At 49.9% G+C, this 138,764-nt stretch overlaps 5 protein-coding genes and 1 long non-coding RNA gene across 13 annotated transcripts; 2 read left to right on the top strand and 4 right to left on the bottom strand.

Moving 5' to 3' along the window:
* Nucleotides 1-24,573: 24,573 nt before the first annotated feature.
* On the bottom strand, nt 24,574-54,027 carry ZFHX2 (zinc finger homeobox 2). Its single transcript, XM_055309327.1, is given in 11 exon segments — nt 24,574-26,554; nt 26,814-29,258; nt 29,261-30,280; nt 30,449-30,575; nt 30,974-31,174; nt 32,792-32,850; nt 33,257-33,331; nt 34,647-34,887; nt 35,403-35,920; nt 36,094-38,186; nt 53,789-54,027. Coding segments are annotated over 10 exon segments (7,710 nt in total). The 5' UTR covers nt 38,138-38,186; nt 53,789-54,027; the 3' UTR covers nt 24,574-25,574.
* Nucleotides 54,028-56,529: 2,502 nt separating this feature from the next.
* On the top strand, nt 56,530-59,595 carry THTPA (thiamine triphosphatase). Of its 2 annotated transcripts, none has more exons than XM_055309245.1 (3): nt 56,530-56,975; nt 57,286-57,837; nt 58,819-59,595. In XM_055309245.1, exons 2-3 carry the CDS (start codon nt 57,291-57,293, stop codon nt 58,962-58,964), a joined length of 693 nt encoding a protein of 230 aa, XP_055165220.1. In that variant the 5' UTR covers nt 56,530-56,975; nt 57,286-57,290; the 3' UTR covers nt 58,965-59,595. The 2 variants fall into 2 exon arrangements, with proteins under 2 accessions (XP_055165220.1, XP_055165219.1); XM_055309244.1 differs by having other exon boundaries at nt 56,532-56,883.
* A 57-nt stretch (nt 59,596-59,652) lies between these two features.
* Nucleotides 59,653-67,441, bottom strand: AP1G2 (adaptor related protein complex 1 subunit gamma 2). 3 transcript variants are annotated; one of them, XM_055309239.1, is made up of 21 exons: nt 67,102-67,441; nt 66,551-66,675; nt 66,271-66,412; nt 65,783-65,879; nt 65,520-65,596; nt 65,307-65,402; nt 64,813-64,893; nt 64,439-64,537; nt 64,228-64,283; nt 63,942-64,055; nt 63,649-63,789; nt 63,510-63,564; nt 63,304-63,426; nt 62,473-62,562; nt 62,257-62,384; nt 61,914-62,018; nt 61,455-61,572; nt 61,225-61,372; nt 60,346-60,509; nt 60,052-60,150; nt 59,653-59,950 (listed from the first exon to the last, which is right to left on the bottom strand). In XM_055309239.1, the coding sequence occupies exons 1-21, from the start codon at nt 67,303-67,305 to the stop codon at nt 59,849-59,851; spliced, it is 2,364 nt and encodes a 787-aa protein (XP_055165214.1). In that variant the 5' UTR covers nt 67,306-67,441; the 3' UTR covers nt 59,653-59,848. The 3 variants fall into 3 exon arrangements, with proteins under 3 accessions (XP_055165214.1, XP_055165215.1, XP_055165216.1); XM_055309240.1 differs by having other exon boundaries at nt 61,929-62,018; XM_055309241.1 differs by lacking the exons at nt 64,439-64,537; nt 64,813-64,893; nt 65,307-65,402; ... (3 more) ...; nt 66,551-66,675; nt 67,102-67,441 and adding an exon at nt 64,396-64,414.
* A 434-nt stretch (nt 67,442-67,875) lies between these two features.
* JPH4 (junctophilin 4) lies at nt 67,876-77,698 on the bottom strand. Of its 2 annotated transcripts, XM_055309242.1 has the most exons (6): nt 77,411-77,698; nt 76,318-76,867; nt 74,864-75,635; nt 71,498-71,616; nt 70,651-71,183; nt 67,876-69,747 (listed from the first exon to the last, which is right to left on the bottom strand). In XM_055309242.1, exons 2-6 carry the CDS (start codon nt 76,694-76,696, stop codon nt 69,664-69,666), a joined length of 1,887 nt encoding a protein of 628 aa, XP_055165217.1. In that variant the 5' UTR covers nt 76,697-76,867; nt 77,411-77,698; the 3' UTR covers nt 67,876-69,663. The 2 variants fall into 2 exon arrangements, 1 of the variants encoding a protein (XP_055165217.1); XR_008662387.1 differs by lacking the exon at nt 67,876-69,747 and having other exon boundaries at nt 71,048-71,183; nt 74,820-75,635.
* A 4,101-nt stretch (nt 77,699-81,799) lies between these two features.
* LOC129499564 (uncharacterized) lies at nt 81,800-83,793 on the bottom strand. Its single transcript, XR_008662399.1, has 3 exons — nt 83,652-83,793; nt 83,040-83,246; nt 81,800-82,068 (listed from the first exon to the last, which is right to left on the bottom strand). It is a non-coding gene; the product is annotated as an uncharacterized LOC129499564 (long non-coding RNA).
* An 11,310-nt stretch (nt 83,794-95,103) lies between these two features.
* Nucleotides 95,104-122,621, top strand: LOC129499465 (dehydrogenase/reductase SDR family member 2, mitochondrial-like). 4 transcript variants are annotated; one of them, XM_055309204.1, is made up of 10 exons: nt 95,104-95,165; nt 110,903-111,057; nt 113,447-113,626; nt 113,799-113,976; nt 114,501-114,602; nt 117,696-117,766; nt 119,053-119,104; nt 120,170-120,304; nt 120,565-120,620; nt 121,109-122,621. In XM_055309204.1, exons 3-10 carry the CDS (start codon nt 113,487-113,489, stop codon nt 121,218-121,220), a joined length of 846 nt encoding a protein of 281 aa, XP_055165179.1. In that variant the 5' UTR covers nt 95,104-95,165; nt 110,903-111,057; nt 113,447-113,486; the 3' UTR covers nt 121,221-122,621. The 4 variants fall into 4 exon arrangements, with proteins under 4 accessions (XP_055165179.1, XP_055165181.1, XP_055165182.1 ...); XM_055309206.1 differs by having other exon boundaries at nt 120,565-120,633; nt 121,109-121,188; XM_055309205.1 differs by having other exon boundaries at nt 95,114-95,165; nt 110,911-111,057.
* The last annotated feature ends 16,143 nt before the right edge of the window (nt 122,622-138,764 follow it).

Here is a 138,764-nt window from a genome sequence, read left to right as displayed (position 1 = left end):
ATTCTGTGCAGCCAGATGTGGAACAACCACCAAGTTAGATGAACTCTCGGGATCCTTTCCAGCTCTAAAATTTAATGACTGAAACTCACAGAATCAGTAATTTAAAAAATAATAATGATTAATGTTAAGGCTAAATCATGATCAAGTGTCATAAAGATTCTCTTTGAAATGATCTCAGGGATCCAATTTTTGATCTGAATTTATTATTATTAATACAAATAATGGCTACCATTTATGGAGTGCTTATCTGTGCCAGGCTTTTAGAAAGTACTTGAAACACTTAAATCTCATAGCACCCCACGAGCTAGGTAATTCTTAAACTATGGCTTTGGAAAGATCAAGCAGTGAGCCCACGATCGAGGAACCATTAAGTGGCAGAGTGAAGATTTGAACTCCGGTGTCTTCCTCTGGTGGTCATTCATTCACATCTACCTCCCTCCCCAATTGTGAAATTATACTCTGCGTGGTGTTTGATAAACTTACTTTTTTAACTAAAACATGTCTTGAGGGACATCTGGGTAGCTTAGTGGTTGAGGGTCTGCCTTTGGCTCCGGGAGTCCTGGGATCAAGTCCCACATGGTGTTCTCCACAGGGAACCTGCTTCTCCCTCTGCTGGTGTCTCTGCCACTCTCTCTGTCTCTCATGAATAAATAGGTAAAATCTTAAAAAAAAAAAAAAACAACTAAAAAAACAAAAAACATGTCTTGAATATCTTTTGTTTCATATACAAATGTGATATTTATGTTCATTTTTAGGTTTTTTACTTTTTATTATTTTTGTCATTCATTACACATGAATCCATTTCTAAAACAAAAAATTCAGGGATCCCTGGGTGGCGCAGCGGTTTGGCGCCTGCCTTTGGCCCGGGGCGCGATCCTGGAGACCCGGGATCGAATCCCACATCAGGCTCCCGGTGCATGGAGCCTGCTTCTCCCTCTGCCTGTGTCTCTGCCTCTCTCTCTCTCTCTGTGACTATCATAAATAAATAAATTAAAAAAAACAAAAAACAAAAAACAAAAAATTCAGATAGTACATATGAGTCCCTTGCTCTCACTCCCCCAATTCTTATAACCACTGTTACCAGATTTGTGTGTATCTGGGCCCTTTTCCATGCATTTATGTATGTACAGAGATATGTGGGTTTTTGAGTGTTTTATAGTTGTTATTTTATTTTTACATGAATGGGAGCACACAATACATAGAGTTTTTAACGTGCTTTTTTTATTTAATACATTTTGAAAGTCTATGTCTTTAAAGACCTTTTTCAGTTTTTTAATTGCTGCATAATAGCTCTAGCTTATGTAACCATTTTGCTAACAACAGGAATTACTATAAACACTATTGTGAAGATTGTTGAATTGTTTTTCTCATAGATGCCTAGAAGTAGAATTGCTGGATAGAAGTTTTAAATGTTAATGGACACAAGTTGCCCTCCAGAAAGGCTAAATGAGTTTGTACTTGGACCAGCAGTGTACGAGAGTGGCATTTCCCTTGTCAGTACCAGACACACTGCAGTTCTTCCCCTGAATTTGCTTTATGTTAATTGCTTCTTCTGGATGGTCTCTTGCAGAACAAGCCAAATATTGACAGATCTCTTTTGATTAAACTCTAGGGTAACTTTTCGCCTATTATTTCTGACCTCTGTACTGGTCCTGTTCTCTGAGATACATAGACTTTAAAAAAAAAAAAAGAATCTAATTGTCTAAACCTTTTGTCTCTTCTGAAATGTCCTCATGCCTGTCTGCATCCCCTTTTGCAGTTGTTAATATGCCTGAAGTGGTTTAGGCATAACCCTGCTTACAGCCAGAGTGTCTCAATTACTTATTGGCATGGGGAGAGGAAAGGCAAGTTGAAGAATTACATAACACTTTGTTTTAGCGCATTGTTTATTTGCTGTGTTAACACTTTCTTGTCTAGTAACTATTATTTCTTCCTATTGTAATCTTTTTAGAATGTGTGAGTCCAGCTACCTTGAGTGGAAGCACTACAGGGTGGGATAATCACTAGTTCATCAAGAGGCTTCTTGATGTTAGGGCAGCGTTGACTAGCACCCAGAGTGAAAGGGCCTGCCCTGATGATAAGGGGCACAGGCAGCCTCAAGCCCTACTGACTTTTGGATCACAAACACAGGGATAAACATAAAGAAAAACAAACACTACTAAAATGAGAAGAAATAAACATGGTTTACTGCATCAACAGGTTCAGTTACCTTAACAGTTATTAGAGGAAAAAGAAAGGAGATGGGCAAATTTGGAAAGCCTTCTTTCTATTCCTTAAGGCCTTTCTTGATTCTCCTCTTGTGAGTAATGGAAGAGCAAATATGTGGAGGGCTAAAAGGTCTCTTCCAGCCCTGTGGATCTAGGATCCTTGAATAATTTGGAGTGTTTGCTTCTGTGGCTATAGAAAATGCCGTTTGGGCAATTCAGCTTCCAGATATTGATGTTAACGACTTTATAAATGAAGGAAAAAAACTGACAGTGAGGAATCATTTAAGAAATTTCAGGGCTCTATTGTTGAAAGGGAGTTTGGAGGTTGTTTAACAATGGCATATGGTTTAATGGGTTTGGGGATCTGATAAAAACTGAAATTTTTGAAATTCAGCCACTGCCTAGCTGCGGAGTTTTTGGTAAATCACCTCTTATGAGGCTCAGTTACTTTGTTTGCAAAATAAAGAGAATACCACTTCCTAATATTTTTATGAGGGATAGAAATAAGTATAAAGCCTTTCTTGTAACACCACACATATGGAAGGTACTTAGTACATGTGGTTATCATATGGACCAGCACCCTCATTTACATGAGGAAACTTGGGCTCAGGGAAGTGAAATGGACAGCCCAAGGTCACAGAGCTTGTGAGGAGCAGAGCCAGGCCTCCAATATAGATTTTTTGACTTTTGGCCCAGTTCCCTTTCTAACAGCCTACAATGTAGTCTTTTTTCATTCTTTATTTTAAAAAATGAAAAAAAAACCATGCTGTCTCCCGCCCTTCTTTGTCCTTCCTTGGGTGTAGAGAGGTAATAGGGGCAGGAACCCTACAGAGGTACAGGATAGGAGGAAGTATTCTGTTGGAGAAACTTAATTGACCAGCTTATCAAAACGTCTTGTCAAGCTGGCAGCAAACCAGTGATCCTGGGTCTGGCTCTGGTTGTAAGCAGTGAAAAACGCATTTGAGCTCCTCCACTCCCTCCTCCTTATTTCCTACCATGCCCGCAGGCTCTGGTTGGCCAGGACTTCCAAGTGGATAAGGCTGATTTGAGCCAGTATCCTATTGGCTAGCCCTGTTTCCTCCTAACCAGGAGCTGCCGACAGGAAAATGGCTGGTTGGCCTTTAGGATGTTTCTGCAGTTCGCAGAGGGAAGAAGGGAGGAGGAGGTGAGACTGGAAGGTCCAAGGCTGGGGCTGGTGTCAGCAAAAAGATGCAAGTGTCTGGGCATCCTTGGCTCTCTTATTGCTAATTTCTGTGCAGAGATTGCCTAGGATGGATGGAGTTGGCAACACTTACCTTGTCTCCTTTCTGAGGTTCTGTCAGGGACTGATGTATCCTGTGCTGATCAGGATGGCTGCCCCATCCCTCTTCCCTGTGACACCTTGTGCTCTGGACCTTTACCTGCATTTCTCGATATTTTATATTTTCCTCCTCCCATTCACAAAAGGTCTTATTTCTGTTAGGAGACCGTAAATAAATGAAACCAGCTAATTGCTGCTACCTAGTTTGATTTCTCATGGTGTCCTTCGTGCTTCCCAGGTGACTTACTATAGGTAAGAGAAGCACATCTGTCTGCAGAAGACCCTAAATGACTCCAGGTGTGGGCAGTTTGGGCAGCATGGAATCTGCAACAGGTAGCATTTGCTAGGCATGCCCTAATTCTGAGCTCTGCTTTTTGTATTGGGCACTGTGCTAGGTGCTGGGATAAGACATGAAGTCCCTCTTTTTTTTTTAATTTTTATTTATTTATGATAGTCACACAGAGAGAGAGAGAAAGGCAGAGACACAGGCAGAGGGAGAAGCAGACTCCATGCACCGGGAGCCCGACGTGGGATTCAATCCTGGGTCTCCAGGATCGCGCCCTGGGCCAAAGGCAGGCACCAAACTGCTGCGTCACCCAGGGATCCCTGAAGTCCCTCTTATAGAGGAATTCAGTATGTAAGGGAGTTGGGCATGTTCAAATAGTCATTATGACATTGGGTGTGCTCTGGAGCAGACCATTTGTTTAAGTTCTTATGTAAGATCAGTTAAATGAATCCATTAGACATGTTGGGGAGATTTCAGAGCTTCAGTCCAGGCCTGGGGGGTAGTCGTGGGGGGCCTGCACTTTAGTGGTCTCTAGATTCAGAATCATGTGGAAAGCTGATACTATGGTGGAGGCAGAATTCTTCAGGGCAGTTTATATTGGAACAAGCACAGTCTGTGTCTAAGTGGAATTTTCTTGGTGGAGCAGAAGCCTTGATAGCATTGTTCAATCCTACCCAAGGGGTAGGGGTGATCTCATATGCATTTATCCAGTTCTGGTATGGCATAGTGGCAAAACTCTGACTGGGGAATAATAAGACCTGGTTTGAAGTCCTAGTTTTCTTACTGAAAGCTGGATCAATTAATTTAGAACTTTAAGAAGCACCTACCATGTGCAAGGAGGTTATGGGAATCAGGCACATAGACTCCTCTCCTGATCCTAAAAACCCATAGTCAAGGTTCAAGGCAAAGGTTACATGGCCTAAAGAAGAGGAAGAATAAGTGATGAATAATTACTCTCAACTTAATGGCAGGGACTGAGTTACCTATAATTATATCTTTGTTCTTTTTTTTTTTTTAATAGGTACTCTAGCTCCTTGCTTGGAGCTAGGTACTTGCACTTGATAAATATTAGTTGACTAAGATTTTTTTTTAATTTTTTATTTTTTTTATTCATGAGAGACAGAGAGAGAGAGAGAGACAGAGACAGAGACACAGGCAGAGGGAGAAGCAGGCTCCATGCAGGGAGCCCGATGTGGGACTCGATCCCGAGACTCCAGGATCAGGCCCTGGACTGAAGGCGGCACTAAACCACTGAGCCACCCGGGCTGCCCAGTTGACTAAGATTTGTCAATGAAGGGAGAGCCACTCCTGAGGGCCTTGATAAAGTGATGTTGCATCATTTGAAGAAATAATAAAAAAGTCACTTGGCTCTTTTTTTTCTTTAAGATTTTATTTAGGGATACCTGGGTGGCTTAGCAGTTGAGAGTCTGCCTTGGGCTCAGGGTGTGATTCCTTCCAGGATTGCGTCCCACATCGGTTTCCCTGCAGGGAGCCTGCTTCTCCCTCTACCTATGTCTCTTCTCCCTCCCTGCGAGGAGCCTGTTGTGGGACTGGATCCCAGGACCCTGGGATCACAACCTGAGCCAAAGGCAGACGCTCAACCACTGAGCCACTCAGGTGCCCAGTCCCTCAGTTCTTAAATGTGTCTGTAGTGCTGTAGGGTCCTTGGAGGGAAATGGGGAACTAAATGCAGATGCCATCATTAATCCGGCTCATGCCATTAGGAGACCCTTGTCCTGTCATGAGACATGAACTGCCTATGGCTTCAGCCACTTGGGGGTAGAGGCAAGTATCTTGGATCACGAACCAGAGGCCCTGGCACTGCTTCCACTTCTGCCACTTGCTAGCAAGGTGAATCTGGGGGTCAGCCCTGCCATTGCTGCATAAAGGGGATAATATCTATCCTATAGATAGTGCCATCGCCTCCTTATCTGCAGTTTCATTTCCTGAGGTTTCAGTTACCTGCAGTCACCTGCAGTCCAGAAGCAAGATGATCCTTCTCATGTGCCATCAGGTCAGTAGTAGCCTAATGTGCCTCACTGCTTCATCTCATCACATAGGCATTTTATCATCTCACATGATCACAAGAGGAGGGGTAAGAGAGACCACATCAAATTACTGTTATTATAGTATATTGTTATAACTGTTCTATATTATTATCAGTTAATATTGTTCATCTCTTACTGTGCCTAACTGATGAATTTTATCAGAGGTATGTGTGTATAGGAAAAATATAGTATGTACAGTTCAGTACTGTCTGTGGTTTCAGGCATCCCCTGGGAGTCTTGGAACGTATCCCCTGTGGGGGGATACTATATATCCTATACTATATAAGGGGGCTACTGTATAAGGAACAGAAAATTTCCAAAGCAGAGCTTAAAGGATAATGTCTTCCTATTCACAAAAGCACCCTACTCAGAGGCATTCACCTTCTAAAGTATCCCTTACTCTATATTCGAAGTAACAAGGTCTAGAAAGGCTAAGTGTTTTTGCAGAATAGGTTTTGTGCTGATTGTATCTTTATTTTAGAGAAAAAGATCTTTGCTCAGTTGTCACCTTCTCTGTGTTTAAAATTGCCCTTTGCCCTTCCCTCTGTACGCACCCCATCTCCCTTTCCTGCTTTATTTTTCTCTGTAGCATCAACACAATTTAACATATATATCCTTAGAGATGGCTTATCTCCTGGACGTTGACTTAGGGTACATTTTAGGCTGGCACTTCAGAAGCAGAAGAATGAAAGATAGTGATTAAAGTGAGCCCTGGACATTGGAGCCTTGGGCCCTGTCTTCTGGCTGAGAAGGGATTCTGCAAGTAAAAGGATCTTGGAAGTCGGCTTAGCTGGGCTCAGCTTCTAGGTCAAGGGCAAAGCTAGTTGTAGGTAATGTTTGCAATAAGAGATCTGAGAAATAGGGCTCTTGGATTCCTTTGCTTTTGTGTGTGGTCCTGGTTTCTGTCATACTGGCGGAAGCCAAGAGGATTCTGAGGGCTCAGCTTCCCTAGAGTGAATTCTACTATGGGCTTGCCCAGTTAGGGATAAGGCTACTGTATTAAAGCTTTGGGTTTATGCAAGATGTAATGATTAATGGAAGAAGGATTATTTGCTTAGAAAGGGATTCTGGGCATTTGTGTGCTATAGATGACAAAACCCCGGACTAAGCCTTAGCAGCCCGAGGTCCCAGTCTCGGCTTTGCAGCTAATTTCCTGGGTGACCTTTGGTCAGACACTATACTTCTCTAAAGCTGGTTTCCCTCATTTCTTTCTAGATTGTAAGAATCGTGTGAGATTGCAGCTTTAAAAGTCTATAAGGGAAGCCTATAAGGGAAGGAAGGAAATGACTGTTAGCATTTATGAGGTGACTCCTCTAAGAGCCAGCTACAGTGGAAGATGTTTTCATCAGGAAAATTAGCTCAATTAGTCTTCATAAGCACTTGGACCATTTTACAACCATTTTATAGATTAGGGAACTGAGGCTCAGGAGGATTTGTCTTCAGAGTGTTTCAGCAATGTTTTCGGGGTTCTGGATCTACGTACATGAGCTTCTACCTTAGATACGGATCTTGGCCCTCAAGAGACTTTCAGGTGACCCTGCCCTGGCTGCTCCATGGGGCACCGATGCTTGTCCTGGCATGATTGTATACTGAACTTTAAGGTGAATAAGTAAATTGTTTGTGTTATTCAGTGGCATTAAAAGGGGGCTCATGAAACACAGCAGGCCTAAACAGTGTTTTCTGTGTCAGCAGCCTGTGTGGGATAGATTAGGGTGGTCCGAAGAATTGTCCAGACATCATGGACCTCAGCATTTGACCTGTTAATCTCTTCTTGAAACTCTTCTCCCTTGGCTTATGTGACATACTCTCCCATTTGTCTTTGTACCATTCCGTTCCTTTTTGGTCACTTTTGGTGTAGGCCCCTCCTCTACCCCTTATATGTTATTTTAAGAGTCTCCCACTTTTTTACTTCTCATTCAGCATTTTCTTCCTGGATGATAGCATTCATTCCCAAGGATTCAACTCCACCAATTTCTTAGTAATTCCTACATGTCTGTCTTCAGCTCAGATTTCTTCCTTGAGCTTCCTTCCAACTCCTCTATACAAAATCTGCCTGCTGGGAGCACCTGGCTGGCTCACTCAGTAGAGCACATGACCTTTGGTCTCAGGCTTGTGAGATTGAGCCCCACGTTGAGTGTGGAGATTACTTAAAAATAAATCTTAAGGGAAAAAAAAAACAACCTTGGGATGCCTGGGTGCTCAGTAGTTGGGTATCTGCCTTTGGCTCAGATTTGATCCTGGGGTCCTGGGATTGAGTCCTGCATTGGGCTCCCTGCCAGGAGCCTGCTTCTCCCTCTGCCTGTGTCTGCCTCTCTCTCTCTGCATTGCTCATGAATAAAAAAAAAAAACAAAAAAAAAAACCAAAACTTAAAAAATCTGCTTGGTGGGTGTGTCCACCTGGATGATCCAAACAGATGTTAGGTTGATTTCTCACTTCGGACTTTTGGCTTAATTTCTAAAGCCAACTCCATTATTTTCCCACCAAATCTACTTTTTTTCCTCTTTCCTAGTAGATGAATCCATTCTCTTCCCGATCACCAAGCATGGGACTTGAGTATCTTTCAACATCTTTTTCTTCAATCATCCATATATACCACCAGTTAGGAAAGCCGATCTTAACTTCCCTTTCCTATTACCACTGTTTCTGTTCAGTTTCTAGTCATCTCTGACCTCAGCCAGCCACAGCCTCCTGTTATCCCTGCTTCCAGTTTTGTCTCTTTCCAAATCTAGCCTCTGCTGAGCCACCAAAGTAATCTCTCTGAAGCACAAATTTTACCAGCATTCCCCTGCTCAAATTCTTCCATTTCACTTGATAGCCTTCAGGGCACTGTTTCCATATGCAGAAGGTATATAGGTGGTATATATATGTAAAGGCCCTTTCTGCTCTGTCTTCTGCATATCTTTGCCTTCTGCTTAATACTATGTAACAACAATCTGCTCATAGTTCCTTGTGTTCATTAATTAACTGATAGTGAAATATATAATTGTCAGTCCCACTAGACTCAAAGTATTCCAGGCTCAAAGCTTCTAGAATAGGATACTAGGGAATCAACTTAGCTAGAGAGCCTAAAAGTTGCCCTAACTGAAGGTGTGTATAAACCCCACTGACTTTTCTGCTCTTGGTTTTGTGGTGAAGAACTCACATCCCGGGATCCCTGGGTGGCACAGCGATTTAGCGCCTGCCTTTGGCCCAGGGCGGGATCCTGGAGACCCGGGATCGAATCCCACGTCGGGCTCCTGGTGCATGGAGCCTGCTTCTCCCTCTGCCTATGTCTCTGCCTCTCTTTGTGTGTCTCTCGTGAATAAATTTAAAAAAAAATTAAAAAAAAAAAAGAACTCACATCCCAGCACTACCCTGGGATTCAGGAGACTTTTTTTTTCTTTTTAAAGATTTTATTTATTTATTCATGAAAGATACAGAGAGAGACAGAGACACAGGCAGAGGGAGAAGCAGGCTCCATGCAGGGAGCCTGATGTGGGACTCGATCCCAGGGCTCCAGAATCAGGGCCTGGGCTGAAGGTGGCGCTAAACCGCTGAGCCACCTGTGCTGCCCCAGGATTCAGGAGACTTAGACCTAGTCTTGAATCTTTCACATAGAGCAACTCGCATCTCATCTCTAGGCCGAGAATCAGTGAGTGAGTAAGGCAGTTAGGAGAATGGGCTCTGGAGCCCAGGCTACCTGATTGGAACTCCATCTACTCCTCTCAATAGCTAACCTCTTCTTGCCTCATTTTCTCCATCTGTAAAATGGGTGTAATGATAGTCCCTATCTCAGAACTGTTTAATTAGATGAGTTAATTTAGTGCCTGATATAGAGGAAGTGCTTAAGTAAATGTTAGTTTCTATTATTATTGTTACTGTTGAAGGAAATCTAACTGGCTTTGAGAGACCTCCAGATGACAGACAATTATGAGCGTAACCTAGTGGAAGTACAGAGAACCCAGGGCTCCGTTTTAGTTCCTATTCCTGGGATTCAGTTATGTCTGAGTAACTCAGTCTTCCTGTCTATGGAATGGGCAGTAATAATGCTTGCTTTTAGCAAATTTCCAAAAAAAGTGGAAGAGCCAAAGAAGAAAGAGAAAGAAAAGAGGTAAAAGAAGACCTAAGGAGTATGTTCTCCATCTCTTTTTGCTTCTTCCACCTAGATGCCTTTACACCTCTGCTCCCAGAGCCCTCATCTTGCTCCTAGAACCCTGGGACAACCATGATACCCCTTTTTGCTGCTGGTTTGTTTCCATTGTTCCAAGCTTCTATCCTAGAGGATCCAGGAATCTCTGTGCTGTGATTTGACTGATGGTGCTTGTGTCATCCCTTTGGGAACATCTTAACAGTCGCCCTTCCCAGATGGCAGAATTGCTCCAAGGAGTAGTGCCCTTTGGTGATCAGAATGTCGAGTCCCCTTCAGTTCTGTCGATTAGAGCCTATCTGCACAATAGTCAGGTGTTGGGTCTGGTACTTAGAAGTACTCCAGCTGAGCTGAGGCCTAGGCCACTCCCCTGGCTTATGCTAGATTTCCCCATATGAAATGGACAGAGGAAGATATTTCCATCAGTCTAGAAATGCTCATTTTATCTCTTTACTTTCCAAGGTAAGATATATAAACTTAGCACCTGAGTTGCCTGGGTGGCTCAGTCAGTTAAATGTCTGCCTTCGGCTCAGGTCACAATCCTGGAGTCCTGGGATTGAGTCCTGCATCAGGCTCCCTGCTTAGTGGAGAATCTGCTTCTCCCTCTGCCCCTGCCCCATTCATGCGCACCTTCTCTCTCTCTCTCTTTCTCTCTCTCCCTCCAATAAATAAAGAAAATATTTAAAAATAAATAAATAAACTTAGCACCTAATTGCCAAAAAGGCTGTCAAAAGATGCAGAGTCAGGACACTCTGGGACATGGCCTTACCCGTGAGACATGCTTCACCTTAGCTCCACACTGCCACTCTCTACTTCCTCGGTGTTTTTCCAGATTTCTCCAATGGCTGTTTTAAATTTGTAGCTCTGATGGAAAGAAAACGGCAAGATCACTGCACAGATGCATTTCTTTTGGTCCTATTCCTACGCAGAGCCACTGACATTCTACCTACTGGCATTAGGTAGAATCAGAGAAGAGACAGCAGTAAGGCTCACATAATAAGTCCGCTAGCTCTCTATCCACCCCAATACTCACAATGTGGCCCACATAACACTTTATCATTACAGTCACCTTAGAGATTGGGGAAAGTCTTTAAAAATGCATATTTCTGGGTCCTTCCTCATTTAATTGAATCACTCTGGAAGGCAATCTGGGAGTGTTATAAGCTTATTGAGTGAGTCTCATACTTACTCAGTTGGAGAATCACGGTGTTAGAGGTTGGGCTTTTAAGTCTGGGATGGCCTGGGGTGGGACACTGACATTTGGAGGAGGGTTAAGTGACCTGATTGAGTTCAAGTCTGGCAGGTGCTTGGGGTTCAGCAGTAAACATCCCACTTAAATAGCTGGGTTTTCCTGAGTGGCATGTTCTTCAGGCTGTGATGGGGATGGAGGAGGATGTGGGGCATCCACCAGCCATCCTGCCAGAAGGTGGAGAGTACTGAAATAGTAACGTATCTCTCCCTGCCCCCAGCCCCAAATGCAGAAGTAGTCAGATGGGTCTGACCAAAACACGAAGGATTCTAACCTTAGCTTCATTTGTTCAGCAAATATTTATTGAGCATCTACCTTCTATGTGTCAGGCATTGTTATTGATACATTCGTGAAAAAAGCAAATATCCCTACTCTGGTAGAGTTTACATGCCAAGGTAAGAAATGGAAAATAAACAATAAACACCATATAAATAAGTCAATTATATGTTAGAAGGTAATGGATGCAGTAGAAGAAAAGAGTAGATAGAGCAGAGTAAAGGAGCTGGGTCTGGAAAAGCGTTAGTACTAAATTGGGTGGTCAGGTAGGGCTCCTGGGCAAAGAGTGGGAGGAGGGCAGGGAACTAGCTATGCATCTGTTTGGGGAGATGCACACCAGCACAGAGAACAGATAATGCAAAGGCCCTGGGATGTAGAGTAGATCTGGCGTAGCCTTAAATCTGGGGCTCAAGGCTTAGCCTTAAGTCTGGGGCTCTATTTTCCTAGAAAACTTACTCCCATGACACTAATTCTGTGAGGGCGCTCAGGACCTAAATGAAATACAACATGGGATGCCTGGGTAGCTCAGTGGCTGAGCGCCTGCCTTCAGCCCAAGGCTTGATTCTGAAGTCCTGGAATCAAGTCCTACATTGGGCTCCCTGCAAGGGAGCCTGCTTCTTCCTCTGCCTGCGTCTCTGCCTCTCTCTCTCTCTCTCTCTCTCTCTCTCCCTCTCTCTCTGTCTCTCATGAATAAATAAATAAAATCTTAAAAAATAAATAAATAAAAATAAAAAAATACAACAGTAGCATTAGAAGACATGCTAAGCGGTTGTATTAGAGAAGGTTAGCGCTGGCCTGAAGTTTAGAAACCTTCCCTTCTCTCTCTCTTTTTTTTTTTTTTGTTCCTTCCCTTCTCTTTAATGTGAATATGGGGCAGTGAAGTGCCATTGATAGGACTAGACTATAGGCCCCCTTCCTGTTCACCAGTGTGAGATTTTTCTGGGCAGTTTTATTTAAGATTAACCCTCCAGAGGGACATGTCAGGACAGAGCCAAAAGGGTCAAAGTAGGCTGGTTTAATTGGGGACTGTAGAAGTGGTGGGCTCTGAGGACTTAATCTTCCCCAAGGTTTCTAGGCCCCTTTGCTTTTCTCTCTGCCTCGTTTCCCTGCCTACCCCCCATCCAGAGCCATCACTAACCAGTCTCTCCCTCTTTGCTGCTGGTGGGAGGCTTGGAGAGTGGTTGTCAAGCAGAGTGATGGTTCTGGAAGACAATATACAGTTTATCAATATTGAATTTTTTTTTCAATATTGAATTTTGTAGCTCACCTCTGCCGCCACTGTTATAGGGAGCTGGCCAGGCTTGGCAACGTTATTTGATAGTAGAATAATCATCATTTATATCACAGCTCTGCTACTGACAGTGGCTCAGTGCCTGGGTGTTAGAGAGGTAAAACAGACTCTAGAGGAGAAAGTGAAGCGAGTTGAAATCCCTGACCCTGGAGAGCTGGACTTTGGCCTCTGTCACTGACCACTGAGAGGGGGTAATTTAGCAAAGATGCCACCCAATAATAAAAGCAGCCCTGAATTATTTTCTTTAAAAAAATGTGTCCTGTGGGAACATCTAAGTTTACCTCTGGCTCTCTAGTTGAGTAGCTGAGTCCACTCTGTCCTCCCTCTGTTGGATGGTTCCTCAGCTAGAGGTGGAGATAGCAGATGGACAGTGGGTCATACTCTGAAGTGGCTTTGTCAGCCCAGTGCCAGAGTGCTATCCTGTCAGAAGCATGGCAAGGAAGGAGGAGATGGGGTCGGCTGATACATTCCTAGACTTTTAGATATCCAAAGGAAAGACCGCATCATTCCTAGGTATTTGGATGTAAATCTCTTTGGTAAATCCAACTTGTATTTCAAAACTATTCTCCCTTTAAAATGGGGTGGTGAGTTATGTTGTGAAGAGAGTAGTCATTCTTGTGAAGTTACCAGGGGTTACACAGGGGGAACGTGGGTATAAAGTGGGTCTGGCTCACACAATAGGGCCCAGAAAGCAAAAACAATTCAGTAATGTTCTTCAACTTTGAAATAAGCTAAACATCACCTTTCTCCATTGTTTCTAGTTCCCCAAATGGCCTTGTAAGAAAAGTGGGGTTCACAGTATGGTGGAAAGATAGATGTTCAGAAGCTCAGAGAGATTGTGGGTCGTGGCAGGTCTCTGAAGCTGGCTCCAGAGCCTCCTCACTAGTGAGTCAGGTGTCCCTCCAGCTTGAAGACAGCCTATCCTCTTGAGGACTCTGATGGAGAGGTTAAGGGACCTCAGGGACTCCAGATGCCAGTGAGGACAGGCAAAAGGAAGATTACTAGGAATACAGCAAGAGATGTCCCTGGAGACATTTTTGGTTTCTTGACCAAAATGAGATTAAGATCTTGAGGGGGTAGAAGCTTTGGTTTGAAACCAATTGTATATTGTGTAGGGCAGGAATGGGGGCACCCTAGAAGACAAGTTCTGAATCTAGCGTATCAGAAACACTTGGAGCTTTTGTAAAACATGAATTCCTGCTCCCATGCCCACTTCCACAGGAAGACAGAACAGACTCTCCAGAGACAGGGAAAGGCTGCAGGATTTCAAAAGTGGGGGTCAAGACAGAGGACAGCGGTGGAAAAGAGAGACCCAGGCCTTAGTCCACAGAGGGAAGGGGTCTGTGTAAAGCTCTTTAAGAGCATAGGTAACTGATAAATCCCATGTCAACCTGGTCCCAGACTTTAAGTCCTCGCCTGTTCTAGAGGTCAGGAAATCCCGGTCCTGATGTCGGTGCTATCATGTAGTGGCTCTGTGACCTTGGGCAAATCACTTCACCTTTCTGAGTCTCAGTTGCTTCTACTGTAAAATCAAGGAATGGTTGCTAAGCTCTCTCTCCAGCTCTGAAATTACAGGTCTGTGGTTCTAAAGATTGTTATGGCTGGTTATTCCATTCAGAAGACCAGAGCTTGGGTGCTATTCCTTTGTTTGTGGACTGTTAGGATTCAGCTGACCTGGGGCCAGCTAGCCTTTCTGCCAGCTTCCAGGCCAGAACCACACCTGATCACTTAAGAGAGCTTCCCCAAAGTGGAACACTGCTTCTGTGTGAATAAAATGAATGAAATTAGAAAATATAAAAATGAGGGTTCCATGGCCCAGTAAGTTTGAGTATCTGTGGCTTAAACACATTCAACATTTTCTTTTTTTCACAGAACTTCTCAGAACCTTCACACATCCGTATGCATTTTGAATCTCTCAGAGGGAGAATAAATAGAATTTCACAAAAAAATCTGATCATGGGATCCATTTTTCTAAGGAGCAGCCCATCAGATTAGTGTTTCATAGAACACCCACAAAAAGAAGTTTCCCTATACTGGCTCTCTCTTTCTCTAAAACTAGTAACAATTGCAAGTTAAGTGGCCCTTACTCACTTTTTCCCAAATTCTTGACTTTCAAGGTGGGTAGGAGTGTTTCCATTCTTCTACTCTGGAATCCTGAAGGCAGACGATCTTTTGTCACAGTCTCCCTAGCGTAGCCTTGCAGGCAGTGCCAATGATTTTTGTTAATTGCTATTGAATTTCCATTGAATTGACACCCCTCACAGTTCCCCATATCAGTCCCCCATGCCTCCCTGCAGCAGATGCTTACAGATTGCCCCTTCACCTTGATAGAGAGGTGGAGAAAGACAAGTCAACAAGGGCTTCGGGCTTTTCTGAGTCCAGAGCTTCCTCTCGGGGACCTGGTCTAAGGATCACTGTGGCTGGATTGACAGATAACAGCTGTTGACTCTGGTTTGAGGTTAATTTTCTATAAGATATAGGAAAAAAGCTGCTGGAATCCCCCACCTAAGGAGTATATACTTCGTGGGATGGAAGGTAAGCTTGGGGATGTGGAATTGGCCATCTTATTTGGGCATTAAAGGCTGGGTTGCACTCCCTTGGACTCTGTTTTTACACCCCATTTTCCACACTCATGTCTTATCACTCTGCCCTCTTTATCCTTCGTCCTTCTTTTGGGGTCTTTCCATCTCCTTCCTGTTCTTCTAAGCAGACAGGCTCTCCTTCCTCTTCCCCCATCCCAATCTCCCAGTCCCCTCTTCACACCCCCGCTGCCCTCCCAGCCTGGCAGCCTGCCCTGTAGGAATGTTAATTAGCATTCACGATTTAATTAATTCAGTAGCTAATTAATGATGGGGGGGTGGAGAGCTGGGGTGCAGAGGAGCGGGGAGGGGCTGGAGGTGGCAAGGAGAAAGAGTGGAGGCTGCAGAAGGCATTGCAGATGGCTGTGTGGTGGCTGGCACCGTGCCCACCGCTATGGATGCAGACACGCGCACGCACACGTACACACACACCAAAAAAAAGGAAAGGGTGATTGAGGAATAAAATCAAAAGCAGGGAGAGAAGGGCACAAGGGCCCTGGGAACTGGGGGTGGGGAAGGCTCTAGATCTATTTGAATCTGCTCCGGAAGTGGAAGAGGAGAAAAAAAAAGAAACCACTACAGGCAGCAGAGAGAAGAGAGCTCTCCGGATACCCCACTCCACCCCCACCCCACCCCAGCCACCCCTCCTCCTTGGCATGGGATTCATGGGCACCAGCTGAGGACAGGGTCCCCTCCCACTGCTTGCCATAAATATTGGCACTGAGGACCCAGACTTAGAAGGACAGGACATTCCCAAAGAAAATTGTGGGGTTTTTTTAAGTTGCTTTTTAAAATATATATGTATATATATATATTTAAAACATTGCACCCATTTTGGTATGAGGGCGAAGGCGAGTGAAAGAAGGTGACCGAGCCAGGAGGAGAGAGCACAGATGGCTTGGTGGTGGTATGGTGTGGTGAGTTGTGGGAAGGAGGAGAGGGGGTCTGGCAGAGGTTGGGGGTGGGCAGAATGAGGACCCTGTTTTCTTTTTGGTTTGCTGTGGATGAAGGAGAGAGAGAGAAAGAGAGGGAAAGGGGGTGGGGAGAGAAGCGAGACAGATGGCAGAGTGGAGAGGCGGCAGCCAGTGCCGGCACTGCCCAGCCTGGGCGGACCCAGCTCCCCCCACCCCCCCACCCCCGCCTGCCAGCTTTCCAAATGCCACCCTTCCCCCATCCTCCCCTCTCCCCATCCCCCTAGCTTGGCACTGATCTCCGAGAGAGAGGGAGGGAGGCTGGGCAAAGAGCATCTGTTCCTTCCATTCTCCCAGCTCTATCGGCTGCCAACCTAAGGCCATCGTCTGCCTCCATCATCCCTCCACCCGCCTGCCCGCCCGCCTACCCACCCAATCCCAAACGGGTGCTGGATCAGGTGCCGAATCTGGCTGCCTCCTCGGGTAGACCCGTCACTATGCATTGCTGTGTGTCTGCCACCGCTGCCTGGCACTCATGGGGCCGTGTGTGTGTGTGTGTGTGTGTGTGTGTATGTGTGTGTATGTGTGTGTGCGTGTACATGTACGCATAAGCGCATGCTGTATGTGAGCCTCCTGGGCATGGGTGGGGGTTGGCACTGCGGTTGCCAATCTAGTGTCCAACCAGAAGGACAGAGGGATAGAGTGGAAGAAGGAGGGGAGAGGTTTGGGGCCTGGGAGGGCAGAACAGGGCGCATGAGTTGCTTCATGCTGCCTGCTTACAGGCATTGGCACTGCGGCTGCCACCCTTGTGCCCGCGGAGATGGGAGGAGGCGATTGGGGAGGGGGGGGTGGCAGTAGGAGTCCTAGTGCTCTGACAGGAAGGATTGCTACCCGGGGGCCATTGGCGTTACACCCATCAGGCTGGTGCCCTGAGCTGGGGCAGTGGGAGCAGGGGCCCCAGGAGGCAGAGAGGAGGGACAGGGGTATGTTAATGATGTTGCTTGTCCCTCTGGAGCTTAGCTCTGAGAAACGGTTGGACTATGAGATAGTTAGCCTTCTTCCAGTCTGGGAAAGTAAAGTGGTGGAAAGACTGGCCAGGGAAGTGCCAAGAAATTGTCTAAGAGCCAGGAAAAGGGATTGTGCCACTGCTCCCTGGGGAGAGCTCCTCAGGGCTGTCAGTCTGGCCCTTTGTGAAAAGCAAGGGGTGCCGGCGTGAGGCATGGATGCTGGCACTCCCTAAAGAGCCTGGCACAGGATGTGGCATTGTGTGGAATGGAGGAGGGTGGTAGTGCCTCTTGCCAATCTGGTTGAGAAGATTTCTGTGCCAGGGGTGAGAAGGGCAGTAAGGTATGTGTGTGTGTGTGTGTGTGTGTGTGTGTGTGTGTGTGTGTGTGTGTGAGTTGTTTGAGAGGACAGACTTTTTCTGCCAGGACCTCCTTCCTGTTCCCTCTTAGACTTGGAGAGTGGAACAACAGACGGAGAGAGGCGAGAGAGGCGTGAGGACACAAAGGAGGAAGCGCGCCATTGCCAAGACCCCAAGGAAGAAGGATGGAGAGCGCTGGCAGTCCTGTCTGGCCCCCGGCCAGTTTCCTGCTGAAGATGGCCAAATCCTCTTGCCTGGTCTGTGTATGTCACTGGGCCAGTGTGGTGGGGGTGGGGGTGGGGCTTGCTTGCTAAGCTGGGATCTGGAATGGGAAGGGCACTTTTCTATGGATCCCATTTGGACTTTCCACTCTAACAAGTGAGGTATCTGATTTTCTCCCTGGTGCCTTCCTCTCCTCCCTCCCTCTCCCCTCCACCCCTCTTTCATCTCTCTATCACCATCTGGGTCCTACTGCTTGGCACCCAACCAACTAGATGCCGCCACACTTGGCAGTGCTGCACTGGCACGTGAACAGTGTCTCAGATCCTGGCACTGCGGCAAACCCAAAGCCGCCAAACATGCTCACGACCGCCACTTGGCGGCAGAGAGAGGGGGGGTGGTGCACATGGGCATGCCCGGCATCAGGCAGAGCTCTGTGCTGGGGAGTGGCATCAGAAGGGACCCCCAACAGCCTGCTGCATCGGTACTCTCCAGCCAACCCCAACTAGACACCCACCTCCCTCCTACCTCACTGTCCCCAAGAAAAGGATTTAGCTGCTACCATACTCAGTGCTTGAGCAGCTATCTCAAGGGAAGCTGGAACACAGAGGGACAAGGGCACAGGCAAGAAGCCAAGTCTGGGGCTCCAGGCCAGTGGTCTATAATACCTCCCTGGACAGTGAGGACAGAAAAAATACCAGGAGGGTGAATGAGAACTGTAGAGAGGCCAGCCAGCTATGTTGTTACAAAACTGGTGTCAGAAGAGATTGGAAGAGAAATAGGAAGGAGGGACCCTCAGGCCTTGCTTTTGGGTATGGGGTGGTTTGTGCCTGTATGTATTTCATCTGCCTTGTGATTGGCTGAGCTATGGTTGAGATGAATCAGTTCTTTCTCCCTTGTTAAAAGGCCCATATTCAATAATAGTCCTAGAAAAATGAAGAGGTTGCTCTAGGCCTAGAGAGGTAGGCAGATACAAGAAAGATAAAATCTTGTCCTTCCAGAAATACTATTTGGGGAGATTCAGTGTTTAGAAATTTCTCAGTGGTACCCCCGTTAGGTAGAATTTGGATAAATGTCCATGTCTTTGAAATCCATCCCTGGAAGGGAAACCACAGATCAGCAATGAGCCCTCATAAAGAGGAAGGCTTCTAGCAGGAGCGTCCCCAGCATCTGTGGTGACACAGACAACCCCTGTGACTCCAGAAGCAATGCCTCAAAACTGGGCCTTGGGCCTTCATCTGGAAGAACTTCTAGTAGGTTGGGCTTTCCTTGCTTTCTAGGTAGCTAGAAGCTGTGGATTAGTAACTAGGAAGAGATTCAGGTAGAAGATTTGGCTGGGTGATGTTGAGGGAGGCTGGATGGCTCTGATGGAAGATAGGACCTGCCCAGAGGAAAGCCGAGCCATTGCCATGCTGGACTGAGCTGCTTAGGGTTGGGGCAGTTCTGGTTTCAGCCTTTATGGAAGTGGATGCCAGCTTCAGAAGAAGGGAGATGATTCCCACAGCAGAGGAAAAAGCAGGGAGACACTCAGTGAGATGGGTGAGTGGACAATGTTTCTTTTCTTCTGTTCAAGAATAGCCAACTTAAGCAGAAGACACAGTCAGATTTCCCAGATGTTGGAGGTGGGAGTGACAGCAGGGTAATCTGAGGTGATGCTAGGCCCTGGTGGTACCCCCTGGTGTAACAGGGTTGAGCCCTGGGTGCTGGAGAGTTAGGGGAAGGTCACAGATATAATGGGGCTGAGCAGCCCAAATCGGGTTCTTCAACTCCAGAGAGCATGGAATCACTTCTCATTCAGAGAGTTTCTCATTCAGCTAATTGAAAGTGTGGTTCAGAAGTGTGCATTAAAAAAAAAAAAAGAAGAAGAAATATGCATTTTTAGCCATCACTCAGGTGACTACAATGCAGGTAGACAGAACTTTGAGAAAATATTCTAAGAGTCAGCTATAGGAGAGTTAACCTAGTCTGGATTTCTCAAGGCCTTTTCTGTCTTCTTCCCCAACTACATGCATGTCTTTATGCTGCCATGCCTGTGATATGTGTGTTGTGGGATGTGTGTAAATGTGTTTTGGGTGGGAACAGCAGGAGGAATAGGACAGATTGTGAGGTCAAATCAGGCAGATTTAGCTGGTTAGAACCATGCTTCTCATTGGCAGTAGTTATCACAGGAGAGTCCCTTGGGGAACACTTCCAAACTCTGATGGTTGGCTGCCCTATGTTTCTGAAACCACCCCTGAGACCCAGTAGGTTAGGAGCATGGCCAGGAGATGGCTCTCTCTAGTCCAGTAAGATGTGTGTGAATTCTATGGCTCAGTACAGGATGAGTCCTAATTCTACTTCTTGGAGACAGGTCTGGGTCCTGGATAGTGAAAGGAGAGGTCAGCAGAATACAGGTCATGGCCTACTGCAGATACCCAGCAAGATGCAAATGATGCTGCTGTTTGAGCACTTGGTGGGAATGAGCACAGTGTGTGCCGTTCAAGTCCAGTTTAAAAGACATGGTACAATGTTGGATGTCGGGGCAGGATTGTTGACGTGGGACATGGTGAGCTCCTACTAATCACCTGTTTCAGCCATTGTTTGTGTAAAAGTGTGTGTGGTGGTTGGGTAGGAGATTAAGAGTCAACCTCAGGGGGCGCCTGGCAGGCTCAGTGGTGGAGCATCCAACTTTTGAACTTGGGGAGTTTGAGCCCACGTTGAGTGTAGAGAATACTTAAAAAAAAAAAAAATGTCAGTCCCAGGTCACCTTCCTCCATCACCTTCCTTCTGGTCCACTTATAATCAGCCTGCTTCCCTGCTATATTCTAGCCAGACACCTCTCTATGGCTGAGAGCTGCAGGAAACACCAGGCTCAAACTACTGACAGGAAATCATGGCCTTTACCCCTTGTTTATCCTTTGTATAGAAGGTCGTCTGGGTTGTCTGTATGATGGAGAATAACAGGGTCAGTCCTCACCCAATTTTATGTTCTCCCCATAAAGTGTAGTCTCGCCCTGGCAGCTTTCCCTAGGGATTGCTTCCCATCTCTCCCCAGATTTGGTAAGCCATGGTCTAGATCTTCTATGAATGTTCTGTCTGGCTTTTCTTTCCTCTGCCCTTTTCACAGTGTTTCCAAGCTATACTCCTACATACTGGGTCTGTAGCCCTTCTTGTTGTGGCAAGGGCCTTCTTGGCATTCGAGCGTTTCTTCCTTAGTCCTCCAGGACATCCTCAGGGCTTGCAAGTTTCTCACTAGGTGCTCCCAGCTGGCGGTTTGAGCTTCCCATAGCAACCTAGAGAGAAAACAGCTCTTCCTCGGTGCCTACCCATCCTATAACAGAGTCCCAGCCCAGTTTATTTGTGCTTCTTGAAGTTTTCCCTACAGTTTCCTTCTGTTTTTTTTTTTTTTTTAAGATTTTATTTACTCATGCGAGACACACACACAGAGACAGAGAGAGAGAGAGAAAGAGAGAGAGAGAGGCAGAGACACAGGCAGAGGGAGAAGCAGGCTCCATGCAGGGAGCCCAATGTGGGACTAGATCCTGGGTCTCCAGGATCATGCCCTGTGTCAAAGGCAGGCACTAAACCACTGAGCCACCCAGGGATCCCCTGGTTTCTCTTTTACGTCTCCTGCTGATAGTGTCACAATGCAGAGGAATGTAAGGTCCTTCCCCCATGGATTACAACATTTGGTCACCCTTCCTGACTGTGGTTACATTTCCCCTGTTTATCAGTTCTCCCCTACTATTGTATGTGAAGAAAATGAGGATGTTCTGGAGGCTGGTGGTACTTATGGGAAGTGTAGGTGATGGGACTGGGAGCCTGTCCCTTGTGCTTCTGTGAGGACGGGACCCATCCTTGCTGGCATGTGTGTATCCCTATAGCTCACTCTGGGTGCTTCTGCTGCAGTTTCTGACACTGTGCATGCTTGTTTCATTGGTACAGTTATATTCACAGAACTCTGTGTTTCAGGTGTGAGTTTCTGTACAGAGATGAATGATTGGATGAGGAAATGTGCCTTAACACAACCAAGGTGGTGGAGGTTTGGGGAATTGGTGATCTGATCTTTAAGCCCTATGACTGGCTTAGGAACGGATAGAAGGAATTAAGCAGATGGGTGCTATTGGGCCTGGAATAGTTGGCTTTCTTGGTTCTTGGACATGCTTCTGCAAATTACACTCCCGAGACTAGAGGGTTGAGAGAAAAAGGGTTTCTTTTGCTGGCCCTACTGCAGACTCTACCCCATTCGGCTGCTGCAGCTTCAGATTTTCTCATATTCTTCCAGAAGACTGAGTTTTGTTCCTGGTTGAGAATGGGGTACCTGAAGCCATCCCCACACGGATTCTGGTTTAGAGCGAAAACAGCCAAACTCACCTCCACCTCCTGTCCCTTGGTACTGATCCTAGCAGTCAGTAGGCTAGACCAGAATTTGGGTGCCTTAGGGCATGTCAGAAACCCTAGGTCTTTACCCTAGGCTGTGGAAGACCAATCCTAGGGGCCATGGATACAAACTCACTTTAGGGTTGAGGTGGGGCCTGTACTACAAAATCGGTGTTGATGTGCCAGGCATTTAAGTTGGGTCTACTACTCCCCAGGAAAAGCAACACAGTTTATCCAGGGGGACCTGGTGTTCACCTCTAGTTAGCATTCTGCATAGAGGCTGATGACCTGGCCCTCCTTCCCACAGAACATCCCACTGCACATCTCTGAAGCGGGAGCGTTGCTGCTGGGGACCTCTGGTCTGAAATGGGGTTAAGGAGGAAGACTTCCAGCCACTGGAAACATGGAATGGCAAACCTAACTTCACAATCAGCCAGACTCTTGTCTTTCAAATTACAGGGCTCCTATAATGACAGTGGCTTAGAGGCAGCTCCTGTCTCCATTTACACCAGGGTGTCCTGCTGTAGGGGAATATGCTGGAGGGCAAGAGGAGGAGGAGGGATTTCTAACTATATTAACTCCAGGTAAAAATGTTCACAGTTCAAACTAAAGCCAACCTGTCCTGGTTGTGAACTCCTAAAAATGCACAACACCACATCTCTAATCATCCCGTACCAGGTGTATGCCACGGTTTTCTTTAAAATGTTTCCTCTTTTTCTCCTCTCTTCTTTTCTAATTTTGTTTGTTTTCAACTTTTATATACAAAGTCACATTCCCTGAAAGCAGAGTGAAAAGCTTCTTTCCCCTGACACATGCTGCTAAGAAAAATAGTTTTATACACAGAATTTCAATAGGAAAAGGATAGGAAGGGAGGGACACAGGAGATGCTGAGAGGCAGGAAGGGGGGCAGCCAGAGCAAGACCGTGGTAGGGCCCACATTTATAACAGGGTCACTGTAATGATTAATCTCACCCCACCTCAGTTTGCTAGAGTTGGGACTTGTAATTTTAGAAATGGATTGGATTGGAAGTGAGAATCACAGGACATGTGGGCACTAGGGACTTGGCCCCCCCTCCCCTCCCAGCTATTCGGCACATAAGCCACTGCTTTGGTATGAACTTGTTCACAGGGCAGAGTGACAGGCCAGGAAGTAGAAATCCCAAGGCTGACTGAACTTGTGTGCGTAAATTAAATGGATGCTGGTAGTGCAAGAAGCCCAAAGGGAGAAAGTTTATAGGGAGAATACCTCGAGGGGAGGTCCTGGGCCAGGGCAGTAGCAGGAACTATCTGGAGGACTGGAAGCTTTTGCAGGCTTTTCTTTGCTGAAATAAAACACCTGCTTTTCCACCGCGTACCACTTTAGCTGGACTTGGGTTAGCAGTTAATGCCTGATGCTGGCAGAAACAATGAGGTTAGAGGTGGGGGACTCTCTTTTAGCTCATCCCTCTTGTTGGTTTCCCTTGGTGATAGCACCCTGTCAGAGATTCACCTTGTGCTTTGTGCTTCCATCATTGCCTTGCCTGCCCACCCCCTCAGCTGTCCTCAGCTCCAGAGTTCTGTGGGCCTCCTGGAAAGCCTGACTCCTTTTGGCAGTCCCCCCAGCAGCTGCTGCTGGCCAGTGGGAAGAAGGGTGAGGGCAGAGGATGAGGGGGAAGAACACAGGTGGGGAACAAGGGTCCCGCAAAGGCAAGGATTTCAAGTGACCAAAAAATGTGAAGGGACCCCTGGACACAGAAATAGAAGTAGGGGTTTGTGAAAGAAGCAAATGAGAGGACACAGCGGCTAGCTGCACTAAAGGGAAGCATCGCCAAGGTCCAGAAACCACACTACTGTCCACCCCTTTCTTCCTGGGACCACCAACATATTGGACAACACTGACTTTTCTAACTAGCTGCTGGGAACAAAGGGTTGTTACCTGTTCTGGTAAGTACTCAACTCAGGGGGAAAGGGAGGTCTCTCCCCAGTCCCCAGGCTCTTCTCCCCATTACTAGCCTCTGACACTGGGCATGGCCAGGACCAGACTTCATAGCTTTCTGTGTTGAGCATCACTGTACCCTTGCAAGGACTTAAAGCCATTTGGTCTTCCAAAGACTAGTGATTTAAACAAACCCTTAATGCAGGGGTGGTGGTGGGGGGACACAAACAGGAAAGCAAAAACAAAAACACTTGTTTGATGGGAGAGTTTGCAGTTTTTTTTTTCTATATTTTCCAAGTTTATGTTTTACTTTAGTTCATTCCTCTGTCTCCATCTCTCTCCCATGCACATGTGCGCGCGTACTTTCTCTCTCTCTCTCTCTCTTTCTCTCGCTCGTTTTTTTTCTCTTTTCTTTTCTTTTCTTTCTTTTTTTTTTTTTTTTTTTTTTTGGTTGTGTGTGTGTGTTTCAGTTTTTTTTTTTAAGAACTTTGGATTTGCCGCTGGTGGGCAGCGCCGGTCCCAGAGGCTGGACCCTCCACATGGCAGGGCTGGGACAAGGGGCAGGCCCACGGCTGCTGAGAGGATCTCTGTGTTTAAAGCCTTTGAGAATAAGTTACTGCAGTTCCCAGGGTGCAGGGTGGGGGTTGGCAGAGGGGTTCCTGGCGGCGGCTTCCCCTAGAGTCCAGGCCGCAGGGGCTCATCAGGCGAGGAGAGGGTTAGGAGGGAGGAGTGTGGGGAGAGTGGGCTGTGAGCACTTCTCCCGCCTGCCAACCTCCAGTTTGGTTAGTTTTGTGGGCTCCCTGCCCATCCCAGGCTCCAACCTTGGAAGCCAACTGGGTATTTGGAAAGTTTGGGAGCTGTGTGGTGCTCTAGACAAGGGGGTAGGGAGAGAAGGAGGAATAGCAAAGTTTGTTTTCCTTCCCCCTTCTTTGTCTTGGGTTTTCTTTTTCCTTTCTTTTCTTTCTTTTTCTTTTTTCTTTTGTGTGTGTGTGTTTCCTCAGTCAGTGGAACAGCATGGGATAACATATACTTATGTGTTTGCAGGGGTTGACCATGTCGGGGGGTGACTGGGAATCCAGTGGGGATAAGGTTGTAGGAAGATGGACTCGAGGATAGATCTCATGTGTGGTGGGCAGGGCAGAGATGAGTGGACCATCAACGTGACAAGATGGATGTGTGTCTGTAAAGACGTAGGGCAAGGAGCCACAGAGAATCAGTGTGTGTCTAGGGGCTGGGGTGGCGGGGTAAGGAGGGTGCGGGGAGGAGGCAGGACTCTGCTGGAGGTGGGGTATGTGAAGCCCACTGAAGGTGGGAGTTGAAAGATTCCTGTGAGGTGGGCGGAGCCGAGGGTTGGGGTGAGGGATCTGAGCTCCCACCAAACACCCCTTGGGGTAAGGGAGGGAGCCCTGAGGCCCTCCTCTCTCCCCCATCTTGGTTTATCTGTTTATAAAGCTAGAAGTGTAGAGGTAGTAGTAGTTTTTGGGTTGGAGTCCGTGTGAGGTAATCTTGCTTCCTCTTTGGCAAAAGCCACAGCAGCCGTGGCAGCAGTGGTGGCATTGGTGACGGTGATGGGTGGGCCCCCTGGGGGTGGGGCCGCCTTGCGCCTGTGAGCCGAGGAGCGCAGGTGAGAGGCCAGGGCTTCATGCCCACTCAGCAGCACCTCACATGCCAGGCAATGGTAGGTGCAGATGGGCACCCGCAGTGGAGGGGGCACAGAACCTCCAGAGCCCCGCCCAAAGAAGCAAAAGGATCTCTGGTGAGCAGTGGCTGGGGCCTCCCCATCAAATGCCATCTTGCACTGGCGGCACAAATAGCGGTGGGTCACATCCACGGTGGAGATGCCAGTACTGCCTGAGAGCAGCTCGTCAGCCTCCCTGGGCTCCCCCTCCCCTGGAGCAGCCAGTTCAGGAGGCTTTGGAGGCGCTGTGGCTGTGGGCTCATGGGGTTGGGGGGGTGGCTGGAGGAGGGCGTTGGGGAGCAGTCCGATGAGGGTCTGAGGTATCACAGGGTTCATGGGAAATAGCCCCTTCTTCATGCCATAGAGCTGCTGGAAGTAGGCCCCCTGCAACTGGGGGCCAAAGACAGCTGGTGGTGTGGCTCCCCCTGCAGGGGGCAATGGGAAGGGCAGGAATTGGCCCCCCAAGAGGGCTGGGACGGTAGCCTTCAGTGCTTTGAGGTTCTTGAGGGCATCAGTGGAGGAGTTGGTGGGGGCTGCGACTGGCTTGCGCTCACCGGAGACCTTGTCCCCAGAGGGCTCAGTAGGGGGACCTGGGGCAGGATCAGTGGTGCCTGCTGTGGAGGTGTTAGTTTGCTCGGGCACAGGTCTCTGAGGTAAGGGGCAGCCTGGGCCAGCAGTCTGGACCACTGTAGAAGCAGGCAGAACTGATGTGGTGAGGCCGAGGAGGCCAGAGGAGGCTGCAGGGCCTAGGAAGATGGAAGGAGTGATGAAGGATTAGCTACCTCCTGGCCTGTCATCATTCCTGCTGTAGGCCACATCCAGCCACACCCTCACCCACTCCCACCACCTAGATGCCATGCACCCTTCCCTCCCTTCTCTCCTCAAAGAGACTGGAACTAAGGAAGGCCATAGGAGGCTGGAGGTGGGAAGAGTCAAGGAGGAAAAAGAGGGGCACATCATTAGAGATACTCTCTGAAGCCCAACCCCTCCCAACTTCCCACTCACCTGAACTGAAAGGAGCTAAGCTGCCCAGCGGGGCCTGGGCCAGAGCTGGGCCAGACAAGAGGACCGGGGCCAGGCGAGGCAGGGCTGGGGCAGCCCCAAGGGGCATAGAGGCAGGTGTGGTGGCAGGTGGGGCCTTGGGAGCCGGGGGTGCCTCAGGTGCTGGGGCCAAGTCATAGCACTTGCTTTCACTCTTCAGCTGGGCTCGGACTGCCTCTTTGAGTTTGGCCAGGTGCTGGCGTGAAAAGAGGTGGCCTCGGCAGGAGACATAGAAATCATACTTGACATCACAGTAGGGACAGTCGGTGCGCTGGGCTCCCAAGGGGCCCTCACTGCCGCCCCCAGCCCCACCGACTGCTGCCCCCTGCAGTTTGGCCTTCTTTTCCTTGGCACGAGCATTCTGGAACCAGACTTGGATGACTCTCTTGGGCAGCCCAATCTCCTCCCCCAGCACCTCACATTCCTGCATCGTCGGGGTACGGTAGGCTTCATAGCAGGCTTTCATGATCTTCAACTGCAGGCTGCTCATCTGGGTCCGATAGCGCCGCTGCCCCATTCCGTCTGGAACCCCGGCCCCACTTCCCATTCCTCCACTGCTTCCTCCAGCCCCAGGGGACTCTGGTTCGGCCAGACTGGAAGCAGATGAATCGCTGAGATCTCCTGCAGATGGACTACAAGCCTCGCTCTCTGGAGATGCTTTAGATGGTTCTTCTGCACCCTCTTCCTCACTGGGTGGAGGGGGAGGTGGGAGAGGTAGAGGTGGCTCTGGTGTTGGGGCAGTGGCCTCTTTCCCAGGTGGTAGAAAAGAAAGGGGACCAGCAGGGGTGACAGGGGGGTAGGGAAAAGCAGGTGCTTCTCGCTTTGGGGCCTCCCTCCCAGTCCCATCATCTACCTTGCCCAACAAGAGGTTGAACTTGGGGAAGGCTGCAGGGGCAGACGTGATTGGGGGCTTGACTGCTGGATTGGGCACCACTGCCCCAGGGGTGCTTCGAAATTGGCCTTTCCTTTCCCGGGCCCTGGTGTTCTGGAACCAGACCTGCACCACTCGCTTTTTGAGGCCCACCTCCTCAGAGATGCAGTCGAGCATCTTGCGTGTTGGGTTGGAGTCTTGCATGTACCAACGGTACAGGATCTCCAGCTGCTCTGGCAAGATGGTGGTGCGCAAGCGCTTGTCCTTGGGGGGCTCACCCTCCCCTCCACCCCCTGCTTCACTGCCTGTGGGGGACAGGCTGCCCTCCTCGTGCTTCCGTTTGAGTGGCGGCACTGGCAGAGTGCCTGCCACCAGGGGGCTTCGCTCTCCAAACACCAGCAAGGGCAGATCTAGGAGGTGCGGGGCAGTGCTGGGTTGCACAGATGGCAGGAAGTGTAGCCTCCGGTGACTGGCCAGGAGGTCTTGGTTAGGGAAAGACATAGCACACTGGTCACAAGTGTGGACTGGGGAAGGCGAGGGAGGGGCCCTCCCTTCAGGGTCTTTGCCTCCTGGCTTTGTTGCCTCTGCTTGGCTCAACTCTTCCCTGTCTGGGGGTCCTGGTGATGGACCCTCAGGCCCTGTCGGGGGTTCCAGGCTCTGTTCCTCCTCTGCATCCTCCTCCTCTACCTCTTCCTCCTCTTCCCCTCGCTCTGCCTCTTCCTCCTCCTCTTCAGGGGGCCGGTCATCATAGCATTTCTTGAGGTGCCGTACCAACTCGAAAACACAGGAGAATGTGGCATGGCAGCGCCTGCAGCCAGAGGCTCCCCCGTTGCCACTTCCGGTTGGCACAGGCCCACCCTCAATGGCATTTTTACGTGCTTTCTGGCGGGCATTCTGGAACCATACCACCACCACACGGCTGGCCAGGCCCAAGAGACTTGCGAGCCGCTCCACCTCTCCATCCTTGGGGTAGGCACTGGTCTCAAAGAAAGACTGCAGGGCTTGGGTCTGGAACTCTGTGAACTTGGTTCTGGAGAACCTGCGGCCTGCAGGCACTAGGGGAGGCAGATTCCCTCTGGAACTTTCTTCCTCCTCTGGGGGCCAGCGTCCTGCCCGGCTTCGCTCCTCAGAGGGACGGGTACTCCCGGTCTCAGGCTCTGGGACCAGGAAGGGAGGGCCCAGCTGGGGAGCTGGTGAATCCAGGGACCCATCAGGAGGTTTGGGGGGTTCTGCAGGGGGTGGGTATAGACTATCATAGCTCTTTCGAAACTGAGCAGCATAACGGCTCAGGGCCTCAAAGGGCAGAAATCGGCGGTGGACGTGCTCTTCATGTGTCTTAAGGATAAGCATATTGGAGAAGAGTTTCCCACAGGCCCCACAGGCCAGCTTGTCCCCACCCCCCAGGGCCTCTGGTGGGGGTGGGGTCGGAGGAGGGGGTACAGCCTGCTTTCCTTCGTTGTACTGGATCACCAGTTCAAAGCCAAAGTTTTCTAGAAGGGCTTTGGCGGCAGTGCGGGCTGCTTCGTTGGGCATTGAGTTGGGGGGGAGGTGGGCCCTGTCTCATTACCCTCCTCTGCCATGGGGGGCCGCTCCCATTCCTGCTCAGCCAGCTCAGTCTTGGGGGGTGGGGGAGGGGGAGGAGGCGTGGCAGCTGGCAGGGACAGCAGGGGTGCAGGCCCAGCCAGTGCCAGCTTGGGCCCCACCTTGAGGTCATGGAGGTAGAAGGGCAGGAGCAGCTGTTGCTGCTGGAGCTTAAGCAGTGATTCGGGCACCAGAGGGAAGGGGGGCAAGACTGGTGGGGTGAAGAGAGGGGCTGGGAATCGGTGCAGGTCCAAGGGGGGTGGAGGTGGTGACAGGAAGGGCAACCCAGATATAAAGCCACCAGGGTCAGGGCCCTTCTTCTCAGTGCCCACCTCCCCCTCAGTCTCGCCTTCTTTGGGCTCTTCTTGGCCACGCTCTGGCCCCTCGGCCTTGGTGTCAGTCTTGTTCCCCCGAGAGCGAGTCTGGTGCAGAACTGAGCGCATGTGGATCTCCAGGGTGGAACTCTGGTTGTAGGACACTCGGCAGACCGTGCACTTAAAGGGCTTGTCTGTGGCAGCGGCAGCAGGAGGTGCTGCACCTGCCTCTCCTCGGGCAGGGCCGGACGGGTCAATGGCAGCCTTCTTCATCTTGTGCAGGTGGGAGACAGAGTTGTAATGGACCAGGAGGATATTCTTCTGCGTGAAGGACTCCTTACACACGGTGCATTTATAGGGCCGGGCAGGATCAAGAAACTTGTCCAGGGCAAAGTTGGTGGTCTTCCGATAGGTCAGAGGGTGGCGAGAATCAGCTGGGGCTGGCTCCACAGGCCGGGGCTCCCCAACACCCCCCTCTTCCTCCTCAGCCACGGCAGGTGGAGGGGCCATTTCTTCTGCTGAGGCCTCAGGCCGAGGGGCTGGAGATGAGGCTGGAGACGGGGATTGATCAGGGCTTCCCAGGAGCTTATCTGTGGTCTCGGCTGACAGTGGGGGAGGCTCAGGAAGAGGATCAGGACTGGCTTCTGGGGTCAGGTGAGGGCCTTCTGAAGGAGAGACAAGGGTGCCCTGAGTAGGGAACTTTGAAGTCAGACCCCACCCACTCAATATCTAGGGCACTCAATCCTTGCCTCAGGTGTCTTCAGACCCTCCCACTCTGTGGAGCCCAAATGCCCTTTCCTGTCACTTGGCAGGTTTGCTGTCCCTCTTACTACCTGTTCCCTGTTCTCTGCTGGACACAGGCTCTGGCTCAGGAGCAGGGGGCTCTGGGGCATCCCCCAGTGGGCACAGAGTGGGCCCAGACAGCACTTTGGTCGTAAAGGTCATCTCTACCGTTGTGGCCTGTAAGGGAAGAAAAGTCCTGTGACATCCCTGCACTGCCCGTGCCCAGCCCATGTCCAAGGCTCCAACCTCCTCCTGGACACCCCCCCACCCAATTCTGCTTTTCTCGAGATGAGAGGGCCCCGGCTGCTGCTGAACAGCTCTTGTTAGGACCTTGTATAAATGCAGGAGATGCTCAGCTCCCTCTCTGGCAAGCAGAGGCAGCCAGGCAAGATCTGCTAAGGCTCCCCCCAACTCTAAAACCCCTTCAAACCTGGGAAGTGTGGTTTCCTCACCACTACCCTCCCTGTTTCCCCGCCCCCCCAAATACATACACACCTGGACACCTTCCCTCTTCTTCCCCTCCTACCTGGCCCAAACGTGCCTCCTGGCTGGGTCCTCAGCCAACCATTACTCACCACAAGCAGCAGCTTCTCCACACACTCAGGTACCACGTTGTGAAGGTGGCTAAGGTGGAAGTGCAGGGCAGGCCGGCCCACCAGCTGCTCCTGGCACAGCGGACACCTGTACTTGGGCTGCACTGCATGCTGGGAAAATGCATGAGCCCTCACCTGATCGGGCTCTGGGCTCAGGAAACTGCAGTATGGACAGCAGAACACCTGGGGGTACATGAGTGGTGGAGGAGGTGTCAGGGAGGGGGGGACCCACCATCACCCAGCTCTGTTCTTGAACATATCACCACCCCCCACTCCCAATTTAGAGGGAGTGAGCCTCAAATGAAGGCATCAAGGCATCAGCACGGATCTAGCCAGAGGCAAGAAGCTGGCTCCTTCCTCATTTCCCTTAGTTTGGGGCAAAGACCAGGGCTATACTTCCCTGTGCCTTCCTTCCTTCTGTGTCAGCCCTCTCCCTCCATTCTGGCCTCTGGCTTTCCTGTCTCTGCTTTGCTCACTTCTCCAGCTAACAGTATGGCCCCGTACCTACCTCCCCCATTGAGTTTTCTTACCCACCCCCACTCTGTGAAATGGCTCCCCCAGCCCTCTGCACATCTGGATCCAGAGGCTCCATCCCTGCCCATTCTGCCTCTGATGTCCCTAACCTGAGGGTCTCCTAAAGAGGGGCCCTCCCTACCTGTCTGCTCAGAAGCCAGCTCATTCTCCCAGAGGTTTATTAGCAGCTTCCACTTTCTTTTCCTTGTCCCCTTCTTAATGTAAACAAACACCACAGCTCCCCCAGCAGCTCAGGAAAATTCTGGCCTGGCTCTGCCCAAGCAGTCCTGCCCATACCTCCAGAGACGTGGGGCCAAGGGAAGGCCCTGTCTCCACCCGAGTCACCTGACTACAGGACTTCCAGCCTGCAGCTGGGCTCCCTGGCTCCCTTCCTCTCCTGCATCTGGGTGCCACTGGTCCAGGCCCCGTGTATGGGGGAGAGAATGGCCAGAAAGGAAAGGCATCCAGATGCTTACTTTAATGCTCTTACCCCAGGAGCAGACATCTGGACTTGATCTGCAGGAGGGAGCAGGAGTGAGGAGGGCCTGGCCAGCACTACTGTCTGTGGAAATGCAGTAATACTACACACCAAGGTCCCATTTGGAGAGCTGTGATGGGCAGCAGGGTGCCTCCAGACCCAGGCTGGGAGTTTACTCAGAATCAGCATTTTCAGGCCACAGAGCTAAACCATCCAGGAGGTGCCTGGACCAGAAAGAGGCCTGAGGCCGGGAGACTCAGAGAGCTACAGGGTTTGCTATCTGGGACAGTCATCCGGGCTGGGGCCTCTACCCTCAGGAAGGAGGAGCCTGATGCTTCCCTGCAGGAGATGAGAGATCTCCTTCTGTAGGAGATGGCCATCCATGCCTAGTTGTCTTTCTGCTCCTGACAGGAACAGAGAGCTGGGCTAGCAGCTAGTCTTGTGGTGTGGGCTTTGTCTCTTCATTTCTTCATCTGTGTCTTTCCTCCTCCACCTGCTTTCAGCCTTTCCTACCTCCATATATCTTCCGTCTTGCCCTGGCCCTCCCCTGTCTTCTCCCTCTGTGCTCCAGCCCTGGAGCCGGCTTCACATGCTGTGTGGTGCTGAACACATAACTGGCCGTAGGTGGCCTTTCTCAATGTGGTGTTCTGAGATAAGTCACAAGCCTGACAAAATTAGGTCTACCTTTAGTCCGAAATCTGTGTGCAAAGCTCTACCGATTAGAACTTTAGGCTTTAGAATGTGAACACATCTCAGCAACACCAGACCCCACCACCACCCCAGCTTTCCCCAGTTATCCCAGTTCTGACCGTGGTCTGGCTGGCACTGTCTCCTGGCAGGCCAGGCTTGTTCTCTGCCTCTTCAGAAGCTGAAAGGAGAGAAGATTAAAGAGACTCTGACAGCCCTTCCTTGTACTTTGCAGACCCCTAGCCCTTAAGATGACCTGATGTGTAGCAGAGAGCTTCCAGGGTCGGGGTTGGGCTCTGGGGAAAGGGGAAAAGGCAGGAAAGGACAAAGCTGTACTCAGTACAGGGAGAGGAGGCCCAGCAGAGCTGACCCCAGGTTAGCAGGATGGCCAGATTTGAGCTTTCCGTGGCTTCCCCTCCTATCCCTCTGGTGAGCCCTTTCTTGCTGCAGTTTGGCTCCCTGTGCCCAGGAGGCCTTGCTGGCTGTCTGGATTATTGCTGCATCCCATGTGCATCTCAGAATGTATGAGGATGGGGCAGGGACAGGGAGCAAGGATGGAGAGAAAATGGACTAGAAGAGCAACTCACCCAATTGTTCTGTTTTGTTCTGAGCATCTTTTTCAGGGGTAGGCAGTTCAGCTAAGTGGGTGACAGGAACCTTCCCTGTTTAGGATGGAGGGAGAGTCAGCTTAAAAGAGTGAAGCATCAGGAAAGGGAGGACAGAGGGCAGAGGAAGCAGGACAAGAAGCCAGGAGGAGAAGATGGATGGATGAGCCAACAAGCTGGAGAGGACAAAAAGCTGCCAAAAAGAAATAGACGCTGATGGAGAAATGATAGGGCTTGAAGTGGGCAGGCCAAAGAGGTCATCTTTGTGAGCCCAGCCCCCCATCATTTCAAGATGAGGAAACAAGTGTGGCTGTAGGGAGCAGAGATGGGGCCGACTCAGCTCCCCCTCTTGACTGGTCCTGGAAGCAGGGAGCCCAGAAACATAAAGGGAGGGGCACTGAAGAAGAAAGGTGAGGTGGAAGGGAAGCAGGTGTGGTGGGCAGGAGGTGGCAGGTCTAGCTGGAAGAGGAGATTACCACTCAAGTAAGAATTGACAGATGTGTAGGAATTTATTTTCGGTGGCAGCCTAATTAAAGTGTTAAAGTTCCTTAACTCCATTCAGCCCTGCGCCAGGATCATTAGCTATTGATCTGGGCCCCTCAGGCACTTAACTCCAGCCAGCATATTGGCAATTCAATTAGCACCAGTCAATGCTGCCTGTTCCTGGTTCCTGCTGCCCGCGCCCTCATCCTTGCCCACTGCCGGCTCCTACTAAGCCCGGATGCCCGTGCCCACCTCTGACAGCCCCTTCCAGGCTCTTCTCCTGCACCCTCTGGATCAGTGGCGCCTGGCTGGCTGTTCCCGGTCTCTGCTGGTACAATGGTAAAACCTCAGCTGCCTAAGGGGGACCCTAAGCCCAGCCTTTGGGCTGAAGACCTCCTAGGAGACAGGAAGAGGCTGGGGAGCTCGTCAAAGGCTTCCTCTCTTTACTGTCTTTGGGCCAGGCCCACAGCTTCCATCTCCTTCCCACACGCCTTGGCCCAGCAAGAAGTGGATTCCATTCTTCTGTTTTTCTATTTCTTCTCTCTTTCCTGACCCGCTCCTGCCATCCCTAACACCTAGTGTTGCTGGGACGGTGGTCACCATTCAGAATCACTGGGTGATTCCTCCTCACCTCCCTTCCTGTCCTCTGCTCTCCCCCCAGCAAAGCTCCTGCCCTTCTCTGCCTCCTCCCTCCAAAAGCCTCTTGCTTCCCCTTTCACTGGGCAGCCCTGCTGTTCCCCAAGTCCGGTTTTATCACCCTTCACAGCTGGCTCCTTTCCACTTGCACTCGACTGCTCACAGACCTGTTTCTCCTCACCGGTATCACCTTCTCACCAGCCCCAGCTCCCGCACCTGCTGCCCGCCCCTCGCCCCATCCCCTCTTCCTCACCGGGAGTCCGGAGCTGCCCATGGCTGAAGCTCAGGATGCTCTGCAGAGCCGAAAGCCCTTCCTCGGCTGCGGGGCCACTCTGCAGCAGCTGCAGACGCCGCTGGGCCTGGGCATCGCGGTGGGCCGGTGCACGCAGGTGCTGCAGCACAGCCAGGCGGGAGGGCGTCTCCCACGCACACAGCAGGCAGCGGAACAGCCCCAGCTGGGCCCCGGCCGCAGCCCCCTCCATCTCCAGCAGAAACTGGAAGTGTGGGAAGAGGCTGCTCAGGCCAGAAGGGACAGACCCCTCTAGATCTCAGGGGCCCCTTCTGCCCCCCCAAGGGAGCCTGACCAGCAGTACCCCTCCCTACCCAGCTCTTTTCCCTCCTCTGGCCACCTGAGTATTACTTTTTCTCTCCCATTTCCTTCTCTTCCTCCTACCAATTCTGGATTTGTCCCTAGTAGGTGAATGGAATCTGGTTCCATCCTCTTCAACATGTGACAAGGTGGCCTGAGCAGACGCCACACTCCCCCTGACCCCATTCAGTCCCAAACACCAGAAAAGCTGAATAAAGTCCTGGATCCACTCTTGTCTGTCTCCAAAAAGTTGATTATCCTGGTACATATGTGCCATTTTATCCAGTCCTGCCACCCTGGGTCTCCCCATCGCTCTCCCACTTGCTGTCTCAGTCCATGCCCATGCCCTTCTCTTCTCTTTGCCCAGGGACCCTGTGCTGTGCCCCCTCAAGTGCTAGGCTCTCCCTGCCCCACTCTCACCTTATAGATCTGGCTATTTTCTTCGTGGGCTGCACCCCGGGCATGCAGCTGCATCTTCTCCTTGCTGTTGGACTCAAAGTCACAGATGTTGCAGCGCAGGTGCAGTGGGGGGACAGAGCCGTAAGGAGCCCCATCTCCCAGGGGCACCGGGGAGGGAGAGCCCATGGCCCCACCCCCCTCCCTCAGGTGGGCTGCCAGCTGGTACTTTTGAGCATGTTTGTCGGTCTTGAGGTGAAGCTGAAAGTTGGCCTTGAGCTGGGTGCCATAGCAGCAGAGCTTGCAACGATGGGTGTCACCAGCTACCTCCTTCCATTCGGCCTCCGGGAGGCTTCGGCCCATGCTGCAGTGGTAGAGCAGCAGCTCCAGGTTGTCTGTGCTGAAGGCCTGGCACACTAGGCAGCGGAACACCTTCGGGGATGGGCTGTCATCTGGAGGCGGTGAGGTGGGTAGGCTGTCGGACAAGGAGCCCAGGAGCTGACTCTGAGGCAGGTGGGTGTCCGGGGAGAGGCTGCCAGGGGCTGGGGGACAGAGACAGATTAGTGGCCCAAGGGAGGGAAGGGGCAGGGGGGCAAATGAGGATAGTACTGAGGGAGCTGGGGTTACCAAGCTGGCCCTTGGGAAGCAGCAGGGACTCCAGTTTGGCCAGGGGGCAGGGAGGAGGGGAAACAGGTACAGAGCCCAGGCCGCTTACCGGGTGGGGGAAACTTGCGAGCAGGCGCTCCGAGGTGGTGGAAGCCGTTGAGGAGCAGCTGGGCATCCAGGGGCTTGTCTGGCCTTAGCCCGGAGCCAGGCAAGGGAGCCTGAGGCTGCCCTAGGGCCTGAGGCCCAAAGTACTGGAAGAGTTCAGGGGGTGGGGTGGCAGCAGCTCCTGCTTGGGGAGGGGGACCTGGCCCCACCAGCCCAGGTGGCAGGCCCAGCGGCAGCCCCTGGTGCAGCATGAGGACGTTCTGCATGTGCTTCTCAGAGGTCATGTGGATGCGCAGGTTGCGGGAGATGTTGGTCTCATAGCTGCACACCTTGCACTGCCAGGACGATTTGGTTTTAGCCTCCTTGTCCCCGGCAGAGGGTGGGAGTGGTGCCTCTGGGGAACTACCCTGGCCTCCTGGGCCCGCCTGGAAGCCCTGTAGGTTGGCCAGGTGCTTGTCTGACTGCATGTGGATGCTGAGGTTGCCCTTGGTGGTGGTGGAGTAGTTACAAACGTCGCAGCGGTAGGGCTTATAACCGCAGTTGTAGCTCTCCCCCCGGGCCAGGCGTGGGTGGGCGCCCCCTGCACTGCAGTAGCTGCAGTGGCTGTTGCTCTCCGGGTGCTTTTCCCGCATGTGCACATCCAGGGTCTGCTGGTACTTGTAGTGCCAGTTGCACTTGGGACACTTGAGTGTCTTGCAGGAGTTGCGAGAGTGTAACAGAGACATGTGGCTGGACAGACTGAGGCTCTGGAAGGCCGCAGGGGCTGGGGTATAGTCTTCAGCTAGGCGGTAGGCCTGCGGTGGGTCGCTGGGGTCTTCCGGGGAGCCAACTGCGGCAGGGAGAGTGCTGCCCTCCTTGGAGGCAGGTGAGCTTTGGTTGAGTGGGGGACAGAGCCCTCCATCCTCTTCTTGCCCCTCGGGGAACCAATCTGGCCCTGCCTCACCTGCTGCCATTGGCGATTCTTTGGCTTCGGTTGGGCTGGGGTCCCAGGTGGCGGGGGTTGTGGGCGGGGAGGGTGGGCTAAGGGCCATGACTTCTTCCGTAGGCAGGACAAGAGTCTGGGCTTCTGACTCCAGGGGCCCATCCTCAGGCTGGGCTATATTTGCCTCTGTGTTCACTGTGTTGCCATTGTTGAGGGGGATTTCTAAAAGGGGCTGAACAGGTGGTTTTGGTTCCAGAAAGCTTAGGAGGGCCAAGCAGCCCTCATCTCCTGCCTGGAGCACAGCTGGGTTATCGGGCAGGCCCAGGTGTTGAACAGGGGCTAGCTTCACCCCATGAGACTGTGTGTGACCCACAAAAGCCTGGGGCCTGCTGAAACCCAGGCGGCATAGGAGGCAGAGCCAGAAGAGTGCCCCATGGTCTCCTCCCCTGCTCCCCATAGGGCCATCTTTGGGATCTCCGGGCGGGTTTGGAGCCAGCTGGTAGCTCCAGAAGGCTCCATCCCTTCCCTCACAGGTGGCCGGAGATGGCGCTGAGGTATCATGGGACAGAATTTGGTCAGAAGTGCTAAAGCCTTGGATTGGGTCAAAGCCATGTTGGATGTGAAGGGCAGTGAGGAGTGCAGGGGGTGGGTGGGCAAGGACGGGCAGGCCGGGCTCTTCCTTGATTCCCACCTTGCCCCAGGGGAAGCCCTTTGGTAACAGCAGTTCACTGCCACCTGACAGGGACAGCTTGGCCACTAGGTAGGCCTCACCATCAGCTGTGAAGAACAAATGGTTGCTTAGGTCCACGGGAGGGAGCCCTCCTCCTTTTTCCTGCTCCTTGTCCTCTTGTACTCCTAGGTCCTTTGGTGAGAAGCCACCACAGCCAGGCTCTTCTCGGGGCTCCCCAGTCTCCTTTGGTGGGACGAGGCCACAGCCTGACTCCAGGGCCTGTCCCCCTGGCTCTGAGGGCCTCATGCTCTCAGAGGTGGAGGGGGCAGCAGGGGGATCTTTGGTGACAGGATCAGCGGGGGTGCTGGGGAAGGAGGTGTCCAGAGGCGGGGAGGGGGCATCGTGCCCAGGGGGAGTGGCAGTGCCAATGGTCGAGGATGAGTTAAGGGAAGCCATGACAGACGGAGGAGTGCCGGGGGTTCATTTCAGCGTGACAGCCGGTACCCTGTGGGGGAAATGTGGAGAGAGCGGGGCTGTGAGGTTGCAGGAGAGACACCCAGCCCGGCAGTTGACTCTCCAGATACTCCGGCCCCACTCGTTTCTTCCCTGAGCACCAGACTCAGGTACCTGTTTGCCAACTTGAAGCTTCACTTTAGTGCTAACGGTCATCAAACTTAACATGTCCAAAATTAGAACTCTCAATTTCTCCCCTGAACTTGTTCCTCCCCTCTTTCCTATCTCAAAAACTGGTACCGCCATTAGGCTAAAAACCTAAGAGTTTCATCTTACCCCCACCCATACGCAACTGGACAGCAATCTCTCAGATACCTGTCCTGTCCCTCCATGAGCACCAGCATGGTCCAAGCCACTGACCTCCCCAAACCAGTGTGACAACTCTAGGGTGACCTCTGCTTCCACCACTGCCCCTATAGCCCAGTCTCCTATTCAGCAGCCAGAATGAGCTTCCATTTAATTCTCAATTATGAGAAATGCCAGACCTATATAAAAGTAGACCAAATACTATAAGGAAACCCCTTTGTACCTATCACTCAGCTTCAACAGCCACCACCACAGGCTGGCCTTGTTCCATCTATATCTTTCCCCACTTCCCCTTTTCCTATATTGTTTTAAAGCACATTTCAGGGAGCGCCCAGGTGGCTCAGTAGGTTAAGTGTCCGCCTTTGGTTCAGGTCATGATCCCAGGGTCCTCCTGGGATCCTGCTCAGCCGGGAGCCTGGTCCTCCCTCTCCTGCTCTCTATAGCTATCTGTCTCTCACAAATAAATAATACAATCTTTTAAAGAATAAACCACATTACAGGTATCATAAAGAAGCATCTTTTAAAATATAAATCGCACTACATTCTGCTTAGAACCCATGCATGGTTTCTCACTGCACTGTGAATAAGATCCAAACTCATCCCTAATCTACAAAAGGATCTAACCCATCTGTCACCTGCCTACTTCTGACACATCTTAATACCCTCCACCCTGCCTGGCTGGCTCCCTCCAGCCCACTGGCTGTCTTTCTGTTCCTCAAACACACCAAGTTCATTCCCACCTTAGGGCCTTGTCTAAGCTGAACAGCTTACTCTATCTAACAGTAAGCCTCTTCCCTAAACCTCTGCATAGTGGCTCCTTCTCATTCAGGTCTCTGCTTAAATATCACCTCTCCCACAGGCCTTCCCTTCCTACTGAGGCTGACATGCCCTGGGGGTTGTTACTTTCTTCAGAGATTTAGCACTACACCAGGTATTTCCTCATTTACTTATTTCTCCCTTCTAGAAGGTAAGTTCCAGGGGAGCAGGAACTTTGCTTTATTACCCTATCATTAGCACCAAGAAAGATGCCTGCCACATAGTCAATACATTATCTGTTGAATGAACTCTAGGAAAGACCCTCAGATTTTCCACTCGCTGAAGGAGTAGTCAAGGTCTTCTAGCCAGAGAGGCAACAGTGAATTTCCACTGGTCTGCAGGCACTGTGCTGCTCTCACAGTGCCCTCCAGATCATCCATCTCTGGTCACAGCATGTGGAATAGGTGGGGGCTTCCCTGGCCAGCTGGAAGACAACAGCTTCTATGTGATTAGTCTCCTCCTCCCCAAAGAGATAAAAAAGAAAAAAAAAAGTAACAGTAATAATATTATTAAAAGCTAGTCAGATACATATACCATGGTCCTGCCACAGTGCTAAATGTTTTCATTAATAATCTCGTTTAACCTAACAACAACCTTATTTTATAGACGAGGCAGCCAAAGATAGGTTGAGTGAGCTGCTGACAGGTCCAAGGAGGTGAAACTGCAGAAAGATTGGTGGGACATAGGGACCTGGGCTCCTCCATCTACTTGGGTCGTCTTTCAGACCCAGTACAGACTAAATGAGCCACCAAAGGTCTAACAGTAGTAAGGATTCCCCTGCTCCCTCTAGCTGACTAGAAGCACGGGGCCTCCCCTGCTGCTCCCAACCTTTTTACCTTGATTATCACACCTCCCCGCCCTGCCCCCACCCAACTCACCAATTTCCCAGACTTCACCATCCCATACTTCTCCCAATGTCCCAAGTGGCCTGCATCCTCCCCAGTTCTTAATATCAGCCAATCTGTCATGTTTAAACCTTCAGCCCTCAGCCCAGTGCTTCGGGGAAGGGATAGGGCCACCTCTAACCCTCACTTTCAGATTCTTCCGTTAGGAATGGGTCTTCAGGGATCCCTGGGTAGCGCAGCGGTTTGGCGCCTGCCTTTGGCCCAGGGCGCGATCCTGGAGACTCAGGATCGAATCCCACATCGGGCTCCCGGTGCATGGAGCCTGCTTCTCCCTCTGTGTCTCTGCCTCTCTCTCTCTCTCTGTGACTATCATAAGTAAATAAAAATTAAAAAAAAAAAAGAAACAAACAAAAAAATGAATGGGTCTTCAGTCTGGCCCCACCTAGTGCCCACTTCCCCCCCTCCTCCTGGGGAGGCTAGCCAGGCGTGAAGTCGGAGCCATTAAGGAGCTCCTCGAGGGGCTGGATCAGCATGCTAATGAAATGCAAATCAGCACCTGGGCGAGAGGTGGGGGTCTGGGGTGGGGGGCGGTGGGAGAGGTAGTTGGAGAATCAAGAGGGAAGTAAAGGAATTATGATGGAGGGATTATCCTAGATAACCAGAAAGCAGAAGCCGGACACTGTCTGAGGATGGTGTGCCTCCTACGAATCCCTGCGGGTAGGGAACAGGCACGCTGGCTGGCGCACGAGGGTCTGACAGTCCACTGTTATCTCCACGGTGAGGGCTCGCCATCCTTTCACTGCCCTACCTGGTGGGAAGAACTGAGGCTGGGCCAGAGGGGCTTCTCCTGGCCATGTAGGGCTGACCTGGGTGGTGCTCTGTTCCCCTGAGGCTACTGCGCCTACATCACATCAATCAACTACTTCCTACTGGCTCCTGACTCACAACTCCAGATCAAACTTAACAGGAGGTGCTAGGAAGACCTAAGCCCCAAATTCTCTCTCCAAAGCTTTTACTTCCCAGACCTGGAAAAAGCTCCAGCTGATTGCTAGCTGGAAACCAAAGGAGTTCAGCTTTGGGCTAGCTTGTGGGTGAGACCCAGACAGCCGAGGGGAGTTCGGGAGCTGTTTAAAATTGCAAATCTCCTCCCCACCTCCCCCTCCTCCTCTACAGGAAAGAATTTCAATTGCAAATTTGTCTCTGCCTCAGTGCACCCCCTCCCTACTCACTGCCCCCACTCCACGCTTCTCCCCTCCTATTTATTACAAACCTTTAACCACAGCAATTAGTTTTTCACTCCCCCCCCCCCGCCCCCACTCGTTTCTTCCTTCCTTCTCTGGGTCGGTGTCCCTCTCCTTGCCCTTCCTATCTGGTACTGTTTGCAGCTCTTGCTGGAGATGATGCAGAACCAGATGACAGACCAAAAAGTCACCCTCCACCTACCACCCTGAGGCTAAGAGTCCTGTTCACCCTGATGCGACTGCCATTCCTCCTGTACGTCCAGGCTTTCCGTAAGGGCATCTCCTCTCCCTTGGGGCACATCCTAGATGTGGGGAAGGGGACAAGGCTACCCTCAAGGGCCCTGGCATTCCCGCCTCTGGGGAAGGGAGGGAGGGGGGACGAGTAGGGGACAGTCACAGGAAAGGTGGCAGCAAGAGCTGGGGCCCAGGAGGAGAGGGGTTAGGGGAGACAGCAGGCAGTGGCGCTGGTGTGATTAGAGCGGAGATTGATGTGAAGGGGCGCCACAGACGGCAGAGAGAGTCAATAAAACGAGAGGATCACATTAGAGGCGACAGAGAGAGCTTTAAATTACAAGGCTGCTGCCACCGAGGGGGATGGGAGGAGGCAGGCCTGGAGCCAAGGCGGGGTGGAGAGTTCTGAGGGTGTAGTCATCCCCATCCCCGGAGATGAATTTTCCAGCTCCAAAATGGCCCTCAGTCTCCAGAGCTCCCCTGCTGCCCCTTCATTCCCTTTTCCTCCCTAATGCTTCCTTTCCTCACAGGGGGAGGAGAGGAAGGGGAAGAGAAAGGGGAGAGAAAGCAAAGGATAAATAGAAGAGTTGCTTTTTTTTTTTCCTATTACCCTCTTCCTCCTTCCAGGGCTGTGTCCCTCGTTACTGCTCAGGATGAGAAGGGAAGGCTGAAGTGCTACTTTCTAAAATATTTTTTTTTAATTTTTATTTATTTATGATAGACACACAGTGAGAGAGAGAGAGGCAGAGACACAGGCAGAGGGAGAAGCAGGTTCCATGCACCGGGAGCCCGACGTGGGATTCGATCCCGTGTCTCCAGGATCGCGCCCTGGGCCAAAGGCAGGCGCCAAACCACTGCGCCACCCAGGGATCCCCTGAAGTGCTACTTTCAAAGCTCAGCCAGGGAGGAGTTGCCCCACAAAAGTCATCATTGAACTGCAAATATTCTTCCACGGGAGGTGGGCAGAAAGACTCCGTAAAGAGCCCGCCAAGCACTCCTTCCCGTTGTGCGCTCTCGTTTGGGTGAGGGGAGCAAACACACCGACAGTACTTAGAGCAGGAAGAGGCCAGGGAGCCAGGAGGCTCCAAGACAAGACAGCGGGACCGAGAGCCACCGAGAAAGATGTTCTGAGATGGACCAAAGGGCTTGGATGTGAAGTTATGCACATCTGGAAAGGTGGGCTCTGAGACCCCGCAAGACCGAGAACACAGTGAGTGAGACCTGGGACCAGAGAAGTACAGGAGCCAAAGGAGCAAGGGCAAAGAAAGGGCCAGAGAAAAGAAGCCCGAGGGAGGAGAGACTGTGCCCCTCACCGAGGAGGAATTAGGGCATGGGTTCAGGTTGGCCTGTGGGAGCCCGGGCAGACCAAGACCACTCTTGGGCAGCGCCCCCTCCCGGCCCCAGCCCGCTGCGAGAGGAGAAACACTACTGCTCCCTAGTGGTCACAGGAGGAACACCATCGAGGAGAAGAAAGGCCGGGCGGGGGTAGGGGTGGGGATGACAGACCGCCTTTCTCTTCCCGGCCCGGCTCCCTTCCTCATACCAAAAAGCAAAACCCCACTCCCTTCTTTTCTCCAAACCTAAGGACGAGGCAAAGGCTTTCCCAGGAAAGTCAGCCAGAGGGCATCAGCACAATCGCCTAAAATTTACATGCAATGATTTCCACATCAGAGCCCTCCAAACACTGTTGCCCTAAACTTTACCAAATGTTGTATCTAACTTCTTTCCCTTATTAAAGTCAAATTTTAGGGTCTTTCCTCTCCCTGAAACTCCTGCTTACAACACTGCTGCTCTCTCCCCTTTTTGTCTCAACCTGTTGCCTTCAAGAGGCCATGGAAAAGAGGGTCTTGAAGAGGAAAAGGAAAGACGGAGTGAGTGCCCTGTCTCAGGGGGCCGGGGGGGGGGGACTGTTTGGTATAAACAGCAAATAAACTCTAACTTGATGAACTTGATTTTTTCAGGCAGTGGAAGAACATGGGCTTTGGGTTCATGCAGACCCAGGTTCGGTGCTGGTTCCCCTACTCCCCAGCTGTGCAACCTCAGTAAGTTACCTGCCGGTTTCCTCATCTGGAAAATGGGGAGAATGATCCCTTCCTTCCTGTGGTCAGGGATGGTCAGCCAGGTTAGTTCTTTCCCTGGTCTCTTGGCTAGCTCCACCCAGAACGGAGCAAGGTATTTGCAGAATATGAACCCTTCTTGATCAGGGTTCATCCTAATTTCTGCCTTTTCAAAAATTGAGGGCAGAGTCTTTTGTGGACAGGATTTAAACCTAAGTCTGCCCAGCAGCAGAGTTCATTTCTCACTCAGCCCTCTGGATTGCTTAGGCCTAGAGACACCCCACCATCCCAGAGCAGAGAATGGAAGACTTGCCTAGGCCCCCACATGGCCTGGCTACAGAAGCAGCTAATGCTTGGATCAAAACGATATGGCCTCTCCCTGCATTTAAAAGTATCATTTTCTCGTTCTCTAAGTCTTACCTTCTTGTTTAAAAAGAAAACAAGGGACATCTGGGTGGCTTAGTGGTTGAGCGTCTACCTTCAGCACAGGGCATGATCCTGGGTCTGGGGATCAAGTCCTGCATCAGGCTCCCTGTGGGGAGCCTGCTTCTCCCTCTATCTATGTCTCTGCGTCTCTCATGAATAAATTAATAAAATCTTTAAAAAAAAATTCTAAAAAGAAAAAGGAAACAAAGTACTCCTATTCCTCCATTTTATTTATTTTCAAATAAATAATATATTTTAAAAATAAAAAATATTTTTCATATTTCAAGTTTTTATGTAAATTCTAGGGAGTAACATATAGTGTAATATCAGTTTTAGGAATACCTATTCCTGGAATCCCTGGGTGGCTCAGTGGTTTAGCACCTACCTCTGGCCCAGGGTATGATCCTGCGGTCCCAGAATCAAGTCCCACATCAGGCTCCCTGCATGGAGCCTGCTTCTCCTTCTGCCTCTCTCTCTCTCTCTCTTTCTCTGTGTCTCTCATGAATAAATAAATAAAATCTAAAAAAAAAAAAAAGGAATACCTATTCCTCTATTTTAATCCTACCTACCTCACCTAGACTTTTCCATCTCTCCCTACCCCAAATCTTTGGGAGTGTTAACTCTGCTGCAATACACATTTTGTCCAAAAGACAGGGAATGGGACACTCGGGCAGGAGAAGGAGTGTCACAGGGGGTGAAAGAGACAGCTAAGGCAGAGAGGAGCAGGGAGGAAGAGAGAAGGTAAGGGGGGGAAGAGGTAGGTAGTTGGGGGAAGGGGCTGGATCTTGATCCACACATGTGATTACTCAATCTCACTAAAGCCTCCGGCTTTGACATCAGATTGGGCAGGTGGCTTGTGCCCACTGGGAGGGATGGAGCCACAGGGGACTGTGTTTTACACCCTGCAAGATACTTAAGGTGGGCATAAGGGAACTGAGTGAGGTGTGAGAAGAAAGGAGAAGCAGGGAGGAAAAAGATGGGGGTAGGTTGGGAGCAGACAGAGGTCAAAGGGAAATGGTGGACTAAAACCACAGCTAGCTAGTTGAACATCCATCCACATTTGCATGGCTTGTTGAGTGGGCTGCAGCTGCCTGCTGCTAGAGGGGTGGATGTCCCAGGGAGGAGTGGACCTTCTTGCCCATGCGTCTCCCTTAATGACACCTCAGGTGTTAGAACAGCAGTGTCGAGCTGTGGGATACTGTAGGTACACCTGGGAGACTCAGGCTCAGACAAACCCACAAAGCCAGCTCTAACCCCTTCTATATGAGGGGCAGGGAGTGGTGCCCTTCAGTTCAGATACAAGATCCTATCAGATCCTGGCAGGGGGGACCTCTGGAGAAGACTGCTGATCTCCCTGCACTTGGAAGGAATCACAACAATTATTTCCAATTATTTGGAAGAATACCACTGTAAGTGACTGTGTATATAAAAAAAACCCTCTGATTCTCTGAGTCTACACAAACCCTTGTGATGGTAATGACTCCATTTAAATGGTGTTACAACAAGAGCTAATAATAATATATTTAAATGTTTACCATGTGCCAGCACTGTATCACCTAATTCTCCAATCTGATGAAACAGATACAGCCATTCATTCCCATTTGACAAATATGGAAACGGACTTGGATGGGGTAAGGAATTTTTAAGGTCTCAAACTTGGAAAGAAATAGAGTCCAGAGCAGACTCAGCCAGCCTGACCCCAGCACTCCACTTTTGGGTTCTTGGGTTAATTTGTAAGCTTCTGAACTCTGGTTGTGCATTTTGAACGAGGTCTTTGAGTTTTTTGTGTGTTACTCTGCCCTTATGTATGTCTTGCCTTGAGCATTAGATTTGAGCTATCAGGCTCCTTTCAGCTTGAAGGTATTGGTCAGATGGCTGCTCTCAGTTTTTTTAGTAGAAGATGAGCCAGAACAAGACCACTGCTTTGTACAACTCCAGGGGGCGCTGTTCTCACTGCAGTCAATGAGGGGTCCTGGCCACTGCTTTTGTGTTTGTGTTGGGGGGGGGTTAGACATATGAAAAAGTTGAGTTGAGGATATGTGTATTCATTTGTGATAATGTCTTTTAAAGCTGGAAGTCTATACATATGCATTCATAATAGCATATGAACTTCAAGACAAGCAGTATGGTATTATTTAAGAATGTGGCCTTTAGGGCATCCCTGGGTGGCTCAGCCGTTTAGCCCCTGCCTCCAGCCCAGGTCTTGATCCTGGAGTCCCGGGATAGAGTCCCGCATCAGGCTCCTTGCATGGAGCCTGCTTCTCCCTCTGCCTGTGTCTCTGCCTCTCTCTATGTATCTTATGAATAAATAAAACCTTTAAAAAAAAAAAGAATGCGGCCTTTAGAGTCAGACAGACTTGGCATCAAATTTTAGTTCTCAGGACACCTGGGTGGCTCAGTGGCTGAGCCTCTGCCTTTGGCTCAGGTAGTGATCCTGGGATCAAGTTCCACATCAGCCTGCTTCTCCTTCTACCTGTGTCTCTGCCTCTCTGTGTATCTCTCATGGATAAATAAAATCTTAAAAAATTTTTTTAGTTCGTTCTAGTCTGTATTATGTAAATGACTTAGGGTGAGTTGCTTAAAAACTGTTTCTTCATATACAGAATGAGTTGTGTTCATTGAGATGATCATTATCCAGACCAGCACTTTTTGTGATCAATAAGTGGAAACGATAATTATTCATTCACGTGCCTTATTTCCTGAGTTGGGGGTGTATCTGACCGTGTGTGTGTGTGTGTGTGTGTGTGTGTGTGTGTGAGTGAGAGAGAGAGAGAGAGGAGGAGAGAGAGAGAGAGGGCCTGGTTTTAGTGCTGCCTGTCCCAGCACCTCTTCGGGGTTAGTGAAGGTGCTGGCTCTCAAGCCTCCGGCTGGGTCTCTAAGACGCCCCGGGTCTGCCCTCGGGGGCCCGGCTGAGTGTCCGGTGCGGGTGTGTTGCCGCGTGCCTGTTTGTGCTCGGCGGCCCGGCTGGCGCGGGCGTGTTTGGGGTGGTGGTAATTACTGGGATGGCCCAGTCCTAATGAGTGTGATCCCGTTACACTCTCGCCGCCTCTAATGGAGCTAACCTCATTTCACAGCCATTAGAGATGGAGATGAGGCCCCGCCCACTGGCCCCGCCAGCTGCAGCTCCAGCAGCCCCGCCACGTTCTCTCCCTCCGGCTCGCCATTTCCGTGCCACCTCTCCTTCTCCCGCCCGGTCTTCTGCTCTTCCTTCCAGGCTTCCCTGCCCTGTTCCCCATTGTTCTTTCCCTTCCGTCTCTCCGCTCCCCTCGCCTCTCCCCTGCTCCTGGCGCGACCCGGTCCCTCGGCCTCCGCGTCTTCACTTCCCCGTCCTCTCCTCCGCAACCCCCCGCCCTTCCCCGCCGCTGGCCCTCCCCTCCCCCACGTTGCCCCGTCTGGCCAAAGGACAAATCTCAAGGGGAAACCAGCAAAGACAAACAAGGAGCAGTGACTTCATTATCGTCGTTAATTTGCCACTTCGGTTCCTCCCACAAGGGTCAAAGCCAGCACGGCTTGAACTCAGGACTGCCGCGGAGGCTGAGCCGGAGCTGCCTTTTCCGCTCGAAGCCTGTCCCCCGCACCCACCCACCCACCCACCCTCCCTCCCTCCCTCCCTCCCCTCCTCCCCGCAGCCTCCGTTTCCCGGCAGGGGGTCAGGCTCCCGGTTCCGCGCCTCCATTTCTCTCCGCGGCCGCACAGCCTACCGCCCTCCTTCCTTTTTCATTTAAATTGTGGCCTTCACTCCGGCTCCAAGTCACATGGTTTCTACCTCGGACTCCCTTTCTCAGTCCTACTCTGCCGGTCGCTTCTCCCGTCCGCCCTGCCTGTACCCCTTCCTTCCTTGGCCTCCCCCGGTCTTCTCTCCTCCTAGCCTCAAGTGCACTCCTTTCTCCGAAGCACCAGGACTTATCTTCTGGGTTTTGGAAATCGGGTAGCCAGAAGAAGCTGGAGATGAGAGAAGGCATTCAGACCCACGTAGGCCAGTGGCCCATAACTTGGAAAGAAAGGGCTGAACAGAAAGAAAGACAGCTGCCATGGGGGCGACAGGCCCATGAGTCAGAGGAAGCAGCAGAAACTAGACTCAGACATCCCAGACCTGAGACACATGGGGGCCAGACAAACAACCTCCAAGACCAGAGAAAAAGCAGGACAGAGCCAAAGGGCCTCGGGCTTGAGATCGAGGAGGGGGGCTGGTCACCGACAAAGCCAGGACTGAAAGATTTGAGGATGGAAATGGCACGTATCCCCTCAGTTCCTCAGGGAAACCCAGTCTAACCCTCCTGTCCCACCCTCTGCCTTCCTTCACTGAGAAGCCAAATGACTGGCAATTGACTCTTAACCTTTCCTCCGATTCCAGCCCCACAGGGAGAGGCCCAGGGTAGCTGGCTGTGACTGGAGGAGGCACTAGGGAAATGTCCACATATGAAGTAAAAATTTCTGGCCCACACCCATCCTGCCCCCGTTGGCTGCACGTCAATGTGCTACACGGAGGAGCCACCGCATACATTTACCTCTCAGAAGACAGCTCTTGCTACTAGGTCCTCCTAATTGCACAGGCCCCTGTGCCAGCATCATTCTGGTGGATGGCCCTGCTGCGATTCGGAGGCTCGAACCCTAGCTTTAGTGTAATCCCTATTCCTGCCCAAACCCAGATGCAACTCCTGTTCTCTCACTTAACTTTGAAAGAAAATTTTTGAGGGATATGGAGCTGTCTTGGGAGGAATTAGAAAAAGATGTCTCCCTCCAGGTATATGCAGCCTGCACTTTAGTGGTGTAGCTTTGTGACAGAACAGGTGGATCTTAGCCCAGTCACCCCTTAAACTGGGCACCCTGAACAACGATCCAGAGGCTCTGGTCTCTGGACTAGCTCCTACATGGTGGGGAGGGGGTGGCTACTGGGAGTCAATGCCATTACCTCAGGTGCTGGAAGGCCCTCTAAATCTTTCACACACCCCTCCCCCAAGAGCCTGGGTGGAGGAGGGGTGGGTAGGCAGTCCCCTGGGGCTTTCCCCAGAGAGGCAAGGGGCTCTGGGAAAGTGAGTGGTGGGATGACTGAGAAGCCAGAGAAGAAAGATGGAAAAATCAATGAAATGAGTTTCTAACGGTGAGGTAAAGGACCGCCGTGTCGACAGCCTGTCGCCTGCTGCAAAATATGAGCTGCCCAAGTCCATGGTGGTGGCTGACCGTGCATCCAGCTGCCACTGCCCTCCCTTCAGGGTACCCCCCTCCCTCCCAGCCCCTTCTCTAGTTGCCCTGGCCTTTCTTATAACAGCCAGACTTTCCCTTGGGGCTCCCAGCTTGCTTGCTCCCTCCCAGGTCTTCTCTCCTAGAGTCCTCAACCCATCCAGGGGCTTTCTGACTCTTCACCATAGAAACAGGACAGGTTACAATCCCTGAATAGTGCATTTTTCTCTAAGACCTCTGTGTATCAAGACCTCTCTCTCTGCAGACTTCACTCAGGGTTGTAGGGAGCTCTGCATATCTTGCCCTACCTCATCCCTTTCTAGACACCTCTGGACTCCTTCAGCAATGGGCAGTCAGGCATCAGGGCCATCCCTCATAGGGTTCCTTACATCCTGCCCTGCTGGCCCACTTGGCTGATGCTGACTTCCTTGTTCCTTGTTATTGCCTGGATTACAGGGTGTATAGGATGGGCCTGGTATTGATTTATGAATTCTTTATTTGTGACTTGGGGGGCAGGGCAGGAGTATGGCTGATTCAGTTGTGGTTTCATGATTGGGAAGGGGGTAGGGTGGAGATGCTACTGCTAAATCAAATCTGCCAACTCTGTTTGGAAGGAACTCCCAACCTTTTCTGGAAACCACCTCCTTTCTCTACCCTCCTCCGCATCTTTCTTTCTTTTGGGCTCCTAAGACTGTTCATTCATGTTTTCTTCCCATTCTCTCTCCAAAGACTCCTCAGATCAGGCCCTAAAGTTAGCCCTCCAAGTGTGGCAGCCCTTCCTTGACTGACACCAAGTGTACCCCTAACTGGTCTGTCCTCCCTCCACCACCTCAGTGCTCACTGTAGCTCAGTGAGCTTCCTTCCAAGCCCTTTCCTTCAGTTGCTGCCTTCTCAGCCTGACCATTTATGCAGACTTAGGGGTCTGAGGCTTGGGGTGAGAGGAAGGTGGGCAACTCTTTTCCCTAGCTTCTCCCTATTAATTCAACATTCAATCAACAGATATTTATTAAGCATCTTCTATATGGCAGACGCTGGGCGAGGTGCTGGGAAACAATCAATCAGAAAGTAGATGGATGGGGTGCCTGCTCCTAGGGCCATCATGACTAACCCTGGGTCTCTCACCTAACAGCTTCCTCCCCCCAGGACTCAGTCCTGCAATCTCATCACCCTCGGCAGCCAAATTCCACTGTGCCCTCTGGCATTTCAGAACCCTGCTCTTTTCTCTATTCCTGCATCAGGTTACACTCACTCACCCCTGATCTCCTCTCCTGCGCACTTCCAGCTTTGGTCTCCATTCCTAAACCCAGAGCTAGGTTCATCTTACATTTTCAACGACGCTCCTCCCTGCTCACAAAGCCCTTTTCCTTTCACAGTTCCTAACTGCCATTTCCAGTTTTCTTCCTTCTTTGCCTGCCTTTTGGTCTTACCACCTGGTCCTCAATGCCCTATCTCCCAAGGTCTCTTCCTCTGACTCCCGCAGGCTCTAGTGAATGTCAGGCACTCATATACAAGATCTCGCTCTGAGCTAACAGCTCTAGGGAGAGAAGAGCAAGCTACCGACCCAGACCCAGGAATCCTACAGATCAGACCCAGGACCTGGCCTTGTACAGGTACAGCTCCCAGCAAAGCAGCAAGATGTTCCTCTATGGGTCTCAAGGTAACACCAGCTGCTCTGACATCATAGACGGAGGAACCCTGTCAAGTTGCCATGGCAACCCCAGCAATTTATGACATCAGAGGCTTGAGGTCTTTGGTTCTCAGGGGGCCAAAAAGATTCAAGTTCCTGTCAGCTAAAGTAAATGGGAATTCTACTTTTTCATCTCTTTGCTTGTGTCCCCCTGGCTTGGCGTTTGGTGGGGTTGAGTGGGGTTGAGTGAGGGATGCGGCCAATGGAAGGAATGTGTGTGAGGTTCTTTCCCTCTCTCTTCACTAGTATCTCTGTGCGCTCTGCCTCTCCTTTGGCGTCCCTCTCTTGCGGGCCTTCACCCAGTGGTATTCCTGCTCTGCCTTTTTCTGAATTGCCCCTCCTGCAGCGCTCTCTTTGCACCGGTCACGCTGTGTCCCTCACGCTGTGTCCCTCTCAGCACCAGAGGCATTTGTTTCCTTTGATACCTCATCCTCTCCTTTCTTCCCCCTCCCAAGCTCTGTGCGGCTCTGATCTGCTTCAGCACTCCTCCATTTGCCTTCCATTTACCTTCTTTGTACCATACTCTTTTCCCACCTCATCTTATTCTTCAATTCCTCCCTTCCCCCACTTTACCATTGTATTCACTGCATATTGCCTTTTCTGTTGCCTTTAGGAATGAATGCTCTATCATTTCTGTCCATAACTCGTGTTTTATTTCATTCTCCCAATTTTCATTAATCACCCCTCGGTTCCTTCCCTGCCCCCATTCCACATGGATTTTCTTCCCTTCCTTTTGCACATTCCTCAAATCCTTTCTGAACACTGTTAACCTCGGAAATCTTCCATCTTATGCCCATATCTACCTCCACCTCTTGCGCTTCCAAGCTCAGAGGGTGGGAAGACAATGATGGGCTTAAAACAAGGTAAACTCTCCAGACTCTTTAATCCCCCTTTCCCATTTTTAACCCTGGCCTCTTGCATAAGATAGCTTCTGTCATATGATGAAAACAGCCTCCTAAAGGATCATGCTGAATTCAAATATGATAATAACAGGGGCCCAGGAAGATGATCTAGAAAGTGAAGAAAAAGCCACTAATATCTAGAATGAACTGAAGGATGAGAGGCAACCAAGCAGGGTGGAGCTCAGAGTCCTAGAGAATGTCCCCTTACAAAATCAAAGTTGACAGTTAATGGACATAATGGCCCTGACTGATGAAGGGGTTATATGCCCCTGGAAGCCCATTAAATTGATTTCTTGGCCTATTTATGTGCCTGCACAAACCATACTCCCCACCTCTCCCAGCGCCCTTGCTCTCTGGTACCTTCTGCTGCAGAGGTTAAAATGCTGGGTGAGAGGATAAAGGGATAAAAGGAAATTAGGGTGACCAAGGAGAAAAGGTAGGCAAAGGGCAGGTTATGGGAACAACGGTAAAGAATAGGCAAGGGAGATCACAGGAGACAAATGCAAAAACGGGGTGAAACAACATGGGGAAATGAAAAAATATACAATGGCAAAATGAGGGAAAGGAGGAAATCAAGTCAGCAAGGAAGGCGTTGGTGGTGGAAAGCTCCTGGAAAGGCAGATGATACACAGGAGACTAGAGGTCCTGATTGGGGAGACAGGCACATGGCAAAGGAGATAGTCAACAATGCTAGAAGTTCCAAATCTTCCCAGGTGGAGATAGAAGAGGATGCTGTCGTAGCTGTGCTGAAAGGGTACCTGAGTCCTTCGGGGAGACACATTTGTCCCATCCCTCAGACTCTTTCCAGGCCCCTGACTGGTGACTACTACAATCATGACTGATAAGCATGAAAAAAGTAGCCTGAAAAGGCCAGAGATATCATAAGGACTCTGAAGGAGAGGGCACGGAGTCCTAGACGGGCAGACCAGTCAGGCAGCCAAGGCGTGACACATAGTGACAGGGACACACAGGGAGAGGATCACTCGGATAGAAAGAGTCACATGCAGAGACAGTGACACACAGACCTAGAGATGGATGGATGGAGAGAATGAAGGAGGGGGAAGAATGGCAAAATCAAGAGGCCGGGACACATGGACAGAGATCAGTGAGGCTACAGGCACCTCGAGGCCACTCATGGTCCAGTGCTCAAAAATGACAGGGCCACTCTGAGAGGGTGCCAGACAAGAGCAGAGCAGATGGAGAGTTGAGGGGCCAGGAGAGACACACTTCACCTTGAGTGGAGCAGTGGCCTCCCCTTACCTACTCGCACCTTTCCAAAAAAAAAAAAAAAAAAAAAAAGCTCAACTTCAGGCAAAAACGAAGATGGAAGATTGAGTATCCACGTCTCCTCCCACCCACCCGGGACCGCAGCATGCTAGCCCGTACATCAGCCGCCCGCCTACCGCGGTTTCCGATCCCGCAGCCGGCGGGGGGCAGCCGAGACCCAGGCCCCTCCGGGCTGACAGCTCCGAGCCCGCACTCACCCGGCCTCCCCTTCCCTCCGGGACCCCCGCTCCCCGCACAGCTCGGCGCGGTCAGTCTAGGCTCTCGTGACCCTCCGTCTGTCCGGCTGGCTCTAGGTCCAGCCTCGATGCCTTTCCCTTCGCCGTCTCTCCCTCCACCCCTGCATCTCCCTCTCCCCCAACCATCCTCACTCGCACGCCCCCTCCCCCCCACCCCTGCCCCTCCTTCTCCTCAAGCTCTTGGTCCGTCCGTCCGTCCGTCCGTGTCCCCTCCCCCAACCCCTTCCCGTCCCTCTCCGTGCCCTCCAGCGGCAGTCTCCGAGCGCCTCCTCTCTCCTCCGTCTCCAGCTTCCAAAGAGCAAGGAAAGGAAGAAGAGAGAGAGGGAGAGGAGAAAAAAAAAAAAACCAACCCAGCAGCATCGGAAATCGATGCACTTACACCTCAGCTGGAAGCAGGGACGGGAGTCGAACCGCGGCCGCCGAGCAGCGCGAGGCGGGGAGGGGAGGGGGCGGCTCTTGGAAGGGACTTCTCCGATGTGTTGATTCCTTTTTTTTTTCCCCTCCTCCTCCCTCCCTCCAGCGCTCACTCCGGGGCGTCAGGGACGGAGATGGAAAAAATAAATAAATAAATTCACGGCGGTGAGGGAAGTGAAGGAAAATAATCAATGCTATTTGGCTGCGGCTGAAGTGTTTTCCCGGCTTCGTGAGGGGGTTTCCATTGATTCACCCTGGGCACTCGCTCGCTCCCTGCCTCCTCCTCCTCGCCCTCCTCCTCCTCCTCCTCTTCGCCCTCCTCCTCCTCCTCCTCCTCCTCCTCCTCGCCCTCACTCCTCCGCCTCATTCACTGGCTGGAGCCGAGGCGTCCCACACAATGGAATAATCAATACCCAGGCGCCCGGGGCGGCCCCACTGAGCAGGTGCAGCGTCCCGCCCGCCGCGGTGAGTGCCGGGAGTTGTAGTCGGTCGGTCCCTGCTCCCACCCGCCTGCCAGCAAGCGCCGCGTGTGCGCGCGCCGGACCCAAGGCCCCAGGGCTGGCGGCCCAACGGGCAGGGCCGCCTCGCTCAATTGCGGTGCCGGGTCCAAGCCAGTGCTTGCAAAGGTGGCAAGCGCCCTTAAACTCTTTCCTGTGTTCTCTTCCTCTCCCTCCTGCCTACGGAAACCCTACATGTATGTGTCTTGTTGTTTTAAGTCGGCTCTAGAATAAGCCTGGGCGTCTACCAGCTTCCTAGAGCTGCCCCAGGCCTATCTGTCTTTCCCCCCCACACTCCCTCCTTCTTGCCTTATCAGTACCCGTCCTTTCCAATTGGGTACTAGAACCTCTTGACAGCAGTTATTTTTAAGTCTCTGGGAGCTTCTGTCTCCTCCACTCAGAGTTGGGCTGGGAAAGGGAGATTTGGGCTCCTGGTCCTCATCTTTAGGTTATAAGCTCTCTTACATTCTAATAATAAGTGTAAAGATTTATTGAGTCCACAGAACAGTTCCAAGCACTTTTATGTACATTCACTTACTTAACTAGTCCCATTTTACAATTGAGGAAACCAGGCCACAAACAAGTTAAATGGCCCAAGGTCACATGGCCAATAAATGACTAGGCCAGGTCTCAAACCTTGCTGCTCTGACTCCAGAACTCACAAGAGTTGCTACAGCCTACTTCTCTTAAAAAACAAAAAGAAAAGGAATGAAAGAAAGTAGAGAAGGGAAAAGAAAACAAACAAAAACAAACCTTGGAGTTCACAGGAAAGAGAAAGAAGAAACTACCAAATTGAATCTTTATGATGTGACCATTTACCGTTGAATCCTCACCTGTAACTGTGGCAGTCCACATTTTACCAAGGAGATATGAGAGGTTTAGGGAAGTGGAGTTGCCTGCCTAAGACCAAACACCTAGAAATCAAAGCTGGAAGTTAACCCCAGGTCTGTCTGGTTCCTGAGTCTGCTCTTCCTTTCAGTTAAGCTGCTGCCTCTGCCCCACTGAATGGGACCTTATAACTCAGGGAAGAGGACCTTATAATTCAGAGGAAGAGGTCTTTTTCTCCAGTGAAGAAAACTGAAAATTGAAAGATGGATGAAAAGTAAGCCAGTGACTGGAGCTAGGGGCTGGAGGGCCGCCCCTCCCTGACTACTGGTGCCTGTTATGGGGTGGAGGAGGGATGCATCCAAGATATCCCAACTTAAAGATGCCACATCTGTAAATCAGTGTCCTTCACAGTTCTTCCCACAGATCATGTTTCCAGAAACATACTGAGAAAATGACAGATGTTGAGAACCTGGCACTTCTCACCCATCATAGGAGTTGAAAAGAGCCACTGTTCCTCAGCAAGCTACCTCACCCACAGGGGCAAACACACAGTCTCCAGGTAGCCACAGTCCTCCAGAGTGAGTAAGGAGAAGAAGCTCCTCTGTTTTGTCTCCCAAAGCAGTCAAAGGGCCACTCTCACATCTTGCTGTATTTTAAACGAACATGAGTGTTTCTCCTACTCCAGACAAAGCCTGATCAGGGGCCACTGGCAAATCAGTGACAGATTCCTCAGTCTGCCACAATAGGCCCTTTCCAGCTGGCTCTTCAACTGTATTTCTAGCTTCAGCTCCTCCTTACACACTGGCCAAGCACTCCTATCCAAAATACCATTCCTCGTCTGATAGAAAGTTTTCCACCCTTACCCTAAACACTCAGGCCAGGATGTATTATTCCCTCTAAAACTCCAGAATAGCGGGACGCCTGGTGGCTCAGTGGTTGGGCATCCGCCTTCCACCCAGGTATGATCCTGGGATCCAGGATGGCGCCTGCTTCTCTGTCTGCCTGTGTTTCTCCCCCCCACCCTTAATGAATAAATAAACAAAATCTTTTTTTTAAATTAAGAAAATAAAACCCCAGAATAGTTAAACTGGTCTTAATTATCCCCTTTTTCAGCCCATTGCCACTAGCCTGTATTTTCGGGCCGCCATAATACCAGTCAATAAAAGATCTCTTGGACAGCGTCTAAATGAGTGGTTTGGATTTCAGGCCCATTTGTGTAGGGAGTGAGGGGGCTGGAGACGGGACTAGGGCTCAGCTTCTCCCATCTGCACTGCCCCTGCTCAACTTTAGGTGGAATCCCTCGGGCACTAACAGCAGCTTTCCTTGTCACCATAGCGACGGGTGGGCCGAGAAAGCAAAATCTCCCTTCGGAACTACATCTCCCATCATGCACCCGGGCCCCGGGTGCCGGGCTCAGGCTGAGGTCTGAGACCCCAGCCCACCCCCGGGAACCGGGAGGGGTCGGACATGAGGAGCAGAGCGCAGGGGTACTTCTGCGCTCCTGGCCCACCGCGGAGGTCGCAGACCCCCTATCATTTAGCAGGCCTCTCGGGCCTGTGCTTAGCACCGCCACATCAGGCCTAATATGGCCGCTCGTGCCGGGGAGCGGCGTGGTGCGCAGAGAGCCGGGCCGAGGTCCGAGGCCAGGGACTGCTCCCGGCATTCCTCGCGGGCGTGGCGTAGGCTCCCCTCGCCATCTCCAGGTCTCGCGAAAAGGAGACCCTCGGGCTTTGAGGTGAGACCCGAGGCTCCGCGGGCCTGGCCCGGTGCTGTGGCGAAGGGCGGTGTCGCTGCCGGAAGTGAGCCACAGGCCACCGGGGTAGCAAGGTACAGAGGGCGAGTATTTTGAAAGGAGGACACCCACTAGTTTTCTGGGGAGGCTTTTGGATTGAGGACATCATCAAAGTTGTAAGGGATTACCTGGAGATCTGTGACTTGCAGAACGTTAAGACATCAGAGACAAACGGGGCCATCCATCACTGAGGCAGGTAGAAAGAGCTGTAGCCCCAACACAGAGCTCTGTGACAATGTGTGCCTCATAAATTCTTTGGGGGGGGGGCGGTTTGCTGAACTGTCACCCAGCAAGGCTGAGCACCCTTCGGAGCTCAGCAAATGTTTGTTGACTTACTGATTGCAGGTAGCATGACCCAGGCCTTGATTGAAGTGGAGCGAAAATTCGTTCCTGGGCCTGACACAGAGGATCGGCTGCAGGAGTTGGGGGGCACCCTGGAGCACCGCGTCACCTTCCGCGACAGCTACTACGACACCCCTGAGCTGAGCCTCATGCGGGCTGACCACTGGCTGCGACAGCGCGAGGGTAGTGGATGGGAGCTCAAATGTCCTGGAAGGCCAGGTGTCTCGGGACCCCACACTGAGTATGTGGAACTCATAGTTGAGTCTGCCATTGTGGCCCAGCTCTGTGAGGTACTAGGCACTGAGGTCCTGGGGGCTGGAGGTGTGGCTGCTGTCCTGGGCCCACTGAAGCTGCAGGAAGTAGCTAGTTTTGTGACTAAGCGTAGTGCCTGGAAGCTGGTGCTATCTGGAGCTGAGGAAGAGGAGCCTCCACTCAGGGTGGACCTGGATACAGCCGACTTTGGCTACACAGTGGGTGAGGTAGAGGCCCTGGTGCATGAGGAGGCTGAGATCCCAGCTGCCCTAGAGAAGATCCACAGCCTCAGCAGCATGCTTGGTGAGGGAGACAAACCCTTCTGTGCCTTCTTTCCTTCCGTATCCCTCTTCTGGATGTACCCCCTGAACCAGTTAGAGGGGAGGGCCTTGGGGTTATTTCTGTAATGGGGATTGTCCGGGCAATGTTTTGGAGGTCCTAGTTTGCTTTTACAGAAGCTGCCTAACCTGTATCGGATCCTTTCTTGTCCCTCATTTCCCCTAGTCCTTGCCTCATTTAGTTCTTACATCTCCAGCCACTCCCAAGTTTGTGTCCATTCTTTGCTTGACTCTTTCCATCCCCCAAACCCTGTCCTCTCGTTTTTACAACTACCTAGATCCTCATTTAATGTGTCCTGTTGGCTTTAAATAAAAGGCAAGAACACTGCATTTATGTGACAGACCATAGCACAAGTCGTGGCAGATTTTCTGTAGACAGTTCATCCACAGAAGGATGGGGTTGCACATCCCATGAGGCCTTAAAGTCCTGGAATGTTGCTCTCACTTTCTCAGCAGACATACACTGAGCTGAGTTTTCTGCTATATGCACAGTGTGCTTCCAGGCTCTAACAATAAGACAATGACTGATCATGGCTCCGGACCACATAGAGGCTAGAATTCTGTGTGATTCCCACGCCATGGCTATAGCTGCTGCTTCTTTCCATAGCCCTGTTTCTGTATGCATCTCTGCATGTGCTTCATTACCAACCTTAAGAGCTTTGGCCTGTCTTCATGGCACCTGAACTCTTCACCATTTCTCCTTGCTGGAGCAGAGGCTAATGCTTGGCTTCCCAGCCCAGCCCCTGCCTGAAGTGGCCCTTGTAGGCCCCACTTGCATAGGCCAATCAGGGTGTGCACTGATGGGTTATAGAAACTGGTTGGATGGCATTCAGAATCTCAGTGCTGCCTTGGAAACAACTTTGGGGTCTGGCTATGTGGGCAGGGAGCAGAGTCAAAGCATTTAAGGCTCTGTCTGGTTCTCTCCTCATTCTCCTTTTGCCTGCAGGTGTGCCAGTACAGGAGAAAGCACCTGCCAAGCTGATCGTGTACCTACAGCGCTTCCGGCCTCAGGACTATCAGCACCTGCTAGAAGTACTCAGCCCCAGCAAGAAGCCACAGGGGACTAAAGCTCCTGACAGCAGCCTGGGCTAGGGTGTCACTTCCTCAGCAGGGAAGAGAACTCTGGGTTTAATAGGGTTCTTTTCTGGGCTCACTATGCCTCCTTCCCTGGCCTTCTTCCCCAGTGGCTCCTCTCTCTTCAGCTCTGCCTGTTTTCACTTTACTCTCAGTTATCCTTCCTTGAGCCCTCCCTGGCTGCCTCCTCTCCCTCATCCGTCAGACACAATCTGTGGGCCGCCCCTCTCCCCTGGCCGCTAAGCAGCCTCCATTGATTTCCGCTCGTGTTTATAGGATTTCCACTTAGCCGTGATCAGTAGTTAAGCACAGGAAAATCCCTTGCCACCCCACCTCCCTTGGTCGATGCCATTGATTCTGCCAGCAGCTCCTAAACCGCCTTACAGCTGAGTTAGAGATGAGGGGAGGCAGCAGGGATTTCCCTGCCTTGGGGTGCAGGGAGTAGCAGCGGGTTGGGGAAGTGGGTGGAATCCCTGTTAGAAATCTGTAAGTCCTGGTTTTACTTTGCTACTGTGCCCTACTCAGGTCCAAATGGTAGAGTGCTTCCTTTGGAGGTTTAGAGGCAAATTTGCTCCCCAACCTGGAGAGGGTAGAAATGACCCTCCTTTGTTGAAACAGGATCAAGGGAAAATACAGACTTCAAGATAAAGAGACTCTTCCCTTGCTATGATTCATAAACATTTTCTATCTCAAATATACCCAAATATGGCTTTCCCCCCTCAGGCTTTATTGGGCTTTCATTATTCGTGAGAGGTGTGGGGGGGGCACCCCCCATGGATTTTGCAGAGGCAAGTGCAGGACCAGAGCGCCATCTGCTGGCAGCCGTCAGGTACAGGCTCTGAGTGGCTGGGACCTTGGAGAGTTTGGGACACAGGAGGATTTCAGACTGAGTGGAGGCTGAGTTATTGCCATGTTTCCATGGGCAAGTTGTTCACCTCAAAGATCTCCTGCACCGACTGGCCAAAGTGGTTGTAGGTAAGGCGCAACTTTAGCCTCAAGGGAGCCTAGGAATATGAGGGGAGACCAGGGTTAGCACCTGTGATTTCTCCTGTCCCTGGCCCTTATCACCAGGCGGTGGGGTGTGGGTGGGCGCTCCTAAGCTCACCTTGTTAGGATTGAGGATTCTGAGCAGCTGGGTCACTGGAAGGCCACTGTGAGCTGGAACTGTGTCCCCACTAGGAGCCTGTAGCTGCAGCTGGAAACTCTGAACACAGGAGGTTGGGCAGAGCACAGTAAGGCAGCTAGCTGGGCTCAGGCAACCCCTCCACACCCAACAGTTTCAAACCTTCTTCCCATAACTTCCCAAGCGCTTGTCTCATTTTTCCCCCCACCCACTTCCTCTGCTTGGCCTTTTCTCCTGGAGTGCCCAGGCCACTTTGAATCCTGGTCTTCTACAAACCTTGGGCACAGCAGCTTGGCAGATGAAGTGGATGACATCAGCCTCTGAGGTGTTGATAGCAGTGATGGTGATTAAGAGCAAAGCAGGAGTTCCAGGGGGTCGAACAAAAGACAGATTCAGCTGAAGTCCTTCACGTTCAAACACTCTGAGATTTGGGATGGAAGCTGGAGTATGGGAGAGAGAAGCAGCTCAGCGTATGGGCAAAACTAACAAGCTTATTCATTCATTCAATAGAAATTAAGTGAGCATCCACTGGGTGCAGGGCAGTCCTTTAGATGCTAGTGACAAAGTGGACAAGAAGATGAAGTCCCTGTTTGGAGCTGAGAGTCTAGTGGGCAGAGAAAAACAGTAAAACAATAAACAAGAAAACCACAAGAATCACAGATTAATTGGTGCCATGAAGAAAATATTCCATGTCAGAATAACTGGGAGTAATAACTTAAACAAGAGTGGCAGGAGCAGGCAATTGACATTTTAGCTGAGGCCTGGAGAATGAGAATGAGCCAGTCATTTAATGTGCTAGGCAAAAATATTCTGTGTAAAAGGAGCACAAATTGCAAAGGGCTTTGGTGAGAGGGCCTGAGGAGCTGAGAAGGGCCAGTGGAGCAGGAAAGCATAAAAGATGGGTTGGGATTCGGCACCTGGGCCCCACAGGACAGGGTAAGAAGTTTGGAACAAAGGGAAGGCATTGAGGGCTATCCAGGAGGGAGCTGGCACAAGTTAATGAACCCTCTTACCTATTAAGATGGAGATGTGATGGGGGGTTCACAGCACGGAAGAGGGCATGGGGACCTCGGTCCTTGGCAAAGAAGGAGGAACAGCACATTTCCACCCCTCCTTTTCTTAAGGTGTCTTCATCTGCCCTTTACTGAGGCTTACCTGGGGGTGGAGATGCAGAGGGCAGGTCACAGGGCAGGTCGAGGAGGTGTACTAGAACAGCTCCTGGGGAGGGTTCCAGAGGAGGTGGGGGCTGGGCAGCCCCGGAAGTGCCATCCAGGAGATCTAGCAGATCCAAGAGCTCAGAGGCCTGGGGGAAAGGGCAGAAGGAGCAGGGCTAGGTGTGAAAGCCGAACAAGTCCTCTTCCCCCTGGGGCTTCCGGCCTTCTCACCTGTGGCTCTGTGGGAACAAGACTGGCTTCTGAAAGTTGAGCTTCTTTGCTTTCCTTTATCTCCTCATCCTGAGTGCCACCTCGCTCCACAAGAGGCATCTTTTCTAGGATGGCAGCCCTGAGAGGATGGAATACAGGTGTGTCCGTCTGGGCAGACCCTGGGCTTTTCATAAGCAGCATATGGGAGGAAGGGTAAGACCGTGCCCACCCGGGCACATGGTGGGTTGGAGTGCCTTTCTGATTTCCTAAGATGGCACACTGTTGTTGCTGGTTTTCAGATGAGCAAGGAGGGTTGGAAGCCACTTGGCTTCAATGAACTATGGGTGGGAGGCCCTGACTGTAGAGGAGGAAGGACATAGGTGAGGATGAGACCCTTCCCAGAAAGGGGCACTGGGGAGAGGTCATCTGGCAAGAGGGCAGCGGTTTGGGTCCTACGTTGCAGCACAGTAATGGTCACACCTCATGTGGTCGTACTTCCGGAAGAGCATGTTATACTCCACGGCCCGCTGCTGCAGCTCCATGTCCAGGCAACTCCCATAGATGGACACCACCTGGCGGATGCGGCTGAGCCACAGGGTGATGTGTGAGTGGGAATGGCAGCCTGCCCTGCCCTTCCACCCCAGGATGTGGCACGGAAGGGAAAAGCCCCGCAGAGTGGGGGGCTACCTGCAATACTCAAAAGGCTCAGAAGGAAGAACCTAAGGGTTGGGGGAATTGGGGGTGTGTGCATGGACAGGGAGGGGCATCTGTCACTAGAAGCACCAAGACGATGGTCTATGGAGGGGCTAGGACCATTACTTACTTGTTGTCCCCACGGAGCCGGGTGCTGAGCTTCATGAGGGCAGTCAGGGCATATCCTCGGGTGGCTGGCAGGGACATATGGGACTGCAGCACCTTTTCCAACAGGGCCAGCACATCCTCTTCCTCCACCTTCGGTGAGGGACACAGGCAATAACCCTGGGGCATCCTGCCTTTTCTGCCAAGTCCCTCCACAGTGTGCATCCAATGTAGGTCTCACCTGAAGGGGCTCAGTCTCCTCACAGCTCCCCTCCAGCAAGAGGTCCCCATATTCTCCAATGCACCAGGCTGCCACTTGCACCAGTGGTTGCTGTGCGTGGTAAGAAAAGATGCTAGGCGAGGTCCTGGGTCCCCTCCCCACTTCTGAGCCCGGGAACCTCCTTTTATGCAGTGCAGAGATTGTGGGGTTTGGAGAGCTGGGGAAAGGGAAGGGTCTTGCATAGGAAGTTTATAAAGAGTTTGTGTCCTCTCCCCTCCCCTTTCCTGGCTCTTGGATGTCTTCTGCCCTCTGGTGGCCAAGTATCAGAACTACATAGGCTCACCAAAAGGGGCTAAAGGAGAACGAAGCTAGAGGGTCCCTCTCTTGAGGAAGGGGGGAGGGGGGGTATGTGGTTTCTGCCCACCCGACTTAATACGGAAAATGGACTGTAGATAGATAGTGGCTGGTTCTTCTTAATCTACTCAGCACCCAAGGTAATAAAACCTGATACATGCAGAAAGAGCACTATCTCATTTGATCCTCAAAAGACAGCTCTGAGAGGTAGGCAGGGTTGAGAGTTGATTACACTCAGTGCAGAGACTTCAATTAGTCATCTGTGGTTACACAGCCAGTAGGTACTAGAGCCAGGACAGAAGACCAGGTGTTCTAAATAAAAACAGGGCTAGATAGATAGATAGATAGATAGATAAATAAATAACAGGGCTCTATCCTTGAGTGTCTCTAGTAAGTAGGTAGCTGTGATCCCCAGAGAAAAACAGCTGGGCATCGGGTATAGGGAGTAAGTGGCCCAGGAAGGGCAGGAGGCCCTGGTTCTGGTGGTGGGAACAGTACTTGGGAGATGTCCTCTGCCAGGGCACTGTAGAGGCGGCGCACAGAGTAGGCATGTAGCTCCTGGGCACCCCCAATCAGCTGTGTCAGGTTGGCCACCGCATCATCCCGTACATGGGTGCCTGCCTGGAAGGGGTGAATGTGGCCATGTCAGGGTGGTAAACCCTGTCCACTCCCTCCCAGTTCTCTTAGATCAGTCCCTGCCTCACCGTTGTCAGCACACGCAGGATGGTGTCTATGTGCCACCGCTTGGTTGGGGCAAACCTAGGGGACATATGCCTCTTCAGCCCTGGTGCTGACCCTCCCCAGACTCTATTGTCTTTGCCTCCTGGGCACCTGTCACCTCACCTCTCTGCTGCCAGCAGGATGCCTGAGGCACAATCGGCCCGTAGATCAGGGGAGCAGGATTCCAGAAAGCTCTGTAGCTCTTGTGTCATGGCTCGCACATTGGAGCTATTCACCAGAGCCAGACTCAGCTCCAGGGCCCTCCTGGCAGGAGAAAGAGGTCTGTCTATCCCGGGTTGCCAGGTCACCCTGAGCTATGCCTCAGGCCCTTCCTGTCCCCTTAATCCCTCTCCTTCAGCTGCTCTGAGCTGGCCTAGGTCTTAGCCACCAGGTACGGGACCCTCTGTCCTGCTCACCGGCTAAGGGAGGCATCGACTTCCCGTAGACATTCCACCACAGTGGGCCGGTGCCGCTGCACCGCGCTGTGATCAGACTGCACCATACGCAGCAATGACGTCAGGGCAACATACCTGGCCAGAGTGGGAGAGGACCTAGATCACACCATGGTCCTCTGCCCCCTCCTTGCCCCATCCTGCTTCGAGTACTGGGATAACAGGAAGGTAAATCAGGAGACTCTGGAAGAAGGAGGCTCAAGGGCCAGGGGCTCAGTGGCACAGCCCAGCCAGACCCCTGGACTATTACCTAATGTTCTTGTCACTGTTGAGCAGAAAGCGGCCAAGGATGTTGACAGCCAGAACCTATGGAAGGCAAAGGTTGAGGAAAGTCAGGGAAGGAGCAACCTGCTCTTTAAGGAGTGCTGACGGCAGGGCACAGGATGATGGGTGGGGAGGAAAAACCAGTGAATAGAACCTGTCTGCCTGGCTGGGGTTGGGAGAGACATATGGGATGATACCCGCAAGCCGGTGGCAGAACGGATGTCCATGATGGTCAGCACCGTCTCAAATAGGACTGCATTGCCCGCATTTCGGCTGGTGTCTGTGTTAGTGGCCACCTGAGTGGATGGGAGAGAAAATGCAACTAGAAGGGGCTCTGTCCTTGCTTCAGGTCTCTAGAAGGTATCCACCTCATCACCCGTTCATCATCTGACAAAGTTCTCCAAGCCCCCATGGTGTGCCAGGGGCTGCCACACTTGGTGATCACAGTCTAGAGGGCAGCAGGGAGGTGATTATATGGCCACCATGGGGTGGGTGGTCATGAGAGGGGTACCCAGGGCTGGTAGGATCTCAGAGCAACACACCTAACCAGTGCCACTCTCCAGCGCCCCACCTGAGCCAGCAAGTCATTCATGGTCTCACTGCTTTCTTCATGGTTCCGGCCCAGAATCCGAAGCAGACGAAGTATCTGGACCTGAGATGGGTTAAAGATTGAAAGGTAGAGGGGTTCAAAGATGGTAAGGAGTAGGGTTGAAGAGAAAAATCCAGGGTTGAAGAAAATATTATGAGGGGTCTGGCTGGTTTCCTCGAGTTTCCCTGCCCCTCTCCCTCTCCTGCACAGGTCCCTTGGGTCCTAGGAGAGCCAAGGCATGTGAGGCCAGGGGATTTAGACAGGCTTTTTTGTTGTTGTTACCAAACTGGATTTCTGACCTTTAGGCATCACACCTTCCCGCATCAGTCTTGAGACAATCTGCGTGATCCTGTGCCTGCCACCCTTCTGCCTAAGACACTCACTGACCCCAAGTGTTCTCTGGGAGGTGGTCGCTAGCCACGGACTTACTGCTAAGCTCTTTGCTCCAGGGATACAGCAGTAAAGGGTTAGCGCACCTGCAGGAAGGGGTCGCTGACTCCAGATATGCTGTGCTCTGTGGAATATCCTGTTGTCACCAGAGTCCGGAGAATCTGCACCAGCTGGGGCACCACCTGGGGGAGAGGGGCACAGCCTCACCGGGCATACTTCCTCATCCTCTCAACCTTCAGCCCCATTCCAACCCCAGTCCCCTTTTCCTGGCCCAGGGCCGGCCCCTTTCACCAGCCCACCTTTTGAAAGTGCTTGAGGGCTGCAGGGCTTCGTTCACAGAGCTCCGTGATCAGCGTGATGGTGCCCAGCAGGATGCCTGGTGTGGGGCCGGGGGTGGGGAAGTGAATGATGGGACAGGGGCACAGGAGAATCTACTGCGTGTGTGTGTCCTGGACATGCTACCCTCCTCTTATGGGCTGCTGTGCCCTTCCCATTTTTCACTTCTGTCCATAGCCAGGTGAGGCAGGGGACAGGCAGCGGACAGGCAGCCCTGTGGTCTTACCGTGGTGGCGTTCATGAAGCAGTTGGGCACAGGGTGGGAGGAAGATGTTGGAGAGCTCCGGGACCTTCCGGATCATGTGCACGGCAGTCAGAACAGCCTGCAGAGACCAGGGGGAGGGGGCTCAGAAAGGGGCAGGGGTCTGCAAGGATGGACCTCCCACATTTATTTATTTTTTATTTTTTTAAAGATTTTATTTATTCATAGAGACACACATACACACACACACACACACACACAGAGAGAGAGAGAGAGAGAGAGAGAGAGAGAGAGAGAGAGAGAGAGAGGCAGAGCCACAGGCAGAGGGAGAAGCAGGCTCCATGCAGAGAGCCCGACGCAGGACTCTGATCCAGGGTCTCCAGGCTCACACCCTGGGCTGCAGGCGGCGCTAAACTGCTGCGCCACCGGGGCTGCCCGGACCTCCCACCTTTAACACATGGCAAACAGGACAGTTTGCGGTGGGACAAGTGCCTAGAGTCCTGCCATCTCACCTTCTTGCGCACATAGGAGCCAGGCTGCAGGAGCAGTTTTTCCACTTCAGTGGCCAGGTCCCGGCACATCTCAGCAGAGCCCACAGTGCTCAGAGTACACAGGGCCAGGCCTTGCACCACCTGAATCCCCTGGTTCAGGTCACTGCAGAGTTGGGAGGGTGGTCAGGCAAGCTCCGAGAAAGCCATCCTTCCCAGTACCTATATCAGGCAGCCCCTGGGATTTCCCAGCTCCCCACTCTCCCACCTCCCTGATTCCAAGTGCTTCCCAGAACCCTCTCACTTCTTGATGCTGTTGGTAATGAGCAGATGGGCATCCTGCCTCTCATCCAGTAGAAGCATGGCCCCCAGGTAGCCCACCCTCTTGTCTGTGAATCTGGGGGAGGCGATCAGTTTCAGGCACTCCATCTACGGGGAACGGGGCAGACCAGGAAGGGGCAGGGGTGAAACTGGAGGCACTAACATCTCTTTTCTATCTTTACCACCGGATTAATTTGTAGTAGCACCGTTTCCCATCATCCTCCCTTCAATACAGAAAAGGCTTCGTACGTTCAAAGCTATTGGGTAGTCAGTTTCAAGGAACCGGGAGTCAAGGAAGCTGGGAAAGAAAAAGAGGCGGCTTGAATGGGGCTGGCCAGAAAATGAAGGGTTCAGTCAGCTTCTGACCAATAGGGGTTGCATTGGAGAAGGAGGTCGGCGGTGTAGGCTGTGAAGGAGGGCTCAGAAACCTTGTAAAATAAAAAAAATCCGGGCGCAAGTAGGTGAGGGTGCTCAAGATCCTGCCCCATTAGCCTCCCTCATCAAGCTCAGAAGGGAGGCGTCCCTGCCCAGTACCTGTCCAAAGTGGGCGGGGTAGCCCAGCATGTGGACGTAGAGCAGTTTGGCCAGCTGGCGGTGCCTGTGCAGAGGGTCCCCATCGCGGAAGGAGGCGCGGATGTGGGCGCACTCCTTTTGAATCACCTCCCGCTCCTGGGCTTGGGTCTTGGCCCCACGGATCTCCTCGATTAGATCTTGAAGCTTCAGCGAAGGCACCACCATCCTGAAGGGGCAGAGCCCGGAAATGGGAGAGGGCTTTAAACCTCTCGGGCCGGGGGTGCCTGGCCTTCCAGCCCTGGCTCGCTCTGTGCCAAGATCCTGAAGGATCGGGTCCCGCAGCTACCCTAAAACAGCCTGCATTTACCTTTTCCCACTTGGGTTTCCAAGTTCCGCCCCCTGCCCCCCGCGGGAGGAGATCCCCACTACGCATGCGTCCCCGCCCTGCCTGCTCCTACGGAGCCTGCGCCAGAGCCCCGCCCACCCCCCGCCCCCCGCCCCCCGCCCCCCGCCCCCAGGTCCTTCGGCCCCACCTGCTTTCCCATCCCTAGCTCGGCCTTTCCTTTCCTTCCAGGGTCCTGCGCTACCTCTTCCGCGGGATTCCCCGCCAAGGTCACGCCTCAGGCGGCCTCAGCTTCACACCGGGACGCCAGCCCTAACGACAGCCTCACCTGGCTGGTCTCCACTCCGCTCCTCTCCCCCCAGCGCTTCCTGGTGCGCGGCCCGACGGGGGTTGGTACTTGGTCTGGTCCTTCCCTCTCTCCGCCCCCCCCGCCCGTCACGGGACCCCGCCCCCCGGGCCGCCCCGCAGAGCGGTCTAGAATCCTCTGACCTCCGTCTTCAGGCTTGGGAGTCGAGGGCAAAGAGCTCTTCCGGCGGCAAGACTGCATCGCAGGCCTGGGTTCCCCAAGAGGCCTCTTTGTACACTCTCACCACCCAGAGGCCCTCAGAGAGTTTGGATTTGAAGCCATCGCACCCCAAAGGAGATGACAATCCCCCCCCTTTTTTGAACTTTTTTATTAATATATTTTTTTGTTAAATTTCTTTGTATTTTTTTTTCCTGCAAGACTTGGTGTTGGCGGCACTGTTGTAGTTTAACTTCAATCCCAAATTCCATGAAATAGAAATCAGAAGTAAAGGTTTAGAGGGAAGGAAGGGAGGCAGGCCAAGGAGTAAACAGAGTTTGACTAGAAAAAAAGAAGAGGGTATATGTGGTGGGCATTCCCAGGCAAGGCCATTCCTTGAGGGAGGGGGTTGGCAGGCAGCTCGCATCTGCCTCATGCAGGGGAGGGAGGAAAGATCCCCTGGGGACCCTACAGAGGGGTCCCCCTCTTCCTAGGGCTTCCTGCCCCCAGGGGAAAGCTATTAACAGGGATCAGCCACAACCTCAAACAGGGCTCTCCACCCACCTCTCACCCTGGTTTGACTCCCACCTCTGCCCTGCCTGGAAAGTGTGTGAGAGACTGGCTTCCTTTGATCCCTCTTTCTGTTGTTTTCCCATTTCACAAGATTCTGATGTGAGGGGGAAGGGATATAACCCACTTAGAAACTACTAAACTCGTCACAGCTTCTGCTGCTCTGTGAGTTCCTGTTATCTAGGCTGGTTGTGTTCCCTGGAAATGCCTCCCCCCCACCCCCACGCCACAACTGCCAGAGCTGGGGAGTGGGGTCCTAGCTCAAGTGCCTTTAACCCTCTGCAGTAGAAATGTCTTCTTCAGGCCCCTTAGAAATCTAATCAAAGGCCACAAGTGAGTCCAGACCAATCAAATAAACTATTAGGGGGACAGAGGAGGGTGGGAGAGGTCAATGGGTAGACGTGACAGCATCGGACATTTTCTTTCCTTTACACATTGCTCTTGACAAGGCATGCCACCCCAGGGGGTCGGACGAGGGGCTGGCCGTTGAGGAAAGGAAGAGGGAGATCCTAGGGAGTCATTCTACTTTTCATCTCCCTTATCTCCTTCAGGGAAGGATGGAGTTAGGCAAGAACCTAGCTCAACGCTTGGAGGTGAGATAGGCTCCTCCAAGGTCAGAGATGGAGGCCGCTCCTCCTCTGCCTCTTTCACTAGGGCCACACAGGGACACCAGGCCCCTTGGGTCAGGGAGCCACAGCAGCTCAGCCAGTGCCTTGCCCGGTATACAGTCATCCCTTCTCTGTTTTCTTCTTCCTTTCTACTCAGCTTCCAAAAGACTCCTCAGGACCCCAAACCCCCACCCTCATCAAAGTTCAGGTCTAAAGAAAAGGCGGGGAAGACATGGGGCAATGGTCTGACTTAGATTTGTGTGTCTCAGAGAAGAGAGCAACTCTGAGCAAGAAAAGCCCTTCATATGTAAACAATCTAGAGAGAGAGGTGGGGGTGGGGTGGGGAGGGAAGACAGAGACAGATCCAGAGTAAATGAGAGAGTCTGAAAGGAGAGCTGGAAAGAAAAAGCAAAAGACAAAATCAAAGGGGGACAAGGAAGAAAGGGAAGGGAGAAGAGAAAGAAAGGAGAAAAAACAACCAGGAGGAGGAAAGGAGAAAAAGGCAGGTCAAAGAAGTGAAGAGGCAGCAACCAAAGCCAGAATTTGGCTGGGCAGGAGCCTCAGGTGAGGAGCTGGGAGAACAGGAACGCCAGGCTGAGGTCCAGGAGGGCCACGGCTCCCACCACCAGCGGGTTGGCAGCTCCCTAGAGAGATAGGGAGAAAGGCAGTCTCAGCCCCTGACAACTATGTCCAGCGACAGGTCCCACCTTCTGCCCTGGCAGAAGCGGCAAACTGAGGGTAAGGTCAGAGCCAGGGGCATCTCCAACCTTTGTTCTGGATCGCAAAAACACCTGTCTCCTCCCAGGCAGGGCCCCTCCTTCCCTCTGGCTCCCTCAGTCAGGAACAGCCCTTCCAACCCCCCCCCCCCACAACTCCCATCTCACTGGCAAGTCACGTGGCCCAGGCAGAAGGTGCCTGGCCTTAGTAGCAGACGTTGGCAGCAGCCCTCTTACTGCGGTAAAGCAGAGAGGGATGAAGGGGTGAGGATGTGGTTGCTAGGAAACCGTAGGAGGTCTGGCGTCCAATCAGAGTAGAGGGTTCTGGGAAACTCCACCCCTCCCAGTTTTCTGCCTCCTTTCGCATTTCCCTTCTTCCCAGGAGAGGGAGGGAGAGCCAGGGTAGGGAGGGAACAAGCTTTTCCTTTTTTATTTCTGGGCACCAAAGAGAGAAAGTGTGGAGGTGGGGGTGGGGGTGGGGTAGGAAGCCAGGAGCTGGAAATGATATGGAAGGAGAACAGAGAAAGATGTTTTGGCTCTACCGTTCCTTACTGGTAACCTTGGGCAAATTACTATAAGTGCTCTGGGCCTCAGTTCCCCCATCTGTCAAATGAGGGAGCTGGAGATGGTTTCTAAGGCTGCTTGCAGCTCACAAGTTCCCTCTTTTTTTTTTTTTTTTTAAGGTGGGATATAGTCCAAGAATGGGCAGGCAGAAAGGAAGCTGAGTCCAAATCAGAGCCCCTGAAGGAATCAGAGAGAGGTCTGGACAGGATGAGAGGCAAGGCTTTGAGGTGGAAAGGGGCCACAACGCGGGGACGGAGGGCAGCTCACCGGCTGGGCGGGCCTCTCAGTTGCAGCAGGCTCCTCAACCTCTTCCGTCAGGCACCTGGCCTCAGGACCCCTCAAGGATGGGCCCTTCAGGACCGGTGTGGCCATGGGCTCAGGCTCCGAGCCCCCTGGGGCTCTCAGCTGGGGCAAGGGCTCTTCGTCCTCCCCTTCCTCCTCTCGAAGACTTCCAGAGCTGTCGCTGCAGCCTCCGAGGAGTGGGGAACCGTCTCTGGGCCCTGGCCCCTGCATCCCAGCCTCGTCCTCAGCCTCATAGCCAGCTAGTTCCTCTGCCTGTTCACTGGGGCCCCCCCACTCCTCAGGCCAAGCTTTGGGGCTGGAGAAGGGACCCCGGTCCCCTCCAGGAGGCAGTGGGCTCCGGCGGGCAGGGGGTCGCCAGGGTTGGCGGGAGGAGGCAGGACTGCTGGGCAGTTCAGGGGAGCCCTCTGAGGGGGTCAGTCCATTCTCGTATACCCCAGGGCTGTCCTCATCCAAGGGCTCTGTGTCAGAACCTTCTGAGTCCTGCCTGGGTCTGCGGCCTGTGGCAGGGATAGCTAAGAATCAGAGGGGCCTAACTGGCCTGGGGCAGCAAAAACTAGAGCTTTATCCTGTCTGGGCACCTCCCAGGATGTTGCCACCCTAGCCTCTTGGAACCAGACCGCAGACCCCTAGTCCTTATTACCCTGTTTTATAAATTCCCAATTCCACTCCCCAAACAACTGGGTGTGGCCCCCACCCTCATCCCCTTAGAGCTTCAAACCTTGGCTTTTCCCACCCCAGTCCTCTGCAGGGACTTCCTTCCCTTTCCCCCACACGTGAGCCCCTCCAGCTCCCCGGGCTGCCCACGCCTCACCTGGGGCCTCTAACATGGGTTGCAGGTCCTGGGCTATCAGTTTGGCCATTCGAGCTGCCTCCACAGCCTTCTCAGCGACACTGCTGGCTGCCACTGCCTTTAGGAGGGCATCTGCCGCCCTGTCGGGTTCCAGGGACAGGGACTTAGCAGGTCTGCTCAGATGCTCCCGCCCCCTGGCCTGTGTCCCCATCACATCATGGTCTCTGGATCTGAGTTCACCTCTGGAGTCCTCAGTCTTGCTCACACACTGCCAGCTGCCCCCCTCCCTGGCCAGCCAGGGCAGCTGGCCTCTGGTTCCCACTCCTAGACCTGGAGTCTGTGCCTGCTCTCATCACACTCTCCTGTTCCTCTCACACCTGCCACCATCATGTCCTATAGTAACACTTCCCTTCTTCCAGCCACACCACCAGCCGCCTTCAACCCTGTTATGCCAGTCCCATCCTGCTCCCTTCCCAGGGACATCTGAGACCTTATGCTCTTAGTACACCTCGGATATTGCACCTTTAGTACAACCACAGATGGTTGCACATGCTTGGTTCATCCCAGCAGCTTCCCCCTCCCTGCCGCTTGTTCTGGGCCACCTGCTCCCCATGGCTAGAGCCTTCACCTCCTTTTCCCTTAGCACTGCTAACCCTCCTAACGTAACCCTTCCTCTCCCCTGCAGATTTCCTTTTTTTTCTTTTAAGATTTTATTTATTTATTCGAGAGAGAGAGAGAGAGAGAGAGAGAGAGAGAGAGAGAGAGACAGGCAGAGGAAGAAGCAGGGTCCATGCAGGGAGCCTGACGTAGGGTGTGATCCTGATCCCTGGGACACCAGGATCACGCCCTGGGCCAAAGGCAGGCGCCAAACCACTGAACCACCCAGAGATCCCCCTCTGCAGATTTCCTAATGTGGCAATTTCACAGGCTGCTTTTCTTTAGCTGCTTCTATTACCATACTGTGCTCATCCCTAGGTCACTGCCCCTGCCTCCCTGATCCATCGTATCCTTTCTGAGCTCTGGAATTGGGGTAAGCATAGGTCCCCACTTTTTGCTCTTCCTTCTCCCTCTCCCAGCCACCATGCATTTCTCACCATCGCGATTATACCTTCTGAATAAGCTCTTAGTTATCTTCCCTGCCACGTGTCCCTCCCCTTGGGCCCTGCTTCCTGGGTATGGGCAGCCTTTCCCCATGGTGGTTTCTCAGTTCTCCCTTTGGTGTCAGATGCTTCCTCAGTTTCCCTTCCTTTCCGCCCTCTGCTGTTAACTGCAGATGCCCCGTGATCATTCAGTGAGTTCTGTAATCCTGACTGAAGTTGGGGTACAAAGGGGCAGAAGTAGAGGTAATCAGACATACTTGGGCTTAAATGGATCAAGCCTCTGCTGCTGGCCCCGGGTTTGTTTTATCTGGCTTGGGAAGGCAGTCTGGGTTCCAGGGTAGGAAGAAGGGTGGTGGGGTTCACTGTATTCTTAAGCCTACCCCCTTTCTATGTCCCTCAGGAGATATGGCCAGCTTCTTCCCCTCAAACCTGCTGGGTCAAGGACTTTTAGAACCTGTTTGGAGGGACCTCAGATAACCCTGTTCTCTCTTTTGGCTGTCAGATTCTATATGACTAACCCTGCCCTGAAACTAAGCTGGTCTCAGGGTTTAGGGCAGGGGAGGATGATCACAGTCTCGGGTTGCATGGAGTTCTGTCGGCAGGCCGAAAAGCTTTAACACTGACAAGGGGCTGTGTTTTTGTTTGGAGGGTGTAGATGAGCAAGTCCTATTCAGTAGATCCAGTCATCAGGCCAGGCTCAGGCTACCTGGCAGAGGCACCTGCTGCTGAGGCTCTGCTGTTTCCATGGCAGCTGGCAACCAATCAGATTTGCCAGGCCTGTTGCTGGGGAGACCAACCAGCCTCCTCCCACTGACAGATCTTTTCGGCTACAGAGATCAGTTTTTCCTGTCCATGCCTGTTTCTCATCTAGGCTAAAGTGCTCCCTGGTGCCCTGCCCTCCCCCTTCCCTGGCTTAAGGCCCTGGACTCTAACGGCCTAGACACTGAGATGTAGCTACAGATAGACATCTCTGGGTCAGGCATCTACTTTGGGTATGACCTGTTTCTACATACACATCTTGGGCACCCCTTATACACACTCACTGGAGCATATTTGGACATATCTTGGCCTCTGATCCTTTGAAACAGGCTCAAATTTAAACAAATCCTTCAACCATACCCTCCCCTTTAAAGAATATCCAATACATAAAAATTCACACTTCTGAGTTGTATAAATCAGAGGTCTGTGAACCTCATTACAAATGGCTTCCTTTAGGTCTGTGCTATCTAATCCAGTACTTAGAATGTGACTAGTCTGATTTGAAATGATGCGCTATAAACATAAATAAAATATATACTAGGTTTCAAGACACTTAGTAAAAAAAAAGGGGGGGGAATGTAAAGTCCCTCATTAGTAATTTTATGTTGATTATAGGTTGAAATGATCACATTTTGGATATATCGGTTTAAATAAAAATATACTATTTATGGGGCACCTGGCTAGCTCACTCAGTGGAGCATATGACTCTTGATCTCGGGGTTGCTTGAGTTCAAGCCCCATGTTAGGCCTAGAACTTACTTTTTAAAAATGTAATAATACCTTTTATCTGTTACTTTTTATTTTTTTCACAGGGCTACTAGAAGATTTAAAAATCAAATATTTGGCTTACATTATATTCCTACTGCACAGTGCTGCTTTAGATAATAAGATAACGCATGGATAATAAGATAATCATGTAATCTGATTTAGGGAGAGAAAATTTCATTTATAGGCAAGGCTCTTCCCCTCAAATCTTTATCAGTTGGGTAAAGGGAGGCAGAGGAGGCAAAGCTGAGAGGAACTAAATTTCACGTGGCTAGGTCAGCTGTACAAACTAGATCTCCCCAAAGCCCAAGGCTGAAATAACATCAGTCTGTGGGCAGGCCGGGATGTGGCTAGGAATGCACATTCCCTGTCCCTCTGCCCAGGGCTGCTGCTTCCAGCTGCAGGAGGAACACTGAGGACATGTCTGAGTTCCAAGAGGTTTCTGAGCATGCACAAGCCAGCGCTCCTTGCTACTCCCACACACAACAATGACACACATCCCCACAAAAGACACTAAGACACACTTATAGTCTAACACGGCTTCCCTCAAATACCCAGCCACCCACAGTTACACCCACATCCACCTGTGGCCTCAGATATAAACACTCCAAATACCCAGGGCTACAACTGCTTGGCCCTAGGCCTGCTCTTCCCCCACCAGGCCCTAGGCCTTGGGTCCTGGCCCTCCCCGCCCCCGCCCCCAACTGTCCCCAGGGTACCTTCTCCACTTAGCCCAGCTCTGGCCTCTGCAGCGGATGCCCACCTGGCAGCGGCGATCTCCTGGCGCTGGCGGGCAGCGCTCACGGCTCGACGGGCGCCTTCGACAGCCCTGTCCACCTTCTCCTTGACCTTGCCCCGGCGAAGGGCCAGAGGCAGGAGGCTGCGCACGCGGCCCCCGTGCACCAGCCGGTTGCGCTTGTACTTGCCCTCCTCGCGGGAGCCGTCGGGGCGGGTGGTGCGTCCGTAGCCGTGCCGCCGGTTGCCCAGCCACTCGCCCTCGTAGCGCAGCCCGTTGGAGCGCTGGCTCACGCCGAAGCCGCTGCGCCGGTCGGCGCGCCATTCGCCCGCATACACCTCGGTGGCAGAGCCCTCGATGAGGGCGGGCGGAGCCGGGGCCGGGGGCCCGCTGGCCTCGGAGCCCGGGGGTCCTGTGCTGCCCACCTCGCTGCTCACCTCGCTGCGCAGGGAGCCCCGCTTGCTGCCCAAGGAGCTGCGGCGCCCGCCCGCCCGGAGCCCGCTGAGCAGCAGCGAGCGGCGGAAAAACCCGCCGGCCGCGGGGGTGCGCTTTCGGGAGGACGCGCCGTCGGCGTCCCCCGGCCCGGCCAGCACGAAGCCGCCCCGGGAGCCCGAGGCCGGGCTGCCTCCCTCGTCGCCCGGCAGGGGCAGGGGCGGGGGCGGTGTCGGGGGGTCGCTGTGGCCTGAGTCCAGGGAGGTGCGGCGGGGCGAGCGCAGCAGCGCCGCCTGGTGGTAGGGCACACTCTGGCGCACCCCGTAGCCGTGGCGCTTCCCGGCCTGCCACTGGCCCTGGTAGGTGCCTGCGGGCGGGGTGGGACGGGGAGAAAGGGTCAGGAGCCGCTGCTTCCTGCACCCCAGGCCCCCAGCGCCCCTGGAGGCCTACGTGTCGGGAGGGAGAGGTGGGGACAGTCCGCGTGGAGATCGAGGACAAGCACGAGGAGCCGGGACGGGCCAGGCTGGGTCAGAAGGTGTGCAAGAGCAGAGTGAGGACGGACGGCAGGAGATCTTTGGATTTGGGGCGTGCAGGTAGATGAGGGCAAGGGGGAGGGACAGGCAGGCTGGGGGTGGGTGGAGGGCAGATAGTCCAGAGGGTGTGAGGGACAGGCTTGACGGGGTGTTCAAGATAGTCATGTGACAAGCAGACAGGACTGTGAGAGGACAGGCGGGTGGAGGGAGAGGGCAGGGGGGCGACAGGCAGGTGGGGGTGGGCGAGGGTCAGGCAGACAGGGAGGGGGTGAGGGCAAGCAGACGGCAGCCCCGGGAGGGGGAGAAGCAGGCAAGGGCCAGACAGCTGAGGAAGGCGTGTGCGGAGGGGGGAGAGGGCGTCACGATGCGCGCGGGGGTGGGGGGCGCATATGGCTGGGAGGGCGGGCAGGAGAACGCCGGGCAGGAGGCAGATGGTGGGGAAGGCGGACGCAGGACAGGCGGACGGGGAGGCGCACGCGGACGAGCAGACACACAGTAGTGGGCCGGGCCCCGCACCTCCGTCGGAGTAGGTCTCGGTGCCGTAGCCGTCCTGGAAGCCGTCCTTCCAGAGCCCGGCGTAGCGCAGGCCCGACACGCTCTCCCACACGCCGCTGCGCCCCTTCAGCCCGCCCAGCCACTCGCCGCGGTACGTCCAGCGGCTCTTGCGCTCCACGCCCAGCCCTTCGCGCTTGCCCTGCTGCCAGTGGCCCTGGTAGCTGTGCCCGCCGGGCCCCGTGAAGACGCCCAGTGACTCGAAGCCGTGCGCCCAGCAGCCGCTGTACTCGCCCTGGGCGCCGGGCCCGGTGCACACGCCGTAGCCATGTGCCCGCCCCGCCTCCCAGCCCCCCACGTAGCAGCCCCCGTCGTCAAAGTCGAACTTGCCCCCGGGGGACATGCATGTAGTTGGCGCGGCCTCAGCCCCCCGGCGGCTCAGCGCATCCTGGGGCTGGAGAGCCGGCTGGGGGCCTGCGAGCCGGGCGAGGCCTGGGGGCGGGGGCAGTTAGACCGGGGCCGGGCGGGGGGGCCCCAGCGCGGGCAGGCAGGGCCGGACCCTCATCCTGAGTGGCTGCGGAGAAAGAGGGGGGAAGTGGCGAGCGAGGCCCCTCCTCTTTGCCCGCCGCTCCCTGGCCCAGTGGCTCTGGGGCATCAGCACCGCCCCCCAAGCCCCCACCCTTCGACAGCGTCTTCCAGCAGCTCCTAAGCTTTGGAGGCATGGGGGCTCCCCTACCCCTCCCTCCCTGTAGAGGGCCCCTCCCAGGACCTGGGGCCCCAACCCCCAGCGGTAGTCCCCCTTCTCCAGCCAAGAACCCCAAAAAGTCGAGCGTAGATGGCAGTAGCTGGCGAGGTGGGGGTGGTGGTGGTGGTGGTCCCTAAGAGGGGGCTGGGCAGAGTCGTAGGCCACCCGCTCCTCTGGCTGCTGTCAGAAGCCTTCTGCCCCTGTTCCGTGGCTTCCCAGGCAAGGGACGGGGGTTGAAAAGGTAGGGGAGGATCGGAGCAAGGTGGGCAGTGGGTTTGGTGGGGGAAAGGATGGCGATGGAGGAGGCTCCGCAGGGAAAAGGCGAGGGTGGGGATGGGCAGACAGGCGGAAGGGAGGGGGCAGGTTACTCACCATGTGGGCTGGGGCTCAGGCTGCCTCCCAGGCACAGCATCCATGGCAGGATACCTCCACTCCCACCTCGTCCCGACAAGCCAAAGCCCCCTCCCCTTCCGGAGAGACTGCTCCTACCCAGAGAGCGAAGGTGGGGGAGCCGCAAGAGAGAGTCCCCTCTCTCCCCAGCTGGAGGAGCAGGCGGTGGGGGTGAGGGGCGAGGTAGTGGGGAGGGAATGAGAATAGTGGAGGGGGAAAAATCTGCCTCGGATGGAGATAGGGAAGAGGAGCTGGGAACTGGATGGGGAGAGGGGGCTATCAAAAGGGGGTGTTTTTTTATTATTTTTTTCCTTCTTATGGTTGGGAGAGGAAAAAAAAATCAAAATTCCGATTCCATCCCAGCACAAATCAATGTTTGCTCCATCCCAGCATCACGGGGGAGGCTGGGCCAGGCAGATTTAAAGGGGCAGGGAGAAGAGAGAAGAGGAGAGGGTGGGGAGAGGAGGAGAGGAAAAAGACACAGTGGCGATGTTAGCAGTTGGGAGGGGGGGGTGCCCAGGCTGGAAAAGATGGGTGCCCGCTAAACCTAAGGAGAGGGAGGAGGCAGGTAGAGAGGAGAATGAGAGGCGCAGAGACCCCCAGGGTGGAAAGAAACTCTGGGATGCCAGCAGGGAGTGGGGTGAGACCGAGGGTGGGGGGGGGGAGAGGGGAGGGGAGCAGAGCCAGAGGGAGGAGACTGAGCTGAAGATGGGGAGGCTGGGGGAGGCCGAAGCCAGGCGGGGGAGGAGAGATGCAGGCGAGACCGGGAGAGGGCGAGAGGAATACAAAGAAAGAGGTGCAGGGGTGAGAGTTAAGGAGGGGGAGATGCTGCTGGAGGAGGGAGGGGGAAAGACCCATTCTGGGGCTGCTGAGGGTTGGCAAGCTGGAGAGAAGCTGGGGAGGAAGAGGGGGAAAGAAATAGGGAGAGTGAGAATGAATAAGGGTTGTAAGGGAGAGAGAAAGCTAAGCTCTGCACAGGGAAGGGCTGGCATGGGCATAGAAATCCAAGCAGGAAGAGCCAAAGCAGAGGCAGGAGGGCCGGAAGTGGTGTTTGCAGGGTTCCAGGGAGAAGGATGGACCTGCCAGCTGCTTGGATTGAAGCCAGGAAACCTTTGGGCATGGATGCCTGTGTCCACCAAGTCCACTGTCCTCCCTGGGTAACTGCTGCAGAGGGACCAGGGGGTTCCCTTACTTGCACTTTCTGAGGAAGCTTGAAATGGGGATCTGCAGGAAGCCTAGACCTCACTACCTTCCACCGCCCAGCAACTATTTCTCCCTGGGTTATCCCTCGAAGGGAAGGGGCAAGAGGGGTAGTTTTCAAGGGGAACGGGGGTGGGGGTGGGGGTCATGCTTGGTATCGACATGAAGACTTTGGGGCTTCGGAGCATTTGCAAACCTAGAAGCTAAGACACAGAGACATATTGGGGGGCCTCTATTGTACCAAGGCCCCTCCAGCCCACCACCCTTCCAGCCATTCCCAAGAGGGGCAGCACACCCTGGGCCTCATTGTTTACAGACAGAAGCAGGCACATACTCTCTTCCCTGCCTCTCAGCTTATGGGTGAGATGCTGCCTCCATCCCGCTCCTCAGCATTCAGGAGGGAAGACACTGTCCAAGTACACATGCCACGATCAGTAGTCAGATGTACTCAATTGCTTTCATTTTCCTACAAAGTCTGATCCCCTCCATCATTGTACAAAGAGAACTGAGGCCCAGAGGGGAAAGCCACTCACTAGAGTCACACAGCAGAGATGGCAAAGCTAGGATTAGAACCCTAGATGTTAGACCTCTGAGCCCTGTAACTCCTCCCAGGATTCCATACACTTGGGAACCTCCCTCAGACTCCGGAACTCTATTTTGAGTATTTTAGCAAAATAAAGAGGGTGAGGTTTGGAATAAACAGCAACGTCCCTTGAAATTTATTTTCCTAAAGGTGGATCAAAATTGGAGAAATGTATGTTAAGTCTCTGGGGCAGGGACCACATCTTCAAAGTGCTTTGCACAGAACAAGGCAGCTGTGGGTCTACTTGGGCTAAGACTGAGGGTGGGGAAGTCCTCCCTCCTTTTGTCCCTCCCTCCCTTTAGCAAACATTTACATACTTTACTGTGTACCAGGCACACTGCAGGTGCTAGAGGTACAGTCTCACCCTCATGGAGCTTCCTAGTGAAACAGACATGACTAACAAGCAACTCTAGCGTAGTTAGTCTGAGGGTAGAAATAGGGAGTAGGGATGAAAACTAACTTAGGCTGGCTCCCTAGGGAAAGAGACATTTGAGATGAATCCAGAAGGGATTCTGGAGCAGGCCGAGCTCCATCACGTTGCTCCTGCTGAGATATTCAGGCCTGCGTTTTCTGCGGGGGGTGGAGGGTGGTGGACAATAAAAGAAAAGCAAGGTGAGACCTGTGCCCTGTTCTTTAGGGAGAAAGGATGGGAGGGGTAGGTGGAAGGTAGGGATGACTCTGTACTGAATTCTGGGCTGCAAACCCATGCGTAGAGCTGAAGAAATCACTGATAGAACTCCCCTGGAACTTGGGCGCACGGTCCCTGCCACCCCACTGGATGAGGCAGTCTTCCAGCCCCAATCTGGTCTGTCCCTATAGGTCCTGTCATCCCTTCTTTTAAGGCAGAAACACTTTTTTTTTTGGGAGTGCACTGGTTTTGCCACAATTTACCATTATGCTGGGGTCATAGAAAAGGGAATCCAGAAGGAGTAAAGCATCTCTGTGCTTAGAACCAGACGCTGTGTGTGGCACCACACCTGTGTTACTGCCTCAGTGCTCCAATGAAACTAACTAAGCAGCCCAGGCTGGAGGCTGAGAACTGGGCTTTCAGAAATGGACAGACCTATGTCTGAATCCCGACCATACTGCTTATTAGCTAGAGGAACCCCTAACTTTCCTGAGCTGCAGTATGCAGAGCTCTAAGAGGGAAATACGCTAATCAGCTCTAGAGCTTGTTGTGAGGACTGAAATAATCATGTATGAATAGCGTTGGGACTATATATAAAGGAAGACCCACAGGGCATAGTGCCTAATGCATAGTAAATACCCAGTAAGTGGTGGCTTGAAAAATAGGTTGGCATTATGCCAGTTTTATAGGTGAGGAGTCTGGGACCCAGATGTTAATTTACTCAATGTTGCACAGCTAATATATGGGAGCCCTTGGAGTTGAGTATAGCTCAAACTCGCAAGTTGGTATATACTCCAACAAAGGCAATTTGGGTGCCTGTTTATAAAAATAAAACATGCTTATTGTAAAACTAAGAAAATAAAGGACAATATCAAGAATAGAAATCACCCCTAGTCTCACTGTATAAGAAACATGCTAGTGTATTTTTATATTGTCTTCCTTGTATGCCCTGTTTATTTAACATAATTAAATACTGAACATGCGATTTTGTTTCCTACTTATTTGCTTTGCATTACAGCCTAAGCATTTTTCCATGGCATTAAAGCATCCTGGAATTTTTAATGGCTGCATAATATTCCACTGTTTGGATACAGTGTGTTCTGTTTAACCATACCAGGATAGCACTTTTTATGCCATTTGTGCAGGTTTGTGATCAAAAATTAATATCTTTGATACAAATCTTTGTATCTCTGATGCTTTTTTTTTAAGATTTTATTTATTCATGAGAGACACACAGAGAGAGGCAGAGACATAGGCAGAGAGAGAAGCAGACTCCTTGCAGGGAGCCTGATGTGGGACTCAATCCCAGGAACCTGGGATCACGACCTGAGCCAAAGGTGGACGCTCAACCACTGAGCCACCCAGGTGTCCCCCTGATTTTAAAAATGTTTTATCATGGGAAATTTCAAATGTATACCAAAGTAGACCAAACACCCCAAAACCAAAATAAAGGACTCTGATGTACTTATCATTTAGCCTCAGCAATTATCATGCTTGGCTCATCTTGTTTTTTCCTTTCCCATATATTTCAAATTCTGAGTATCATGTTATTTGAGTATTGATTTTTTGAAGTCAGATTCCTAACGGTAGACTCACTGGGCCAGAGAGTAGAAATACTTTGTAAGATTTTGGATTTCTTTTGCTTGAATCACTTGCATAAGGGTTGTACAAATTTGTACTCTCATCAATTGTGCACGAGAGTGCTGGTCTTGTTGCACCCTGACCTGCACTGACCTTTAGTTACACACACACACACACACACACACACACCTTCTGTAACACACCTTTTGCCAACATGACAGGTGAATGTGCTTTCTTTATATACATTTGTTTGATCGGTTGCTGGACTTATACAAAGGAAGCACCTGGGGACTTCAGTGGGCTAAACCCTCCTGAGGGACCCCCAGGAAACATGCTGGTGCTTCCTGGGGACCCTAGCCACAACCTGTGGGGTGCGGGAATCATTTTTCCTGTTATTCTGGGACCAGGCAGGGTGGAGCTGGGGAAGAGTGCCCGCCTCATCCTTGGGCAGCCACCAGGGGTCAGGATGGGGCCGGAGATCCTGATGGTGGGAGCTAGGGTACGAATGGCCTGCAGCCAGACCCTGCATTTCCTCTGCTGGCCACTGCTGGCTTCACACACAGCTCCCCTCTGCTCCTCAGATTGTGATTCCAGAATGTTCTGGATGGCTGTCCCCTCCCGCTTCTTGCAACTCCCAGGTTTGGCTTGCTGAAAAGGGAAAGAGATGTTTGAGAACACAGTTCTGCTTCTTTCTCTACACTCTCTGTGGGACCGAGGCCACTATGGAGCAGGGATTTTTAACCTGGGGTCCATGAACCAAGGGACCCCCCCCCCAAAATGGGCAAGTGGGGCATGGGTATCTGTTCCCCACCCCTCCCTTGGGAGAGGACAATATTTTTTTTTTGTGAGATTCTGAAAGGGGGATTCACATGCCTCCAAGTCCAGCATTTTGTGGTACCCTCTCATCCCTCCTCAGCCCATTTCATTTGCTTTCTGTGGGTATTGTGGGGGAGCAGCTTAGTGTGGTAAACATAGATGGTCCTGGGGGTTGTGCTAAGGAGCTGGACCCTCTGTATCATCCCCTGGAGCTGGGAGAAAGAGCTTGAGTTTTCCCTAGAGTGGTCTGGGATCAGGGAGGGAGGATGGGCAGCCCTCTAACCACCTGAGCAGTCAGCAGGACTGCACTAGATTTGGGTGCACACCGAGATACCCTGCCTCACACTGAGGTCTGCATGTTTGTGTGCTTTAAATGACTGGCATGGGAGCAGAGAATCAGGGGAAGGCAGGCTGGTCCCAGGCCAGCAGGCTTGAAACCCATACCTCTGAGCCATGGGTGGTGGCAGGGGGAGGACACACAAGAGCTAGAGGAAACCAATTATTTTCTGCCAGTGTGCCGCTCTGAGTCTTCCCTCACCACCACTTGCACTAAGCCATAGCCCCTGTGCATGTGCATCTGAGAGGTGAGGTTAGGGCCCCTGGGATTTTGAAGCTGGGGGCTTGGAGAGGCCAAGAGTCAAGGCCACAGTCATCCAACACATCAGCTAGGAAGGAAATATCAAGAGCATTCCTAAATCCCACATTAGTATTCCCTTTATCTCATGATAATGGTTTCCATTTGTACATGAAGATAGGGGTTTGGCAGCCAGGCGAAGGGAAGAAGGCAGCAGGGTTGAACTAACTAATGTTCCCACTTAGGTCTGCATGGGACATTCTGCTTCAGGCTTCCTGGTTCCTGGTGTTCGCTCTGGACTCGGTAGTTCACTCGTCTTGTTTTTTGGATCAGATTTTCACCCCCTGAGGTTTCAACTGCTTCTTCGCAAAGAACTTCCTTATTAAATGGGAGGTGAGCACCTGGTAAAGGCACATTCGCACCTAGTTGACTCTCTCTGGTGAAAATAGGAAAATCAAAAAAATATTTTAGAACTGACATCTTTGAAGAAAACTGGGAACGACTGTTCAAAATGCTGTGTGCTGAGAAGCAGCATGGGCGGATTTCCACACCTGTGAAATTCCTTTTCAGGTAAAGCGCTTCCTCCATCTGGCCCATGGAGCCTGCAGGGGCCCCACCGTTTCCCCCCTTGCCCTTGTGCAAGTCCTTCCCGGGCCTGGCAGCCACAGACCCAGTTCTGCTGGTTAGGTTCCAGGGCCTCCTGGGCAAGGCTGCTCTTAGGTGACCATAGAGACCAGAATGTGCTCTGGCACAAGTGTTAGGTGGAATAACAAGGGCTTTCATACCATGAGGTCACCTCCACCCCACCCTAAAGAATCTCTGCTTATACAAGCACACTTACCTGTCCGGTCTGTTCTTTGCTTCATAGCTTTCCAGTGAGCCTGGAATAGGCAGCAAGCTGCAGCCTGGTCATCATGTGAGACATGGAGAAGGTGAAGTTGACTTCACCCTTTAGCGAGGACTGAGCAGCCCCGTGCAGTGGTGCGGGCCACTCTCCAAGCAGAACATGGGACTCTATGCCTAGGGCAGCTCTGGAGTTTCTTACATTGTGTTATTTGTGGTTCTGCTGCTCCCCCATTCCCTGACCCCTTGGCCTAGAGGGCAGGGATCCCAATTTGGTGCTAAGCAAAGCCTGAGGAACAATAAGAAACCAGAGGCGGTCACCTGACCTCTGGGGCTGCTAGCCTTTCCAAGATTACACTGGGCTACTGGGTTTTCTGGACTCGTTCTGAAACTCAAAGCTCAAGTTATTCCAGCCAAATTGGTGCCCTGGTGAGGAGGAGGCAACCAGGGAGAGGGGAGAGAGGTGTGGGGGCGCAGCAAAACTGTGACGAATGGGGACTGTTCCTTATGCTAGGCTCCACCGGTGTGGGAATCTGCTGCAGAAAGAAGAGAGAGGGATGCCTGGGTGGCTCAGTAGTTGAGTGTCTGTCTTGGGCTCAGGGCGTGATCTGGATCTGGTGATCGATCTGCTAGGAGCCTGCTTCTCCCTCTGCCTATGTCTCTGCCTCTCTCTGTGTCTGTCATGAATAAATAAATTTTTTAAAATCTTGAAAAAAATACAAAGAAAGAAAGAAAAAAGGGAGAGTATTGGTGGGAGTGAGACAAAGAAAGAAGCCCAGTGCACTAGAGGGATGAGCTTCTGGCCACTGTGGTAGCTCCAACTGGGCTGGACTCTCCTCCCTTTGGAATGCACTCATGCTAGTAAAACCCATTATCAGTTGGGTTTGGGATTTGGCCAGTTTAGGATGGGAAGGGCAGAAGGCCTGGGGCCCCTGGGGCAGGGGTGTGGGTGCTGATGATGGTGGGGGTGGGGGTGTTGTGAAGTCACTTGACATTCAACTATCCAATAACTCTTCATGATAGACACTCAGACTTAGGTCTGAGCTTGTCCACAGGCTCCACACAGGTGGCTAGGGCCCTTGAAAAGGCTCCAGGGGGTTTTTCTCAGCAGCACAGGAGTCTGCACTGCACTGGCTCTGGAGTCTGTAGTGTGTGTTGTCTTTGGACAAGATATGGGACCAGTCTGAGACCCAGATTTCTTCTTATCTGTTCTGCTGGGCATAGTCATGCCTAACAAGTGTGAAGAGAATTAAGCTGCACAGCCAAGGAAGAGCCTGGCAGAGTGGGTGACACTTGTCTGGTCCAGCAGTCCTTGTTTCTGGCCTCCCCTTCTTCCCTGCCTCTAGCTCCTGCTAGTTGGAGGCCACGCAGCTAACACAGGGCTCTTGGCCACAGTTTCTGGGCTAGGGGCTTTGTCCCTAGCCCCTGTGGTCTCTCAGAGTCTTTGGCTGGTTGTGTCCAGTGTGCAGGGCTCTGTCTGGAGCTCTAGAGCAGGAGGCTGGACACAGAGCCACAGACCCTTGGGAATACTCAGGGCTGGGATCTCCAAGCTCTGGAGAAGGGACCTGTTCCTGCCTCTCTGCAGGGTAGAAACTGGCTCAAGTATTCTGGTGCGACTCAGCCACTCAATGTCCCTTGCTTCAAGGTTTCATTCTTTCTGGATCCAGGACTCTTCAGGGACTTCCTTCTCCATTACCTACAAGGAAAGGTGACAAGGACCGGCTGTGGGTCCTTTACACTTTGGCCTTGCTCCAACCATGTAGCACCTGAGCTTGAGGTAAGAGGGGAGAAGGTAAAGATTCCTTGGTTCCCCGCACGATTCTGCCCACCCTGGGCCTGAATATCTTCACTTGTGTGCAGATTGAGACTAGGTTGTCGGGCCTGACCCAGATAGAATCCTGTGATTTTCAGCTGCAGGGGAGACCTTTGTCTGGCAGGGCATATGTCCCAAGGGTGAGAGAAAAGCCCTCCATGAGAGGATGAACCAGAAGGGGGTAACGAGAGAGATTTGTACCCACAGCAGACACAGTTCTCGAGGTACAATTAATAAAAGATTCAAGCTTCAAGTTCTTATCAGAGACTCTCCCGTGGTGCTCCTCATTACATTTTACACATGGTATTGCTGAATGAATGACAGCGTTGCAAGCCCAGCCAGGAGAAAGGGGAAAACACTGGGAGAAAGCACCTATGGAAGAAACAGGTCTGGGCTGCAGGGCAGGTGGGAAGCATTCAAACATAAGGCAACTGTGCGGTTCAGGGCCCTGTGTATTCCAGCCATGGCACAGAGTCAGCGTCTTAGTCTTTATGGGTCAGATGTCACATATTCCGGGATTACCTGTTTGCTACATGGCATGACTACTAATTCATGTTTAGGGTGTAGCCAACTCTGACATACAGCTTTTCTTCTATTATTTTTGGCACCCAGCCAGTTGAGCACCAGCCTGTATTTGTGGGGGTTGCCTTTTTTTTTTTTTGAGAGAGAGAGAGAGTGTGTGTGGGCGAGCAGAGCTAGAGGGCAGGGAGAGTAGGAGAGAATCTTAAGCAGGCTCGATGCCCAACAAGGAGCCCAATGTGGGCCTTAATCAACTGAGCCCCCAGGTGCTCCCTTTTGCTCTCTAATTTTTTATTCCTATTTTAGCAACATTGTTCTAAGAATGGAGGGATCATCTTGACCCCCTACAGTGTCTTCTCCACACTGTGGTCACAGGCAACCTTTTTCAGTGAATATCAGATGCATCACTGCTCAGCTCCAAACCTCCACTCAGAGCAACAGCTGAAGTCCTCATCATGGACTGGAAGCCTGACCCTCCTTGACTTAATTTCTATCCTTCCTGTCAGTCTGTTCACTGTAGCTACAGAGTGGCTACTGGTAGCCACTGGTTTCCTTGCTGTTTCCTGAACTACACCAAATACCCTGTCTCCTGACTCTACCTTAATTTTCACTGCTCTCCAGAACATTCTGTACTCTTCCCCATTTCCTCCAGGCCTCTGCTCACTTTTTGCCTTGTCATCTTTTGCCCGACCTGGCCCAGTATGAAACAAGCACTCCATCCCACATTTCCTGCCTCACTCACCTTGCTGTATTTTTTTTTTTTCAGAGCACTTCTCGGGCCCTGCCCTTCGTGTTTCTTTGATTGCCTGTCTCCCTCCACAGGAATGTAAGCTCCTTAAAGGAATAGATTTTTAATTTAATTAATTAATTTTTATTAGTTTTTAAAAGTATTATATTTATTTGAAAGAGAGAGAGGGAGAAAGCATGAGCAGGGGAAAGGTGGGGTAGAGAGAGAAGTAGGCTCCCCAATGAGTAGGGAACTCTATGTGGGGTTCCATCCCAGAACTGTGGGATCATGATCTGAGCTGAAGGCAGATGCTTAACTGACTGAGCCACCCAGGCACCCCTAATTTGATTCTTTTAAAAATTTTATTTTTAAGAAATCTCTACACCCAACATGTGGCCTAAACTTACAACCCAAGATCAAGAGTTGTATGCTCTACTGACTGAGCCAGCCAGGTGCCCGAAGGAATAGATATCCTTTTTTTTTTTTTTTTACAGATTTTATTTATTTATTCATGGGAGAGAGAGAGAGAGAGAGACACAGACAGAGAGAGAAGCAGGCTCCATGCAGAGAGCTTGACATGAGACTCGATCCTGGGACTCCAGGATCATGCCCTGGGCTGAAGGCAGGCGCTTAAACTGCTGAGCCACCCAGGCTGCCCGGAATAGATATCTTTAAACTCACTGCACTCCCTAGCACCTACAGAAGTACCTGGCACATAAGAGGATCTGAATAAACAGTTGCTGGATTTCTAAGTCATGAAGACCTTGAAAACACCCCTAACCCTGTGCACCTGCTATGACAGCTCTTGCAGGGTGTCCCTGGCTGTCATGCTGTAGTCAGCCCTCTGCAGGGCCTGAGAGGTGGCCAGTAGTAATCTGCCCATGCTTGCCTACCCACAAGGGTGTTATTGGACAAGGAGTCATTGCTGGATGCTCAGTAAGCTGAACACTGACAGCGGTTTTGTGGCAGAGAGAAAGTTTTACTGCAGGGCACCAAGCAAGGAGACAGGAGATAATTTCTCAAATCCACCTTCTTGAGGATAAGGGGAGCTGAGTATTTATGGGATTTTTTCCAAGACAGGGGTGATATGGGGGAGTGGAGCTCTTGAATGGACGTAGGTGATTGGAAGTTGGGAAAAGTGAGGTGCAAGGGAAGGTTATTGCTGATTCTGTGAAGGTGCCACCCAGTGACATAGTTGTACTTCTATCGTGTGTATACAAGATGGCGCCAGCATGGCAAACATGGGAGATCTTAGGGTATCATCACAGTGGTTCCCTTGACCCCTGGTCCCTTCTGTACAACTGCAAGAATTCTTCTCGGTTCCAATCTCAGCTCAGTCAATTTCTGCAAAGCAGGCTCATAAATCAATCAGGTCAACCAGAATTTCCTTAGAGTAGAATGGCCAAACATTTGTTAACTTGATGTGTCTGTTTCAAAGGAAGAGTTCATCAGGAGACCATCTGCAGAAGCAAGGGACCCTTGGCCAGTTGCCCAGATGTGTTGTTGTCAGGGGAAGGGCTGGGGGCACAGCATGGGGTGGGTTATTGGAGGAGGGCAGGTGGCCACTCCATGGGTCCCATGTGTTTGCAGAGGTAACCAACAGTTCTGACATGGGCATCACTGTCTCTATTTTTATCTCCTGCGTGGGTAAGGGGCCCAGGCACCACATCAACCCTCTCCTCAATCTTCCTGCCCTTCATACTCTCCCAAGATGGAGCTACCTCACTCCTACCTCTGCCATCCCCAGAAGATGCTTCTGGAAGGTTTGGCAGTTCTTCCTGGTTCTGTATTCATCAGCTTTTTCTCAAGCTTCCTCCTCTCTCAGCAGCTCACCATGCCCATCTTCCCAAACCTCTTTTCTCTTCAGTTTCAAAACATACCTACTTTGCCTCCTGCTTCTCTGGCTCCTTTTTTGGCTTTCTTTTCCTCTTCCCCCCCACCAAAACACAATGATTTCTGTGTCAGTCTGGGCCTAGCCAAGAAAATGATTCTATGGAAGGCATTCCAAACAGGGGGTATGTACAGAGAATTGATAGTCCAGTGTTGGAGGATTGGGAGAGCAAACAGGCATTGTGGTGATTAGAGGTGGCAACTGCCAGAAGCAGTTAACCCTGAGCTGGAGGAACAGAGAGAAGAGGTAGTGTTGCCAGAACCTCTGGGCTGAGTAGAGCAGCCTCCTGGCTACTTCTCAGACCACAGAATGAGGATGCACTGTGACAGCTGTGTGGACCCCTGGGGGCAAGCACTCGTGGCTCTGCTAGTGTCTCCAAGGAGGTGTTCTTCAGCTGCTACTAAAGCCGAAATCAGGAGGCCACAGCAGGATGAGCTACAGCTCCTAGGCCAAGTCTGCCTGCCACCTATTTCTCTATGACCTAAGAATTTTGTTTTTACACTTTTATTTATTAAAAACATATTTTTAAAGTAAGCTCTACACCCAAAATGGGGCTTGAACTCAAGACCGAGAGATCAAAAGTTGCATGCTTTGCCAAGTGAGCCAGCCAGATGCACTCTGTCATCAATCCCCTCCCCCCCCTTTTTTACATTTCTAAATAGTTGAAAAAAGAAAAAATAACTCATGGCACAGGAACATTATAAAAAATTGAAACTTCAGTGTCCATAATTAAAGTTTTTAAATATTTTTTTTTCTTTATTTATTTATGATAGTCACACAGGGAGAGAGAGAGGCAGAGACACAGGCAGAGGGAGAAGCAGGCTCCATGCACCGGGAGCCTGACATGGGATTCGATCCCGGGTCTCCAGGATCGCGCCCCGGGCCAAAGGCAGGCGCCAAACCGCTGCGCCACCCAGGGATCCCTAATTAAAGTTTTTATTGGAGGGGTGTCTGGGTGGCTCAGTGGTTAAGCATCTGCCTTTGGCTCAGGTCACGGAGTCCCGGGATCAAGTCCTGCATCAGGCTTCCTGTAGGGAGCCTGCTTCTCCCTCTGCCTGTGTCTCTCCTCTCTCTCTGTGTCTCTCATGAATAAATAAATAAAATCTTAAAAAAGAATAAAGACTCTTTTGGAACACAGTCATGCTTGTTCACTTATGTATTGTCTGTGGCCCAAATCCATAGCTGCCATGCAGGACTCTTCAGCCTTGAATTTCTATATGCTGAGCAGCTCCAATTACAAGCTTCCCTTTCTCTCAAAACCACCATGTCCAAAAGGAAGAATTCATATTTCCTCTCAAATTCCTTCCTTTTCCTCAGCTACCCATTTCTGTTGGTGACATCATCCTTCTCCCAGGGTGGTGTTTACATAGGCTGGAACCCAGGCCCGGCCTCATGCTTAGATCCTCTGTCCCCTGCTGCCCACATCAAAGCAATTAGAAAGACCGAGTCTTTATAAGGCTTTGTAATCGTTTTTGCTCCTTTCCCTTCTCAGAACCATCACCTGGGCTTGAGTCACCTCTTGCCTGGACTACAAATATGACCAAACAATGGGCATTACACCACATGAGTCTCATTCCAGTTCATCCCACACATCATCACCAGATTCATTTTTTGAATCATCCTGTTCAAAGGTCCTCCTTGGCCAGGCATTTGAAGCTTTCCATATAGTCCAAATGACTAAAATTTGGTTTCCCAACTTTGTTTTCTATTTCTTCCTTTCCTATACCTTGATATACACTCTTTCCCCCTAGGCTCAGTGCACTTTACACTCTCCCCTCTGCTGGAATGGCTTTGGTACTTGTGAGAATTACGTTCAGCTACGAGTGATCAAAAACCCAGAGTAAGAGGCCTTTTGAGTTGGTATCAGATCCCCTTGGACTTGTTTATCATTTCCCATAGCTTCTGGACATGCAGAGGGCCTGGGGCAGGCTTTAGCTGAACTAGTAAAGAAGGCCAAAAGCCCAGTCCATCATCTCAAATTAGGACAAACTCTGAGGTGTAATCTGTGTATCAGAGCTCCCTTTCAGGTTCAGCTTGAGGCTCGCACTTTGCTGAAAGCACACCCTTGTCTTCCTTTCCATCTCTGCTTTGCTTCCCCAAATCCCTTACTTATTCCTCCTGGAGGCATTTAATGGTTTGCTTGGGGGATGCCTGGGTGGCTCAGCAGTTGAGCGTCTGCCTTCGGCTCAGGGCATGATCCTGGCGTCCTGGGATCGAGTCCCGCATTGGGCTCCCTGTGGGGAGCCTGCTTCTGTCTCTGCCTGTGTCTCTGTCTCTCATGAATAAATAAATAAAATCTAAAAAAAAATTAGTTCACTTGAAGTGAAGCCTGGTCTCAGGATCTGTGGCAGGCAGCCCAACCTAAGACATAAATATAACAGTGGCTTAAACAAGATCACAGTGGGTCTCACATGGTCTTTATTTTTATTTTAATATTATTATTACTATTTTTAATGGAAGAGAAGTTTTTAAAATAAGATTTTATTTATATATTTTGAGAGGGAGAGAGAGCAAAGGGAGGGGTGGAGGCAGAGGGGAGAGAGAATCTCCAGCAGACTCCTTGCTGAACACAGAACCCATTGATGGGCTTGATCCCACAACCCTGAAATCATGACCTGAGCTGAAATCAAGAGTCAGATGCTTAACGGACTGAGCCACCCAGGCGCCTCTATTTTATTATTATTATTTTATTTTTTTTGAAAGAGAGAGAGAGAGAGAGCGTGCTTACATGCGTACCAGTGGTGGGGGCAGGAGAGAAAGAATCTCAAGCAGTCTCCATATTCAGTGCAGAGACCCAGGCAGGGCTCCATCTCATGACCCTGAGATCACAACCTGCGCTGAAATCAAAAGTCAGATGCTTAGCTGACTCAGCTACCCAGGCACCCCTTGTATGATCTTTTTTTTTTTTTTTTTTTAGGATTTTATTTATTTATTCATGAGAGACAGAGAGAGAGAGAGAGAGAGAGAGAGAGAGAGAGAGAGAGGCAGGGACCCAGGCAGAGGGAGAAGCAGGCTCCATGCAGGGAGCTGGATGCGGGACTCGATCCTGGTCCTTGTGATCACCACGTGAGCTCAACCGCTGAGCCACCCAGGCATCCCACCTCTTGTATGATCTTGATGATCTTCATGGACTCAGACTGTTTCAACATAATAGTGCAATATTCTCATTGTGTAGCATTCCCTTAGGTCAAAGATAGCTGCTTCAGCTTTTATCATTAAGTTCAGCAGGAGGGAGAGAAAGAAAGGGAGGGGGTGCTCCCCGAATTGAAGAATACGGGGAATGCCTGAAGGTTGAATGCCTCATGTCCGCTATATCCTTTTATCCAGAACTTGGTCAAGAGGCCATGCCTGGCTGAGAGGGAGGCTGGGAAATGTAATCCTTATTCTGAGTGTACAATGGCACAGCTGAAATGTTGGGGCATGATTACTGAGGGAACAGATATTGGGGGACAGCAAATTATCTTAGTTGTTCTCTCCTTATCTCTGCCTGTTCAGTTTCTTTAAAACCCAGTACAAATGCCACTTTCTCCATGGATCTTTCTGTTAAGAAACAAAATTCAGGGATCCCTGGGTGGCGCAGCGGTTTGGCACCTGCCTTTGGCCCAGGGCGCGATCCTGGAGACCCGGAATCGAATCCCACGTCGGGCTCCCGGTGCATGGAGCCTGCTTCTCCCTCTGCCTGTGTCTTTGCCCCCCCCTCTCTGTGACTATCATAAATAAAAAATTAAAAAAAAATTAAAAAAAAAAGAAACAAAATTCATGGGCAGCCCAGGTGGCTCAGCGGTTTAGTGCTGCCTTCAGCTCAGGGCCTTATCCTGGAGAACCTGGATCGAGTCTCACGTCGGGCTCCCTGCATGGAGCCTGCTTCTCCCTCTGCCTGGGTCTCTGCCCCCCCCAGCCCCCCCTGTGTGTGTCTCTCATGGATAAATAAATAAAATCTTAAAAAAAAAAAGAAAATTCAACTGACTAAACTTGAAGATCGAATTGGCTTATTGAAGGATTCCTGAATCAGGCAACATCTCATCTAGCAAGTGGAGGGGAGCTCCACTGAATGAAACAAATGAAGGGGTTTCTCTTTTTTTAATTTTTTTTTAAAGGAAGATCTTTATTTTTTTTTAATTTTTATTTATTTATGATAGTCACAGAGAGAGAGAGAGAGAGAGAGAGAGAGAGACGCAGAGACACAGGCAGAGGGAGAAGCAGGCTCCATGCACTGGGAGCCCGATGTGGGATTCGATCCTGGGTCTCCAGGATCGCGCCCTGGGCCAAAGGTAGGCGCCAAACCGCTGCGCCACCCAGGGATCCCATCTTTTTTTAATTTTTAATAAGATTTTTATTTATTTGAGAGAGAGAGAAAGGGCACGCGAACAGAGGTGGAAGGAGTAGAGGGGGAAACAGAGGGACTAGCAGATTCCTTGCCCAGCAGAGAGTCTGACAATGAGGAGCTGGATCCCAGGACTCCCAGGATCATGACCTGAGCCCAAGGCAGACACTTAACCCACTGAGCCACCCAGGCGCCCCAGAAACCTTAGTTTCAGTTGTGAACTGCCTGTTATACCACATTCTTTAAATTTGCAAGTGTATAAGTACATTTCATAATTTTAGAAGCACATGTCTTTTTAAATTTTCTAATATAGCACTAACACATCTGAATATCTTTTAGTTTCTCTGTAAGAAGAACCCAAAAGTAGATAAATGTATATTCAGCAATTAATGATTTATTATTTCATCTTATTGGGAGATGTACATATTCAATGAAGTTAATTTACCACCTAACTTTAGGTTTTAGGTTAGCAAAGGTTTTAGTTTTCCAAAAAGATTTGAGGAAACTACTTAAGTAGACATAAATATTGCTGCAAAATTCACTTATAAACTTTTATGTTAGCTTACATCTATTTAATTCAATTGTTTTTAAGAATTGCTTAGACTGGGATGCTTGAGTGGTTCAGTGGTTGAGCATCTGCCATTGGCTCAGGACATGATCCCAGGGTCCTGGGATCGAATCCCACGTTGGGCTCCTCATGGGGAGCCTGCTTCTTCCTCTGCCTATGTCTCTGCCTGTTTCTGTGTGTCTCTCATGAATAAATTCTTTTAAAAAAATAATTGCTTAGACTACCTATGAAAACTATTAAATATTAGACAAAATCAGTCATCCTAAGCTATTTATTTTTTGTCAGCAGATCTTATAAGAGATAAAATGAACTTACTTGGTAGTAAACCCAGGTAGAATAAAAGTTTTATATTTAATGTTAACTCTAAAGACATTCCTGTGTCAATTAAACCAATGAACTTAAACTTTCAGTTACCGAAGATTATCCTGGATCATGTGGCCTTGAAAAACATTTGGATTTATTTCCATTTTTCTGAGAATTTTAGAACCCTCAAATCTTACAAGTGCTCACCTTCAAACCAACTAAAGCTCTTTTACAAATTAATTTAGTAATGCCATCAGAGATAGAATAAGATCTCATATGTAAAATGTATACATATAAAGACATACACACAAGGTGCCTGGGTGACTCAGTGGTCACCCTGAGCATCTGTCTTTGGCTCAGGTTGTGATCCTGGGGTCCTGTGATTGAGGCCTGCATTGTGCTCCCTGCTTGAAGCCTGCTTCTTCCTCTGCTTGTGTCTCTACCTTTCTCCCTGTGTCTCTCATGGAAAATTAATCTTAAGGAGGCTGTGCTAGCATTTGGACACTACAGCCCATTTAGAAGTTTCTATTTTGAAAAGTACTCTTTCCGCCTGTTCTCCTTCAGTCTCTGGTAATTGTGGGCTGTGTTTACATTTCACAGACATAATTAAATGTATAACTTTAATGGACGCAGAAAGAAGAGCTCTTTCAAAAATGACTTTGGTTTCCTAAGACCAAGAATTTCCAACTCTTTTGCAATAATCGAGAGAAGTTTTGGGATTTGTAAATAGGTGCATTTTGAATTGCCTCTAGAACTGATTTTTGTTTTACAAAATATTTGTAAGATTAGGATAGTTATTCTCAATTCCTCAAAGATTTGGGTTGTGGGACGTCTGGGTGGCTCAGTGGTTGAGCGTCTGCCTTTGGCTTGGGGCGTGATCCCGGGGTCCCAAGATCGAGTCCCACATCGGGCTCCTTGCATGGAGCCTGCTCCTCCTGTCTCTGTTTCTCTTTCTGCCTCTCTCTGTGTCTCTCATGAATAAGTAAAATCTAAAAAAAAAAAAATTGGGGTTGTAATTCAAATGCTATCATATGTCGATCCTCTCCCCTCCCCCCCACCAATCCAACTACATTATCTTCAATTTGCTTTCTTTCTCTCTGGGTACATCATTTTCATTCTAAATGTTTCTGGCAATCTTGAATAAACCTGCTTGGATCCTGAAAGAGGGTGCAAAGAATATTAGCCAAAAGAAAGAACCAACAACCTACATATCACAAGCAGGCAGGAAGCCAAACCCAGTGACGCAAATAGGAAGGCAATAATTTTTGTTGGTAGAGAAAGGATCAATAAATAGTGGATTTGGATTTGCAAAGGATTTCCACTCTGGACTGGGCACTACAGACAGAAATTCTGAAGAGCTGATTCTGGTAAGAATTTTTACCTTTTGCTGGCTTTTGCCAGTTTTCCAGGGACCCCCTCTATAGGCTCTGGTATCTACCAGCATTTCCCCTTGGCTGTTTAAAGGAATAATGTAGCAGTTTACCTGGAAATCCCTCAATTTGGATGACTCTGGAAGGGGCCCATGTGGGAATCTTCCCTTGAAGATAGATATAGGGGTGACTGTAAGGCCATTAACTTGGCAGATCTTTCTTCCTCCCTTCCTTCCTTCCTTCCTTCCTTCCTTCCTTCCTTCCTTCCTTCCTCTCTTTCTCTTTCTTTCTCTCTCTCTCTTTTTCTTTTCTCTTTCCTTTCTTTTTCTTTTTCTTTTTCTTTTTCTTTTTCTTTTTCTCTTTTCTTTCTTTTCTTTTTTATGGTTGTGCCTGAATGGAAAAACAATTCAGACAAGGATGAGTAGAATGACTCCTCCACTGAGGGACGATGACAACAGTGGGAGTTTTGTCAGTCTTTAGAGTCTTTTGCCTTATGTACCTCTTATATCTTTAATTTTTCTTTAGCCTTGTGCAATGGATCTTTCAATGAAACTATTTTGTTATTTTTGACCTTTTGGAGGCTTCTGCTTACCAATTTCAAGAGGCATTCTCTTTAATTTGGGAACCTTTGCTTTCAAATGCTGTCTTAAATGATGTTGCCTAATTGAAACGGTCCCCATAATGGTCATGATAATTCCACGTTGTTTTAATATTTATTTATTTATTTATTTATTTATTTATTTATTTATTTATTTATAAAGATTTTATTTATTTATTCATGACACACACACACACACACACACACACAGAGGCAGAGACACAGGCAGAGGGAGAAGCAGGCTCCATGCCGGGAGCCCCACGTGGGACTAGATCCCGGGTCTCCAGGGTCACGCCCTGGGCTGAAGGTGGCACTAAACTGCTGAGCCACCCGGGCTGGCCTCCACGTTGTTTTTAGTAACATTTTCCATCTTTCTCAACATCTGCTACTTCCAGGATGATCATTCTTAGCCATAAAATAAGCAGGTGTGCCAGCAAGAACCTTGCAGGGGAGGAGAGTTTTACAGTGTGCCTCACCGCACACACGGAAGCTTTGTTGGGATTGGCAGGAGATTTAGTGTCCCTTTAACGCCTTCCATGACCAGCTTATCCTAATATGAAAGTCTGAGTTAGGTGATGAGTGCTCTAACAGCTCTTAATTACTCAATCCAGGCCCACCACTTTTTGTGGCTTTTAGCCTCCGAGATCCCCACTAGCAGTAGCCTTTATTTACACAAAGCAAGACAAAAAAATATGCAGACAAATCTTAACTCAGCTGCCATAACCAAAGCATGTCATTGAGGACTGGCCAAGAGAAGACCAGGGACACTACCAGAGCATAGACTCCATTATTGTGACTACAGCCTGGAAACGGGGAAAGGGCTAACCCAGCAAACCTCAGTAAGTGAGGGCTCTGGGCTGGAAAAGGGACAGGATTCTAATGTGGAATTATGGACTGGCATTCTGTTGGAGCCTCCTGTCAGTCTACACTGACCTGTTGACCAAGGGCTGGGAAGCCAATGAGAGCAGTAGCTCAAACACAGAGGAGCTGCAACCCAGGGGACTTACCAATGGCCCCCAGGATGAGAAAGACAATGAACTAGAGAGGGTTCTGGGGTGCCACGCCTGTGTTTCTCATTGTCCTCAAATGCTGTCACAAGTTTGCTTCAGATTCCACTGCTGCCACCAATCTGTTAAAATACAAAATGCAGCTGAGTAAATTTGAAGACCTAATTCATCTTATTAAATGGCTCATGAATCAGGTAGCATCCCATCTAGCAAGTAGAAGGGGCTCTTAGGACACAGTGGCAGGTTTTTAGGGAATGAGAGTGGGGCAAGAATGTTATTAATAAAAGAAAAAGATTGTTTCAGGCCAGGTAGCTTTCCCTTAGGGGGAGAGGTGATAGGTCTTATCAAGCAGGTTACCTCAATCTGGGGGCGGATGGAGAGAACCCAACCCATGTGGCAGATTCATTGATGCTGATCAGAAAATGCCTGACTGATCAGTTAAGACTATATTTCTGGGGGAGGTTGAAACTACAAGCAGGTCAGGTATTAAGCCCTGGTTTGGGTTTAAGTGACGCCATTTGGGGGCCTGTGGTTTTCTTTTTAATAGTTCCTTACATTTTTCTGCCTTGCATCCTAGTTATTTACATATGCATTTACCAGAACACTGTATGTATCTTTAAGGTAGCAGGCAAATCTCAATGAAGTTCTGGTTTGAACCTCATAATCCTCCAATTCCTATATTCTGAAGAGTGTGGATTTAGAGTCAGACCAATCTAGCTCAAAGGCAGGCTTATCTTTAAACTAGTTATGCAGTATTTGTTTGTTTCTTCTACAGAGATTTATTGGTGCTCTACCAGGCATTGTTATGGGTGCTGTAGGCATGGCAGAGAATAATACAAATAAGGGCCCCACAGCAGGACATGTTGCACAACCAGACTGCCTGGGCTTGTATCCCAGCTTCACTGCTTACAAGCTGTGTGACCCTGACCAGGTTACTACTCTGCCTCTCTGTTCCTGAGTTTCATTCTTTCAAACGTGGAGATGCTCATAGTGCAACTTTTTAGGATTGTGGTGAGGATTCCATGAGTTTATATTCGTAAAGTGCTTAGAACTGTGCCTGACACAAAATAGGAGCTACATGGGCATTAAGTATCATTATTATTAGCTTGCAGAGCTTCTATCCTGTTAGGCATTGAAAAGTGCTATGAAGGAAATAAAAGATTGGTGAGGATGTGGGGAAAAAGGAATCCTCATGTACTGTTGGTGGAAATGAAAATTGGTGCAACCACTATGAAAAAGTGTGGAATTTCCTTAAAAAATTAAAGATAGGCCTACCCTATGATCAATAATTGCACTACTTGGTATTTACCCAAAGAAGATAAAAACACTAATTTGAAAAGATACACGAACCCTATGTTTATAGTAGCATTATTTACAATAGTCAGGATATGGAAGCAGCCTAAGTGTCCATTGATAGAATAATGGATAAAGAAGAAGTGGTATGTATATCTGTAATGGAATATTAGCCATCAAAAAGTATGAAATCTTGTCATTTGCAACAACATGGATGGAGCTAGAGAGTATAATGCTAAGTGAAAAAAGCCAGTCAGAAAAAGACAAATATCATATGATTTCACTTATGTGGAGTTTAAGAAACAAAACAAGTGAACAACCAAAGGGAAAAAAGAGACAAAAAAAAACCAGACCCTTAAGTACAGAGAACAAACTGGTGGTTGCCAAAGAAGAAGGGGGTGGGAGGTGAAATAGGTAAAGGGGATTAAGATTATACTCACTCATCATGAGGAACACTGGGTGATACATGGAGTTGTTGAGTCATTACACTGTACACCTGAAACCAATATAACATTGTTAATTATACCTAAAAAAAAAAGAATGAAAGGAGGAGAAGAGAATGGGTAAAAAACGTGCTTCTGGAGGCTCTACCTTGTGCCAGATGCTTAGGGAAAGTCTCTATGAGGAAGTAACAGGGGTCATGAAATGTAGGTGGAAGAGTTTTCAAGGAACAGCTAGTGCAAAAGCTATGAAGGTAGGCCTAACTGGCAGGTTTGGGGCAGAAAGAAGCCTGTGGGCCAGAGCATGCAGGCCGAGGGGAGAGCATATGAAGTAGTATGGGAAACACTTGGGAGCCAGATCCTGCAGGGCTTTGCAAATTGGGGAAATAATTTAAGTTTTGATTCTAAGCGCAATGGGAAGACATTGGAGGGCTTTAAGCAGAGGAGATTTCTTTTATTTCTTTTAAAGATTTTATTTATTTACTTGAGAGAAAGAGAGAAAGCACTAGCAGGGGGAGAGGCAGAGAGACAAACAGAATCCCCACTGAGTGTAGAGCCTGACTAGGGGCTCGATCCCAGGACCCTGAGATCATGACTTGAGCTGAAGTCAGAGGCTTAACTGACTGAGCCACCCAGCCACCCCAAAAATATATTTTTTTAAGATTTTATTTATTTGAGAGAGAGAAAGAGCATGTGAGCATAAGCAGCGGGGAGGGGCAGAAGGAGAGGGAGAAGCAGATTCCTCTAGCTGCAGGATAAAGGGAAAATGGTTTATGAGGATTTAGGAGTACTGTGAAGGAGGTCAGTTAGAAGGCTCCAGAGAGGACAGTTGAGACGGGGGGGAGACAGTTGGACACATGTTATGGAGGCAAAATCAACAGGATTTGCTGATAGATTGAATATGGGAGGCAAAGTGAAGAGAAAACTCCAGGGTAACTCTCAAAATTTTGGTTGGAACACCTTCCTGGGATGGGGAGATGTGAAAAGACAGGTGTTAGGGTGGACAGGAATCAAGAGTTCTACTTTGGCTATTTTCAATGGAGCAAATCACTTATGCTGTCTGTTCTTTTGTGATCTAGAGTATGAAAAGGATATTGATGTTAAGAGAACAGATACCTGTGTTGAATTCCCAACTTTGCCTGTGTGACCTTGTGTAAATTCCTTTATTTCTCTGTGCTTCAGTTTTATCACCTGTAAAACAGGGATAATCATAACGCTTACCTCAAATCGTAGTTGTATGAGGATTAAAAGAATTATTATTATTAAAGATTTTATTTATTTATTCATGAGACACACACACACGGAGAGAGAGAGAGAGAGAGAGAGAGAGAGAGAGAGAGAGGCAGAGACACAAGCAGAGGGAGAAGCAGGCTCCATGCAGGGAGCCTGATGTGGGACTTGATCCCGGGTCTCCAGGATCACGCCCTGGGCTGAAGGTGGTGCTAAACTGCTGAGCCACCTGGGCTGCCCAGGATTAAAAGAATTAATGTTTACAAAATGATTAGAATAGTTTCTGGCACATAGTAAAAGTAATAGCACTATTATGGAAATATAAAAACAAATAGAGAAGAATTGAGCCTTATATGAGATAAGCGGCTCTCTTCCATAAGATAATCTTTAACCATGTGGAAGGAAGGAAGACAGACAGATGGACCTGATCCTCTGAAGTATGATATATAGATTTGACCAGTTCAACATAATAAAATTTTCATTTTAAATGAGAAACAAGGGAAAACTTCCACAACTCATTTCATGCAGTTAGTACAACCTTGATACTAAAACCAGAAATAAGTATTAAAAAAAGGAAAAAGAAAGTTACAACCCATATCCCTGAATATAGACACAAAAGTCCTTAGCCAATGTTACCAAATAGAATTCAACAATATATAAAAATCATTATATATCGTGACCAACCAAGGGTGCAAAGCTCAGGAAATATTAAACAATCAATCCATGTAATTTACCATATTAACAATTTAGGGAGATTCCTCTACATTTTCTTCTAAAATTTTTATAGTTTTATGTTTTATCTTTGAATCTGTGCTCCATTTTGAGTTAACTGTTGTGTATACTCAAGGTTTAGGGGGAGGCTGACTTACTAGATGGACCTGGAGCTGAGAACCCAGGAGGGATGGGGAGCTTGGAGGGGGAGCAGAGTCTGGAACAGTCTCTGTATGTCGTATTGTGAAATGAACACCTCATGATTCCTAGAATAATTTATAACTCAGTAACAGTTTGTTGAGTCAATATTGAGGATTAATAAGGAGACTATAGACTCAGGAAAGAGGAGGATGGGGATAAAGCCTCCTGAAGGCCCTTGGTATGTAGGAGGACACCCTTAATCATCCCATTAATGACCTGTAATCCCCAGGAGCCTGATCCATATTCACCTGGGGAGAGCTTGGGGGTGACTAGGGCTTGACAGACCTTGCATTTGGGTAGAGTCTCCTAGAGGAGGAAGTTGGAGCCTCTTGTCTGTAGGGGATGGCAGGAAGGGGTGGGTTTGTGAGAAGCCTGTTCTCTGAGTTACTTCCCTTGGATAGAGACTATCTGTGGGGGGGCTCTGCGGGGAGCTCTGTCAAGGGGTCTGGCTGTCTTGCCAGATTACTCTCTGCCCTTCAGGTTGCACTGTGGGTTTCTCAGATTTGAGAGTCTGAGGGTAAGAAGGCTGGTTGGGAGTGGCTTCAGGAAGTTTCAGGCACATACAGGCTGGGAAATAGTTAAAACCTGAGCGAACATGGAAGCCTCCCAAAATGGGCCTCAGGGAGTCTAGGGTGATGGCACCAGAGTCCCATCTCTGATCTTCTGTAGGGCGAGACACTGTATCTTCCTGTCATTACCTCCATTCCAGCTGGTGAGTCTGGGACTGGGCCTTCTCTGTGCTCCAAGATGGGGTGTCCAGAAGTATTGAGGCAGGGCATATAATGAAGGGGAAAGAAGGGAGAAAGGTGGTTACCACCTGATCAGTGCCTGGGATGTTCCTTGAGATCAAAACTCAGCCAAAATCAAGTCAGAGGATTAACTGACAGAGCCACCCAGGTGCCTCAGACTTTTTTTTTTTTAATTACACATAGAAGTGATACCATTTAGTATTTGTCTTACTGTCTGGCTTATTTCACTTAGTGTAATATCCTGAAGATTCATCCATGTTTTTGCAAATGACATTTCCTTCATTTTTAAGGCTGAAATATTGTGTGCATATTGTCCTATTCATTCAGTGAGGGACACTGTGGTTGTTTCCATACCTTCACTATAGTGAATAATATACTGCAAGGGACATAGAAGTAAAGGTATCGCTTTAAGGTAATAATTTTATTTCCTTTGGATATTTATCCAGAATCACATGGTAGTTCTATTTTTAACTTCTCAAGGAAACTGCATATTGTTTTTCATTGTGGCTGGGATCAGTTTACATTCCTGTGTAAACATCATTTTAAATGAAAAATAACCATATTTTCTAAAATAAAAATTAGCAAGAAGAGATTTAAAAAAAATCTCTTTAATGTCTGGCAATCTCTTGCTTGAGTCTACATTTCATCTGTTACAATATGCTCTTTTGATGGAAGTATATGAAGAATATCTGGCTTTGCAGATACACAGTTGGAAGAGGGAGGATCTTAGCTTTTTCAGATAATCATTAATGTCTTTCTTTGGTACCACACCTAAATTTGATAAATGATATTTCTTAAAGATTAGTTGCACTGTGGAATATGAAACTATATCAAGGAATTTTTGATACAATGTTACATTAAAATCCCTTTGGTATCTTGCACTTTGAATGGATCTTTTCTTAAAAAGAAAAGACGTGGGATCCCTGGGTGGCGCAGCGGTTTGGCGCCTGCCTTTGGCCCAGGGCGCGATCCTGGAGACCCGGGATCGAATCCCACGTCGGGCTCCCGGTGCATGGAGCCTGCTTCTCCCTCTGCCTGTGTCTCTGCCTCTCTCTCACTGTGTGCCTATCATAAATAAATAAAATAAAATAAAAAAATTTAAAAAAAAAAAAAAAGAAAAGACGTGATTTTGTAACGTCATGCATTGGTTATCTGGAAAATTCTGGTTCACTGAGATATGCAGGTCCTCCAGATGTTGACATATTCTGTGGTACAATATCAAAAATCAGATTTATTAACATCAACACTGATCTCATTGGAAAAAGAGAGTCAGGCAGTTGTCAAACTCGGGATGGCAGATAGAGATTTTCTACAATTCTAACTTTTGCTGGAAAGTTCAAATTTTATCAATGGCAGCAAATGTTGGCAATTATTTCCCTTGAAGTGATAGTCTTCCTTGTTCATTTTTGAGAAAATATCTGCCAGATCCTGGAATCTGAATAATCATAGTTTGGCTGTCAGTCATTCTTTTCAGTAAAAATAGAATTACACGAAAAAGGCAGATGGTTCAGTTCACATCTCGAACGATAGTACAAGGGCTTTTTCTTGAGATAACCATCATTCTTCAGTATGAGGCAGAAACATTTTCTGTACACTTCTCATTTCTTCCCCAAGAATGTTAAAAAGATGTGTTTTCAAGGATCAAGATCTAAGATGATGATCTTAAGTGCAACTGGCTTTCTTGGAACTTGAAGTATGTGGCAGTAAGGAGCGCAGTGGCTACCTGGACAGCTGGCTGCTGCTGCCTTATTTCAAGGAGTGCCAGCACCTGTGTCCATCACTGCTCTGAGTCAGCAACAGAAATGCCAAAACCGTTCTTTTGGGAGCAACCATGAGATTCAAGAGAGTTAGTCAGCACTGAACATTTTACCACCACTTGTGTTCGTGGCCAAATATTCACATAAAAGATCTCTTGGGACTAGTCTGTGCCTACATGGGATAAATAACAAGACAACATGTTGGTCCATCCATTTGTCAGGTAAAAGTACCATTCTTCAGGCAAGAGAGGAACTCTGTCTTCAGGTTTGTGACTAAATCTTTGATTTCGGGAGTGAGCAACTGTACTGTTGGAAAGTGAGCGCGCCCAGAATATCTTCCATGGAGCCCTTCCAGCAGACACTCGTGTGTCAGTGCACACTGCTGGATCATCTCTCAGCTACAGTATGCCCTCTGCCTGTGTCTCTGCCTCTCACTCTCTGTGTCTGTCATGAATAAATAAAATCTTAAAAAAAAAAGGCAGTTCCTTTTTCTGTCAACTCTGAGTGACTGGTCTCAAAATGATGCTGCATCTTACCTAGCCCTATAAACACTATTTAAAATAGTGTCCACTGCATCACATGTCCTAAGATAAACTAATATCCGCAGAGTGGAGGGAAATCTGGAATTTATCATATTCTTGTTGTTTACTTAGTTTTTCACAATTTCTTTGGAGTATGTCCTTCCCTTCCTCTAGTCAGAGAACTCTTGGATAGTCCACTTTCATCCTTTCCAGTTTATTTATTTATTTATTTATTTATTTATTTATTTATTTTAATTTTCTTTTTTAAAAAATTTTTATTTATTTATTCATGAGAAACACACAGAGAAAGAGAGGGAGAGGCAGAGACAGGCAGAGGGAGAAGCAGGTTCCATGAAGGAAGCCTGACGTGAGACTCGATCGGGGGTCTCCAGGATCAGGCCCTGGGCTGAAGGTGGCAATAAACCGCTGAGCCACCCGGGCTGCCCTTTCCAGTATTTTTAGATGTAGATGATGCAGCTGTGGGTTGACAAAGCAAGTCTTTTAATCTATCTTTCTTTAGCCAATGATGAATCCTTGAAGAGGACAAATATAATGTAAATGAATGATTTTATGTGTTAGAATAAACTACTACTACATTTTAAAATAACAATTTCGGATAAAACTCAAAATTTAGAAAGTTCTTTAAAAAATATTTTATTTATTTATTTGAGAGTAGGAGAGACAGCATGCAGGCGAGAGAGCAGGGGCAGAGGGAGAGAATCTCAAGCAGATTCCATGCTGAGCATGGAGCCTGACACAAGGTTCAGGCTTATGACCCTGAGATCATGACCTGAGCTGAAGCCAAGAGTTGGATGCTTAACCGATCGAGCCACCCAGGAGCTCCTGAAAAATATCCTGGAAAATATTTTAAAATACTATTTCAAAACAAGGTAAAGTGTATTTGTTCCTTGAGTTTTCACACAAGTACAAGAAAATCCCAGAACTTTAAAATAACAATTTATTGGACAATAACAATGAAATTGTAGAATGTATAACTGGAGACAACTAGGAAGTCTGAAAACAAACTAAGTTCATCTCTTGAAAGTGTATATATTTATACCCTAAATCGACTTCTTTAGAAAATTTTATTTATTTATTTATTTATTTATTTATTTATTTATTTATTTATTTATTTAGGGATCCCTGGGTGGCGCAGCGGTTTGGTGCCTGCCTTTGGCCCAGGGCGCGATCCTGGAGACCCGGGATCGAATCCCACATTGGGCTCCCGGTGCATGGAGCCTGCTTCTCCCTCTGCCTGTGTCTCTGCCTCTCTCTCTCTGTGTCTTTCATGAATAAATAAATAAATAAAATCTTAAAAAATAAATAAATAAATAATTTTTTAAAATTTATTTACGATAGTCATACAGAGAGAGAGAGAGAGGCAGAGACACAGGCAGAGGGAGAAGCAGGCTCCATGCAGGGAGCCTGATGTGGGACTTGATCCTGGGACTCCAGGATCACGCCCTGGGCCAAAGGCAGGCCCTAAACCACTGGCCACCCAGGGATTCCCAAGAAAATTAGAAAACATAAGAAGTATACACACATTCCATTAACTGTCAGAGCAATGACGTCATCACCCACATGTAGTCTCTGGAAAACTCCCCTGTACTCTTTGTGAGACTGAGGGTGCAAATGGCAAGTAATATCTTATTATTATTATGAAAATAATTTTGACCTCATAGACCCCCTAAAAGGATCCCTCAGGGGCTTCTCTAACCCTACTTTGCGAATTGCTGAACGAGGAGACAATGTTCATCCTGTGGAGTATTGTACAACTTTTAAAAATAAGGAGGTAGATCTATTTGTACTACCATGTAACCAGTTGCAGAACAGTGGAACAGCATTTACAATGTGATACACACTAACACACAAATCTACATATTCTATACTTATATATGTATGCAAATAGCGGAAAAGTTTTAGAAGAATACACTGTTAATTGTGATTACTTTTGGGAAGTATAGGAATTTGGTGGCTTAATAATGGAGGACTTTTCCTTTATCCATATATTTAAAAAAATGGATGCATAAGGATGCAAGGATACTGTACCTACGTGTTACAGGCATCATTTATATATATATACATATATATATATATATATTTACATTTTATAAATAATAGTTGTTCTTCATTTTTCTCCTGGGTGAGGTGTTAAATTTATATTTTGATATTTTTTTCAATTAATAAGCTGACAAAAAGAATAAAGAGTAAAGAAGCTGATGGCTGTCACTATTCTTTGGATAACAGTTACCACCACTGTAAAAGGGCATGGTTGCCAGATAAAACACAGGTTGCCCAGGTAAGTTTGAATTTCAAATAAACCAAGAATAGGTTTTTTAGTATAAGCATGTCCCATGCAATTTTGGGGATGTCCTTATACTACAACATTGCTTTTTGTTTATCTGAAATTCAAATTTAACTGGGCATTCTGGTTTGTTTGTTTTTTATTTGTTAAATCTGTCAATCTCATAAAAGGTACATAAAGGCGAACCCTTCAGTGCCAAGATGTGGAGTAGAACCCCGATCCATCGGCAGCTTGCTGATGCTCATTTGCGTGTGTTGCGATAAGCTACGAAGCTCTGAGAGGAGGGTGTTGGCGGCAGTCATGTTGGCAAGCTGGTTTTCTCCTGACAAATGCTTTTGTAGCTTGTCAAGGGTTTGAGATGCTGTGGTGAAAGGGATGCACAGGGAATGAACTGGAGGGAGGTCATAGTTGCGATGGGAAGTTTTGTTTTGGAGCACATATATGGCTTCCTGGAATTGTAGCCTTCGGGGTTTGGTTAGCATAACTCTCCTGCAGCCACCATGGCCCTGCCAATGGTTCCTGTGCTTCTGAGCTCTAGCCTGCCCCTGTCTTTTTACATTACCCCATGCCTACCAAAGGCTATGGATACTAAGGGGTTTCCTTGAGGTCATTGCCAGAACTTTCTTCTCTATCATATCTTTTCTTCCTCCTCAAAGAAACACACATATAACTACTTTCCCCATTGTTTTCTCCACTTTTGTCTTATGAAATTCCACCGTGGGCAATATTTTCTTCTCCTTTTTTTTTTCCTTCCTTCTTGAGGATTTTTGCCCCTAGAGAAATAGCTCTTGCTTTTTCCATCTCCCTAGTCTGTGAATCAGCCAGTCTTCCAAACAACCAATCAGCCAATTACGAAACCAGCCAACTAAGCTGTCTTAGTCTGCCTAGGCCTCCATAGCAAAAAATGACAAAGACTGGATGGTTTAAACAACAAATACCTATTTCTCACAGTTTTGGAGGCTGGGATCAAGGCACCGGCAGACTCGGTGTCTGTCGAAGACCTGCTTCTCCGTTCATAAATGGCTTCTTGCCGTGTTTTCACCTGGTGGAGGGAATAAGGGACCTCTCAAGAGTTCCTTTGATAAGGGTACTAATCCCATTTATGAGGGCTCGACCCTAATGTCCCAATCACCTCCCAAAGACCCCACCTCCTAATACTATCACATGGGCTTCTACGTGAATTTTGGAGGGACACAAACATTCAGTCTAATTCCAGCACCATCCTAGAGGCCAAGATTAGAGGATACTTCAAATCGGTGTAGAAAACAAAGCAAAGTAATGCATGCTTTATATAGACCTCAACTCCGTCTCTACAGCATAAAATGCTGTAGGAATTCTGCTTTGAATCATTTATGCCTGGGAGAGGCTGGGGAAGGGTCACTCCCAGAGAAGAAAGGGATTGGAAGCACTTCAGGATTCAAGACTATCAATTTCTGTAGAGAAATTGTGTTTTTATAAAAGATCACACTTACTGGTGTTTGCCCTTTTACTTTTTCTTTTTAAAATCAACCCTATTGAAGTATGCTGCAGAGACAGTGAAATGTACACACCTTAATTGCACAGTTCCTGGAGTTTTGACAAACACATATATCTGTGCATCCACAGATGCACTGTTCTAATCAAGATACAGACAATTTCCATCACCCTAGAATGTTCCCTCATGCCCCTCTACTCAGACAACCACAGATTTCTATCACTATATATTAGTTTTAGTCCAGCTAAATATATTAGTATTCTAAAACATTACATAAATTGTACTTTTCTTTTGGCTTTCTTAGGTAGTCTTTTTTCATGCAGAAGTAAAAGAAGTATTGTAGTGGTTTTTTTTTTTTTAAGATTTATTTATTTAGGGGATCCCTGGTGGCGCATCGGTTTGGCGCCTGCCTTTGGCTCAGGGCGCGATCCTGGAGACCCGGGATCAAATCCCATATCGGGTTCCTGGTGCATGGAGCCTGCTTCTCCCTCTGCCTATGTCTCTGCCTCTCTCTCTCTCTCTCTCTCTCTCTCTCTCACTATCATAAATAAATAAATTTAAAAAAATTTAAAAGATTTATTTATTTATTTATGAGAGAGAGAGAGAGAGAGAGAGAGAGAGAGAGAGAGAGAGGCAGAGACACAGGAGGAGGGAGAAGCAGGGTCCATGCCAGGAGCCCGACGTGGGACTTGATCCTGGGACTCCAGGATCATGCCCTTAACTGAAGGCAGAGGCTTAACTGCTAAACCACCCAGGCATCCCTGTTTTGTTTTGTTTTGAGAGAGAAGGAGGGAGAGAGACAGAGAGAGTGCAAGTGGCAGGCAGAGGGATAGAGAATGTCTTAAGCAGGCTCCACACCCAGTGCTGAGCCAGACATGGGGCTCAATCTCAGGACCCTGAGATCACGATCCCAAGATCATTGACCCTGAGATCACGACCCCAGCTGAAATCAAGGGTTGGATGCTTAAGTGACTGGGCCACTCAGGCGCCCCAAGAATTATTGCAGTTTTTAATGGTTTCATTTTTTTAAACATTTAAATTTTTGATTCATCTGAAATTTATTTTGGTGTATGGTTTGAAACGCACAGATCTAATTTAGTTTCTTTTCCCCCAGAGAGCTAGCCAGTTGTCTCAACATCATTTATTGATAAATCTTTTTTCTCACTGATTCAAAATGCCACCTTTATCACATGTGAAGTTCTCAAGTGTGTTTGTATTTATTTCTTTTGTGTGTGTGTGTGGGGGTTGTGTTTTTTTTTTTTGTATTTATTTCTGAACCTTCCCTTCTGCTCCTTTGATTTATCTGTTCATGAATCAATGCAACAGTGTTTTTTTTTTTAAAGATTTTATTTATTTATGCATGAGACAGACAGAGAGAGGCAGAGACATAGGCAGAGGGAGAAACAGGCTCCTTGCAGGGAGCCGGACGTGGGACTCCATCCCTGGACCCAGGATCACGCCCTAAGCTGAAGGCAAATGCTCAACCACTGAGGCACCCAAGGGTCCCTGCAACACTGTTTTAACTGGGGCTACCTTATTTTTGAAAATCTTATATTTCAGCATTCTCTGCTCTGACTCTTCAATGAGCTATTTTTCTCCAAGAGTCCTGTACTAGTTATCTATTGCTGCATAACAAATCACCCTAACACTTAACAGCTTGGAAATGTATTATCTCATAGTTTCCAAGAGTCAGGAATGAGAACAATGCAGTTGGTGGTTCTGGCTCAGGAGGTCTCATGAGGCTGAAGTGAAACTCTCATCTGGCTCTGTAGTCTTCTCCAGACTTGACTGGGGCCAAGAGGTTTGCTTCTGAGCTTGCTCACATGGTGGTTGGCAGGCCTCAGTTCCTTGCCACATGAGTCAGTCCTACCATAGGAGTGCTCACAACATGGCAGAGGGGAACGATCCAAGGGAGAAGGAGAGAGTCAGAGAGAGTCCAAGACAGAACACTCAATTTTATGTATCCTTATCTCAGAAGCCACCTACTGTGACTTTTCTGGTAACCCCACTCTGCTGCAGGAGGGGATCCCACAAGGCTGGGAATGCCAGCCTACAAGGATCATGGGGACCTTCTTTTTTTTTTTTTAAGATTTATTTATTTATTTATGATAGAGAGAAAGAGAAAGAGAGGCAGAGACATAGGCTCCATGCCGGGAGCCTGACGCGGGACTCGATCCCGGGACTCCAGGATCACACCCTGAGCCAAAGGCAGGCACCAAACCGCTGCGCCACCCAGGGATCCCCCATGGGGACCTTCTTAGAGGCCGGTTGCTACTCTTCCAGTTTTGACTTTTCCTCCTCATCACTTTCTCAGGCCTATCTCATCCATTTATGAGGCTGCTTCCACCCAAACCAATAGTTTGCAAAGTTTTCTTCTGATCTCTGGCTTGCCATCCTGAGTGCCAGGATGACTCATCCGACTGCCTCCTCTGAAATATCCACAGGCATCTCTATGTGACTTTTTCTGAGCTCTCCTTGGAGGTCTTCCTGAGCCTCAAATCTGCTTCTATTTTAAAATGTAGCACTCTCAAATTGAATTTTTTAAAAAGATTTTATTTATTTATTCATGAGAGACACAGAGAGGAGAGAAGAGAGAGGCAGAAACACAGGCAGAGGGAGAAGCAGGCTCCATGCGGGGAGCCCGACGTGGGACTCGATCCTGGGACTCCGGGATCATACCCTGAGCCGAAGGCAGGCACCAAACCACTGAGCCACCCGGGCTGCCCCTCAAATTGAATTTAAATTAAAGAAATGACCATTGATGGCACAGAATAATTATTAATGAAAAAAAAAGAATCAGAACAAAAAAAATTTTTTTAAATGTAGCACTCTGCTCTACGTTTATTTGATTTCTCCATTAGACTTTAATCTTATTAAGGGTGGGGACTGTGCCTTCCTTATTTTGGTGTTCACAGTACTTAACACAGCACCTGGGAGGAAGGAGGCTCTCATTCAGATATTTGGACCCAGGTGATAGCCTCGGTGGTGGGTAGCCGCGCAGACACAGAAGGATACCTGGGACTGTCCAGTCATGAAAGCTGTGTAGTGCCAGGGGCCTGATCCCTGGATCCAGCGGGGAGGGCCTGTTTCATTGGCTTTGGGACTGAGGTCTGTAGTCTCTTTTTGGTGCCTATAGAAATATCTTGGTGGCTTTATACACAGCTCCCCAGCCAGCTAAGCCCATAGGCCCCATAGGGTGCCATCTGGAGCCCACTTTGACCCAGGGGTCTGTTTTTGTTGTGTGAGTTTCTAGGAACAGCTGGTCTGACAGGACGGGGCTCTGGCAAGTGGTACATTCAGCATTCTCTAGACTATTACTCAGACAAGAAGTCCTGTTCTTTCCCCCAGGCGACTCCCATCCCCCAGCTTCCTCCCCAGCTGTGGGGGAGGCCATTTGTCACCACCACCTTTCATAATTCTAGGACTATAAATTCCATGAATCTTTGAGTTTTTCAGATAGAATCACAGGGCCTGAAACCCAGCCTGTTGCCTACCCACATCCTCGCACTCAGCTGCCAGACTCCACAGCAGGAGGGCTCCTGACCTGGGCTCAGGACAAGAGCATAGCCAGGTCAGGCGGAGGCAACGTCAGTGTGGCCTGAGGTAAGGCTGTCCGGGTTGGGGGTTGGGGGTTGGGGTCCGTGACACTGGACTCACCCACTTTTGCTCTTTTGTATTTTTTTATGCTGCTGCTGCTTTCTGCCTGGCTCTATGTGCAGCTGTCTTTATTTCTCCTTCGATTCTCATAATAAAGATCTTGGAAGGGGGTGCTATCAGAACCCTTAGGGCTCCCCAACTCAGCCCCTCATCTTACCAAGGTGCAGTTAGAGCCAGAGTCACACACCTTCTGTGGATAGCTCCCTAGTCTCTCTCTTCCCTGACTTTAATGTTTCTAACTGTTGCATATTTCTCCCCTAACCTCTGTATTCTTGACTTTTCCCTTTTCTCTTTGATGAAGGCCATCCACCTCCAAGATGGGACTAGTTTGAGGGCATGTCCACTTGGCTTCCCCACCTCCATTTCTGGGTGTCTGAACTGCTCAGCCTGGTAAGGGGAATCAGAGCGGGCAGTGCCAGGCTCAGAGGCCACTCTCAGCTCCCGGGACCCCCAGTCGACTCTGGCCTCTCTGGCCCAGCTGACTACTCCAGAGAAAAGCAGAAGTGAGAACAAGGGCTGAGTGAGTGAGAGCCTGGGCCCTTGGAAGCTGCTCAGTCTCAGGCCCTGGGAAAGAGGGGCCTTGAATGGGAAGGGGAAGCAAGGGAGACAGATGAGGCTTGATTAGTCTCTCTGCACTCTACCTGCAATCAGGCCAGAGCTGCTTTTCCCTACAAGTAGGACAGATTTCCTGCAAACCATCTCACGGCAAGTTTGGAAAGGAGCAGGGCTTGGTAAGAACTGTTGTAGACCACAGAGGGGACAGCCACAGACTAGCGGAGATGGGAGAGATGCCATAACTCGGTTCTTCCAGCAGGGGGCGGCCCATCCTGTCAAAAGGCGATTCCTCTTTTTCCACTGGCCCTCCCAGCCAAGGAGACAGACCAATTCCCTGACACTGAATGGGGTTAATCTGTGCTCACAACCTGGGGGAGAGAAGTCCCCCAGGGGTCATAAGTGTTTAGAATCTGGTATCCCGTTTAGGAAAGGTGTTATTCGGTTCTTTCAGGAGCCGAAATCCCTCATCCTCTCAAATCCAAAGGCTGTGAATATGACCTTGCAGAAAGGAGAGAGAGCATGAGAGAGAGTGAGCAGAGTGATGGCAGCTAGGACAAAAAGGTGAGGGGGTCTAGGATCTGTAAAGGGTAACTTTGGAAAAATGGTATCAGGAGAGACATAAATTTGAAACCAAGGCTGTCTCTCTTAAAGCAGAGCATTTGGTTACCTTCATCATGACATAGATACAGCCTGATATTTAATCTGAAATTTCTCCATAATTTCTGAGCAGCACCCATTTTCTGATCATTATAGATACCGACCCCTAAGTTGAGGGAACTGGGTTATGTAAGGGTTGGTTGCTAAGGAACAAGGGAGATGCAGTAGGTATGACAAGGGTTGCTTAGTAACAAGGAGTCCCTTGGTGTCGGAGTGGCCAAAGCAGGTCTGGAACTGATGGGGGTCTGCAGTCTCCACCAGAGCCTCTTGAAAGTGAAGGTCTGCTGGCCCCTCAGTCCAGAGCTACCAGAGCCTGCATCTCTTTCAGCTTTCCGGCACTCTCCTGCATTAAAAGTGCATCCCAAGTCCCTGGGTGTCCTTGACAACTCCTTGCTCCAACCATTCTTCCTCACCTGCCTCCGCAGGAAACAGATCAGACTCCTAGATCCAGGACCCTGCAGGGCTCCTGAGTAAGCAAATGGGAATCTCACACTGGGGGAGGCAGGAGTCTCCGGGCTCACAGTGATGTGGAGCTGGGAAATTTGGGGTCTAGGCAAAAGAGGGTCCCCTACACAAGCATCTCTGATGTATTTCCAGTTCAGAGGAAAGTGTCTACATCTCTGAGTCTCTCCACGTCGGGTCCTCACATTGCTTTAACACCTGTGCACACCTACAGCAGCCGACTCCTTTCCTTCCAGAGGGTGTTGGGACAGTCTGCACCCTGCAGCCTGGTGTGGGGCTGCTTTGGCTGGCTCGGCCTCCTCCCAGCCTCTACTCAGTCAGCTTCACTTCAGCAGCCTGGTGAGGACTGTATGCAGGCATTTAGAACCCGGGACTGCTCTCTCTGATGCGTTCCAAGCTCTCAGTGCTTGCACACGGACTGAATGGGAAAACAATGTTGTCTACTGAATGTTAGGTCTCACATTCCCATTTGCCAGTTTTATAAATAGAGAATTTTCCTAGCATTTTCCTGACCTGAGGCTCACGTGTTTGAAATTCACCCTGCCTGGCTCTGCTCTCTCTGGCTCTCTGCTGCTGGCCTTGGCTGTCTGGAGGAGCTGAGGGTAGATGACCATCATTACTATGGCATTGGTGACAGGTGAAGTTGGTTTTTTCCCTCCAGGGCCAAGTTCAGCAGGAAGCAGAAAAAGGCACTGGCCAGCATGTTCCAAGCAGTGGCCTATGTCAGCAGGGGCCTGTTTCGTTCTTATGCTGGGCTCTCTGTGCGCATGAACAGCACTGGGATAGACCAAAAGGGGGCCCTGGCCAATCGGGTAGCTGTGGTCACCGGGGCCACTGATGGGTAAGTGCCCTGATTGCCCTATGGGTCTTGACCCCTTCCAAGGACTCTCGCTTCCACAGAGAGACCTTGGGGTTGCAGATCGGGACACAGCCTTGTTGGTTTCCAGGGCTGGGTTGAGGGACAATGGTGGCAGCGGGCTGAGGCTGTCTTGTTCCCTCCATCTCTGCCGCAGGATCGGCTTCGCTACCGCCCGGCGCCTGGCCCGGGACGGGGCGCACGTGGTGGTCAGCAGCCGGAAGCAGCACAACGTGGACCGGGCGGTGGCAGCGCTGCAGGGCGAGGGGCTGAGCGTGACGGGCACCGTGTGCCACGTGGGGAAGGCCGAGGACCGGGAGCGGCTGGTGGCCACGGTGAGGGGCAGAGTGGAAGGACACAGGGAGGAGAATGCACAGAGCCCTTCCCCTGCTGCTCAGCCCTAGGGGGGGCCGGTTCGGGGGCTGCGGGAGGCCCTACAACACGTCTTGAAACCAGAATTGCTCACCATCTACTTGGGCAGACCTCATCGTGCACATGGCTTTCTGGAGAGTGGCTTGTCCATGAGAGGACCCTTGCCCCCTTCCCACACCCTGGAGAACTGTGGTTGAGGACGAATCTAGAGGGATTCCCCATCCCAAGCCCATGGAGGGATTCCTGGAGGAGACAGACCCTCCCCTGATGCCCTCAGTGAGGCAGAACCTGTGCCTGGGCCTGTCGGGGCAACTGCCATCACCGGAGTTTGGTTCTCACACCAGCTGTGTTACCATTCCTGGTCCGGTCAGGGTCTAATTAGCAAGTTTTGCCTCAGTGCCCTGTGCACCTGGCTGTGGTGCTGGAGGGTGAGGCCTCCTCAGGCCTTCTCCACACTTACACCCCTGTGTGTCACCCCTCCCCCCAGGTCCTGGAGCACTATGGGGGTCTGGACTTTTTGGTGTGCAATGCAGCCGTCAACCCCCTGGTAGGAAGCACCCTGCAGGCCAGTGAGGAGGTGTGGGACAAGGTGAGAGGCTGCTGAGGAGAGCTGGCTGAGGGGTCTAACATGCTCTCCCACTGAGACTCAACTCTCCTTTCCTGAAGTGACTGTAAAAACAGGCACTGATCACTTGTCCCCTGGAATGTGCCACGATGCCACTTTTCAATTTGTGTGCTTTCAAAGTGGGTTCCTACATTCCTTCTGCTTTTCTTTCTCTTCCTATCTGTATTTATTCATTCAGCAAATATTTGTTGGGGGTTTGCTATATGCCAGGCTCTGGGGATATGGCTGTGGGAGTAGGTCTCTGCTCTTAGTAAGAGTAAAAAATAGTCAGGTCTCTGCTCTTTGTCCACAGTAGATGTATTTTATATCCTTTGGTGATTTTGCTCCTCTTTGGGGATGCGTACCTGCCACTGAGATTCTTCACCCTTCCTGGATGAGAGTTCCTCACTGTCCCTCAGAGGAACCTGCTATACCTGGCAGGCCCAGGCCCAGGCTCATCAGCTTTCCATGAGCTCAGACATTCCAACCCACTGCATTCCCACTAATGATCCTGCCTCCTGGTCCACAGGGTCCAGAAGAGACTTGATAAAATGTCTTGAGGTCCACCTTGGCCTTCATTATTCTATGACTCCTATTCTACTCACTCCTGTGTTTGGTTCCTGAGTCCTCCTTACAGGATGGCCTGCAGTGAAATCCTCATCTTCCCGCTGTTGTTAGCATTCTCCTCCATCCCAGGCACTGGCCAGAACATTTCCTTCTGCCTTCCTTGGGTCTCTGTGCTCTATAGACATCGTTCTCAGGCCGCTACCTCCTGTCTGTCTGCCTTGGCTGGATGCCCTTCCCTCCATCCTCACAGATGGCCTGAAACCTGAGCTCCCTGCAGCCACTGCTAGCAGCCTCCCCAAGCTCCTCAGCTTCCTTAATGCCTCCGAAGGATCATTCATGATTAGGTAGCTGGGATTTCATTGCTGACAGTGTCCCAACCCTCCTGAGTCATTTTCCCTTTTAGTGTCTTAGTTCATGGGATCATGAATCTCTTTTTCTCAGAACCCATTTGAAATCTTCCCTCCTGAAGCTGAGTGTGCTAGCCCACAGCCCAGCCTTACTTTCTCTGCTGCCACCCTATTCTCCAAGGCCTTACTGGTCTATGGGCAGTCCACACCACTGGGTAGGAGTCATCCCCAAACACATCTGTCACCACCTCAGAGGGGAAATGGTCACAAAACCAGTTTGAAATTTACCTGAAGCTCTGCTTTATCTGAATGCAGTTTTTAGGAGGTGTCCTGGGCGGGGGGGTGTTCCTTCTTGCGCACTTTGTCACTGGGCCAGTTTGAGCACCTCCCCTGGGCAGACTCCTATTTTCTACAGCTGGTTGTGAAGTTTCCCATCTCCTCTTCCACCATTTCTCCATCCTTCTCCTGCCTGAGGACTCTCCAGCATCCAATCTTCTCAGGCCCACGATCTCTACTCAGGACTTCATGGCACTGGGAGCTACTCTACCTGCTTCTCTAATAGGGCAGTCCTTTTAAGAAGAGGAGAAACTCACACCTTTTTCTTGGCTCCTGTTTGGCTGCTGAGTCTAGGAGAGGCCTTGTCTGAGCCCATCATCTAGCCTGACACACGTGGAACCTAGAGCAGACATCGGTGGGATGGTGGGGCTTTGTTTTGAGCAGAAAATGGGCAGGAAGTCCTGTAGTCTAATGATCAGTTCCTCCTTATTGGGGACCTCATGCTAGGCCCCCCTTTGGGCATCTGAACCACTTTTTACAATCCTCGGGGTCATCCCCAACACTGGCAACCCATCAACACGTGGGCCTCAGCAGCTCTCCCTTGAAGACTTTCCCCTGTCCTCATCCAAAGGAATGGTGGGGTGTGGGATGAAGATGTGGGGAAATGCTGTAGATGTGCAGCCTCACTCCCTAGAGACACAGGACACATTGATCTTACACAAGATGCTGCCCCACAGGTGGGATCCTGGTACCACTCTAGCCCCAGCTGGCACTGTGTCCTAGCCCCCGGCTCAGTCTCTACATCTCTCCCAGCCAGTTCCCTCTTACCTTTCCTCTGCCCCAGTCCCACCAGACTGAGTCCCTGGACAAAGGATCAGGGACCCTCATGCCTGAGGCCAGATCCAGGTTTTAGCTGCAGGTGGGCCCAGCGTGGGCACTGAGCTCCCAGAACGGCCCTTCTCTGTTGTGTCTCCCTTTTAATGATGGCCCCAGGAAAGCTTAGAGCCAAGTAGGTGATAAAAATAGGCATGCACATAGGCCTTCACAGCTGGCATTTTTGTGGACGAATAGGAGAGTGATGCTTAGTCCTTACCTCATGCTGTGAACCATGGGCATCAACCTTGCTCTGGCTTTTGCTTATCTTCCTACACTGTTTCTTCACATGTTATACCTATTTGATTTGTTTTATGCTGTTGCCCTGTGAGGATGCCTTCAATTCTACTGGGACAAGACAAGGACACAAATGAGTAAAAACACAGACAGACAAAGACAGCTCTTCCAGAAATCTCCTTTCCTTCCATCTGTTCTACTTTCAATCTTTTTCCAGGGGCCTGTGCTTATAACTTCGCTCTGCACAATCAGCTCATAATCTAGATTCTTTAAAAGGCCTGAGCATGGGGCATCTGGGTGGCTCAGTAGTTGAGTGTCTGCCTTTGGCTCAGGGCATGATCCTGGGGTCCCGGGATCGAGTCCTGCATCGGGCTCCCTGCATGGAGCCTGCTTCTCCCTCTGCCTGTGTCTCTGCCTCTCTCTGTGTGTCTCTCATGAATGAATAAATAAATAAATAAATAAATAAATAAATAAATAAATAATAAAAAGAAAAAGAAAAAAAAAAGTCCTGAACACTTCCCTCCTTCATCCTAGTCCTGACCAGTTCACGTTTTCAGGGCTCTGTTCACGGGCCTGCCACTTAGCCTGCCTGCCTGTTAACATTAGCAAGTGGGAAACCACTCTTGTCCTGATCAGAAGGGAAATGAACCTCAGATCTGCACCTTCCTGGGTTTGCCACACAAATGACTGGGGTCCAAGTGTCTTCTGAGAACGGGCCCTGGGCCGAGGGCTGACTGTGTCTCTCTGCCCTCCATTCTGGCCTCTGCTCTGATTTCAGATCCTGGATGTGAATGTGAAGTCGCCAGCCCTGCTGCTGAGCCAGCTGCTGCCCCACATGGAGAACAGGGGGTAGGTTGCCGGGTGGCAGGGACAGTGGGAACTGGTGGGGAATCAGTGCAAGAATGGAGTCTGGAGAATATAGGGGCCCAGCTGGGAAGGGGAACCAAAGAGGTGTCCTTGGAGTCTCCACATCCCTCTCCCTCTGCCCTGCCTCATCTTTTGCACAGCTACAGCTTCTAATTCTAGTGGCTATAGGATGAGGGTGCTGTTCCTGGGGCTCAGGCATGGTGTCATTGGCCTTGACATCACCGGGTTTGGGAAAGGGCTGTGCTTTAGCTCCTTTGCCTCGTAGGCAGGTCATTCCCATCCTCCTCTACTCTGCTTCTTGAACTGCTGGACAGTGTCTTTTCACCAATTTATGATCTGTGACAGGGTCTGCCCCTTTGCTCCCCATGGGGAGAAGCCCATCCTGGGCCCCTCCTTGCTCCCTGCTTTTTTTTTTAAATATTCTATTTATTTATCCATGAGAGACACATACAGAGAAAGAGAGAGAGAGAGAGAGCGAGAGAGCGAGAGAGAGACAGGCAGAGGGAGAAGCAGGCTCCATATAGGGAGCCCGAAGTGGGAATTGATCCTGGGTCTCCAGGATCACACCCTGGGCTGAAGGTGGCACCAAACCGCTGAGCCACCCAGGCTGCCCTGCTCCCTGCTTCTCAGCCTCCAGAGAGACTGCCTGGATTCCAGATGATGCATGTTCGGCTGCACCCCATACATAGTCTCAGGGGTCTTGTGGCAGGGATGCAGGCTGCTGTCTCCCTTAGGACATAGCTGCTCCTCAGATTCCTCTGTGTAGATGTACCCTTTAGAAGCTGGCCCGGGACTGCGTAGGATAGAAGGAAAAGTTACTGACTCTCATTTCTTGTGTCCTCCTGCCTCATCTGCTTCTCAGAGGTGGTCCATTGATGGGTATTCACTTTTAGCACTGGGGGCCTCCTCACCACGCTCACTCTTCCCCTTCCACAAGCAGCTGGCTTTCTGCTCCTCACTTCCCCAGGGAAAGGCAGAAGAGTATAATGGCTTGGAGCATGGACACTGGGTAAGAGAGGTGAGGTTAGAGTCCTGACTCTGCCATTTATGGCTCTGCTGCTAAGCCCTGCTGAGCCTTTGTTTGCTCAGCTCTGAAATGGGGATAATAACAGGAACTATATTGCTGTTCCAAGGATGGCATTATTCAATGACTATAATCATTAAAATGGTATTATTCAAATTTTTATGTCTTTTAAAAATCATAATAGCACCTCAATCCATGGTAAGTTATTGGTTTCCTGTCTCCTCTTGTGTCTGTCTCCTCTCAGGATGGGGGCAGTCATCCTGGTCTCCTCCATTGCAGGATATATACCACATGTGGTGAGTGCTTGCTCAGGGTGCACCTGATTAGATTAGGGGAAGGAGTCCTCAGAATGCCACAGGGATAATGCCTGGGACAGACCCCCACTTCACTCCTGCTGCCGTAGGCTGTTGATGCCCATGTACCTGCTGCATCCCTGAGATCCAGCTTCTGTTCTCAGACTAGGCTGGGGAGGGTTTTCTGAGCTCTGTGCTTGGGCCAGGGGTGGGATCATCTGTAGGTGAGAAATCCAACAGATACTTTCCTCTGCTTCCCTGTGTCTTTTCTTTCTTTCTTTCTTTCTTTCTTTCTTTCTTTCTTTCTTTCTTTCTTCTTTCTTCCTTTCTTTCTTTCTTCTTTTTCTTTCTTCTTCTTTTTCTTTCTTTCTTTCTTTCTTTTTTTTTTAATTTTTTTTTAATTTATGATAGTCACACAGAATGAGAGAGAGAGGCAGAGACATAGGCAGAGGGAGAAGCAGGCTCCATGCACCGGGAGCCTGACGTGGGATTCGATCCTGGGTCTCCAGGATCGCGCCCTGGGCCAAAGGCAGGCGCTAAACCGCTGCGCCACCCAGGGATCCCTTTTTCTTTCTTTCTTTCTTTCTTTCTTTCTTTCTTTCTTTCTCTTTCTTTCTTTCTTTCTTTCTTCTTTCTTTCTTCTTCTCTTTAAGATTTATGTATTTATTTGAGAGACAGTGTATGTGTGGGGAGGGGCAGATGGAAAGGGAAGGATTCCCAAGCAGACTCCCTGCTGAGTGCCAAACCCAGTGGGGGCTCAATGGTGAGGCTCAATCTCATGACCCTGAGATGGAGACCTGCCCTGAAATCAAGAGTCAGATGCTTAACTGACTGAGCCACTCAGGCACCCCTTTTTTCTCACATCTTTTTTTTTTAAGATTTATTTATTTATTTGAGAGATAGAGAGAATGAGCAGAGGGAGACAGAGACAAGCAGACTCCCTGCTGAGCAGGGAGCCCAACGTGGGGCTCAATCTCACAACCCTGAGATCATGATGCTTAACCAACTGAGCCACTCAGGCACCCCTACTTCCCCATACTCTAATCATTGTCTTGATTCCCTTCCCAGGAGCTGGGTCCCTACAATGTCAGTAAGACGGCCCTGCTGGGCCTCACCAGGACGCTGTCACTGGAGCTGGCCCCCAAGGGCATCCGGGTGAACTGCCTGGTTCCAGGAATGATCAAGACTAACTTCAGCAAAGTGGTGAGGACCAGGGTGTGTCCCCCATTTCCCAGCTGGGCTCAGTAGAAACCTCTCCACTGGGATAAAGGAATGACTGAAGCCTCAGGTTAGTGTTCCTAACGGCTGAGGTCCTCCTTGTCCTTTGAAGTCAGCCATGACTCAAGCCTATCACCCTCGAGAAAGGCAAATCTGCTAGGGGTGCTGTGCCCTGGGATCACCTGTGGCCCTGCCCATCTCCTTGTTTTAGCAGCACTGATTGTTTCTGTCTTCCCTTTGTCCAGTTACACATGAATGAGGTTCTCTGGAACAACTTCAAGGAGAAGTACCACCTGCAAAGGTTTGGAGCCTTGGTAATCTGGGTACACCTGGAGAGGGTGGCCCATCTGTCTCACAAGCCGGCCCCTCCCTATTTGTACTGACCATTCCTTTTATTTTATATATATATATATACATATATATATATATATATGTATATATATATATATTCTTAAAGATTTTATTTATTCATTTACCAGAGACACAGAAAGAGAGGCAGAGACACAGATAGAGGGAGGAGAAGCAGGATCCATGCAAGGAGCCCCATGTTGGACTTGATCCTGGGAATCTGGGATCACACCCTGAGCCAAAGGCAGACACTCAACCACTGAACCACCCAGACACCCCCTGGCCATTCCTGTAGCTGAAGTCTGGGTTCCACAGAGCCCTGAGGGGTGCAAGCAGTCCAGCTGAGTCTGCCCTACTCCTCCTTGGAACCCAATCCCATCAGAGCAGCAGAACCAGAGTCTGAGGTCACTGACATGTGTTCTGTCTCCTCCTTCTATGCAGGTTAGGGCAGCCTGAGGACTGTGCGGGACTTGTGTCTTTCCTGTGCTCTCCAGATGCCAGCTACATCAATGGAGAAAACATCGTGGTGGCTGGCTTCTCCCCTCAGCTCTGATGGGGCTAAGGGGGCCCTGAGCTGTGGGTCTGGGCTGAGGAGCCTGTGGATGGGTGGTGGGCTGGGAGATCATTAAGGTCAGGTGATTACGTCTGAAGCTCTACCAGATGAGCAATCTGGGGGCTCATCCATGCCAGCTTTGAGGCAGGACCCCCAGAGTTCTCATTTGCTTGACTACTGCTGATACAGCTGCTGTGATCCAACCAACATGTGGGTTCTTATTGTGGGGCTGTGGAGCCGAAGGAATTCATGGGGCTGGCACTTTGGAGCACTTTGGAACAGAAGGGGAAGGAGCAGGCACTCAGGATGTTACCTCTTTCTCTCCGCCACTTGGACTTTGAACATTCCTTTCCTAAAATCAACTCTAATTTCTCCTCAAGCCTGGAACTCCTGGGAAGGGTAGAGCCAAGGGGAATGAGGCCGAACACGGGCCTCTCTTGTCTTCTGCACTCTGCTGCCCTGAGCCCATTCACAGAGCCCAGGTAGTGACCAATGAGTGTTCATAGCAGGCTCTGCCCAGTTTTCTGAGCTGGCTGGGGGAGGCTGAGCAAGTGGGGCATGGAGGGAGGATTCTGGGATTCCCCCTGGGGTCCTGTAGGCTAGTGATTCTCACTGTTTTCTGGGCCACACAGGCCTTTGAGAACCCAAAGAAAAAAGTCTCACCAAATCTTGCATACCATTCCAGGTTGCGACCTTATAATTTATACAGAAGAGAGAAGTCAGTGTGAACCTTCTTAAGACTGTCTCCCCTTGGTAAAGTCCCTTTCTATTCCTGAGGGATGCTCGTGGCACCCTCCTTCTGTGTGTGCACGTCCAAGGCGCAACAGACTCAGGGAGGAGTAGTGGCCCTGAGAACACCTGTCTTCCTCTCATGCCATCCATAAGTCTTGTCCTGAATTGGTCCCAAGGGAAGACCTGAGACAAGGCTTCCAACTGAATGCTGGCTTTCACCTCACTGAAGTCCCTCACTGGTGTCCCCTCTCTGGACCTCTTGGGCATGGGTCTTTGTCTTGAAACTAATTCAATTATGAAAACATTTATTGGTCCCTGCTGCAAACCATGCATTGGGCCAGGCACCTTGGAGAACACAAATATAAAAAAGAACCAACCTCTCTTAAGTTCCTTCATTGTGGTGGGAGAACAGGAGTTTAAAACACTCATCAATAAACAAGGCAGAAATGGGGTTCCTGGGTGGCTCAGTTGATTGAGCATCTGACTCTTGATTTCAGCTCAGGTCATGGTCTTGGGGTCGTGAGATCAAGCCCCACGTCTGGGTCCATGCTCAGCTCAGAATCTGCTTGTCCTTCTCCCTCTGCTCCTCCCCCTACTCTCTGTCTCTCAGTCTCTCTCAAATAAATAAGTAAATAAATACAATCTTTAAAAATAAATAAATAAGTAAATAATGCAGACTGTATTCATTCATTCATTCATTCAATAAATGTAGTGAGTACATTTATGTCAGGCACTGTTCTAGGAACTCAGAGAGCAACCATGAACAAAACAAAGATTATTTCCCTGCAGAGTTTACACTCTTGTGGGGGAGATGTACAACAAACAACAAACATGTTAAAAAATAAATTATACAATGTGCTAGTAGGCACACAGGTACAGGGGAAAAAAAGGAGTAGGTTAGGAGTATAGGAGTATAATTTTAGACCCAATTCTAGGGTGTGGGCTCTTTCCCCACACCATGCAGTTCTCTAATACCAGCTTAATTCTGACACCACCTACCTGGAGATAGGGTGAGACCTCACAGGTTAAGGGCTCAGCTCTATAAGACCAGTCCCTGCGTGGTCTGGAACCAGCCCTACTCCACTTGCCAGTCGCAAGTTCTTGTTATCACTTGTACTCTGACCATAGATCGGAGATTCCAACAACCTCCTCTTGAGTTCGATTAGTTTGCTGGAGTGGCTCACAGAGCTCAGAGAAACAGTCTTCTTACTATATTATCAGTTTATTATAAAAGGTAATAACTCAGGAACAGCCAGATGGAAAAGTTACATTAGGCAAGATATGGGGAAAGGACATGGAGCTTCCATGCCTGCTCCACATGTGACACTCTTCCCAAGTCTCCACGTGGTCACCAACCCAGAAGCTCTCTGAATCTTGTCCTTTAGGGTTTTATGGAGGCTTCATTACATAGGCATGACTGATGAAATCACAGGCATTGGCAATTGATTCAACCTCCAGCCCCTCTCCCCTCCCCAGAGACCAAGGGTAGAACTGAAAGTTTCAACCCTCCAGTCCTATGATTGGTTTCTCTGGCAACCAGCCCATCCTTTGGTGTTTTCCAAAAGTTACCTCATTAACATAGACTAAAGTGTAGCTGCAAGGGGTTTGTTGTGAATATCAGGACATAAGGTATCAAGACACCTTTATGGGGCACCTGGGTGGCTCGTTGGTTAAGCGCCTGTCCTTGGCTCAAGTCATGATGCTAGGGGTCCCGGATCAAGTCCCAGGTCAGGCTTCCTGCTCAGTGGAGAGTCTGCTTCTCTTTCTCCCTCTACCCCTTCCCCTCATTTGTGCTCTCTCTCAAATAAATAAATAAAATGTTTAAAAAATTCTCTTAGGAAATTCCAATGGCAGAAATGGGGACATTGGGATCTTTCTAGGGTTGGGACTTGTCTGGACCACAGGTGCAGGGCTAGGATGCCACCAGAAGTGGCCTGGCTGAGGGGTCTGGGGTGAAGAATCAGAATACAATAGTAAACCAAGGGCATAAAGCTCAGGCTGAAGGCTTCAGCCTTGGGGAGTAGTTGGGGCAGATGGGGGAGAGCAGAACAGGATTCTACAGGTAAGAAGACCAGGCCCAGGGAGGTGACTTGCTGGGGGCTCCCACAGCCCTAGAATAGTCAAGGCTGTAGGCAGAACCTTGTTATTATATCTCCAACCCCATGACCTCCTCCTACATTCTGCAGGGGCAGAGCGTAGGGAAAGACAGGGAAGTGGCCAGGCAAGCAGGAACAGTGCTCCTTAGGCCCACAAGGAGGATACCCAGAGTTGTGCAGAGGACAACAGGGCCCCAGAGTGGAGAGAGCAGCCTGAGAGTGGGGCAGGGGCTGTGGAGGCCTCCCCCTCCCAGGATGAGAGCCCTTGGGGAAGGGTGAGGGCATGGTACTGGGAAGGAAGGCCCTGGTTCTGGACCCAGTGCTGGAGGCAGGGAGACGCGGTCAAAGGAGATGAGAACTTTGCATGCAATGGAGTGATGATGCTGAATGGGGTTCGGTGTCTCAGTAATACATGCTGTGTGTTTGTGGGAATGGGCATGTGTCCCTGGTGTAGTGGAACTGACCTCAGGAAGGAGGAGGGGCTGGGAGAGAGAGCAAGTGAACATGGTGGGGTTTGGAGAGATAGTCTGCACTCCATGTGTGGCCCTTGGCCCTTCCTCTGTTGAGAAGTGTCCAGAAAAGCCCACCCTGGGCCCATGTTGCCCAGGGCAAGCCCAGAATAGGAAGGATGCAAGGACAGAAAGAAGGACAGGCCTGTGTATTCTCCCTCCAGCCTCACAAGTGTACGAGGACTCCAGACCAGGTTGGGCTGATGCATGAAAAATGAAATCCCCCACGACTATCACCACCAAATTTGGCACATCAGAGTGTTTCTGTTGGCTTGGGGACTGGGGAGGAGGGGGAGGAGGAAATGGAGCCAGGTTAGTTGGGGGAGGCAGTGAGTGGGACCACTCAGCTACTAGCTCTGCCAGCTGTGGGAGGGAGATCCTCAGGATCACTTCAATATCTGACTCTCCACCTGGGAATATTTTGTCTCTATTTATACATTTCAAGTTAAGCCCTTTATCTCTGATTCCTAAAGAAAGACCTGGAAGAAAGTATCAGGGCAATAGGGAATTCTAGGGTATCCAAGGATGGCTGTAGGTAAGGGTTATGATATACCCAGGTGCTGGCAATCCAGTGTGAGGGTTCTCTGTCTTAGGAGTCCTCAGGGCACCCAATCTTGTTTGGATGTTATGGCTCCATGGGAATTAAAAGTGGCACAAGCCACAATCCCTGGCCCAGTTTTTTCTTATTTATTTTCCAGACCACTCTGGAAGGGGGTCCCTTGCCTTACTGAGCATCTCTGGCTGTGTCTGCCCAGGCCTCACTGTGGGGCTGGGCTCATGGGTGGGAGGGCAGCTTGAGTAGCAGTGCCATCAGAGGGTCCTGGTGCTGCATTGGGAAAAAAGGGGTGGTCCCAGGGTGGCCAGTGACAGTGTAGCAGGGTGGAGGTTTTGTGGAGGCTGGGTTTTGTGGAGTGAACTGAGGACAAACATGGATGGATGCCCAGGGCTATGCTTGGCATAGCTGACTTCACCAGTGAAGATCTCGCACCAGATTTTACTAAGAAGATGAACTGTCCTTCCATCTAAAGCAAGTGGTTCTCTTGGCAATTAGCGGGGTAAACATTTAGCTGCATACCAGAATAGGATGGAATGAAGGAAGAGAGTGATCAGGTGCCCGCGGGCATCCTCACACATGCGGCTAGGACACTGTGTGGGGGACAGAAGTTGCTGCGCAGGTCTGGGCTGTTGCGTGTGCCCTGGGTGACTGGACTCAAGTTGAGAGTTTTTGTCCCTTTCGCTCTTGAAGGCCAAAAGATGCTGTTCTCCACGCAGGAAGGGTCCTCATGAATCCCATGAGGTAAGATGCCTTCCTTTGTTGATCATTCTAATGGGGACTTTTGACGTTTCCTAATTGCTGCCTGCTCCAGAGAGGTTAATTTGTGTGGATGTGTGCAGCTTGTGTAGATATGCGTAGGAAGGCAATGCTGAGATTTGAATCCAAGTCTGTCAGCCACTTTCCGTGACAAAGTGATGGCCAGGGCTCTGTCAACCTGATTATACTTGGCACGTCTGTCTTCGTTTGGTTTCTCTTATAAGTAGAGCCTAAGACAAGAGCTTTCAGACAGGAGATCTGAGGGAGCAGGAGCGAGGGGGTGAGCAGGAAAGGAAGAGTTAGTTAGGGAGAGTACCACTGCATGCCGCGGCTCTCCCTATCTCCCAAGGAGAGCATAGAGTGCCTCTCGGGTGGCGTGTCCACCATAAAGATGGCAGGTGGAGGATTTATCCATTATCCATTTATCTCATCTCCCAGCCACCAAGGGCTGCCCCTGGGGATTATTAACTGCCCACACTTCCAGTCAAAGATGAAGATGCTATCTATCCAAAGAGCAGTGAGTTAGACCCACCAGAAACAGCCCACCCCAGCCACATCAGAAGTCAAGTCAGATGATGGCAAGAGGGTGTGAGTCAGGGCACCCAAAATATCCAATACAAGGTCTCCAGGTCTCAAGTTTTTTAAGGGACAAAACTCTCAACCCATTGTTCCTGTGAGGCCCCAGGAAGAAACACAATCTCTCCTCTTCCCCAAATAACAATTAATGTACTTCCCCCAAGGGACAGCCTTCAGAAATTTTCACTGGAGGTTTTCAAGCTGCCAGATCTCAAATATCCAGTTACTGGTTTGAGTGGTTCACATGGTTGTCCTGCAGGGTTCCCGGAAGATTGAAGAGATAGGAAGGCAGGAAAGGAAGATCAGAGAAGAAACTCTTAATAAACTAATCACATACCTAAAAAGCTGCAGCCTCTCAACAACTGAATGTTCTACTTGTTAAAAAATGAAAATTTACAAATTTATGGGCAGCCCTGGTGGCGCAGCGGTTTAGCGCCGCCTGCAGCCCGGGGTGTGATCCTGGAGACCCGGGATAGAGTCCCACGTCCGGCTCCCTGCATGGAGCCTGCTTCTCCCTCTGCCTGTGTCTCTGCCTCTCTCTCTCTCTCTCTCTCTCTCTGTGACTGTCATAAATAAATAAATAAATAAATAAATAAATAAATAAATAAATAAATAAATAAAAAGGTGCTTGATGGGACAGTGAGTCCTCCACCTTTATTAAAAAAAAAAAGAAAATTTAAAACGCAACACTCTATGCCATTAAATTTATATATTAACTATAAAATCCCCTTTACTTCTCCCTAAAAATAAGAATGATTTTAGAATGTGAGGTCCTGGGAGAAAAGGAATCCAGGGCCTCCTTTTGCCCCATATCTGGTGACCCAGCTTCTGGAGATAATTGACAAAAGATGCAGGTTGGTAAGGATGGGATCTTGGTGACCTGAAGCATCGCAGGTGTGGGAATGAGACAGGGCTTTGGAGTTTAATGAATGGATACCTCAGGATACCTCAGCAGCCAGCCCAATTGGAACATCCGGGATTTGGGGTCTTGAATGTCCTGGGTCAGATTTTACCAAGAAGATGACTCTTCCATCCAAAGCAAAGGGCTCCCTTGGCCAATTAAACAGCTTACAGACAGCACAGCCCACATCTGGAGAGTTTCTTTCAATGGGCAGAAAGAGTAAGTATGGGATGCCAAGCAAAAGAAACCATCACCCCTGCCACCCAACTTTGAAACAGACCCAGGAACCCACATCAGATGGAGCCATTTCCAGAATTCTCTTCTACCTCCTTTCTTCTCTTCCCTGTCTTCCTGAAGTTTATTAACTAACTCCATGCCACATCTTTCAGAGAGATTCAGTGTCCTTCCTGTCTTGCTTCATTCGCTAGGGTAAAGAACTGATGCAGGTGTGGGGAGGTGTAGCCCTCTGAGTGACCATAAGATCTAAGCCCACTTGCTTGTCAGGGAGGCTGTGTTCTTCTTGCCAGATTTGTCTCTAGTGCACCCGGTCTCTTGCCTTTACCAGAAGAGATTGAAACTGGCACCACCTGTCATGGGAGCAGTTGTGCCTCAGAATCAAGGAAAGGATCATACAAAAGATCTGTTTTACTCCCACCTTCTCTCTCTTCTGCCATTTTACAGATGAGGACACCAAAGGCCATGGAGGGGAGGGGGCTTTACTGTGAGGTGGGTCCAGAAACTAGGTCCCCTGACCCTCAGTCTGGGCTTGTCATGAGAAAGTCCTGTGCCAGGTTCACTTGGCCTATTACCTGTCACATTGATGATCCCCAAAGAAGTGTTCTTTTCCAGGGCAGGAGTTTCTGGGTTTGAACAGGGAGTTCTGTGGATTGAAACTCTATGTACCCCCAAAATTCATATATTGAAACCCTAATCCCTAATACAACGGCCTTTGGAGATAGGGCCTTTGCAATTTGAATTAGATGAGGTCATGAGAGTGGAACCTTCACGATGGAATGAGTGCTCTTATAAAAGAGACATGAGAGCTCTCTCTCTCCACCATATGAGGATACAGCAGGAAAATGGCCATCTGCAAACCAGGAAAAGTGCTCTCACCACAATGTGACAAGGCTGTCCCCATGATCTAAGATACTGAGCCTCCAGAACTTTGAGACATAAATGTCTATTTTTCTTTAAGATTTTATTTATTTATTCATGAGAACACACAGAGAGGATTGAAAGAGAGACAGGCAGAGACACAGGCAGAGGGAGAAGCAGGCTCCATGCAGGGAGCCTGACGTGGGACTCAATCCCAGGTCTCCAGGATCACGACCTGGGCTGAAGGCGGCGCTAAACTGCTGAGCCCCCTCGGGCTGCCCATAAATGTCTATTTTTAAGCTACCCAGTCTATGGTATTTTGTTATAGCAGCCCAAGCAGGCTACATCTGTGGAACTGACACTAACCTCTGTCCGTGTGACTTTGCTACGGTGTTGATGGGTTGGAGAGCCTGGCCATCTATGCTAGCCACCAGTGGCACCATCCTCAGGGACAAGCTCATGTTTTAGAATATATTCTAGTAAAGCTTTCTGGTATCCCACAAAAAGTTGCTGAAGCGATCCTTACTTAGCATTGAATCTATATTAAGAAAAAAAAAAGCTCAATTTCTACACTACCCAAGGCAGTAGAGCAAAGACAACTAATTGAATGAATATCTGTACTCTCCAGTATGAAAGGTGCTGAGAAAGAGAGGAGCAGCCCCTGGCTGCCTGGAGCTGTCCTGGCATGATCAGCTCGCCCTTGGTGCTGATGGCCTGACCTCACGGCTAGGCGAGGGTGTTCGGTTAAACATAAACAAGGGGGAGATACTGACATCAGACAAGCCCACTCTGTTCACTTGATGGGTAAAGACAAAAGCAAGATCACTCTGTGATCATGTCTGAACACAGACAAATTATTATTCAAACCACAAAAATCTGAATATCCATCTTCTATCCTGAATAATGAGTTTCAGCACTTTGTCAACAGCCCCCATAACTTTGCCCTTTTCTTCTCTCATTCTACCAGTATCCAATCCAGAGCAAAGCCCAGTATCCAGTATCTATCTATCTATCCAGTATCTATCTATCTACCAGTATCCAATCCAGAGCAAAGCCTTGCTTCCTTGAATCCTCCTCAAAATTGCCCGACACAGCCCGATCAGATAAGTCCTTTCTAGTATTCTGTTCCTGAGATGCCCTACACTTCCCCATGGGGTGTGATCCTCCCTCTTTTGCTTAGAGTCAGTAAACCCAATTTTATTTGACTGCAGTCTTGTCCCTGGTGGCCTTCGGTGGGAGGGTATTGGCAGTCTATGCATTTATTTTTTTTCAAATATTTAAAATGAACACAAAAACAAACTGGAGTACTTCAAAAGGGTGAACTAAGTAGAAGCTAAGTCTCCTTTCTACACTTGAACCCTAGAATCTGCTTCCTTTCCTTGAGAGGCCGTTACTCTTGTCAAAGACAGTCTGTGTTTGTACAAGCAGATACATATATTTATTATTTTCAGTGCTAATCGCATTTATCATTACTACCACTGTTTGTCTTTCCTATTTTCCACCTGTCCACCCAATATTTATTGCATCTGGAACTCACAGCGATGCTATGAACTTTCTTAGTGGAATTATAAAGGTGACTCAGAATACCCCAAGGACCATTTGCCAATAAGTCAAAGCAGGGAAAGAAAGGGCTCCATGGCAAGTGGCCTTTGATGAAGCAGCTCCAACTTTATTGACAGAGAGGTTTATTGGTTGCTTTTGATTCTCCCTTCACTTCCAGCATAGATGGAAATATCACTGTTGATGCAGAAGCTATAGTTTTTATAATGATGAGGGGATGGAGTAAGGGTTAAAGAATAAATCCTTTGGTAGAGATCACTTTCTACCAGTTTCAGGATGAGAGCTAAATTCCCTTGTGTGAGGTACAGCTCCTCCGATCCTGACCTCTGCCTCCCTTGTCACTCTGTTTCTTAAACCACCACTTGTCCTCAGGAGCTTTACTCTTGCTGGTTGAAGGACCCCAGTCCCCCCACTGTGGGCTGCAGGTCACAGCTGCTCCCATGGCACTTACTTCAGGGCATGGGGATCATGTCAGAACATTCTGTTTTCTCCTTCAGCCCAGAGAGTCTTGCATATCTGAAGCCCCAGCCTCTAGCAGGAAGCTGGGCACATAGAAACTTCTCAATGAAGGTTTGCTGAATAACTGAATGAATGGTAATGAATGAATTCCTCTTCTGGAGGCTCAGTCTGGCGTGTCTAGCCCTTCCTGCTTCTGGGACCCCTTTCTAAAATCCCAAATTTCTGGAAGTGGCTGAGGCAAACCATATAAGGATAAGATTCCTTCCAGAAAAAGCAAGATTTGTCCCTAGGGCCACTCTGAAGTGGCAGCCCTCTCTGCCTCTTGCACTCCAGAAAGGCTTGTCTTTCCTTTGGGAAAGGAAGGAAAAATTCTTGGCAGAGTTTTTTAGACTCGGAACTCAGGCTGCTTCCTCAGGATTCAATTCCCAAGTGACTTCCAGTCCTGCCCAATCTGGGTCCTGTCAAAGAGAGAGGGTGAGGTGAAGAAAAGACCCCAGGGCCTTAGTGCCACATAAGCCACCCCCACTATCCCCAGTCACAGGAAGAGTATCAGCAGCCACTTATGGAGCCTTTATTCCAAGTCAAGCACGGTGCTAAGTGCTTCTCAGGATTCTCTCTTTTAAAGATAGTAACAGCTCAAAAATTAAAATAAATAAACAAACAAACAAATAAATAAATAAATAAATAAATAAAGACAAAGATAGTAGCAGCTCTGTGAGGTAGGGCAGTTCCTAGCCCCGTTTTTACCTGTGGAGAACCTGAGATTCTAGAAAAATTCAGTAATGTGCCAGAGTGTGGCCATATCCCCTCAACCCACCTCAGATGTCAGCCACAGTGTAGGTGGACAGTTCCTACAGAGCTCAAACTCACCCCTGACACACCACGAATCATCTGCTTTCTGCCCAGGCATGTGTCCAGGGAGTCCCCAGTGCGGGGTGATTGCCAGGGGCAGGGAGCTGCTGCAAGACCGATGGGGAGCCCTGTCCAAGGAGGGACAGGAGGGGATCCTACTTCCTCAGTGAGTTTGTGTGGAGTCAATCCCCATGGCCCACAGCAGAGACTGCCCTGCATCTCTTTCTCTCCTCGCCTTCTTACTTCTGTGCTCCGTGATCACATCACAAAGGATTTACCGGTCTTGAGCTCTGCTTTTGCAGCAATTCACGCGAAGACAGTCACACAGTAGAATAAGTGGCAAAACTGGTGCTTGAACTGACATGTACCTGATGAGGGCCTTTTTTTTTTAATAAATTAATTTTTATTGGTGTTCAATTTACCAACATACAGAATAACACCCAGTGCTCATCCCGACCAGTGTCTGATGAGGGCCTTTTTGATTTGTTTTCAGGAAGCAAGTCCCAGGAGAACCCCAGGATCACTGCGTGGGGGAGGGGAAGAGGAGGTAAAGTGGGTTGCTGTTGCCCCCTGCAGGCGGCTCTGTAGGTGTGGTGGTGGATACAAGGCTGTGTTCTCAGGCTGCTGGGAAGGAGGCAGTGACATTGGCTAGGTGTGGTGACATCACACCTAGCTCGGGTGTAGCAGAATTTTTTTTTAAAGGTTTTATTTATTTATTCATGACAGAGACATAGGCAGAGACACAAGCAGAGGGAGAAGCAGACTCCCTGTGGGGACCCCAGTGTGGGACTCATCTGGAGACTCCGGGACCACGACTTGAGCCAAAGGCAGACACTCAACCACTGAGCCACCCAGGCATCCCTGGTGTAGCAGAATTTTATGAGAAATCACATTCCTTGGCTCTGGAAATAGAAGTTAAAACAAAACAAACCCTTTATTGTCTAAAGGAGTCAGCAAGTGCAAAGAAATGCTTGGGAAGAAAGAAGATCCACATGGCTTCTCTCTTTTCTTCTCCAAGAGTAAAGTCCAAACTCTACTCTTGTGCCACTTGTCCTTTGAACTGTTGCCTGAAATTCCACTTAGGAGCTCATTCCTTACAATTTAACTTCTGATCTCCCTGAGAGAATACACTTTCATCTGTCATTACTCACATTCAAGTGTGAACGGGTTTCTGATCCCTCTGTGAAAGCAAGTATGGATGGGGCAAGGGAAGGGGTCACTGGGTGCCTGAGGTAGGTGGGGAAGTGGTTCCTGCCTGGGAGGCAGAGGTAGTAAAGGCCACCTCTCCTAACCCAGCCCAACCTGATTCCAAGTGTGCAGGTGCTAGTTTAGAAAGAGACTAGGAGTTTCAAAGAACCCTAGTGTCCTCCCTGCTGTCTTGTGTGCTTGAACTGTGTAAAAGCTGAGATGCATGGTATGAAAAGCAAGAGAGAAAGACACCCGTGCAGGGCCGAAATGTCTCCCAAGGACTGTAGTGAGCCAGCAGAGATCTGTTGGTCTCGTTATGGAAGGTGCTGTGATAACACACAAGTATCTTGGGGCAGGAGAGGCACTGTTTGCATCCATATCAGCTCATAGCTTAGCGGGGAGGAGTGGGCCCAGGGTCCTGTCGGCCAGGAGAGAGAGACTTCGAGGAGGAGCAGGGTGGGCAGGGGCACCGGCTGTGCAGCACTACCGGGTCCCCATCGCAACCATGCTTTCCTGACTGCAGTTTTTATGAGTGCAGCCAGGGATCTGGAGTCGACATCCTCCGTGGCTGGAGAGTATGCAGAGATGGTGGCCCCACTGTTAGAAAGTTGGGCTTCCCAAGGCTGCTGAAATGGCTTAGGAACCTTGTTTCAGCATCTCTCCTGATCTCCCAGGAAGAGCTGATTTCCCAGGAGGGTTTCTGGGAGTTAATTTCCAAGGCCAACATCCTTCCTCCACAGATTCTTTTTATTGCCATGGAGACAGGCTGCTGCTCAGTCCAGTGAGGAGTCTGAGCTGCAGACACCATGACAACCTGTGGGGGTTGGAAGCACAGCTCCAAAGTACCTCAGAGACCAGAGCAAGGACAGAGGTCCAGGGACATTATGATTGTCACAGGCTCAGCTGATGAAAGGGGGACAAGTTGATTTTTGACTGCCTTCCCTTCAGTGAGCAGTGAGGGAGGGATGGACATGATGGGCGGGCCTGGGGCTGGCAGGATTGAGGTCTTGGGCTGCCAAAGACAGTCAGCTTCATTCTTTTTCTGATTGCATGTTTTGCTTGTTCCGACCAGGCCAACAGATACGTGCCTGGAGTCATGACAAAGCCAGAGCAGGGCAAATCTGTCTAGCCCTGGGTGGGGCTGGGGAGGACAAAGTAGCACATTTCGAGGAGGTGACCCACAGCTCAAGCAGTGCTTTTTTTGAAAATCACGCCACTCTTCCCAGGATGGTGGAGGCAAAGGATTTGCTGCCAAGTTGAAGTGAAGCAAATCCTGATTCCCAGGTTGGAATAGCCTGCGTAACCAGTGGGTGAGGTTTGTTTGTGGTATGAGGCCAGAGGCCTGCCACACCCTCCCGGCCTATCTCCAGGGTTTTCCTGACTCCTGCTGGAGCCTGCCTGACACAGGCAGATCCAGTGACCTCTGTGTTCAGGGCATAGCTGCTTACCTAGCAGAGCGGGGTCAGGAGGCTTGTTCATCTCCTCCTTCCTCCGGGGCTCTCACTCCATTCCATCGGTCCCCTAGCCCTGGGCTCCCTGACTCCTAGGTCAGTGCTCTTACTCCCACAATTCCATGGTTGGGGTAGTCAGAGAAGCAGCCCTCACCTGGAGGACGAGGAGGACCAGAGTGGTACTGAGGTCTGCCTGTTCCCGGATGGGTTTAGGGAAGTCACAGACACCGCCTAAGGCTTCTGGGGGTGTCCTCATGGAGGCCACAGCTTAGAGGACGGCAGGTGATCTGTAAGTGCATTCCCTAGGGCTAAACTGATGACCAAATTTTGATATAGATGCAAGTTACATGACTTCAGTTCTGGAAGGTCAACCTCTGTGCTCTGAGAACATGTATAAAATGGGGATAAATGTGCAAAGCTGTTAGGAGAATCAAATGAATTAACGCCTGCCTGGGCCTGATTTATGGTAGATATTAGGTGTTATTATGATGTCTTATTCCCTAGTCCTCATACAGAGTATGGGAACACAGCTTACTGTTGAATTATTCCCTGAAGATGCCCCCACCCCTGAGAGCATCTGCTCATCCCAGCAACTCCAGCGCTGAGAAGCAGCCTCTGCCCCTCTTCCACCATGTACACTGATTATCTAGGGAGTGGCAATCCCACCCCAGAGCTCTTCATCCTCATCTCCCGGGGATCCCCAGCTGGTAGGGTTTGCACTGTAACCCACCTGGATAAGAGAGCATCATGTTCAGACAACTCTTAAAGTTGATGAATTTCCCAGTTCAACTTTCTTGTGGGATCCTCTAACTTCCATCTACCAGAGATGGACATAAGCTTCCAACTGCCCACAATAGGCCCTTCATGTTCTCCTGTAACCAAAGGTCAGTTCTGCATTCAGAGCTCTGGCCTGAGGGCTGCTGGCCTTGCCTCCTCCGACATCACCTCGCCTAACATGAGAAATGCCTCCATTCCCTCCAGTGCTAGGCCAACCCAATTAGCCCACCTCCATTAACAGCGGTTCTTCTGAACCAGCCCACAGAGAATGTCTGTATCACCCACAGTTTGTCTTCAGAAGCTCCTCCACTCGGGGTCATCACTGTTTGGTCCATCCCATCACTATAATCATGTGATATTTTTCTCCCTTCCCCAGGTCAAAATGTGCTCTTAGGAAGCTTTGCAAACTCATTCATTCTGATGTGTAAGTGACTTTTAGGACTTAGACACCAAGGATTGAATAGACTTCCAGGTGGCCATCCTTAGTGCTGTGGACTAACTGCATGCACAGAAACACATGATAGTGTGCTACAGTGGATGCTATCAGTTGTCACCATCACCACTGTCATTGGTGACATTTATAAGCACCTACTATGTGCCAGGTGAGATATTTGGCTGTTGTATAGTGGTCAACGTCTTTCCTGAATCCCTACCTCATTCATTATGCCAAAATTCCAGAAGGATCAAGGATTTGCATGGAATGCAATATAACTTATGTTGAGATTTGTGGGTAGGGGTTCACTTTATAACCCCACGTTATAATACCAAAAGATAAGAAACCACCTAAATGCCCACAAACAGAGGATGAGTAAATACAGGAGAGTATATCCATTTATGGAATACTCTGGGTCTGTTAGGAAGGCATAGGCCTATAACTACTGATAATGGAACAATCTCCAAGAAATAAGTTAAACAGGGGGAGAAAAGCAAGGTGTAGAACAGCATGCAGAGTTTGCTACTGCGTGTGTAGTGAAAGCAAATCTATAGAGAAGTATATGCACGTGGCCACGAGTAAGTTAGTTACCCTCTTTCACTCTCCTCTTCTGTAGGATGGGATGTAATGGTACTTACCCCCTGGGCTGTGGTGAGGACTAAGGGAGATAAGTGCCTGTGAAATTCTTTGCACAGTGCCTGGCACAGAGCAAACCATCAGTCGTGAGGCGCTTTACATAATCATCTCTAGTTATGACTCCAGGTTCAGTGTATTCAACTAAGTTAGGTGCTGTGCATCGGGCACCCAGTAACATCCAGAGATACAAACACAGTGGGAGAGTCAGGCGGTGGGTAACCGACTGTAACAACCAGGAAACGAAGTGCTATAGGACTTCAGAGGAGCACACGTCTCACTTTGCCAGGGGGATATAGGTTAGGGATCCAGGAAGTGTTCACTCAAGACTAGCATCTGACTTCTGATTTCACAGGATGGGGAGGAGCAGCTGCAGCAGAGGGATGTCACACAAAGGGTGGGGGCCCTCTGTCCCTGCCATTGGAGGGAGTGTGTGGAGGGAGGGGCAGACCTCTCAGTGTTGGGGACAGAGGCAAAGGGCATCAGGTCCTTTCAACAGCAGCACCTTGCTCCCCTTTACCCTGTGGCTACCTCTTCGGGACCCTAACCTGTTTTGAGTTGCTGCATTGGTGTCGGGGCAGAAGTACGGGGGGCCATTGTGCAGACGTGCTTCACACGTTGTAGCCACAGCCCCCAGGCCACATTAGCTGGGGAAGTAGCCAGTGACCTGTGTCCTTTAGGGCAGGAGTGTTTCTATCCCATGGGCTTCTAATACCGCAGCCGGTTACCCCGAGACACTTCTCTCCCCCCCGACAGAATCACACAGGGGCTATACATGGCTCTGTCAATTATGTGTCTATCCATAAAATCTAGATATGTCTCTCCCTCTCTATTTAAGAAGGAAAAGATCATGCTTCTGGAAGGACGAGGAGTTAGAACAACTGATGGGCTCTGGTGGTCACCCTCCAAGCAGAAGAGAGACACCCGACCCGCCAGTGTCTTGTCAGATGATGGATGAGCCAGGTCTGCGGAAGACAGCTGAGTGTGTGGCACCCCCCACCCCCCTGTCTCCAGGGCAACAAAGCCTCTAGATGACCCCCCCCTCACCAACAATAATGAGATGGAAATGAAGAGCACTGCAGTATAATGAGCACGATAAAAATAGAGACATTGCTAAGTAATGGGCCAGCCATGGTTGAGGAGCAGCAGGAGGAAGACAGGGCCCCTCCTGTGTGGTCTCCTAGCTAGACTGCTGTGTTGCTGAGACTCAACCAGGCTCTGCAGTGGCAAGGATGTCAGAGAGGGATTCCAAAGTGGGCCTAGGTGAAGAGCCGGAGCAGACTCTTTCCTGGTTGCTGTGGGGGAGGGATGATGTGGGGCCAGCCCACCTGCTGATGGTGGGAGGGAGGTTGCTGCCATCTGCACGAACCCCTAGCCTGCCTGTGAGTACCAGCAAATGGTCTAAGAGTTAACGTGCCAGATTTTTTTTTCCCCTAAAATGTTGCGCCTCTTGTCTGTAGCGTATAGTGGAAGAAGCCTGTTAATTTTACCTTTGTTTTTTCTTTCTTTGTTCAGTTAGAGGCTTGGGGAATCTACCAGGAAAGGTAGTCGCCCCCAGGGAAAGAAGGATCCACGTGCTACAGAGACAGCTGTCTCTGAAGCCTTCTGGTGCCAAGACCCTCTGCAGTCTTTCTTTTTTTTATTATTTCTTAAAACATTTTCAATTAAAATTATTTTTTGAATAAATAATACCTGTATATAGTACAAAATTCAAAAGGAACAAAAAAGTTTATGGTACAACTCGATATTCCTTCTTCTTGCTCTCCACCCCTGGTCACCGTTTCGTTCCTAGAAGCAGCCCCTGCTGGCGGTTTCTTGTGCAGCTTTCCAGAGATGCTAAGCACACATAAGGGCATGTGTCCCCCTCCTCAACACATTTTTTTTTAAATCTAAGTGCTAACATACCCTATCAGCCAGAGCCTTGATTAAAAAAAAAGATGGCCCACATAGAGTCAAGCCTAATGAATGGTGGTTTGCAATAGTGTGGACAGGACATAGGAAAAGCACAAAGGAGAGTGCGATGCCCAGGACAAGCAACAGTGTGGTGAGATGGCCCAGTGACTCCTGTGAGCAGCACAGCCAGCAGGGTGTCCCAGGGAGGAGGCCAGGGGCATAATTACCCACACTCCTTCTCCTCTCTCCCTCTGTCCTCTAGCTGCAATACTGAGAATCCAAAATGAGCCAGAGAACGAGACAGTCTATGGACATAGTTTACAGAGGTCACTTGGGCAGGAGAGATGGAGTGAGTGAGGAGGGCAAGCGGTGGCATGGCACCCACACATGCATTCAGCACCTAGATCCACATTTCATTGTTTCCCACTTAACCTATAGCCTCACTCTTCTGCTGGCCTAGAGCACTCTGTAGGATTCTTGCTGTGAAATGCTATATCACATAGATAGTATATATAATATACATACGTGAATGTAATATATACAAATATAAACATATATATGTTCATATATATATATAATATATATATATATATATAATGAATAAAAGTCCATGGGTGGACTTTTTGTTTTATTTTTAATTTTTAAATATTTACTTACTAATTTTTTTTCTTTAAAGATTATACTTGGGGGATCCTTGGATGGCTCAGAGGTTTAGTACCTGCCTTTGGCCCAGAGCATGATCCTGGAGTCCTGGGACCAAGTCCTGCATTGGGCTCCTTGCATGGAGCCTGCTTCTCCCTCTGCCTGTGTCTCTGCCTCTCTCTCGTGTGTGTCTCTCATGAATGAATAAATAAAATCCTTAAAAAAATAAAGATTTTACTTATTTATTTGAAAAGAGAGAGAAGGCACAAGCAGAGGGAGCAGCCGGCAAAGGGAGAGGGAGAAGCAAACCCCCTGTTGAGCAGGGAGCCTGATGCGGGACATGATCCCAGGATCATGACCTGAGCTGAAGGCAGATGCTTAGCTGACTGAACCACCCAGGCACCCCTATTTACTTATTTTAGAGAGAGAAAGAGA

Source organism: Nyctereutes procyonoides, unplaced genomic scaffold (assembly GCF_905146905.1).
Source record: "Nyctereutes procyonoides isolate TBG_1078 unplaced genomic scaffold, NYPRO_anot_genome, whole genome shotgun sequence".
NCBI classification, from domain to species: domain Eukaryota; kingdom Metazoa; phylum Chordata; class Mammalia; order Carnivora; family Canidae; genus Nyctereutes; species Nyctereutes procyonoides.
This window is presented reverse-complemented; position numbering and strand designations above follow the sequence as displayed.

What these genes read in the sequence shown, in the direction of transcription:
- LOC129499465 (XM_055309204.1), top strand. Translation starts at nt 113,487, where the DNA reads ATGTTCCAAGCAGTGGCCTATGTCAGCAGGGGCCTGTTTCGTTCTTAT. An exon ending in GTGAGGAGGTGTGGGACAAG is followed by an intron (nt 114,603 to 117,695) that starts GTGAGAGGCTGC and finishes CTCTGATTTCAG; the next exon opens with ATCCTGGATGTGAATGTGAA. An exon ending in CAGGATATATACCACATGTG is followed by an intron (nt 119,105 to 120,169) that starts GTGAGTGCTTGC and finishes TTCCCTTCCCAG; the next exon opens with GAGCTGGGTCCCTACAATGT.
- JPH4 (XM_055309242.1), bottom strand. Translation starts at nt 76,696, where the DNA reads ATGTCCCCCGGGGGCAAGTTCGACTTTGACGACGGGGGCTGCTACGTG. An exon ending in CAGGAGATCGCCGCTGCCAG is followed by an intron (nt 71,617 to 74,863) that starts GTGGGCATCCGC and finishes GGAACCCGACAG; the next exon opens with GGCGGCAGATGCCCTCCTAA. An exon ending in CTGAGAGGCCCGCCCAGCCG is followed by an intron (nt 69,748 to 70,650) that starts GTGAGCTGCCCT and finishes CTATCTCTCTAG; the next exon opens with GGAGCTGCCAACCCGCTGGT.
- AP1G2 (XM_055309239.1), bottom strand. Translation starts at nt 67,305, where the DNA reads ATGGTGGTGCCTTCGCTGAAGCTTCAAGATCTAATCGAGGAGATCCGT. An exon ending in ATCCTGCTGGCAGCAGAGAG is followed by an intron (nt 63,565 to 63,648) that starts GTGAGGTGACAG and finishes TATGTCCCCTAG; the next exon opens with GTTTGCCCCAACCAAGCGGT. An exon ending in GAATCCTCAATCCTAACAAG is followed by an intron (nt 59,951 to 60,051) that starts GTGAGCTTAGGA and finishes TCATATTCCTAG; the next exon opens with GCTCCCTTGAGGCTAAAGTT.
- THTPA (XM_055309245.1), top strand. Translation starts at nt 57,291, where the DNA reads ATGACCCAGGCCTTGATTGAAGTGGAGCGAAAATTCGTTCCTGGGCCT. An exon ending in CAGCCTCAGCAGCATGCTTG is followed by an intron (nt 57,838 to 58,818) that starts GTGAGGGAGACA and finishes TTTTGCCTGCAG; the next exon opens with GTGTGCCAGTACAGGAGAAA.